Source organism: Triticum urartu, chromosome 5 (genome assembly GCF_003073215.2).
Source record: "Triticum urartu cultivar G1812 chromosome 5, Tu2.1, whole genome shotgun sequence".
NCBI classification, from domain to species: domain Eukaryota; kingdom Viridiplantae; phylum Streptophyta; class Magnoliopsida; order Poales; family Poaceae; genus Triticum; species Triticum urartu.
The window spans coordinates 116,431,883-116,576,061 of NC_053026.1; positions in this window are offsets into that span (position 1 = coordinate 116,431,883).

Genomic DNA, 144,179 nt, shown 5'->3' on the forward strand with positions numbered 1-144,179 from the left:
AAGTAAATTTGCATGTGCCACCTCTAAAAACTTCTAAAAATTATCCCTTTCGTGTGCCTGGATCATTCGCGAAACGACAGGAGGTGGTCGATATCTTCCGTGCTAAGCATGTTATCCTCAGATCGAGTGTTTATTCACTCGCCATCACACAAGGAAATGGGCGGTATTAGGGATGCCCAGTCCCAAACTGCAAATATGAAAAAGAGTTCATCTCTTGAATAATCAAACAAAAACTTACAATGGAGTCAAAACCTTTACTTTCCGCTTGGGGACCACCACTAGCGTGCTTAGCATGGAAGATGTTGATAACTGATGGTCGTGAAGTGAATGAGAAGGGTGCATGTCTCAAAATATCATTTATCTCTGTTTTTAAAAATTGAGCTCTGGCACCTCTGCAAATCACTGCTTCCCTCTGCGAAGGGACTTTCTATTTACTTTTATGTTGTGTCATCACCTTCTAAAAACAAGCGCCAGAAACTGAGTAGAGCACAACTGTCATGATTTATGCATTGTGTATAGCTAATGTTGGGTGCATCATGACTAGATCTTTTCTACCATGAATTACAATGTTTAGTTGCTGCTTGAACTTTGGAGGTGCTCTACATTTATGTTTTGCGGTCTCAAAAAGGGCTAGCGAGATACCACTATTGTCATATTATATCATGGTTGTTTTGACAACGTGTTGCTTTTGGGGAACGTAGTATTTCAAAATGTTTTCCTACGATCACGCAAGATCTATCTAGGAGAAGCATAGCAACAAGCGGGGAGAGTGTGTCCACGTACCCTCGTAGACCGAAAGCGGAAGCGTTTAGTAACGCGGTTGATAACGTCTTCACGATCCAACCGATCAAGTACCGAACGCATGACACCTCCGCGATCTGCACACGTTCAGCTCGGTGATGTCCCTCGAACTCTTGATCCAGCTGAGGCCGAGGGAGAGTTTTGTCAGCATGACGGCGTGGTGACGGTGATGATGAAGTTACCGGTGCAGGGCTTCGCCTAAGCACTACGACGATATGATCGAGGTGTGTTTCTGTGGAGGGGGGCACCGCACATGGCTAAGAGAAACTTTGGTGTGTTTTTGGGGTGCCCCCCTCCCACGTATATAAAGGGGTGAGGGAGGAGGAGGCCGGCCAAGGGAGGAGGCGCGCCATCGGGGGCAATCCTACTCCAAGTAGGATTCGCCCCCCCTTTCCTATTCCAACAAGGAGAAGGGGGAAGGAGAGGGAGAAGAGAAGGAAAGGGGCCCCGACCCCCCCCAGTCCAATTCGGTTTGGGCTAGGGGGGGGGCGCCACACCTTGGCCTGCCTCCTCTCTTCCACCAGTAGGCCCATGAGGCCCAATAACCCCCAGGGGGTTCCGGTAACCCCCGGTACTCCGGAAAATACCCGATACACCTCGGAACTATTCTGGTGTCCGAATATAACCTTCCAATATATCAATCTTCATGTCTCAACCATTTCAAGACTCTTCGTCATGTCCATGATCTCATTCGGGACTCCGAACTACCTTCGATACATCAAAACACATAAACTCATAATACCAATCGTCATCGAATGTTAAGCGTGTGGGCCCTACGGGTTCGAGAACTATGTAGACATGACCGAAACTCATCTCCAGTCAATAACCAATAGCGGAACCTGGATGCTCATATTGGCTCCCACATATTCTACGAAGATCATTATCGGTCAAACCGCACAACAACATACATTGTTCCCTTTGTCATCGGTATGTTACTTGCCCGAGATTTGATCGTCGGTATCATCATACCTAGTTCAATCTCGTTACCGGCAGGTCTCTTTACTCGTTCCGTAATGCATCATCCCGTAACTAACTCATTAGTCACATTTCTTGCAGGGCTTATAGTGATGTGCATTACCGAGAGGGCCCAGAGATACCTCTCCGACAATCGGAGTGACAAATCCTAATCTCGATCTATGCCAACTCAACAAACACCGTCGAAGAAACCTGTAGAGCATCTTTATAATCACCCAGTTACGTTGTGATGTTTGATAGCACACTAAGTGTTCCTCTGGTATTCGGGAGTTGCATAATCTCATAGTCATAGGAACATGTATAAGTCATGAAGAAAGCAATAGCAATAAACTAAACGATCATAGTGCTAAGCTAACGGATGGGTCTTGTCCATCACATCATTCTCTACAGATGTCTATGGCTAGGAAACTTAACCATCTTTGATTAACAAGCTAGTCTAGTAGAGGAATACTAGGGACACTCTGTTTGTCTATGTATTCACACATGTACTAAGTTTCTGGTTAATAAAATTCTAGCATGAATAATAAACATTTATCATGATATAAGGAAATAAAATAATAACTTTATTATTGCCTCTAGGGCATATTTCCTTCACATACACGCAATGTAAATGGTTTTATTGAATCTCGGTCGTAGTGATACACATATTCATAATATTGATGCCAAAAGATGCAAAGTTGATAATGATAGTGAAACATATTTGTGGCACTGCCCTTTAGGTCATATTGGTGTAAAGTGCATGAAGAAACTCCATACGGATGGATTTTTGGAATCACTTGATTATGAATCATTTGATACTTGCGAACCATGCCTCATGGGCAATATGACTAAAACTCCGTTCTCTGAAACAACGGAGCGAGCCACTGACTTATTGGAAATAATACATACCGATGTATGTGGTCTGATGAGTGTTGAGGCTCGCGGCGGGTATCATTATTTTCTGACCTTCACAGAGGATTTGAGCAGATATGGGTATATCTACTTGATGAAACACAAGTCTAAAATATTTGAAAAGTTCAAAGAATTTCAGAGTGAAGTGGAGAATCATCGTAACAAGAAAATAAAGTTTCTACGATATGATCGCGGAGGCGAATATTTGAGTTACGAGTTTGGCCTTCAATTAAAACAATGTGGAATAGTTTCACAAACTCATGCCACCTGGAACACCACAGCATAATGGTGTGTCCGAACGTCATAACCGTACTTTATTAGATATGCTGCGATCTATGATGTCTCTTACTAATTTACCACTATCGTTTTGGGGTTATGCATTAGAGACAGCTGCATTCACGTTAAATAGGGCACCGTTTGAATCCGTTGAGATGACACTGTATGAACTGTGGTTTAGCAAGAAACCTAATATGTCATTTCTTAAAGTTTGGGGTTGCGATGCTTATGTGAAAAAGCTTCAGCCTGATAAGCCCGAACCCAAATCAGAGAAGTGCGTCTTCATAGGATACCCAAAAGAAACTGTTGGGTGCACCTTCTATCACAAATCCGAAGGCAAGATATTTGTTGCTAAGAATGGATCCTTTCTAGAGAAGGAGTTTCTCTCGAAAGAAGTGAGTGGGAGGAAAGTAGAACTTGCTGAGGTAATTGTACCTCCTCTCGAATTGGAAAGTAGCTCATCACAGAAAACCGTTGTCGTGATGCCTACACCAACTAGAGAGGAAGCTTATGATAATGATCATGAAACTTCAGATCAAGTTACTACCAAACCTCGTAGGTCAACCAGAGTACGGTCCGCACCAGAGTGGTATGGTAATCCTATTCTAGAAGTCATGTTACTAGACCATGATGAACCTACGAACTATGAGGAAGTGATTATGAGTCCATATTCTGCGAAATGGCTTGAGGCCATGAAATCTAAGATGGGATCCATGTATGAGAACAAAGTGTGGACTTTGGTTGACTTGCCTGATGATCGACAAGCTAGAGAGAATAAATGGATCTTCAAGAAGAAAATTGACGCTGGCGGTAATGTTACTGTCTACAAAGCTCGACTTGTTGTGAAAGGTTGTCGACAAGTTCAAGGAGTTGACTACGATGAGACCTTCTCACCCGTAGCGATTCTTAAGTCTTTCTGAATCATGTTAGCAATTGCCGCATTTTATGATTAAGAAATTTGGCAAATGGATGTCAAAACTGCATTCCTTAATGGATTTCTTAAACAAGAGTTGTATATAATGCAACGAGAAGGTTTTGTCGATCCTAAAGGTCCTAAAAAAGTGTGCAAGCTCCAGCGATCCATTTATGGACTAGTTCAAGCCTCTCGGAGTTGGAATATATGCTTTGATAGTGTGATCAAAGCATATGATTTTATACAGACTTTTAGAGAAGCTTGTATTTGCAAGAAAGTAAGTGGGAGCTCTGTAGCATTTCTAATATTATATGTGGATGTCATATTGTTAATTGGAAATATTACAAAATTTCTGGATAGCATAAAAGGATACTTGAATAAGACTGTTTCAATGAAAGACCTCAGTGAAGCTGCTTATATATTGGGCATCAAGATCTATAGAGATAGATCAAGATGCTTAATTGGACTTTCACAAAGCACATACCTTGATAAAGTTTTGAAGAAGTTCAAAAAGGATCAGCCAAAGAAAGGGTTCTTACCTGTGTTGGAAGGTGTGAAGTTGAGTAAGACTCAAAGCCCAACCACGACAAAAGATAGAGAGAATGAAAGTCATTCCCTATGCCTCAACCATAGTTTCTATAAAGTATGCCATGCTACGTACCAGACATATTCTGTACCTTACCAAGAGTTTGGCAAGGGGGTACAATAGTGATCCAGGAGTAGATCACTGAACAACAGTCAAAATTATACCTAGTTACCTAAGAGGACTAAGGAAATGTTTCTTGGTTATGGAGGTGATAAAGAGTTCGTCGTAAAAAGTTACGACGATGCAAGCTTTGACACTGATCTAGATGACTCTAAGTCTTAATCTAGATGCGTATTGAACGTGGGAGCAATTAGCTAGATGATCTCCATGCAGAGCATTGTAGACATAGAAATTTGCAAAATACATATGGATCTGAATGTGGCAGACCCGTTGGCTAAAACTTCTCTCACAAGCAAAACATGATCACACCTTAGTACTCTTTGGGTGTTAATCACATAGCGATGTGAACTAGATTATTGACTCTAGTAAACCTTTTGAGTGTTGTTCACATGGATATGTGAACTACGGGTGTTAATCACATAAAGATGTGAACTATTGGTATTAAATCAGATGGTGATGTGAACTAGATTATTGACTCTAGTGCAAGTGGGAGACTAAAGGAAATATGCCCTAGAGGCAATAATAAAATTGTTATTTATATTTCCTTATATCATGATAAATGTTTATTATTCATGCTAGAATTGTATTAACCGGAAAACTTAGTACATGTGTGAATACATAGACAGACAGAGTGTCCCTAGTATGCCTCTACTTGACTAGCTTGTTAATCAAAGATGGTTAAGTTTCCTGACCATAGACATGTGTTGTCATTTGATGAATGGGATCACATCATTAGAGAATGATGTGATGGACAAGACCCATCCGTTAGCTTAGCATGTTGATCGTTCAGTTTTATTGCTATTGCTTTCTTCATGACTTATACATATTCCTCTAACTATGAGATTATGCAACTCCCGATTACCAGAGGAACACCTTGTGTGCTATCAAACATCACAACATAACTGTGTGATTATAAAGAAGCTCTACAGGTGTCTTCGAAGGTGTTTGTTGGGTTGGCATAGATCAAGATTATGATTTGTCACTCCGAGTATCGGGGAGGTATCTCTAGGCCCTCTCAGTAATGGACATCATTATAAGCCTTGCAAGCAATGTGACTAATGAGTTAGTTACCGGATGATGCATTACAGAACGAGTAAAGAGACTTGCCAATAATGAGATTGAACTAGGTATGAGGATACCGATGATCGAATCTTGGGCAAGTAACATATCGATTACAAAGGGAATAACGTATGTTGTCATGTGGTTTGACCGATAAAGATCTTCGTAGGATATGTAGGAACCAATATGAGCATCCAGGTTCCGCTATTGGTTATTGACCAGAGATGTGTCTCGGTCATGTCTACATAGTCACTACTGCAGGATGCTGCTAACGCGACACTACGATCAGAGACCCTTTGACGGAACTGTGTGCGATGCATTAATCGCAAACGGTGATGTAAAAAACGTCGAAAAAGATGAAAAATGTTTGCGATGGATGATACATTAAACACAGTTCAGATTTTAGTTGTGTGTGCGATGAGGGGCATACGGTTGATCTGTACGAACTGTTTGCGATGAGACAGAACAACTGAAACGGGCAGCCATATCAAGGTGTGTGCGATATACGGCATACAGTTCACTCCGATGAACCGTTTGCGATGATTGAGGTGAACACAAATGATTCGGCATAACAAGATGTGTGTGATACCTGGCAAACAACTCGGTAATCAGAATTCTGTGCGATCATTATAGACAGCCCATACGGTCTTTTTTTGTGAATTGTGTGCTCGTCAGGGCACACAGTTCAATAAACCAACCTGTGGGCGATAATGTAGAAGATCTCTATCGAATACATATTACTAACCGCCTGCAATGAGATTGATAGGATAAACAAAGATATATATATAGTCTGCTTAATTTAGTCCTTCTTCTTCTTGTTGTTGTTGGATGGCCCCGCGACATCGTCTAGACGAGGACGCTTCTTGCCGCTGACCGTTAGCTTTTCATCGCCGCCGCCGTCGTCATCGCCGTTGCTATCGTCGTTGTCCTCCTCCTCGTTCGACCATTCCTCCTCCTAATCATCGTCGTCCTCTTATTCGTCCTCCGATGGCTCCTCGTCCGTCTGGTTGTCATCTGATGACTTCGGAGGCGGCATCCCTTCCATGAACCGGATATAATCGAGGTCTGGGCTCGACGCCAGACTCATGGAAGACGAGCAGGACGATTCTGATGTTGACCTATCATCGGGCGCCAGACTGCTGGCCGAACTGTCGTCCTCGCTGTCGCTCGGCATAGCTGCAGAGTATGTGCTAGTGTGTAGCGCGGCCTGCCGGGGACGATGAAGATGGTGGACACTTAAGCGGGGTATGCAGAGAAGAGGAACTGCCAATTGAAGCGGGGGTTGACGTATTATCTAACCGCTGATATAATCAATCGCAATTATTTGTACCCAGACGCTCCAAATTCCCAGGGTTGCGCAGGACTCCTATTGGCTATTTGGCTGGTTTCCTTTTCAGGACAAAAACAAGGAATGAGTTTTGGGATTATGCACCGGTATCGGTACGAACAGAGTAGGACAGTTGGCAAGCAATACATTGAGCTCTTCTTATTGATAAAGCCAGTAATAATCAAACTAGAAAGGAAAAGAAAAAAGACAAAGAAAAATATCTGCATGAAATCTTCGCGTAACATCAATGGCATAGGACCTAGATGTGCATTACTTAGAGCACATCTAGATGTGCTTTAGCAATACTATCAAACAAAACCCCTAATCATCATTGCAAATAGCGCATAGAACATGGCTAATGCGACAACCACAACTACACATGCTAGTTCCTTCTTGTCTCTTTCTTTCATCTATTGCGCGTGATTGATTCTTTCTTGCTTCATCGTACTGATTGTACAATCCAGATCAGCCAGTTTCTTCTTCAGCTTTACGTTATCTTCTGCGAGCTTGGTGATAAAACTCCGAGCCTTGCCATGCCATTCTTCATCCAGCCAGTTAACAAAGGCACAAGCCTCATATCCCTGCCAATGTTAAATAGTATTCTGGATGAGCGGTGGCACTAACTGAAGTAAATGATGAACTTAATTAGCACTAACCTCTAAGGGGTAACTGAGAAACTGCCTGCCAATGTCAAATCCCTCCGTGCATACACGTCGAGCGGGAGTGTGCCCATGCACACAACTTAGCTTTTGGTACTTCTCGGTGGTGCAAAACTCGAAGTAGAACTCGTGTTCCGGGAGTCTGGAGTCATGCTCTGGATCTGGCGGCAGATCGCTTTCGGGGAGGGGGGGGGTCATTCAGGACGGATTCAGCAAGGAGCTATACTTCATACATGCTAAAATAGATCAGGATAGATTGGAACCTGACATGACGATTCAGATCCGTAGTACACCTACCTTCTGATGACCTTAGGCAAGTGCTTGGCGGCGACTATCGTCGTGGCGGCGATACGAGCAGGAGCATCCACACCGAAACCATCAGCACCACTCGTCCGCATTCCCCCAATGTCAGCGCAGTGCGAGGGAATTTGGAGGCTATATAGGGATTTGGGGGAATGGGGAAACTGTGGAGATAAGCTAACGGTCAAGAACTACTTATGGCACTATATGTTGTATACGGCACACTGTCTATACATGTCGTTTGTGTGTTAGGTATTACAACGTCACACATGATTTCCGCACCAAACGGTGTGAGAAGACACCGTAGATTAGACACGGTTGCCGTTACATAACCGTATGTGATGTACTACCCTGTCCATATAATTGAGTTATGGTGAGATACCGTGTAAACAGCCGCTCTGCGAATATCCGTCAAAAGAAACAGCCGCTCTGCGTATAGAGATGGCGGTGACGGCCTAGGCAGCGGCTACCAGAGAAGAGGTTAATCCTCGGTCGGTGGGCGGTGGCGGCGTCATAGGAGGTCAATCCTCGGTCTGTGGCGGGAGATAGGAGGAGCTCAACCATCGAGGTCGGCGGCGGCGTGATTCGAGCACATCCATCGCGGTCGATGGCGGGATAGTGGAGGTCAAACTTCAGGCGGCAGCCGCAATAAGCTTTGCTCCTCGACCCTGCTGTCTCGGCGTGCCACCGCATCGCGCTTGTCTGTTTGCTGGGTGGAGGTCACCGCGCGGCTAATTAATTAAGGTATTCTTTTCATGAGTGGCTTAATTAAGGTATTCAATTCCTAAGGGTAGTGTTGTACTAGTACTCTACGTGTAAATTGACTGGCCATTAATTTTTCTCATTGCACGTTTGGATAACAACATGGAGCTGATTGTGCAGATTACATCCTGTGTCCATGTACTGATTGTGCGAATTGGTGATGCAGATTACATCCTGTGTCCATGTACTGATTGTGCGAATACAAAGTCACATGAAGTTGCAGATGTCCAGATGCACTTAGTCTCTAGGGGATTCATGGATGGATATACACATTGGACCAGACATGGTGAAGAGGAGGTCATGGATGAAGATACCCAAGGCAGCGAGATGCCAAACCCCGATCAGTGTCACATGGATGTTGAATCTAACATCAGGGCAGAGGCTTCAAGCTATCAATGGAATGCCGGAAAGCCGAAACACCCACTGGAAAACCAAGATGTCGATGCAAATGACGATGATCTTGATATGCCAGATTTTGCTGCTACGGTTGCAGATTTCGAGGGCCAAAAAGGGTATCATTGGGTACAAAGATCTGCCGACCATTGATGCGGACTCCAAGAAAGAATTGTATCTAGGTTGCAAAAAGAAATATTCCAGGTTGAGTGCCACCCTGGCGCTTCTCAGATTTAAAGCAGCAAATGGTCTATCAAACAAGGGCTTCACAGAGATGTTAGGTCTTTTCAAAGAAATTCTTCCAAAAGATAATGTGCTCTGCAGAAGCACGAATGAAGCGAAGAAAATTGTTTGCCCATTGGAACTTGAAGTACATAAGATACACGCTTGTGTGAATGATTGCATATTGTACCGTGGTGAGTACAAAGACTCGCGTGCATGTCTGATACGTCCATTTTGCATCATGCTTTTATATCGATATTTATTGCATTATGGGCTGTTATTTCACTTTATGTCACAATATTTATGGCTATTCTCTCTTATTTTACAAGGTTTACATAAGGAGGGAGAATGCCGGTAGCTGGAATTCTGGGCTGGAAAAGGAGCAAATATTAGAGACCTATTCTGCGCAACTCCAAAAGTCCTGAAACTCCATGGAACATCTTAAAAATAAATAAAGAAAAATCCTCGCCAAAGATGAAGGCCAGGGGGCCCACACCCTGCTCACGAGGGTGGGGGCCCACATATCAAATTATCAAAGTATCGAACGCGAATCATATGAACGTGATGAAAACTAGCTTGACGATATTCCCATGTGTCCTCGGGAGCGCTTTTCCTATTATAAGAGTTTGTTCCGGCTTGTCCTTTGCTACAAAAAGGATTGGGCCACCTTGCTGCACTTTATTTACTTTCGTTACTTGTTGCTCGTTACAATTTATCTTGTCACAAAACTATCTGTTACCACTGATTTCAGTGCTTGCAGAGAATACCTTGCTGAAAACCGCTTATCATTTCCTTCTGCTCCTCATTGGGTTCGACACTCTTACTTATTGAAAGGACTACGATAGATCCCCTATACTTGTGGGTCATCAAGACTCTTTTCTGGCGCCGTTGCCGGGGAGTGTAGCGCCTTTGGTAAGGAAAAATTTATATAGTGTGCTGAAATTTACTGTCACTTGATACTATGGAAAGTAATTCTCTGAGGGGCTTGTTCGGGGTATCTTCACCCCGTCCAGTAGAGCAAAGAGTTTCTCCTCAACCTACTGAACCTATTGAAAATGAAACTCCTTTTGAATTTCCTTTGGGTATGATGGAAAAACTGCTAGCTAACCCTTTTACAGGAGATGGAACAAAGCATCCTGATGAGCACTTAATATATGTGGATGAAGTTTGTGGATTATTTAAGCTTGCAGGTGTACCCGATGATGTTGCTAAGAAGAAGGTATTCCCTTTATCTTTGAAGGGAGACGCATTGATGTGGTATAGGCTATGTGATGATTCGAGATCATGGAACTATAAAAGATTGAAGTTGGAATTTCATCAAAAGTATTACCTATGCATCTTGTTCATCGTGATCGCAATTATATATATAATTTCTGGCCTCACGAAGTAGAAAGCATCGCTCAAGCTTGGGGGAGGCTTAAATCAATGTTATATTCATGCCCCAATCATGAGCTCCCAAGAGAAATAATTATTCAAAGTTTTTATGCTCGGCTTTCTGAAAACAATCGCACCATGCTCGATACTTCTTGTGCTGGCTCTTTTATGACGAAGACTATTGAATTTAAATGGAATTTATTGTATAGAATTAAACGGAACTCTGAATATTGGGACCTCGACAAAGGTAAAGAGTCAGGTATGACACCTAAGTTTGATTGTGTTAAATCTTTTATGGACACCGATATTTTCCGTAAGTTTAGCACTAAATATGGACTTGACTCTGAAATAGTAGCTTCTTTCTATGAATCTTTTGCTACTTATGTTGATCTCCCTAAGGAGAAGTGGTTTAAATATCATCCTCCCATAGAAGTAAAAGTAGCTGCACCTATTAAAGTTGAAGAAAATACTGTCACTTATAATGATCCTATTGTTGCTACTTCTTATGTTGAGAAACCACCTTTCCCTGTTAGAGTAAAGGATCATGCTAAAGCTTCAACTGTTGTTCGTAAAAGCAATATTAGAACTTATACACCTCCTGAGCAAGTTAAAGTAGAACCTAATATTGCTATTGTTAAAGATCTCTTGTCTGATAATATTGATGGGCATGTTATTCAGTTCGATGGTGAAACTGCTAGAATTGCTAAGCCTTGTGCTAAAGATAAACATAGACCTGTGGTAGGCGTGCCTGTTATTTCTGTTAAAATAGGAGATCATTGTTATCATGGCTTATGTGATATGGGTGCTAGTGCTAGTGTTATACCATATGACCTGTATAAATAAATCAAGCATGAAATTGCACCTGCTCAATTAGAAGATATTGATGTCACAATTAAACTTGCCAATAGAGATACTATTTCAGCGATGGGAATTGTTAGAGATGTTGAAGTCTTGTGTGGGAAAACTAAATACCCTGCTGATTTTCTTGTTCTTACTTCTCCGCAAGATAGCTTTTGTCCCATTATATTTGGTAGACCCTTCTTGAACACTGTTAATGCTAGGATAGATTGCGAAAAGAATGTTGTTACTATTGGCTTGGATGACATGGTTCATGAGTTTAATTTCTCTTAATTTAGTAAACACCATTGTGAGGAAGAATTACCTAGTAAGGATGAAATTATTGGTCTTGCTTCTATTGCCGTACCTCCTAGTGATCCTTTAGAACACTATTTGCTAGACCATGAAAATGATATGTTCATGAATGAAAGAAGGGAAATAGATGAAGTATTCTTTAAACAGGAACCTATTCTGCAACACAATTTGCCTGTTGAAATTTTAGGGGATCCTCCTCCACCCAAGGGTGATCCCGTGTTTGAGCTTAAACCGTTGCCTGATAATCTTAAATATGCTTATCTTGATGAAAGGAAGATATATCCTGTTATTATTAGTGCTAACCTTTCAGAGCATGAAGAAGAAAGATTATTGAAAACTTTGAAGAAGCACCGTGCTGCTATTGGATATACTCTTGATGATCTTAAGGGCATTAGTCCCACTCTATGTCAACATAAAATAAATTTGGAAGCAGATGCCAAACCAGTTCGTGATCCTCAACGACGTATGAATCCTAAAATGAAAGAAGTGGTAAGAAAAGAAATACTCAAGCTTCTGGAGGCAGGTATAATTTATCCCGTTGCTGATAGTCAGTGGGTAAGTCATGTCCATTGTGTCCCTAAGAAGGGAGGTATTACTGCTGTCCCTAATGATAAAGATGAATTGATTCCACAAAGAATTATCACAGGTTATAGGATGGTAATTGATTTTCGTAAATTAAATAAAGCTACCAAGAAAGATCATTACCCCTTACCTTTTATTGATCAAATGCTAGAAAGATTATGCAAACATACACATTACTACTTTCTAGATGGTTATTCTGGTTTCTCTCAAATACCTATGTCGGCTAGAGATCAATCAAAGACTACTTTTACATGCCCTTTTGGTACTTTTGCTTATAGACGTATGCCTTTTGGTCTATGTAATGCACCTGCTACCTTTCAAAGATGCATGATGGCTATATTCTCTAACTTTTGTGAAAAGATTTGTGAGGTTTTCATGGACGATTTTTCCGTCTATGGTTCATCTTTTGATGATTGCTTGAGCAATCTTGATCGAGTTTTGCAGAGATGTGAAGAAACTAATCTTGTCTTGAATTGGGAAAAGTGCCACTTTATGGTTAATGAAGGTATTTTCTTGGGGCATAAAGTTTCTGAAAGAGGTATTGAAGTTGATAAAGCCAAGGTTGATGCTATTGAAAAGATGCCATGTCCCAAGGACATCAAAGGTATAAGAAGTTTCCTTGGTCACGCCGGATTTTATAGGAGGTTCATTAAGGACTTCTCAAAAATTTCTCGGCCTCTGACTAATTTATTGCAAAAAGATATACCATTTGTCTTCGATGATGATTGTGTAGAAGCATTTGAAATACTTAAGAAAGCATTAGTCTCTGCACCTGTTGTTCAGCCACCTGATTGGAATTTACCCTTTGAAATTATGTGTGATGCTAGTGATTATGCTGTAGGTGCTGTTCTAGGGCAAAGAGTTGATAAGAAATTAAATGTTATTCATTATGCTAGTAAGACTCTAGACAATGCTCAAAGAAATTATGCTACTACTGAAAAAGAACTTTTAGCAGTGGTATTCGCTTGTGGTAAGTTCATACCTTATATTGTTGATTCTAAAGTAACTATTCACACTGATCATGCTGCTATTACATATCTTATGGAAAAGAAAGATGCTAAACCTAGACTCATTAGATGGGTTCTCCTACTACAAGAATTTGATTTGCATATTGTTGATAGAAAAGGAGCTGAGAACCCCGTTGCAGACAACTTATCTAGGTTAGAAAATGTTCTTGATGACCCACTACCTATTAATGATAGCTTTCCTGATGAACAATTAAATGTTATAAGTACTTCTCGTAGTACTCCTTGGTATGCTGATTATGCTAATTATATTGTTGCTAAGTTTATACCACCTAGCTTCACATACCAACAAAAGAAAAAGTTCTTCTATGATTTGAGACATTACTTTTGGGATGACCCACATCTTTATAAAGAAGGAGTAGATGGTGTTATTAGATGTTGTGTACCTGAGCATGAACAGGAACAGATCCTACGCAAGTGTCACTCCGAAGCTTATGGAGGACACCACGCTGGAGACAGAACTGCATTGCAATTTGGTTTTTATTGGCCTACTCTCTTCAAGGATGCCAGTAAGTTTGTCTTGTCTTGTGATGAATGTCAAAGAATTGGTAATATTAGTAGACGTCAAGAAATGCCTATGAATTATTCACTTGTTATTGAACCATTTGATGTTTGGGGCTTTGATTATATGGGACCTTTTCCTGCCTCTAATGGATACACACATATTCTAGTTGCTGTTGATTACGTTACTAAGTGGGTAGAAGCTATTCCAACTAGTAGTGCTGATCATAACACTTCTATTAAAATACTTAAGGAAGTTATTTTTCTGAGGTTTGGAGTCCCTAGATATTTAATGACTGATGGTGGTTCACACTTTATTCATGGTGGTTTCCGTAAAATGCTTGCTAAGTATGATGTTAATCATAGAATTGCATCTCCTTACCACCTGCAGTCTAGTGGTCAAGTAGAATTGAGCAATAGAGAGCTCAAATTAATTTTGCAAAAAACTGTTAATAGGTCTAGAAAGAATTGGTCCAAGAAACTTGATGATGCATTATGGGCTTATAGAACTGCATACAAAATCCTATGGGTATGTCTCCATATAAAATGGTTTATGGAAAAGCATGTCACTTACCTCTCGAACTAGAACATAAGGCATATTGGGCTATTAAAGAGCTCAACTATGATTTCAAACTTGCCGGTGAGAAGAGGTTATTTGATATTAGCTCACTTGATGAATGGAGAACCCAAGCTTATGAAAATGCCAAGTTGTTTAAAGAAAAAGTTAAAAGATGGCATGACAAAAGGATACAAAAGCGTGAGTTTAATGTAAGTGATTATTTATTGCTATACAACTCTAGTTTAAGATTTTTTGCAGGAAAACTTCTCTCTAAATGGGAAGGACCCTATGTTATCGAGGAGGTCTATCGTTCCGATGCCATAAAGATCAACAACTTCGAAGGTACGAATCCGAAGGTGGTAAACGGTCAAAGAATTAAACACTATATCTCAGGTAACCCCATAAATGTTGAAACCAATATTATTGAAACCATAACCCCGGAGGAATACATAAGGGACACTTTCTGGAACGTTTCAGACTCCGAAAAGGAATAGGTATGTGGTACGGTAAGTAAACCGACTCCAAAACAATTTTTAAGGCAATATTTCTCCGTTTTGGAATATTTAGAAAAATAGAAAAATAAGTAGTAGTCCGGGAAGGACACGAGGCCCCACGAGGGTGGTGGGCGCGCCCTACCCCTCTGGGCGCGCCCCCTACCTCGTGAGCCCTCCGGACTTCGTTTTCTTGCACGATACGTATTTTGGTCGGTAAAAATTCATTATATATTCTCCTGAAGGTTTTGACTCCCGTATCACGCAAATCATCTCTGTTCTTGTTTCGAGCTGTTTTTCTGACAGATCTAGGTTATCATGACGGCCCCAAGTGCTTCCAAGGACAAGTTCTTCGAGAAGGTCATCAACCCTTACCTCGCGGAGGTGCTGCGACACCCTCAAACCATTGAGTTGTGTGATGGGTTGCTGCACATCCACGATGAAGAGGGACCAAAGGGGACCGGAAGCATGGAGACGAGGCTCGAAGCAGTGGAACAACAAGTTTTCAAGTGCCAAGGGATGGTGGAACATGGACTCAACTCCAACCACATGATGATCGCAGAGTTCACTAGCAACCACAAGTTGGACGCTGACAACATCGGGGAGGCCATCTTCAAGCTTCATGAGAAGATCGAGCACCTCCAAGCCCAAATCTATGACCTGCAAAACCAAAACTGTGAGTATGAATATAGATTCAAAAGGATGAGTTTGGCTGCAGATATGAGGATCCCGGAGACTCGATCATCTTTCTATGATGGAGAACCTATGCCTTGGAAGATGGACGCAAAGCCCGCATCATCGACGACACCTCCACCTTCTTCACCGACAAAGGAGATATAATCACATTGGTATGGGCACTCCCCTTGGCAACTGCCAAGCTTGGGGGAGGTGCCCTGGTATCGTATCACAATCGCATCTCCTATCTTTACCGTTTTTCTTAGTTCGATCCTATTAGTAGTATCTTGATCTAGTAGAATAAAGTTTATGGCATGATCTAGTTTTGAGTTTTGCTTTATGATCTCTCTTTGTAATCGAGTCCATGAGCTATATAACAAAGATTAGTGTTGAGTTAAGGGCTTGATTATTTTGCCATGATCTTGGGTGAATAAAAGAAAAGAAGAAAAAGAATAAAAAAGAAACAAAAAGTTCATATTGATCTTATTGAGAGTAATGACTTCACATAGAAGAGTATGATGATTAAAAGTTGTTGGGAGTTGGCAGACATAGCTTTGGTCATCGTTGCAATTAATAGGAAGTAATAAGGAAAGAGAGGTTTCACATATAGATATATTATCATTGACATCTTTTATGATTGGGAGCACTCATTAAAATATGACATGATAAAGGGTTGATGTTGGACAAGGAAGACAACGTAATGAGTTATGTCTTTCTTATATCTGAGATAAAGTATGTTGTCATGGATCCTCTAACTTGTTGAGCTTGCCTTTCCCCCTCATTCTAGCCAAATTCTCAGCACCAAGTAGAAATACTACTTGTGCTTCCCAATACCCTTAAACCAGTTTTGCCATGAGAGTCCACCATATCTACCTATGGATTGAGTAAGATCCTTCAAGTAAGTTGTCATCAGTGCAAAGCAATAAAAATTACTCTAAATATGTATGATTGATTGGTGTGGGAGAAATAAGCTTTATACGATCTTGTGATGTGGAAGTAATAAAAGCGACGGACTGCATAATAAAGGTTCATATCACAAGGGGCAATATAAAGTGACGTTCTTTCGCATTGTGATTTTGTGCATCCAACCATAAAGCGCATGGCAACCTTTGCTTCCCTCTGCGAAGGGCCTATCTTTTATTATTATCCTCTACCTTATGCAAGAGTCACGGTGATCTTCACCTTTCCTTTTTCATTTTATCCTTTGGCAAGCTCAGCATGTTGGAAAGAACATGATATATATATATATAATTGAATGTAGGGGAGCATGAATTATTATTGTTGACATTACCCTTGAGGTAAAAGGTTGTGGGGCAAAACTATAAGCCCCTATGTTTCTCTGTGTCTGATTAAAACTCCGTAACCACAAGTATTGCGTGAGTGTTAGCAATTATGAAGGACTAGATGATAGTTGAGTATGTGGACTTGCTTTTAAGCTCTATCATAGACTCTTTCCGATATTATGATAAATTGCAATTGCTTCAATGACTAAGATTATAGTTTGTTTGAGCCCAATAAGGTTTATGATTCATATTTTTGCATTGTGAATAGATCATCACTTGAACATAAGTAATCATATGACAAAATCTATATATGTTGCTGTTGTGAGAATAATCATGATGCCTTCATGTCCGTATTTTATTTTTATCAACGCCTCTACCTCTAAACATGAGGACATATTTATTGTTATCGGCTTTTCGCTTAAGGACAAGCGAGGTCTAAGCTTGGGGGAGTTGATACGTCCATTTTGCATCATGCTTTTATATCGATATTTATTGCATTATGGGTTGTTATTTCACTTTATGTCACAATACTTATGGCTATTCTCTCTTATTTTACAAGGTTTACATAAGGAGGGAGAATGCCGGCAGCTGGAATTCTGGGCTGGAAAAGGAGCAAATATTAGAGACCTATTCTGTGCTACTCCAAAAGTCCTGAAACTCCAGGGAACATCTTAAAATAAATAAAGAAAAATCCTCGCCAAAGATGAAGGCCAGGGGGCCCACACCCTGCTCACGAGGGTGGGGGCGCGCCCCCCTACCTCGTGGGCCCCCTGGTGGCTCTCCGACGCCCATCTTCTCCTATATGAAGTCTTTCGATGAGAAAAAAATAAGAAGCAACCTTTCGAGACGAGACTCCGCCGCCACGAGGCGGAACCTTGGCAGAACCAATCTAGAGCTCCGGCAGAGCTGTTCTGCCGGGGATACTTCCCTCAGGGAGGGGGAAATCATCATCATCTCATCACCAACGCTCCTCTCATCGGGAGAGGGCAATCTCCATCAACATATTCACCAGCACCATCTCATCTCCAAACCCTAGTTCATCTCTTGTATCCAATTCTTGTCTCAAAGTCCGAGATTGGTGCTAGTAGGTTGCTAGTAGTGTTGATTACTCCTTGTAGTTGATGCTAGTTGGTTTATTTGGTGGAAGATCATATGTTCAGATCCTATATGCATATCATTACCTCTTTGATTATGAACATGAATATGCTTTGCGAGTAATTACGTTTGTTCCTGAGGACAAGGGAGAAGTCTTGCTATTAGTAGTCATGTGAATTTGGTATTCGTTTGATATTTTGATAAGATGTATGTTGTCTAGCCTCTAGTGGTGTTATGTGAACGTCGACTACATAACACTTCACCATTGTTTGGGCCTAGAGGAAGGCATTGGGAAGTAATAAGTAGATGATGGGTTGCTAGAGTGACAGAAGCTTAAACCCTAGTTTATGCGTTGCTTCGTAAGGGGCTGATTTGGATCCATATGTTTCATGCTATGGTTAGGTTTACCTTAATACTTTTGTTGTAGTTGCGGATGCTTGCAATAGAGGTTAATCATAAGTGGGATGCTTGTTCAAGTAAGAACAACACCCAAGCACCGGTCCACCCACATATCAAATTATCAAAGTATCGAACGGGAATCATATGAACGTGATGAAAACTAGCTTGACGATATTCCCATGTGTCCTCGGGAGCGCTTTTCCTATTATAAGAGTTTGTTCCGGCTTGTCCTTTGCTACAAAAAGGATTGGGCCACCTTGCTGCACTTTATTTACTTTTGTTACTTGTTGCTCGTTACAATTTATCTTGTCACAATACTATCTGTTACCACTTATTTCAGTACTTGCAGAGAATACCTTGCTGAAAACCGCTTATCATTTCCTTCTGCTCCTCGTTGGGTCCGACACTCTTACTTATCGAAAGGACTACGATAGATCCCCTATACTTGTGGGTCATCAATGTCCCACATGAAAGCATCCATGATACAAGCACAGGAGAGCAAATGACAAGTACAAATTGGACGAAGAGATCAAGACAGGAATCCCGTTCAAGGTTGTTTGGTACTTTCCTTTAATTCCAAGGTTGAGGCGTTTTTTTGCAAACCCTAGAGAGGCAAAGAGGTTGCGGTGGCATCATGATGAGCGAATTGCGGATAGGTTTATGAGGCACCCGAAAGATGGGGCTCAATGGGAAATTAATCGACAAAAAGGTTGGAAATTTTTCCAAGGATCCTAGAAGTATAAGGCTCGGGGAGTGTACTGACGGGATGAATCCTTTTGGTGATATGAGCACCAATCATAGCACATGGCCGATGCTTCTGTGCATATATAACCTAGCTCCTTGGTTGTGTATGAAGAAAAAATACATTATGATGTCAATGATTATCCAAGGCCCGAAGCAAACTCGAAATGACATTAACATTTACTTTCAGCTACTGGTAGAAGAACTGCTGACACTGTGGGGTAGATGCGCCTGCTGTAAAATGTTATGATGCTTATAGAAAGGATATTTTCGATCTACATGCGATGCTGGTGCACACCATTCAAGATATGCCAGCATTAGGCAACACATCAGGGCAGAAAACAAAGGGAGATGTAGGGTGTGTCACATGCATGGATAGGAAAGCTAGCAGAAGACTTCCCAACTCGCGAAAAACAGTGTATTTGCATCATCATAGGTTCTTGCAGAAAAATCACCCATACCGAAAGATGAAAGCTGAATTTGATGGTACGGTAGAGGCAGGTGCGGGCCCAAGACCCTATGATAGGGAGGTGGTCCACAACATGGCTAAAAAATTAATGTTGTGCTTGGCAAGAACCACCCTTTGAGGATGAAACAAACACCCAAGGGTCAAGTGTTTAAGAAGAAATCAGTGTTCTGGAAATTACCTTACTGGGAGATTCTACGTGTACGTCACTGCATCGATGTCATGCACGTAGAGAAGAACGTATGTGAAAGCATCCTTGTACTCTGCTCAAGATTAAAGGTAAAAGAAAGGATGGTGAAGGTTCACGGCTTGATATGCTTGCCGATCAATCAAAATGCAAGAGTGAAGTAGAAGATGATGACAAATTCATCAAAGCTTGCCAGAGTTACAATTTCATTACAAAAGAAGCAACACAATTCTTCACCTATTTGTTGTCAGTTAAGACACCCTCTTCCTACTGCGCAAACATCGGAAGTATGGTGGATGTGAGCTCAGGTAAAATGAAGTTGGGACACATGAAGTCACATGATTGGCACGTAATGTTGACACAAATCGTCCCGGTGGCCATCAGGAATCTGATGGACAAAGATATAAGAAACACACTCATTGACCTCTGTGATTTCTTCAACCAACTATGGCAGAAAGTTGTAAATCCTGAAGAGTTGGATCATATGCAAGATGATATTGCAAGAATATTGTCCAACCTAGAGATGTTTTTCCCACCGTCATTCTTTGATGTCATGGTCCATCTCACTATGCACCTTGTCAACAAGATAAAGTATTGTGGTCCTATGTTTCTTCGCAACATGTATCCCTTCGAGCAGTTCATGGGAATACTAAAGCGCTTTTGTCGGAACCGAAACCATCCAGAGGCATGCATCCTACAAGGTTATACCGCGAAGGAGATGGTTGAGTTTTGCACCGAATACATGAAACAAAGACCTATAGGTTTACCTCTCTCTCGCCACGAGGGAAAGCTGAAAGGTAAGCCGGTCCTTGCTGGCACGCAAATGGCTGCACCCGGAGAATTGGCAGAGAAAGCCCATTTGACGGTACTGCTTAACAACCCAATTCTCATCGCTTATGCCGAAGAACACTTGGCGGAGATACGCCAAAGCTTCTTACCGATGGTTCCTTCATCAGATGTGGAAATGAAGGAGCACACTAAGAACTACGCCGAATGGCTAAAGACTTGTTTGGCATAAGGATCCATCAATGACATTGCTATGTGGTTGGCACAAAAGCCATCACCTACGGTGTTAACGTACCAAGCATATGACATAAATGGATACACGTTCTACACTGAGGAAAGTGATCAGAAGACCTCGTATCATAATAGCTCTGTTCGGATAGAATGCATGACTGTAAATGAAACTAATAAAAGGGTATATTATGGAACCATCAAAGAGATTTGGTGTAACATCCCAAATTTTCAATTTGGAATGTTATACATTAGGTCATCATGCATATCATATTTTATTTTGCTTTTGGTTTTGATCCTAGAAAATCCTAAGCAACTCAAGGACCCACGGAGAGAGTTGGGGATTTCGTTATTTACATATTTGAGTTTCTCAAATTATGTAAACAGGATCATTTGATTTTATTTATTTTATCATCAATTATTTCTATTACAAAAATATGAGAGAGGGAATAAAATGACTTTCCCAAAATATAGAAATATTGAGGATTTAATAAAAAAATCAAATAAGTTTTATTTCGGAGTTTTTCGGTATTTTTATTTGAATTTAGGAAAAATGCGCGTTTTTCAAAGTTGTAGTTTGGGCCCAGATAAATGTTCACTTTATCGGGCTTGATTTTAGAAACCCGGCAAAATTTATTTCGTGATTTTTGGAGTCCGTTTAGTATTTCTTTTTATTTTGTTTCTTCCGAGCGGAATTATTTAAAAAAAAACCCGGAACCGACTACGGGCCGTACTCGGCCAGGACTCCCTGGTCGGGGCCTTTATAAGGCGCCCGAGGCCCGAGCCGAGAGAGAGCCCAGCCGCCGCCGCCTAACCCTAGCCCCGCCCCAGCCGCCACCGGAGTTGCGCGCCGCCCGAGGTTCACTGCCGCCTCGTTTTTCGTGCTGTTTAAAAATAATAATTCTGTTCGTTATTTTTCTTTTTCGTCGGATTTTTCGCGGTTATTTTCTGATCGTGATTTCTGATCCGATTTTCGTTTTAGTATAACTTTTCGCTCGTTTATCGGAATCAGGCGATTCAAGCGCCTGGAGTTTCGCCTCGAAACCCTCTTTCCGAATAATCAACTTAAACATGTTTTTGCTACTATAAAATTTGCCCTAGATCCAGATTACTAGAATGAAGTTGTTTTCTTTCGCCGTTTGATTTCTTTTGCTTCGTTCGATTTGATTCTTTTTGCAAACCAGGGTTCTTAAGTTGAACTTTCTGGTTAGATCTTCTATTTGAGTTTTACCTGTGCATTAGATGAGTACTTATTGTATGCTTGTTGTTTGTCTGCGATAGAATACCTGGAGTGCGCCGCCTGTTACTTCGAATCTCTAGGTTACGCGGATCATCAGCAAGGCAAGTAACACTTTGATCATACCTTTTCTACAACCCAGTTTTATTGCATTAGATCAATCCTCACACACTGCATGATTAGGATCTAATTAAATTGTGGGATGGGAAGTAGATGAGGTAGTACCTATTACCTGTTTATTATCAAACCTTTGGGAGTTACTTCTACGTTTGCTTATTATGCCATGCTATGCTAGTAGACGTGGATTGGGTGAGTGATATCCATGAAAGATGTGAGATTGATAATTAAGGGTTTATCTAAGGTGGCAACCTAACACACATCTGGGTGGATTGAGGCACCTGGGATTTCCAGGACTTGCCTGTTTTTATTTGGACCGCCACCCAGGCCCAAAGGGATCATGAGATTATTCATACTAGAAACTTCCGTGTGCAGCCACAAGCCATTATGGGCTCTGGCATAGTTGACTAAGTTGTGCGAACTCTTATAGGGTAGACTAGCAGATGTAGGGGAAAGTAGGTGTACCGGTCTATCCGTCGTAAGGTGCTAGCGCTTCTGAAAGACTGTGTCTCGGTCATCCGTCTTCTCAAACACCCTGTAGTGCGAGAAACCAAACGGAGGGGATCGAGTCTTGTGGGGAAAAGTGCGCGAACCTCTGCAGAGTGTAACAAACTAATCATGGTTAGCCGTGTCCCCGGTTATGGACATCTTGAGTATCTAGTACCTGGATTATCATGTGAATCTCAACATGTTACTCTAAATTAATTTTGTGGGGTTTTTAATGATGTTACTTAATTGGGATTGAGAATGCTGTCAACCATTCTCAATGTTTAACAACCACCATGATAGTAATTAATTTTATTCCTTTGAAGTAGGGAAAAATTGGCTTTACGCAAAAACTGTAACCATAGAGCTTTCCACCAGCCAAATATGCATATAGTATAGCTGTTGCATTCCATTACTCTCTATGTGTTACCTTGCCAGCATATTCCATGTGCTGACCCGCTTTCGGGCTGCAACGTTAATGTTGCAGACTTTTCAGACGATGATTAAGGAGTTTTAGGTCGTGGTTCTATACTCAGTGATGCCGTTGGAGTTGATGGACTCACTTATCTTCCAAGCCTTCCGATGTTATCGTTATTAGATGGCCTTAAGCCATATTTATTGTAATAAGTTCTCTTTTGAGACACTCGATGTAATAAGTGTGTGATTGCTACTCTGCTATAAATCCTCCGAGTACTGTGTGGTGTCAGCATTACTGATCCAGGGATGACACCGGAGCACAAAGATCAGACTGTTTGAGGTCTGGTCGCTACAGAGATGGTATCAGAGCACACGCTGACTGTAGGACACGACCACTAAGCTAAAGACCTAGATCACTACTCACTCTCTTCTCTTCTGACTTCTCATCTTTTCTACTCTTTAGGATGGCGGATGCAAGGAACAAGTTCACACAACCAGATGAAGATACACCCTTTGGACGCCACTTGAAGGAAGTCACTAGATACCTGAACATAGGAGTACCAAGCTTCACGGGAACCTACAACGCCACTTTACCTGAAGAAGAGCGTTGGATGATTCAAGTTCAAGTTCCAGGAAGGACATTTATGCCAGTCACTGAGCCCATAGAGTTTTCTTTTGATGCACCAACTTGGAGTCTAGGAAAGAGCATGGCAGCTCATATCGCCATGGGATGCATTGGAGAAGTCTACCGCAAGGATCTCAAGGATACTATCTACCAGATTTGTGGACGCCGAGATGAACACTGGGAGATGATCAGCACCAGGAAAGATAGATCAAGTGCAGCTTTTATCCAGGAGTTAAACCAGCACATTCGACGACAGGAGAATCAGATGTGCACCGACATGATAGATCTGAAGAAGGCTAAGACTAGAATCAAGGAACTAGAGGAAGAACTCAAGGCTACACGCGAAGATTATGAAGAAGAAATTGAAGTATTGGTGGAGAAGAATGACGATCTGATCAAGAAGATTGGAATATTTATGGGAGGCCCGACACCAGTAGATGAAGACGAAGAACCCAAGGAGATTAGCCCGGAAGACTACATCATCATCGACGGCACCGACTCGGAGCAAGATAGTAGCGATGATGACTATGTGGATGAAGCAGGAGCCGATATCATGGAGTCTACAACCGTAGAATATTTCTAGTAGACCACCTCATCAGTAGTAGTAGTCCACCATGTAAATATAGTAGTCCGAGCACTTTTGCGATAGTTAGATCGATTGTATGCCTTTGTTTGATTGATTGAAGTGAATTGTGTGCTTTTGCCTCATGTGCATATGGGTAGTGTTTTCTCTTTAGACCCCCTCTATTCTTATATCTCATCTTTTCTAAACCCTCAGATGCCTCCGAGACGTGACCCCGGATTTGCCTTTCCGCCGGAGCTCACCCAGTTGATCCAGCAGCAGAACACCTTGATGCAGTTGCTAGTTCAAAATCAGAATCAAGGGAACAACAACAACAACCCACCACCACCACCACATGTTAACCACTTAGCCCGTTTTCTTAGGCTGAATCCGCCGGTGTTTTCCAGTAGCATCGAGCCGATAGTAGCAGATGATTGGCTCCGCAAGATAGCTAGGGAGTTGACCACAGTAGGATGCGCAGATGCGGAGAAGGTGAAGTTTGCCGCACATCAGTTAGAAGGACCCGCAACATCTTGGTGGGAGAATTTCACAGCCACCTTCCCAGTCGACACTGTCACATGGGACCAGTTTCAGCAGGCTTTTCGTACTGCCCATGTTTCAGCAGGAGCAATGGCCATGAAGAAGCATGAGTTTCGTAACTTGCGCCAAGGAGGACGGACAGTTGGCCAGTATGTGGAGGAGTTTGTAAGCTAGCACGTTATGCCCTAGATGACGTTGCTACAGATGCATCTAAGCATGAGAAATTCCTGGAAGGACTGAATGATGAGTTGAGTATGCAGTTGATGGTAGCCACCTTCAACAACTACCAGGAGTTGGTAGATCGTGCTCTTATGATTGAAGGGAAGCAGCAGCAAATTGAGAACCGCAAGAGGAAGTATGGACAAGGAAAGTATAATTCAGGAGCTCAGCAGAAGCCTCGTTTTACCCCTAGACCAGGAGGACAATTTCAACATACCCATGCAGTAGGTAGCTCGCACAATCACAATGGCACCAAGAATGGTAATGGGAATGGAGGAAGCAATGTCCAGAACCGCGACACCCCATCAACCCCAGCCAAGAAGGACTTGAGCCACGTCACTTGCTATAAGTGTTCGAAGCCAGGACATTATGCAAATGACTGTCCTGAAGGACGAAACGGCAATGGAAGCTCTGGAAAGAAGCCGAACCCTTTCAACAGGGGACAGGTGAACCACGTTAATGTGGAGGAGGTTGAAGCTCAGCCCGATGCAGTAATAGGTAAGTTTTTGGTTAAGTCATTTACTGCACTCGTTCTTTTTGATACTGGTGCATCGCATTCATACATATCAAGGGGATTTGTGGAAAAGTATAGCCTGCCCACTAGGATTCTTAAAACACCTATGCTAGTAAGCTCACCAGGAGCGGAGTACATGGCCAGTCAAGGATGTTTTCAAGTGCCATTAAGTATAGGAAGGCATGTTTTCCCAACGGATTTAATTATTTTGGAATCCCAAGGACTGGATGTGATTCTTGGTATGGATTGGCTGTCGATGTATGGAGAAAACATCGATTGCGCCAGTAAGACAATTTTGCTCACAACGCCAGAAGGAAGAAGGATCAAGTATGTATCCTGACATGCGCCAAACAGGACACAAGTAAATTCCTTATCAGGAGTGGTGCAGGAGGAAGTACCAGTGGTAAAGGATTTTCCTGATGTATTTCCCGAAGAGTTGCCAGGCATGCCACCGGATAGAGACATCGAGTTTTTGATTGAGCTTTTGCCAGGCACTGGGCCAATATCGAAGAGACCATATAGGATGCCAGCAAATGATTTGGTGGAAATTAAGAAGCAGATTAAGGAGTTACTGGATAAGGGATATATTCGCCCAAGTTCTTCGCCTTGGGGATCACCAGTACTTCTAGTGGAGAAGAAGGATGGATCGTTAAGGATGGTTGTTGACTATCGAGGATTGAACGAAGTAACAATCAAGAACAAGTACCCGCTACCAATGATCAATGATCTGTTTGATCGATTGCAAGGAGCTAAAGTGTTTTCCAAGATCAATTTGCGATCAGGATACCATCAGTTGAAGATTCGAGAACAGGATATCCCGAAGACAGCATTCACCACAAGATATGGACTATATGAGTATACCGTTATGTCATTTGGACTGACTAACGCGCCTGCCTATTTTATGAACATGATGAATAAAGTGTGTATGGAGTTTTTGGATAAGTTCGTCGTAGTGTTCATTGATGATATCCTGGTATATTCGAAGAATGAAGAGGAGCATAAGGAGCATTTGCGTTTGGTACTTGGAAAGCTCAGAGAACACCAATTATACGCCAAGTTCAGCAAATGTGAATTTTGGTTGAAGGAAGTAGGATTCCTCGGACACGTTATATCTGGAGAAGGTATAGCAGTTGATCCCGCTAAAGTTGAAACTGTGACCAAGTGGGAAGTCCCAACAACAGTTGGAGAGATCCGGAGTTTTCTTGGACTCGCAGGGTACTACCGGAGATTTATTGAAAATTTCTCAAAGATCGCGAAACCTATGACGGAATTGCTGAAGAAGGATACCAAGTTCAAATGGACTGATGAGTGTGAGGCAAGTTTCCAGGAGTTGAAGAAACGTTTGGTTACCTCACCAGTGTTGATTTTGCCAGATCAAACCAAGGATTAGGAGGTGTATTGCGACGCTTCACGTCGAGGACTCGGAGCAGTGCTTATGCAGGAAGGGAGAGTTGTTTCATATGCTTCACGACAACTGAAGCCCCATGAATTGAATTATGCCACGCATGATTTGGAGTTAGCAGCCGTAGTGCATGCATTGAAGACCTGGAGACATTTCCTCATTGGAAATCATTGTGAGGTGTACACGGATCACAAGAGTTTGAAGTACATTTTCACACAGAAGGAGTTGAACCTCAGACAAAGGAGATGGTTGGAGCTTATCAAGGATTATGATATGAAATTACATTACCATCCCGGAAAAGCTAATGTAGTAGCTGATGCATTAAGCCGCAAGAGTCATGTCAATATGTTAATGACGGGAGAAATACCCAAGGAGTTAGCAGAAAATTTTCGTGAACTATGTTTGGAAATAGTTTCGAGAGGCTATGTAGCAGCATTGGAGATTCAGTCAACATTGATGGACAGAGTTAGAGAAGCTCAGAAATCTGATAAGGAGATTGCTTCCATAAAGGAGAAGATGAAAGAAGGAAAAGCTAAAGGATTTCATGAGGATGAGCACGACAACCTATGGTTTGAAGACCGTGTTTATGTACCCAATGACCCGGAAATCAAAAAGTTGATTTTGCAAGAGGCACATGATTCACCATATTCGATTCACCCAGGAAATACCAAGATGTATTTGGATTTGAAGGATGTTTTCTGGTGGACCGGAATGAAAAAGGATATTGCGGAGTATGTAGCAGTTTGTGACGTATGTCAGAGAGTAAAGGCAGAGCATCAGAAGCCAGCAGGATTGTTGCAACCATTGCCGATACACGAATGGAAGTGGGATAAGTTAGGCATGGATTTTATCACGGGATTACCAAGGACTCGTTCAGGCTATGACTCGATTTGGGTTGTAGTTGATCGATTGATGAAGGTAGCTCATTTCATCCCAGTAAAGACCACTTATACCAGTGCTAAGTTGGCAAAGATATACATGACCAGGATCGTATGTTTGCATGGAGTTCCGAGGAGCATCGTATCAGATAGAGGAACCCAGTTTACCTCAAAGTTCTCGAAGCAGTTGCATGAGACTTTGGGTACTAGGCTAGAATTTAGTACAACTTTTCACCCGCAAACAGATGGACAGACCAAGAGAGTCAATCAGATTTTGGAGGATATGCTGAGAGCTTGTGCGCTAGATTATGGATTTAGTTGGGACGATAATTTGCCATATGCAGAGTTCTCTTACAATAATAGCTATCAGACCAGTTTGAAGCTGGCACCTTTCGAAGCTTTGTACGGAAGGAGGTGCAGGACACCGTTGTCATGGGACGAAGTGGGATTCCGTCAGTTGTTTGGACCAGATCTGATTAAAGAGTCTGAACAGAAGGTGAAGTTAGCCCAGTCCAGGCAGAAGAGCTACGCAGATTCTAAACGCAAGGGGACAGTTTACGAAGTTGGAGACAGAGTTTATCTTCGAGTATCCCCACTTCGAGGGATTAAGCGCTTTGGAGTTAAGGGGAAGTTAGCGCCACGATTTGTAGGACCATATCGAGTTTTGGAGCGTATGGGAGAAGTGGCCTACAAGTTGGAATTGCCAGAAGTATTGGCAGGAGTGCATGATGTGTTCCACGTTTCTCAGTTGAAGAAGTGCCACGCGGAGATGGCTGACATACCCTTGAGAGACACAGTGCCATTAGAAGCAATTCAGTTGGATAACAATTTGACCTATGAGGAAAAACCAGTCAAGATTCTTGAGTTTGCCAGCCGAGTTACTCGTAGCAAGGTTATCAAGTTTTGCAAAGTTCAGTGGAGCCACCACACGGAGGATGAAGCCACCTGGGAGCGAGAGGAAGATTTGCTCAAAGACCACCCTCACCTATTTTCTAGCCAACCCGAATCTCGAGGGCGAGATTCATCTTAAGGGGGGTAGGTTTGTAACATCCCAAATTTTCAATTTGGAATGTTATACATTAGGTCATCATGCATATCATATTTTATTTTGCTTTTGGTTTTGATCCTAGAAAATCCTAAGCAACTCAAGGACCCACAGAGAGAGTTGGGGATTTCGTTATTTACATATTTGAGTTTTCTCAAATTATGTAAACAGGATCATTTGATTTTATTTATTTTATCATCAATTATTTCTATTACAAAAATATGAGAGAGGGAATAAACTGAATTTCCCAAAATATAGAAATATTGAGGATTTAATAAAAAAATCAAATAAGTTTTATTTCGGAGTTTTTCGGTATTTTTAATTGAATTTAGGAAAAATGCGTGTTTTTCAAAGTTGTAGTTTGGGCCCAGATAAATGTTCACTTTATCGGGCTTGATTTTAGAAACCCGGCAAAATTTATTTCGTGATTTTTGGAGTCCGTTTAGTATTTCTTTTTATTTTGTTTCTTCCGAGCGGAATTATTTAAAAAAAAACCCGGAACCGACTACGGGCCGTACTCGGCCAGGACTCCCTGGTCGGGGCCTTTATAAGGCGCCCGAGGCCCGAGCCGAGAGAGAGCCCAGCCGCCGCCGCCTAACCCTAGCCCCGCCCCAGCCGCCACCGGAGTTGCGCGCCGCCCGAGGTTCACTGCCGCCTCGTTTTCCGTGCTGTTTAAAAATAATAATTCTGTTCGTTATTTTTCTTTTTCGTCGGATTTTTCGCGGTTATTTTCTGATCGTGATTTCTGATCCGATTTTCGTTTTAGTATAACTTTTCGCTCGTTTATCGGAATCAGGCGATTCAAGCGCCTGGAGTTTCGCCTCGAAACCCTCTTTCCGAATAATCAACTTAAACATGTTTTTGCTACTGTAAAATTTGCCCTAGATCCAGATTACTAGAATGAAGTTGTTTTCTTTCGCCGTTTGATTTCTTTTGCTTCGTTCGATTTGATTCTTTTTGCAAACCAGGGTTCTTAAGTTGAACTTTCTGGTTAGATCTTCTATTTGAGTTTTACCTGTGCATTAGATGAGTACTTATTGTATGCTTGTTGTTTGTCTGCGATAGAATACCTGGAGTGCGCCGCCTGTTACTTCGAATCTCTAGGTTACGCGGATCATCAGCAAGGCAAGTAACACTTTGATCATACCTTTTCTACAACCCAGTTTTATTGCATTAGATCAATCCTCACACACTGCATGATTAGGATCTAATTAAATTGTGGGATGGGAAGTAGATGAGGTAGTACCTATTACCTGTTTATTATCAAACCTTTGGGAGTTACTTCTACGTTTGCTTATTATGCCATGCTATGCTAGTAGACGTGGATTGGGTGAGTGATATCCATGAAAGATGTGAGATTGATAATTAAGGGTTTATCTAAGGTGGCAACCTAACACACATCTGGGTGGATTGAGGCACCTGGGATTTCCAGGACTTGCCTGTTTTTATTTGGACCGCCACCCAGGCCCAAAGGGATCATGAGATTATTCATACTAGAAACTTCCGTGTGCAGCCACAAGCCATTATGGGCTCTGGCATAGTTGACTAAGTTGTGCGAACTCTTATAGGGTAGACTAGCAGATGTAGGGGAAAGTAGGTGTACCGGTCTATCCGTCGTAAGGTGCTAGCGCTTCTGAAAGACTGTGTCTCGGTCATCCGTCTTCTCAAACACCCTGTAGTGCGAGAAACCAAACGGAGGGGATCGAGTCTTGTGGGGAAAAGTGCGCGAACCTCTGCAGAGTGTAACAAACTAATCATGGTTAGCCGTGTCCCCGGTTATGGACATCTTGAGTATCTAGTACCTGGATTATCATGTGAATCTCAACATGTTACTCTAAATTAATTTTGTGGGGTTTTTAATGATGTTACTTAATTGGGATTGAGAATGCTGTCAACCATTCTCAATGTTTAACAACCACCATGATAGTAATTAATTTTATTCCTTTGAAGTAGGGAAAAATTGGCTTTACACAAAAACTGTAACCATAGAGCTTTCCACCAGCCAAATATGCATATAGTATAGCTGTTGCATTCCATTACTCTCTATGTGTTACCTTGCCAGCATATTCCATGTGCTGACCCGTTTTCGGGCTGCAACGTTAATGTTGCAGACTTTTCAGACGATGATTAAGGAGTTTTAGGTCGTGGTTCTATACTCAGTGATGCCGTTGGAGTTGATGGACTCACTTATCTTCCAAGCCTTCCGCTGTTATCGTTATTAGATGGCCTTAAGCCATATTTATTGTAATAAGTTCTCTTTTGAGACACTCGATGTAATAAGTGTGTGATTTCTACTCTGCTATAAATCCTCCGAGTACTGTGTGGTGTCAGCATTACTGATCCAGGGATGACACCGGAGCACAGAGATCAGACTGTTTGAGGTCTGGTCGCTACATTTGGGAGCTTGACTATGTGAAAGTTAAGGTGGCATTATTCAGGTACGCATGGATCCCTCTTGGTCAGGTAAGGATTGATGAGTACAGGAAGACCTGTGTTAATAGGACAACGATGGCATATCACACAGACCCATTCATTCTTGGCATAGTATCATAAGTTAGTATCTTAGGTTGCCTTATTAATTGCCATGCATGATAGAAAGTAGTACAACATTAATATGATACAGTATCATGATATGATACCACACCCTCTCTTTCCTCATTTAACTGTGTGCCACATCATCCAAAAAGTCTAGTTGGCATGCATCATACCGCTTGATACTCCCATATTACGACCAGCCTTATTAGGGTGGCCATAGTGGGGGTATCATAGCCGGCATCATGCACTCGTGAATAGAAAATATGATGATGTGGCAAAAAAGCAGTAACATAGGTAGATACCGTAACAAATATATATATATATATGCTATACTACTTTGTGTCATGCATGGCCATAAATACGGTCATCTGTGATATATGCTACTCTATGAAGGTACGTACGTAGTATCATACACTAGTATCATATGCATGATACTATATATATATATATATATATATATATATGATACTCCTCACTATATAAGGCTGGCCATACTGGTGGTATCATAGCCGACGATGTCATGCACTCGAAAATAGCAAGTATGCTGATATGGCAAAGAATTAAATATATATAAAGAGGTTTAGAGTAACATATAGGTAGATACCGTATCATGTTAAATGCGATGCTAATTTGTGTCATGTATGGCAATAAATATGATCTATATATGATACTATACTCTATGTATTATACTATGAGCTATAATTAATTAAAGGTAGTATCATACACTAGTATCATATATACTATATATTCATGATACTAGTATATGGCACTCTCCACTATACTCGTGATTTCTTACCATGGAAAAAATTGGAGGCGAAACGATGAACTCATGTTTTCATTCGAACAAAAATATGATGCTAGGTAATGTAAATGTTTTCAAAGAGCACACGGTTCACTCACAAAAGCCATGTGTCCACTAAATTGTGGCCGATGCACCCCCACCCCTCTGCCACGCGCGCGATCTGAGTCTTGCATTCTGATTGGCCAGAACCCAAACCCCACGGATCATACGTATGCACTGTTGGATTCTCCTTGATCGAACGGCTATCCTCATCCCTTTCGACAACACATGTAAATGTTTTCAAATAGCCCCTCCCCAAGAAAATGTTTTCAAATAGCACACAGTTCACACACAAAAGCTGTGTGCCTACCAAACCGTGGCCGATGCCCCCCTTGCTACACGCGCGATCTGAGTCGTGCGTTCTGATTGGCCAGAACCCAAACCCCAAAAATCATATGTCTACACTGTTGGATGCTCCCAGATCGAATGGCAATCCTCATCCCTTTCGACAGGAAATGCAGTCCGGCTAGGAATTGATTTATATGCCAACATGCATGGTAAATGTAGCGACCCGACCTCAGACGGTCAAGTCTCTGTGCTTAAGTGTCATCCCTGGATCGGTATGCTGACACACACAGTACTCGAGGATTTATAACAGAGGTAAATCACATGTATAAAGTAACATAAATACTATTACCTCAATCCATATAGTGGAAGTAACAACAAGGTTGTGGATTCCCATCAACACCAACGACAAAGTTGAGTGTAGAAATCGTAACCCTAATGTATCACTTACTCATCGTAAGATTTCCTGCAACATGAGACGTTGCAGCCATGTAGGTCAGTACATTGAATGTACTGGCAAATTCACACCATAGGATAATGATGAATAATAGCTATCACTACATGCATATTTGGCTGGTGGAAAAGCTCTATGGTTATCATGTTTTTGCGAAAAGCCAGTTTTTCCCTACTGCAAAGGAATATATTTTACTTAAATACACAGTTGTTTGAAAATATTGAGAAGGTATATCCCCAACTCAATCCCAATTAAAAATTAACAACCCGACAAATTAATTATATAGAGTGATGAGATCAACATGATAATTCAAGAACCAGATACTCAGGACGTCCATAACCGGGGACACGACTAATCATGATTAGTTTGTACACTCTGTAGAGGTTTGCATACTTTTCCCCACAAGACTCGATCTCCTCCGTTGGATTTCTCGCACTTCATGGTGTTTGAGAAACAGATGACCGAGACACAGTCTTTCAGAAGCATTTACTCTAACCCCGGGTAGACAGTACCAACCTACATCCCCTACATCTGCTAGCCTACCACTGGAAGAGGTCACGCAACATACTCAACTATGCTAGAGCCCATAATAGCTTGTGGCTGCACACGAAAGTTTCTAGCATAAATAATCTTATGATCCTTTTGAGCCTGGGTGGCGAACCATAGGATGATCACACGGGTTCCCCGGGATCTCCTAGGACAACGCTGGTATATCCCTAGGTGTCCGGGCAAGTCCACTGGTATATCCCCAGGGTGCCCCTACCAATCCACCTAGATGTGTATTAAAGTAGCCACCTTAACTTAAACCTTAGTTAGCAATAGTCTCTCACAACTTCCATGAATTCTCTCAAAACCAATCCACGTCTACGAGCATAGCATAGCAATATAAGCATAACATAGAGGTAACTCCAAAGGTTTGAATGCAGGACAATAGGTTCCTACCTCATCAACTACTTCCCAATACCCACATGTTATCAATTCCTAACCATGCAATGTTTGAGGGTGAAACTAATGCATAAAAACTGGGTATGAAAGGGATATGATCAAAGTGTGAACTTGCCTTGTACTATTGATGAAGATGATTCGCACTCATAACTCCTGATAGTTCTACTCGTCACACTTCGGTCAATCTAGCATAAGCAAGCAATATTAACCACACATAAGCAATCACTCAAAAGATCGGGAAGAACAAAAAAGACAATTCGGAAAACATCAAAACCAAGCAATTAAATCTTGCAACATAAAACAATTTCTAATAGTACCAAAATTATGTGAATTTGGCCTTATCAAAAAGTTTAGGTCAAGAGCTTCGATTTTCAAATAGAATCAACTCAAACTGAGTCATAAAACTCAAGTTATGATCAAAAGAAGTTCAAATTCAAATCTGTTTGAAATTAATTTTTTAAATTTTCAAAAACAAGTTCAAGTTGTTTTACTGGATAGATGGGATCAAGACGAAGAAGTGGGCGTTGGTTTCGTTGGATTTGGAAAAACGAGTAGAAAGTTGTGATCAAAAGAAATCCAGAGGCTAAACTGCAAAAATAAATAATTACTCCTAGGTCCCTGGCCACGAAATCAGAAACTAAAATAAGAACGTTCGCTGAACAGTACTAGGGAACGAATACGTTCGCTAAGAACTACTAAACAGAAGACCTTTACTAACTAACTAGATTTGAAAAGAAAACAAGATCGGTTTTTTATTTAAAAACCCATTAAAACGGGGCAAACCGGTGGTGGTTTTACTGGTTCGGCAGCGAATCGTCAGCGGTTCCTAGCGACGGCGGTGGAGGATCGGGCGACGATGGCGGGATCGGCGGCGGCGACTACAGGCGGGGTTCGGCGCGGCGGCTCCGGCGGCGGCGGTGGTGAAGTGCGGCGCGGCAGAGGGCGCATGCGAGCGGCGGTGACGGTGCAAGGCGTGGCGGTGGTGGCAGGCGAGGCGCGCGGGCGGCGGCGGCAAGATGCGGCAGAGGGCGGCGCGAAGCGAGGAGAGAGAGGGGGTCTAGGGTCCGCTTATAAAGGGGGGGCGGCGCTGGCCTCGGGAGGACTCCCGACCGGACTCGGCCGGTGGCGCGGCGTCATGCGGGACTCGGTCTCCCCGACGATGGCGGTGACGGCGGCGCGCTGGCTGGGCCATGGCCTGGCTGGAGCTGGGCTGGCCAAGTCGGCGGAGGAAGAAGTTTTTTTAACATTTTCCCAGACAAAAATAATAATAAAAAAATAAATAAAAATATTATATAGGCATATAATATATCAAAAATTTTAGAAAAAGATTTTCTATAACGTGAACATTTTTTCTAACGTCAAATAAAATCCACACAAATTCAAATAAAGCAAAGAGTGCTACTGTTGCAATAAAATCCAATAAAAATCATTTTAAAAATACCAAAATGATTTCAAATTTATTTCTCTCCAATTTTCTAATGTAGGGAATCATTTTACCCTAATTTCCATATATATTATTTTTGGAGAAAAATAATTTGAATAAAACCCCAAATAACTCCAAATTGAAAATAATTTCAAAGGACTTTAAATTTGATCCTTTTAAACTTCCAACTCATATTTCATATGTTTTGAAGAAGTCATTTTATCTTCTCTCATGAAAATCATTGATTTGCATGAAGTTTATGAATTGGAAATATTTCCGAATGAAATTCAAATCTTTTCAAAACCCCTTTTTCATTTAATTAAATGGAAGAAGTCATGTCATCTTCTCTCTAGGGTTTTATGATGAAATGAATTTGAATTCATGGAGATCATAAATGCAAATTGAAAGTTTGGGGAAGTCATTTTATTCCCTCTTGTTTAACTTTCATAAAGTTTTGAATTTCACCCAATTTCACTCAAGTAATCAAACAATCAATCCAAATTTAGAATTTTGGGATGTTACAATAGATGCCAAAAAAATGTCTTACATATAGCACACGAGACCTGAAATGCGCCAGCAAATCAAACCTGTGGTAAAATTGTGATTAGTTTATGTGGGAAAATTTAGAGGAGAAATGATGAACTCACATATTCATTTCAAAATTAGTACGTCTTCATTTCAAACGAAATTATTCTGTTTGTGCACACAAGTGCTTAGAGGCAACCGTTTGCATAGGCCTTTCGGCGCGCGCGGCGACAGGGGATATTTTTCACCCTTTTCACCTAGGCCGCCAACACCCGGAGTCCCCAACACCCCCCACCGCCCACCCGCATTTCACTCAACTAGTCCACCCAATCTCCTCCGCCAGCTCGACCCTCCCCCAGATCCACAGCAGAACCCTCTCTGGCGCTGTCGTGCCCACCCCGGCCGTGTGCCCGTTCTTCGGCGTCAAGCCTACCTCCACTGCCATTCCCAACACACGGCGGCCCGTGCCTCGCCGTATTCGTTTGCTCGCCAGCCACCCACGAGCATATTGATGCAGTAACCCTCGCCTCTCCTATGGTCCGGCCGAGTTTGCATTAAGAAGCATGTTAGTTACTACTCGCCATCGTGCTGAGGCATATTTCCTTGCAATCCCTCTTCCAATTTCATTCCGTATGTTCCCAAATTGGCTATAAAATAATGGAGAGTGTATATATGTTCATTATCTACCTTCCTTACTACATATAAGTTGTATTTGTTCCAATAAGTTACTGCCTATTTACAGATCGCGGGTGCCCGAGTCACACAAACTTAACAAATTAGCCGTACATTTTCTAAATTATTGCATGGCATGTTTAGAAAGCTTGATACCAAGTTGTTAGTTTTATGCTTATCCTCCTTTCCTGAGTTTCGCACGTGTTCTCTGTAGATGCTGAGTAGCAGCGACAACACTCATTCAGGCCATGTATCTTCATCTGATTCGGACAACCCTAGGTCTTCAGCAAATTGTGAGGGATCAAGTAGTCTTGAACGGGATAGAGCTGCAGCAATTACCCTTCCGGTCAGGACACGGAGGAACGCTCCAAGGAAGCCCACACACCAGCCTAAAGGTGTATATGAAGTAACCAAGATTGATTTAAAGTCTTGGGCTCCAAATAAACCAGATAAAGCACGCATGAGGTTCAGGAGTGTGTGTGGATTTGTTGGCAGGGCAAGGCTCAACATTAATCTGCCGGGGTTTCGAAAGGCTGACAGAGAAACACGGCGAAGGATAGTCCGGGAGATCATGGATCACTTCAACATTCTAGAGCAGTGGAGAATGCAGGTGGAACATGCTGCACCGAAGAAGGCTAGGGATGCTTGGAGAAACTGGAAGCACACGTTGTACAAGAAGTACTTGAGTGAAGGGAAGGACCCAATCCCCGCATACCCCCAAATTACAAAGGCAGACTGGGAAGAATTCAAAAGGGTCAGGGCAACTAAAGAGTTTGCTGAGAAGAGTTTCAAGCAACCTGAACTTCAAAAGAAGAACATACACCCGACCGTATGGGTGTGGCAAGATACTACGGCATGAAACTGATATGGGAACATGAGGACAAAGAAGCAGTAGCGGCGGGTGGGAATCCGGCCTTTAGTGAAATCAGGGGCGAATGCACTAGTGACTACTTGCGGGCACGTGCAAAGAGACATGATGACGAAAATTATTACTTTGAAAACGCACGTGACGCCAAACTGTATGAAGTGATGTTAGAGACTTCCAAGATCCCTGGAAGGTTCTACAGGAACTCTGGGCCATGTGACATTCTGTCCATTGCTCTGGAAACAAAAGGGCCCCCTGGCCGTGCAAGGGGTATAGGTGTTAATGTCTCGCACAAGAGGGCTTTTACACTCAGCAAAGAAGAGAGGCTCAGCATGAAAAAAACGAGGAGTGAAATGAAGTAGAATGCATTGTATGAAAGGTTGAATAAGGAGATTTATCTGGCTGTTCGAAAGGATGTTGAGGAGTCAATGATGATGCAGAAGACTCTAACACTGACAGATAGCCAGCAGATGGGAGGGGAGGCGGGCATGGAGGATGCTACTTATTGCGCGACAACACTGCACAAGAGTAGCTGTGCATCAGCTGACCCCAGCGAAACTGAGACTGTAGCTGCTCGTGATGATGCTATATCTGATCTATCTAGAATGAAAGACAGACTAAAGGTCGTGCTTACACATTATGAAGGTACATTAAAATGTGCAACAGCCTGGGTTTGTCCACCCTTCTTGGAAGATGGCCTCTTCTTGGACAATGTGCCATTGAAGCTGGGCTGTGTGAAGTGCTACGTGACTGAAGTAAAGCCTGGATTCAATGAATTTGCCCTGAAGAATGTCCTAGGAGACTTCGATGAGCAAAGGACCTTGGGAAAAACACTGTTACATCACATCCAGTGGCCACGAAAGGAAATAGAGTTCATCGATGAGATCCCTGAAGCCCCGCCAAGAGCAACTACTGTCGCCCCTCAACCGATGACGCTCTCCTTGCCACAGCAGCTCTCGCGGGCTGATGCATCAACCTGTGATCAGTCGGACCGACTTTGTGGCGTATAGGCCATGTCATCCTCCGCCCCAAAGCAGCCAGTGGCAAGGCCTACAACTGCTGAAGACGCACCACCGGTTCAGATGTCGGCCACTGAAGCAGCGGGGGGAGACCCAGCTGCAGCACATGCTCAGCAGACCAACCTAGTGGAACAGACTGCTAAGCAGTCTGATGCTTCGGAACCGCCTACTAAGCAGTCTGTAGGTCCAAAACCAACTGCTCATCAGTCCGTCGGTCCGCAGGCGCGTGATCAGCATACCAATGCGTTAGCACTTCCTGCTCAACAAACCAACACGTTGACACGGCCTCCTCAGCACACCGACAAGTTGGCACCACCTGCGTAGAAACCCGACATAGCTTCAACGCATGGTCAGCAGTCCGATGCCTCTACTCCTACAGCCCAGTAGTCCGTCACAGTAGCACCGCCAGCTTAGCGATCCGGCATAGATAAACTGTCTGCTAAGCAGTCTGTCCAAGCTTCACCGTTTGCTCGGCAGTCTACCTTGCAGGCAACCGGACGTTCTGCCAGAAATGCTTCAAGTACCAAGAAGGAAGTGGCCAAAAAGGCTACACCCACGACCACGAGGAAGCGCAGCGGGAGAGTGAAGAGGAAAGAGAACGATTGCCTCTTACTTAAAGCACTCATCACCAAGAACCAAATTAACAACAGCTTGTTCGAATCAGGGAGTAATATTATTTTTGACGCCATGGATGATGAAGAAGTACATTTGTTGCTTGCTAAAAGTAAAGCAGACGTACTTGGAGCGTGCAATTACGTCCATGGCCAGCCATTTCTTGTTGGCGAATACTTTGATGAGTGTAGCTCCAGTTGCCGCGAGTTACATGAATATTGCATGGATCAAATGTCAGCAGTTCATCATGCTTTGCTAGTCCACTACAATAGAGATCATTTCCGACATGATGCTGGTTCCATCAATGTGAGTTTCGAGGACTTACATCTCTTCTTCAACTTCAACGTGCTCGATGCCACTCTTGTTAGATGCCTGATTTTGTAAGTACTTAACAAACTCCGATCAACTTCTCCAGACAAGGCTGTAAATGATAAAGAGCTAACTGCATTTTATTCCTCCCAGGGGATTGAACGCAAGAGAAGAAAATGGGAGGGTGTATATTTCATAGATCCTGAAGTAGAAAATAGCACAACAATACATGCTAAGGACCTACGGGACTGGGCCGTTAACACGGTTGTCCGTCTCTTCGAAAACACATCCCATGCAGAATCATTTCTCTGTCCATATCATGAACGGTAAGTCAAGTAAACAACCACACATACACCTATTGTCTTTCAGATTTCGACATAATTCGTAAGTTCATGGCTTTCTTAATATGTAGCCATCACTGGATATTCATATTCATTGTTCCAAACAAGAACACAGTTTACTACATCGATTCTCTCAGAGAGTCAACAAATGCTCAGGATCTGACGCATCTTCAGCAATTTATGGATAGGTATTTAATTCTATGATATTGAAATTAATTTGCATTCATATCTGGTTCAATAATTAATGTTGTGAAAATTCATCATCATTTGCAGTGTGCTCGCATTGTGGAAACTAAACCAGGGAACCTGTTCAAGAGGGAACTACCTCTGCAGCACGAGATCGTTTCTCCGGTAACACACCGAAATCCATTATTTTCAGAAAATTTATCCAACAATCTGCAAATACCTTTCCTTACTCTAGTCAAATGTTCAAACTTCTAAATAAACCTCTTTCTATTTTGTCCAAAGAAAAAATAATACATCTAACACCGGTTAGGTTGTTCCTAACAGGACAAATACCTGACTAATTTTGTACAAAAAATTTCATTGTCCTCAGCAAGAAGCAGGGACCAACCTTTGTGGATACTATGTTTGCAGACACATGATCTCCATCTACAAATCTGCTGATAGTTGTGAAGATCCTCGCGAATTAGTACCAGTAAGTCTATCTTAATTAATATCTTCTACTCCACTCATATGGCACATTCTGATCTTAAAAATACTGCAGCTCATTTTAAAACCGAGGACCCCTGAACCGCTCCCGGCTGGTGAATTCCTAATGGTTCGGAGATTTATCAACGACTTCTTCCTGGATCACTACATCAATCCCACTGGTGATAATGAAGATTTCAGCATGCGTTCTCCTGAAACATTGAGTACGAGTTAGCCGCTAAACATATAACGCATGGATCCATTGTTTTCCATCTGATGAGGTATTCGTATTTTGTACACTATGATTAATTATGTAATGCATATATGTGTGGACAAATCATTGGAATTGAGCTACCATATGTTCAATTGCAATTGTTGCGAAATTTGATGAATGTTCTTCCTGTGGACACTATTTGTTCAATTGAATATTGTGGCCAATTTGCTTTTTGCGTGCTGATTCAAAATGGGGTATTTTTGTTTATTTGTTCAATTGAATATTGTAGTGAATTCGCTTTTTGCGTGCCGATTCAAAATGGGATATTTTTGTTTTAACCTGGCAATTTCTCCGCACACGGTTCAACTAAATGAGTGTGTGCGATCCACATCAGAAAGCATCCGTCAATCGTAGCAGAACCGTCGGCGATACACAGTAGATCGCAAACGATTTGCAGTGCTACTACATGTGTGTAGGGTCTCCGGAACTGTTTGTGATATCGCGTTATCGTACACGAGAACCGGGAGTAAACCGTGCCCAATGCAAAATACAATCCCAGTCGTAATTTTTTCAGGAAACATGTGGGATCCCAAACGAAAAGCACACGTCACTCTTGCGGCAACCGTCGGTGATACCCAACAAATCACAAACGGTCTGCAACACTTGTATGTGTGCGAAGGGGCTCCTGAACTGTTTGTGATAGAACATTATCGCAGACGGTAATTGTTGGCAAACGTGTGCCATGGAGTCTAGCATGGCAGACGGGTTATGCAGAAAACTCGTGTGCGATGGGGCACAAATCACACACAGTTCATGTGTTGGCCCGTGTGCCTTACATACTATTTCCCAAACAGTTCGTTATGACAGACCATATGGTTTCACTGCGTCATTAGAAACACTTAATCACCGATACCACACGTGCGAAAGAATTTAGTGTGTGCGGCATCGCACACGATTACATTTTGGAAGGTCTCTGGATCACTACTCCATATCCCTCATGTTTTATGGGTCATGTGGGAAAGACACCCTATCACACACACACTTGGCAACGGTCCCAAATGCCGTCGCGGAAAGGGGTTAAAAAACGTTTGTATAGCACCGACGCGTACCAGTGAGTTCTTGAATCCGTAGGGTCCACACGCTTAACGTTCGATGAAGATTTTTATTATGAGTTATGTGTTTTGGTGACCGAAGTTTGTTCGGAGTCCCGAATGAGATGACGTACATGACGAGGAGTCTCGAAATGGTCGAGAGGTAAAGATTCATATATTGGAAGGTTATATATGGACATCGGAATGGTTCCGAAGAAGATCGGGGATTTTTTGAAGTACCGGGAGGTTACCGGAACCCCCCAGGAAAGTTAATGGGCCTCATGGGCCATAGTGGAGAGAGGGAAGGCTGCCACTGGAGGTGGCGCGCGCCTCCCCCTGCCCAAACCGAATTGGACAAGGGGTGGGGGCGCGGCCCCCCTTTCCGTCTCCATCTCCCCCTTTCCCCTTTCCTCTCTCCGTTGGAAGGAGGGGGGAATCCTACTTGGACTAGGAGTCCAAGTAGGACTCCCCCCTTGGCGCGCCCCTCCTAGGCCGCCGGCCCCCTCCTTCCCTCCTTTATATACGGGGGCGGGGGGCACCCCAAAGGCACACCAACATTTATCTTAGCCGTGTGCGGTGCCCCCCTCCACAGTTTACTCCTCCGGTCATAGTGTCGTAGTGCTTAGGCGAAGCCCTGCACGGATCACATCACCAACACCGTCACCACGCCGTCGTGCTAACGGAACTCTCCCTCGACCCTCTACTAGATCAAGAGCTCGAGGGACGTCATTGAGCTGAACGTGTGCTCAACACGGAGGTGCCGTACGTTTGGTACTTGGATCGGTTGGATCGTGAAGACGTTTGACTACATCAACCGCGTTAAACTAAAGCTTCCGCTTACGGTCTACGAGGGTACGTGGACACACTCTCCCCCTCTCATTTCTATGCATCTCCTAGATAGATCTTGCGTGATCGTAGGAATTTTTTTTGAAATTGCATGCTACGTTCCCCAACACGAAATGCGCTATTTGATATAGGAGATTTAAAAAGCTCCGGGTCCGGATGGACTACATGCCATTTTTTATAAAATATTTTGGTCTATGTTGGGGGATGATCTGACTGAAGAGGTACTCCAAGCGGAGAATACTGGCACTATACCTGATGGGTGGAATGATACGACAATTGTAATGATCCCAAAGGTTGGTTCCCCAGAAAAGGTTACTCAGTTTAGACCAATCAGTGTGTGCAACGTGGTGTATAAGGTTATTTCAAAAATGATTGCGGCTCGTCTAAAGTTAATCCTTCCAGATGTTATCAGTACGACTCAAAGTGAATTTGTACCTGGAAGAATGATCACATATAATATTTTAGTGGCGTACGAATGTTTTCACACAATAATGAAAGAAAGGAGTGGTAAAGAGGGTATATGTGCCATCAAAATGGATATGCATAAAGCATATGACTGAGTAGAGTGGTCCTTTCCGAAGAAAATAATGCTAAAATTGGGATTCAAAGAGAAGTGGGTAGATTTAGTTATGCAATGTGTATCCTCTGTGGAGTATCGGGTTAGTTTTAATAATGAAGAGACTGAGAGCTTTAAACCTACTAGAGGTCTAAGGCAAGGAGACCCGCTTTTCCCATACTTATTCTTGTTATGTATGGAGGGGCTGACCGCTCTACTAGCTAATGTAGAGGAGAATGGTAATATTTCTGGAGTTAAGGTCTGCAGAGATGCCCCATCGATTTCAAACCTTTTATTCGCCGATGATTCTTTGATCCTTATGAAAGCAAATGCTATGAATGCGGAGGCATTAAAATCAGTATTGGGTTCTTATTGTGCTACCTCAGGGCAACTGGTGAGCGTTGAAAAATGTAGTATTTTCTTCAGTCCCAATACGAAAGTGGCAGATAGAGCGCAAATTTGCACAATACTGAATATTATGACTGAAGCCCTCAATGAAAAATATTTGGGTTTTCCTGCAAATGTGGGCATGGACAAAAGTGATTGTTTCCAATTCCTCATTGATCGCATTATTACAAAAATTAGTGGATGGAAGGAGAAGTTGTTATCTGCGGGAGGAAAGGAAATTCTACTGAAATCTGTTGTACAAGCTATCCCAGCTTATGCTATGTTCGTCTTTAAAATTCCTAAAAAAATGGAAAGGAATTATTGACGCGATGTCACAATTTTGGTGGGGTGACGAGGACAATCATAAAATGATGCATTGGATGACATGGTGGAAAATGTGTGTCCCAAAAAAACAAGGAGGAATGGGATTCCGAGATATACATTGTTTCAGTTTTGCTTTGCTAGCCAAGCAAGCGTGGCGTTTGCTTGATAATTCGGAATCATTATGTGCCACAATCTTGAGAGCTAAATATTCCCCGAATGGCGATTTAATGAATGCAAATCTAAAGAAGGGTTCCTCTTTTACCTGGCAAAGCATTATGGCGGAGGTTAATTCTCTAAGGAATGGCTATATCTGGCAAGTTGGAAACGGATAAAAAATTGATATTTGGGAAGATGCATGGATTCCGACTTATGCAAATAGGAAAATAATTACTCCTAGAAGGGGGGAACTTTTTTCAAAGATCTCTGATCTTATTGATCCAATTACGAGTTATTGGGATGAAGATTTGGTGAGACAAATGTTGTGGCCAATTGATGCTCAAAGGGTGCTTGTGATCCCCCTTACGATACATGAAATGTCGGATTTCATCGCTTGGAGTTTCACAAAAAATGGGTTGTTCACTGTTCAATCGGCTTATTGGGAGGAATGGAACAAACAACATGGAAGGAAATTGCAACATACGAATGGTATGGGCAGATCCAATGCTAATCCTGTTTGGAGCAAGATCTGGAAGCTATCTTGTTCGACAAAGGTAAAAAATTTCATCTGGCGTACATTGCATGGAACTCTCCCATGTCGTGTTACGCTCGCCAATAGACATGTGAAGGTCTCTCCCATCTGCCCAACATGTTCAAATGGGCTAGAAGACACAAAAACATGTCTTGTTTCTATGTCAGAAGGCGAAAGAGGTCTGGGATAAGTTAGGTTTGTATGAGGTGATCAATAGAGCTTGTGTTGTTGATCGGGCGGGAGAGGCAGTTCTTGAATTTTTAATACTAATGCCAGAGGAAGAAATATTTGTTTTGGGACTCCAGAATACACATGAATTGATCGTTATAACAGCTTGGTATTTATGGTGGGATAGACGTAAAATGGTTTATTAAGGAAAGTCTCAGGATGCATATCAAACTATGATGGGGGCCGTGCTATAGCGGCAAATTATGTTAAAGCAAACTCCCCTAAGGCAATCAGTAAAAAGGGGATGGCTTAGACCTCCTATGGATTTTGTGAAGCTAAATGTTGATGCTTCTTTTTTACCATGATTTGCTTAGAGGCACGACGGGGGCAATCCTGAGAGATGATAAAGGAAGGTTCATTGTTGGCGGAAGTTAGAGGATTCACTGGTGTGCAGATGTTCTAAAGGTAGAAGCATTGGCACTGGGGTTTGGTCTTACCCTAGCATAGAAGGCGGGGTGCAGCCGCCTTATTGTCAACTCAGATAATATGGAAGTGATGGACATGATGAAGAATGGAGGACAATTGGCGGCAGTGGCGACGACAGTGTTCGATGATTGCTATTTTATGCCTTGCGAATTTACTATTACTAGGCTTGAACATTGTAATAGGGAAATAAATAAAGTTGCTCATGAACTTGCTAGGCTAGCGAAATTCTCTACGACTAGGGATTGGTTTGAGGAGCTCATGGTTGATATTGTATCCCTGATGTAACTGTTATTTCTAATTTTTGGGCGTTTGTGTTGTAATTACTTATGTTCTGTGCTTGATTTTGACATGTGTTTAAGGTCGTGTCCCCTGTGTTTGTATAAATTTTGATTCAACAACATGTGTGATTATTATCTTTTATCCAATTTTTGTGCCATTATAGAATGTCGTATGTACTCTAATGATAGCAATCTCTGGTTGTGAAGTAGGTTGGATGATGAATGGAGGGATGCCCACATCTGCTCAAATCTGCATGATATTAACCAGGAGAGTGTTGATTTGGAGACCATCAGACCAACAATTAGCAAGGAGAACAACACCAATCCCCAATGCAGCAAGGAGTGGCCTTCCAATCGGTAAAATGATCACACAGATGGACTTGAATTTGGAATACTCCGTGCACAACCAGTTCAACATGGATTGCAAATTTGCAATGTCCAGCCGAGAGAAGTGATGGATGAGATGCATCATGCATGCATTAGAATCTTTCCAGACGAATGCAATTTGGGGGAAAGACCTTGTGTATGAGTCTCATTCAAGCAAAGATCACAATCAAGTTCTGATGGTGAGGATGTACTGTCGGCTCACCAAGAAGGGGACAAAGACGTTGAATACCTGTTCCCAGTACCTGATGAGGAAGAATTGGTTGGGGATCCCAGGGTGGACAAGGCAGCTATGATAAGAGAAGCAAGAAGCAAAGATGTGAAGCCCAAGGAAATTAACACAGCAGTAGTTCCCCCACCGTCCAGGCGTCCTGATCAGGACAGAGTTGCCGCACGCTCTGATTTGCAGCGATCTACCATTTTGTTCTCTGAAAGCGACGTCTGCACTCACTCTACCAAGAGAAGGATGGGCGTCTCTCTCTCTCTCTCTCTTCCTGGGTCCAGACTCCGGACGGCTATGCGGGATGAAGCTGCCCGTTTACCTCTCATTGGTGTCGATGTATTGCCATTCTTCTCTCAACAGCGAGCTCCAAGGTGTTGGTTAATGGAGTTCCAGGAAGGAAAATCTTCCATGCTCGAGGTTTAAGGCAGGGGGATCCGATTTCCCCCTTGCTGTTCGTCATTGCTATGGACGCGCTCAAGGCGATTATTCTGAAAGCTTCCAATGCCAATGTGCTCTCCAACTTGCGTGGGATCTCATCCATGAAACACCTGTCTATCTTCGCGGATGATGTAGTCCTGTTCACCCGCCGATCACAACTTGATTTGGACTGCATCAATCAGATCCTTGCTGCGTTTGGGGAAGCCACGGGTCTCATGGTGTAACACCCTCGATGCGACTATATCTCCCACGTGTCGAGGCACGACTTAGAGGCATAATCGCATTGAAGGCATACGTCGCAAGTTAGGCAATCTTCACAACATCCCATGTAATATGAATAATAAAGGGGAGATAACATAGTTGGCTTACACTCGCCACGTCAATCAAGTACATAAATAACATTACATCATCCAAACACTCATGGCCCGACTACGGCGCCAAAATAAAAGAGAACCCAACATGCGACAACGGTCCCGTTCACCCCCAACTGGGCACCACTACTGATCATCGGGAATGGAAACATAGTAACGTTGAGAGTCTTCGTCAAACTCCCACTTGAGCTCATACGCGTCTCCTGGAGTGGAATCATCAGGCCCTGCATCTGATGTAATAGTAATCTGTGAGCCACAGGGACTCAGCAATCTCGCACCCTCGCGATCAAGACTATTTAAGCTTGTAGGTAAGGCAAGGTAAAATATAGGTGGAGCTGCAGCAAGCGACTAGCAAGTATGGGGGCTAACTTATCCGCAAAAGAGAGCGAGAAGAGGAGGCAAAGCACGAGCGAGAAACTAGAGAACAACCTGCGCAAACATTACTCCAACACTGTGTCCACCTCCCGGACTCCGCCGAGAAGAGGCCATCACGGTAACACACTCAGTTGATTCATTTTAATTAATTATGGTTCAAGTTATCTACAACCGGACATTAACAAATTCCCATCTTCCCATAACCGCGGGCATGGCTTTCGAAAGTTCAATCCCTGCAGGGGAGTCCCAACTTAGCCCATGACAAGCTCTCACGGTCAACGAAGGAATAGACCTCCTCCCAAGACGTTTCGATCAGACTCGGTATCTCGGTAATTCAAGACACTTCGACAGGTTAAAACAAGACCAGCAACACCGCCCGAATGTGCCGACAAATCCCAATAGGAGCTGCACATATCTCTTTCTCAGGGCACACTCAGATTGTCTAAACTTCCGGTAGGCCAGCCCAGAGTTGCCCCTGGTAGCCACCGGCGGCTGACGGTTTGGACCAACACTCAGAGGAGCACTGGCCCGGGGGGGGGGGGTTAAAATAATGATGACCCTTCAGTCTGCAGAACCCAAGGGAAAGAAAAGGCTAGGTGGCAAATGGTAAAACCAAGGTTGGGCATTGCTGGAAAAGCTTTAATCAAGGCGAACTATCAAGGGGTTCCCATTATAACCCAACCGCGTAAGGAACGCAAAATCCGGGAACATAACACCGATATGACGGAAACTAGGGCGGCAAGAGTGGAACAAAACACTAGGCAAGAGGCCGAGCCTTCCACCCTTTACCAAGTATATAGATGGATTAAGATAACATAGCAATATAATGATATCCCAACAAGTAAATAAAAGATGTTCCAACAAGGAACGGCCTCCAATCTTCACCTGCAACTAGCAACGCTATAAGAGGGGCTGAGCGAAGCGGTAACATAGCCAATCAACGGTTTGCTAGGACCTGGTGGGTCAGAGGTTTGATATGGCATTTTGGTAGGCTTGAAAGCAAGTGGTAGGCATCGTAGCAATGGCATAGCAAGAGAGCGAGCAAACTAGCATAGCAAAGATACTAGTGATTTCGAGGGTATGATCATCTTGCCTGCACAGTTGTCAGAGTTGACTGGATCCTCGAAAGCAAACTCAACGGGCTCCTCGTTAGCGAACTCGTCTCCCGGCTCTACCCAAACAAGACAAACAAGCAACAAGGATACAATCAACCACGTGCAAACTCAAACAGCGCAATGCAAAGATGATATGCTATGCGGGATGCGATGCGGGATGCGAAATGGAAGATATGACAGGAAATGCATGAACCTGGCCTCAACTTGGAAAACCAGGTGTGCCACTGGAAATATGAGATGAAATCGCTTGAAAACGATATAAAGAACGCCGGAATCGGAGCTACGGTTTGGAAATGGCAAGCGATTCAAAAATGACACCGGTCTGCGATTTACAGCAAGTAGGCATCTAAATGCAATGAGATGAACATGCTATAGCAACCAAACATGACAACAAAATACATGGCAGGGATGCACACAAAATTCTTAACAAAAGTCTAGCACTAAGCTACGGCCAAATCATTCATTAACAGGTTCAAACAAGCATGGAAAAAATGCATATGACAAACAGATCTCAGACTTAGTGAAGTTAACACTTGTCTGGAATTTCAGATCAGGTAGCCCTCTTCGGAGCAACAAAACTACATGCTACAGGACCTGAACATGGCAAAGTAAATCATGGCATGGAGCTACTCAAAGAGCTTAACAAAAGTCCCTTAGTGACCTTGAGCCAAAAGGGATCAGAAAATACAATTGCAAGCATGTGAACATAGCAAAAACATAATCAGTTTTCAGACTTAGTGAAAACTGGAGCAAGCTGAAATATAACTCAAGTTGGCATGTTTACGAGCTCGATGCACTCCCTACGGTGCAATTCATGGAAAGACAAGCATACACCCATAAAGAAGGCACAAAATTCAATCTAGACATGGCAAGAACAATAGCATAGCATGCACGGATCAACTACAACATCATCGGCAAAATTGCAAACAAGTTGACAATCTTCCCAGATTCACAAAGTAGCAAAAGTAGAGCTCGATTGACTCAAGCTAGGTTGCTCCAAAATTCCAAACAAAGACATGGATGGATAGAGCACTACAATATTAACAAAACTCTCTTACTGATCATCCTCAAAAGAGGCACGGATCACTAGGAAACAACAAGAACATATGGCATCATGAGATAAACAGCTCCAGGACTTAGTGAAATTACTAAGTCCCTGAAAACAGAGTTAGCAAGTGCACCACTTTGCAAGCTTGCACAAGTCACCACACACTTCCTAAAAATACATGGTTTGCACCTCTGAAAAGATGACAAAACCCCTAACAAAACACTTGTCGAACTCATGGGCATAGCATGCACACATTAATCATGGCAAAAAAGACAAAAGTGCTAAACGGAGTAGCAGATCTGACAATTAACTCAAGTAGCCCTCTTCTAACAGCACTTCGGGCCTCAAGATGAACTCAAATGAAAATGATGCAATAGAATGACATGATGTACTCTCTGAGATGAACATTTCGATATGCTATATGCATGAATCGGAGCTACGGATACAAAGTTACGGAGTTACGAACATGGGCATATGAACTGAAATTTTTTGGGACTTAGGAAAAATTTAACCTCCGGATCTGGATCTAGGGTTTCACGGCACGCAACCCGAGGCGGACGGATCGAGCTCGCCAGAGAGGGCGCCGGTGACCGGAGCTGGGGCCGGCGACGAGGACGGCGAGGAGGCGGCGAGGCGGCGCGAAAGCCGAGGGCGGTGGCGGCGGCGAACTGCGGCAGCGGGGGCGGCGATGGTGCGGCGGCGTTAGAGGGCGGCGGCGGCCGGCGGCTGGGGAGCGGCGAAGGTGCGGCGGCGCCGAGGCGGAGGCGGCGTGGGGCGGGGACCTCGGGCGCGGCCGGCGTCTGGCGCCTTCGGGCCAGGAGGGCCGGCGCTGGGCCTGGCGGGCCCGCGCGGGTGGCGGCGCGGCGAAGTGGGCACGCCCCCACGTGGCGGCGCGTGATTGGGTGGCTGAGGCGGCCGGACGTGTCCGGTTAGGCGGCGGACATGTCCGGCGGCGGCGGGGAGATTTTTTTTAGGGTTAGGGGAGAGAGGATCCGCGAATTTGGAATGGGGGTGTATATATAGGCATAGGGGAAGCTAGGAGAGTCCAAATGAGGTGCGGTTTTCGGCCACGCGATCGTGATCGAACGCTCTAGGTGATAGAGCAGAGTTAGGTGGGTTTTGGGTCAAATTGGAGGGGTGTTGGGCTGCAACACACACGAGGCCTTTTCGGTCCCTCGGTTAACCGTTGGAGTATCAAACGAAGTTCAAATGATACGAAACTTGACAGGCGGTCTACCGGTAGTAAACCAAGGCTGCTTGGCAAGTCTCGGTCCAATCCGGAAATGTTTAATCCCCCCACACAAAAGAAAGCTATAAATGGCCACCGGAGGAGAACGAAGCGCCGAAATGCAAAACGGACAACGGGGAAAATGCTCGAATGAAAGAGACGAACACGTATGCAAATGCAATGCACATGATGACATGATATGAGATGCATGACAACGACAACAACACGTGGAGACAAAAACCCGAACCCGAGGAAATAAATATAACTTAACGCCGGAAACGGCAAGAGTTGGAGTACAAATAGGGAAAGTTACATCCGGGGTGTTACACATGGTGAACTGTATGAAGTCATCGGCTATTCTCATAAGGAGTGGAGAGGAGGAAAAGCTACGTGTCCAGCAGCTCTTGGGATGCCAAATTGGTTCCTTTCCATGCAAACATCTCGGGCTACAACTAAGTATCAATCTATTGACGAAGAACCAGTGGCAACCTTTACTTGATCAAGTTAAGGAATTCCTTCCCGCGTGGTAGAAAGGCATGATCGCTCGAGAGGGAAGACTGGTGCTGATCAAACCGGTGATCACCGCCAGACCCATTCACCACCTACTAGTCATGGAGGCGCGCGCCGGTCTGGGTGTTCGAGGAAATTAACAAGTGGCTTCGAGCTTTCTTCTAGGTGGGAACTGATAAGGTGCATGGTGGCCAATCCCGGTGGCATGAAGCATGATCTGCCGCCACACTTGCTTCGGAGGTTTGGGTGTGAAGAATCTGCAACTGCAAGCGATTGCGCTTAGAGTTCGCTGGGAATGGCTTAGAAGGACCGAACCTGACAGACCTTGGCATGGCCTGCACCTACTCTTGGATGACATGGCAAGAGAGGTTTCCCACAGCTTGGTGAAAATTAGGCTGGGAACGGCAAGAAGGTGTTGTTTTGACTCGATCGCTGGGTTAATGGCTACACAGATGAAGAAATTGCTCCACTCATCATACAGCTTGTCAGCAAAAGGATCTTCAACAACCATACTGTAGCCAAAGCTATCACAAATGTGCGCTGGGTTAATGACATTTCGGCGCAGCTCTGCCCGCAAGGCCTTGACCAGTACATTCTCTTCTGGTACCGGGTGCACACTACCTGCTTCAACAACCTAAACCCTGCACACCTGGATGGTTTCGTCTGGAGTTTGGTCCCCCTCCGGTGTCTATTCGGCTAGCTCTACTGAAATGCAAAATATTTGCATGGTTGGCCTTCCAATACCGATTTTGGACATCGGATATTCGGATCGCAGCGTGAGACATGGACTTCAGCTGGAGATCCCTACTTGACCCGTGTGCTGCCAGGTGGATAACCTTGACCACACCCTCGTGCAATGTGTGACCGCTACGGAGATCTGGAGTAAATGCCTATCCCTACTGCATCTGGATATTGCCATCACTTTGATTGTGGATAATCTAGAGGGCTGGTGGATTCGCTCTAGAAAACAGTTGCAGGACAAAGCCAGGAAGGGATTTGACTCGGTGGTCATGCTAATCGCCTGGAATCTATGGAAGCAAATGCATGGGTATTCAACAACAGAGATAAGCAGCGTTTGATTACCGCTCCAGTTGATCATATTCTAGATGAGTTGAAGGCATGGAAGGAGGCCGGTGTGGTGCATCTCGATGTTTTTCTGAGTAGTTAGGTTTGGTTATCTTTAGGTGTGGTGTAGTCAGTGGCATTGCGTAGCAATGGCCGAGGACTCTCTTGTAAATCTATTTGCTGTCTTCTATAAAAATATGATACGCCATTGACGTACTCTCGAAATAAAAACACCAGGCAGGTTAAGCAAAGGCAGCTGCAGGCACGATTGAGGATGCATTTGTGCTTGGTGACCATAATAAAGAGTTGATAGATTTATATGCTCAAATTGTAAGCTGGCAGATGTGCTAACTGCTGTCCAAGCTGCCAGCATGGCAAAGGCTGCTCAAGGAGTTGCCTGGCGGTCATGACTGGGAAGATAACAACCTAATGAACAGTTTTGCCAGTTCTTCCGTTTCGAAGCCAGAGCACTTCAGAGTTGGGTAGAAACGCCTCGGCGTTGAAATAGAAGAAGAATTGCAGGGTCTGGCAATGCAGCTGCTCGTTGATCTTTTGGAGATTGATAAGCTTGAGGTGGCATCGAGGCCTTCGTTGCGCCACAGATGATGTCTGATATAGATTCCAAAATGTCTCTCTCAGAAACAGTTTGCAGTGATTAAATAGCTGTAGAGGATTTCTCCGCTAGCATCCTGGCCAGATTCAGATTGCTTTTTTCGAAATGGTGACAAAAGATTTATCCCTTCCATGAATTAAGCAGAGTGATAGAGGCTTAAAAAAACACAGATTACAATTGGAACTTATCTCCAACGTGTTGACACTGATCAGTGAGAAAGCAAGTAGCACTAAGTGCAAGTTCAGAAATGCAACAAGCGGTATAAAATGAAGCAGCCGCGGCCAGAGACCTGAATCCTGATGACATTTAGGAAAAATCATGTTCACATTCACAGTAAACCTGACTCAGAACTATTGATTCTTGGACAAGAGCAGCCTACTGGTGTAGAAATAACCCACATTCACAATTATACTCGAATAACACGTAAAATATGGCTAAAGTGCATATCAGTATCTCATCAGCCTCTACCACATTCAGAAAGTACATAACAAACCATAAGCCTCTACCACATTCAGAAAGTACCTAACAAACCATAGAAGCTAGGATTCTTCAGCTGTATAGAGCTTAAGCTAGGATTCTTCCAATCCATGCTAATGCTGACATGAAACTCAGAAGTTCAGACTCCAGAGTAGCTGAAACTCGGTTGCAGGGACCCTCAAATTCCAGACGAGATGGAGGCATGCCTTCACCGCTGCCAGGTGCTCAAGGAGAACCGGCCGCGGGTGCCGCGCTGTGAGGATGGCAGTGGCCACATCCTCAATCTGGCTCCCCAGTTCCTGCAGTGCTAGCTGAAGAGCGGGGCTTCCAAGTTCATGATGCCGGAGCGCTGTGCCCGAATCAAGCAGCTCAATGACCAGACGGCGGTAGGCAGGGCACCTATCCAGGATGCGCGGAGGACTCCCGCCGGAGACAGCCCGGGCGGCCATGTCGACGATGGCTGGGGCGCGCACCAGAACCTGGCTGCGGGTACCAGTTCCCGCCTCAAGCATCAGCTCCGCCAGGTTCATGGTGGCCGACCCATAGGCCCCGAGGCGGCGGGGGCATGGGTACTCCAACAGGAGGATGGGCTGACGACTTGGCTCCAGACCGGGCTCCAAGGCGACCGACGCGTTGTTGTCGGTGGAGTGCCCGCGCTGTGCAGGGAGAGGAGTGTTGGCAGAGAGCCCCTTGTCGTCGTCGTCGTCGCGGAGGGAGGTGTGGGAGGGCGCGGGTTCGGCATTGGCGTCCTTGGCGGTGATGCTGATGGGGAAGAACGGGAGCGGCTGGGCGCCGCGTCGCTCCTCGCCGAGAACGTGGTCGCCGGACTCGTGGTCGAGCACCGGGTCGTGGAGTCCCTCGCCTGGGGCCTCCTCAGCGGCGAAGCGGGTCCGGAAGAGCGGGAGCGGCTGGCCGCCGCGTCGCTCCTCGTCGAACACGCCGCCGACGGACTCGTGGTGGAGTGGGGTGGCGGGGCCGAGCGCGAGCGCCGGGTCCCGAGGCCTCCTCGTCGATGTTGAAGCCGGTGGGGAAGAGTGGGAGCACTGGGTCGCGGAGTTCCTTGGGTCAGAGTTGTGTCAAATATTGTGTACAGGTTAGGTTACAGTTGGACTTTGTAATTGTATTGTGTTTAGATAGAATATGGAGTCGTGTCTTAATAGGACACTTGTATCCTAGACCTCTCATATATAGCGGGGCTAGACACACGATGTAACCTATGCCAACATAATAGCACAGGCGCGCAAAGGGGAGCCGGCGGCGTGTGTCGGCGCCCGGGTGGCCAGGGTGCGATATTGTGACGGTGTCACGGGGAGGAGCGCCCGTAGTCAAGCCCCGGGGATGTAGCCATATCGGTGAACCTCGTTAACAAATCTCGGTGTCGTGCTTGTGTGATTGCTTGGTCCTCGGATGATCAACGGTATACCTCGGATTTACTCTAACAAATGGTATCATGAGCTAGGTTATTCGGAGGCTGCGGATCGTTGACTTAGAGAAAGGATCAAATCCAAGATGCAGCCGACTATCGACGTGGTTCTTGACAAGATTGGAAGAAAGCTGATCAACGGGAGGCACGTGTGCTTATATGTCAGCAGCCGCGGGACGTGCGGCGATCGTGAATCAATCGGGCGAGCGTACAAGGCGGCGGCTAGCTGGCGAGTACGAGGATCCGGCGAGTTCGTCAGATGGATTTGATCCGGACGGAGCCCAAGCAAGGTGTGTGGTCGCAAGGCTTGTGTGCTGGGCTTGGAAGTCCAGAAAGAAGGAGGCAGCCCAAGTAAGCTGAAGGGCGGCATGGCCCAAGCGAACTAAGGGGCAGCAGGCCGAAGGCGAACGCAAGGCTTGGCGATTACGTGTGTGCGACCGTACGTGAGGACTGAAGAAGCACGTAGAGAGGTTTGTTTTGGACAAAAATGGGACCGGGTCCCTAAGGGATCTTGTCTCCGTGGCGAATACATGCAGGTGCAGTTTAAACACTGGTGCATGCAAGACATACTCACGTACGAGAGACCAGACAAGGCAGCGAATCAGATTTGTGCGTGAGAAAATCTATCAAGGATACACATCCATTGGAAAGCAGAAGGTCGTGGCAAGGCAAAGCTAGCATTGGAAGTGCTTGGGGCATCGCATTGAAAGCTCAAATAATTGTTCGCAGAGTCAGCCGTACAAAGAACCATGGCACCAACGGGTATGAGGTTTAAGGTGGAGAAGTTTCATGGAACTGAAAACCTTGGGTTATGGCAGACAATGGTGAAATATTTATTAACACAACAGGGATGCTTGAAAGCGTTGCAGGAAGTCATGTCAGCTGAGATGGAGTTATCATGTGATGGATGGGAATTCACAGAATGATTTGGGAGCCTGGGTCGGACTGGACAGTCTGACGGATCGACTTGGATGTCGGTTGGTACAGAAGACGGTGGTGGGATCGGTAGCGGCGACATAGGAGTGTGATGCTGATGGTGACCGACTTCTGGGGCGTGGAAACACATGGCGTAGGCCCGAGTGCTTGTGTGGCTTCGACAAGACTATGGCGCAGGGTTGATTCAAGACGGTGCACATGAGAGCTTGATGTTGACGGGATGCGGGGTGGACTGATCATCTACCATGGAGTCATGTTGAAGGTGGAGCTGGATTGAGGGGCTACGATGTACGGATCCAGGGAATCGAAGCCTATTCAGCAAAAGGGGGAAAAGCGAGTGACATGCAGTTCGGACTGGAGCCCAGTGGTCTGATGGAAGCGTGAAACTCGTCACCGATCGGTGATGATCGGTGGTACTCTGTAGTGGGGGTTGAGTGCTGTGGTTTTGTGACCCTTGAGACTCGACCGGGACAGCGGAGGCTTCACGCGATAATAGCGGTGAGGCGTGCGGTACGCATGGGGCATGGAGACGGGCCAGGGCTCTGGTGGTCATACATGTGGTGAGACAACTGTGAATTTGACTCGGGATGACTGGAAGCAATGGTGAAATTTCTTCAAGTTTCAGACAGGTGGTCAAGAAAGGAGCAGTGATGTTGAGTTCAGGTAACTAGTATGTGCGATACCCAATATGTGAGTTGTTCATTTTCACGCAGGTCAATGATCAGTGTGTGATGCGTTGAACGGAGCTCTGAAAGTTGGGAGCATACACTAGAGTAAAGAGGAACTTAATATTGCTCGAGTGTTGACTGTGGTCAAGAAAAGAAAGGACTACAAGTTGCAGGTGGAGTCACATGGATTCTTTGGAGTAGCAGTGGTGCTCATAGGATAAGCTCAAGTCCAATGTACATGGAAGTTTGATGCATGGACGAATTCAAGGTGCTGGAGAATATTCGCCAAGGTGGAGTTTGTTAGAGTTGTGTCGAATATTGTGTACAAGTTAGGTTATAGTTGGACTTTGTAGTTGTATTGTGTTTAGATAGGATATGGAGTCGTGTCCTAATAGGACACTTGTATCCTAGACCTCTCATATATAGCGGGGCTAGACACATGATGTAACCTATGCCAACATAATAGCACAGCCGCTCAAGGGGGAGTCGGCGGCGTGTGCAGGCGCCCGGGTGGCCAGGGTGCGATATTGTGACGGTGTCACGGGGAGGAGCGCCCGTAGTCAATCCCCGGGGATGTAGCCATATCGGTGAACCTCGTTAACAAATCTCGGTGTCGTGCTCGTGTGATTTCTTGGTCCTCGGATGATCAACGGTATGCCTCGGATTTATTCTAACACCTTGCCCGGGGCCTCCTTGTCGATGTTGAAGCCGGTGGGGAAGAGCGGGAGCGCCGGGTCGCGGAGTTCCTTGCCCGGGGCCTCCTCGTCGGTGTTGAAGCCGGTGGGGAAGAGCGAGAGCGCCGGGTCGCGGAGTCGCTCCTCGCGGAGAACGCGGTCGGCGGACTCGTGGGTCGCGGGGGCGAGCGAGACCACCGGGTCGCGGAGTCCCTCGACCTCCTCGTCGGTGTTGAAGGTGGTGCGGCATCCCTCCGACGGAACCTCGCCGTCGGAGAAGCGGTCGGCGTCGTCGGGGTCGGGGGTCACCATCGTGTTGCCGACCGGTGTCACCTCCGCCTCGCGGATCATGCGATCCATGAGAGCAGACGAAGTGCTGATCATGGTGTGCACAATGACCAACGCGTCGAGATGAGTCATGCCTTTTACCACCCAGCCCATGTCCTTGATCTGACGCTGCAGCAGTCTCTGGATGTTGCGTGCGTGAAGGATGCCATGGAGGCATGGCACCCTGACCTGGTAGCTCATCACGGTCCCGTGCATGTCGATCAGTAGCTCCGCGTCACGGAGGGAGCTAAGCTTCCTCTGGTGGATGGCTCCCTTCGCCATGGAATGGAGGCCTCCCTTCTCCATGGCAGCACCGCCCCGGTGCCCTCTCTCTTCTCTCTCGGGTGAATTGAAATTGGAATGGGTGGTGTGCTCCGTGCGGTGGGACGAGGGAAGGCGGGTTAGATTGGCGGTAATCTAAGTGGGAAATGCGAAGAAGGGAACTGGCCAACTCTATCTTCCTGTGCAAGTAAGAAATCTGTATATAGGATGGAATGTTCAGGAATCTGTAATAGTATATCAGATTAGGCTTGTATCGAATCCTCATAAAAAAGACTAGGCTTATATTTGTTTTAGGAAGTACTACTAACTAGCAACTGTTATAAAAATAAGCAACAAAACCCAACACCACACTATAGATCATTTTCATTGCATGCATCATACAAGACAAAACTGCTGATGTCAGCAAAGATTCCATCTAAAATTAAAATTCAAAATGTTTTGTAACTCAAACTGTTGCTCCAATCGAAAAATTGTTTTCACATAAAAAAAATTTCACGACGAGACCTTCAAAACTAGATCTCATATAGATATGTTTTGATGACTTTTCTTTTGTATAAAAAGTTATCAGGTCTTGGCTAAGTGCTTATGCTACATAAGTTACTATGATGTTTACACAGAAATGCCCGGACATAAAAAATGGCCCTCTAACCTTTCTCTCCACATACACATGCATTTATGCACTAGAGGACAAAAAATCGATGATTTAGGGGGTGTTTGGTTACAGGGACTTTTTTGTGTTGGGACTAAAAAAAAGTCCCTAGCAAACAAACATGGTGGAACTTTTTGCTAAAAGTCCTTAGAAGCACCTCCTTAAGAGTCTTTTTCAAAAAGTCCTAGAGACTAGAAAAAGTCCTAGGACTAGAGAAGCAAACACCACCTTAGCTTATTTAGAAACTTCAAAAAGTTTTGTAGCTCAAATCGTCGGTCCAATTGAAAAACTGTTTGCACATGAAAAATCCGTCGTGGTAAGACCTTCAAAACTATCATGTTGACATATTCCCATGATTTTTTCTCGGATCAAAAGTTGCTACACCTGCATTACGTAAGTTATCATGGTGTTCACACTGAAGATACTATGGTATGCTCAACAGTTTTTTCTCTAAGTCAAAGTTAATGTAGTGTTTGTACGTAATATCTGTAGTCCATAGATCACCATACCCATTTACACAGAAGTTACCGCGAGTATGTGTCAACAACTTTTCCCTTGATGAAAGTTATCGTAGTGTTTGTTCATAAATTATTAGCCATGCAGTTTGTATATTACCATGCCTATTTACACTGAAAATACCATAGTATGTTACAAGAAGTTTTTTTTATGGATCAAAGTTGCCATGGTATTTGTGCATAAGTTATCAGGTCTATAAACTGGCCAGACAGACCATCTTTTGCGGGGTGGCCCACAAGCACGCATGCCTGACACATCATGGGCCCGGCCCAGCACGTGACTAAATGGGTCGTGTCTAACCCATGGCACGCCAGTTGTCATGCTCGTCCGTCGAGGTGAGGCCTGTAGGCCGGCACGACATGTCATACTATTTACACAAAACTTACCGGTCGGGTATTTGTTTTCAATAAAAAAATCACATGGTCGAAATTACCACGATGTTTATATGTAAGTTATCAGATCTATGGTGCTATATTATCATGAAGTTATCAAGGTGTGCTTTCAATTAAAAAAAACCACCTTGTCAAAGTTACCATGGTGTTTGTATGTAAGTTATCAAGTCTGTGGTACGTCTATTATCATGTTATTTTTATAGAAGTTATTGATGTATTTTTCCAATAAAAAAATTTCACATGGTAGAAGTTGTGGTACCTAAGTTATCAGGTACGCGCTTCGTAAATTATCATGCTATTTACACATAAGTTACAGTGGTTTTCCAGAGTTCAAGACCTAGACTTGAGATTGGTGCTCGTATTTTCCTGGATTTATTTCAGGCCTTTCAGTGATGTGCGTTTAGTGGGAGAAGACATTCCTATCGATGATGAAGGTGTGTGTGGCCAATTCATCAATCTCAAGATGATGTGCTAGCTTAGTCTCTCGAAGGTGCTCATAGAGGTAGGGTGTGCGTGCGTGTCACTGGTACAACGAGCTGCTATACAAACGGGTTTTAACCCCTTTCCCCGATGGCATTTTAAACTGTCGCCTTGCTAGTGTGGGCGATAGGAGGGTCGTTCCCACACGACCCAGAAATCATCGGGGATAGGGAGTAACAATGCCTACATTTTGCATAACTAAGCGTATGCGATGCCGACTTCTATCCCAAACACGAGTCTTCACAGAACTGTTTGTGATATTTCAAATATCTCAAACACTCCATCCTTGCTACTCGTTTCTGCTCCCATTATCATCACATTAAGTATTCTGTGGTGCTACATTTACGATGCGCGTCCCATCACAAACAGTTCATGATTATAGAACGTGTATGATAAGCAGACAATCGCACACATTTATTTTTCCTTGACTGTATGCGATTCGATGTAAGAGTGCATACAGTTGTCCCTTTAAAACTGTATGCGAATCTTAAATATATGCCACACAATTCATCAGTCGTACCCGTGTCGGATGAAAGCCTATCACACGTCCTTCTATGGGCAAACATTTACGATGCACATGCCAACATAAACAGCCAAAATTGTCAAACATGTGTGGTAAGGTGACTTTCGTAAATATTTAATAAGAAGGAACTATGTGCGCTGTTGTTGTTAATTTCACACATTTTTTTCCTGGCTGATTATGTGTGTGCAGTAGAGATTCATCATACAAGTAGGGGATATGAGAAACGTGTCTGATCTTGACATTTATCACAGACGTTTTGTTTTTGCAAACTGTGTGCAGTGTACTGGCCTGCAGAACATAATTTATCTCTAGTTTAATCCCTGCATTTAAAAATCACAGATTTTGAATTTGAAAATAGGCAATCACTTATTTCATATCGAACCATGTTTATTACAAATATAGGTTCAAGCACGAATGCATAATTCGATGCACAGGTACGTACATATACTGAAGAACTACAGAAGCACCAAGTAAGAATGATGAACCACAGTTGTACTAAAGACTATAAAAAGAGAGACGAAAGACATTCTGATTGATGGAGAAGGTGAAGCGGAATGCCCATATTGTGCCCTCCTCATGTGTAATGCGTGCACGACTCTAGGCCAACCCCTTGTGATGGCTTCTCGCCCATCCTTCACTGTCTTCATTAGGACTTCTCGATGCTCACTGTAGTCCCGATGAAATACTTTAACCTTCATTGCATGTCCACCAATCATGTACTTTGCGAGGTAATCTTGAGTAAATTGTTTTGGGAACCACTGCAAACGAAAAAATATTAAGACATTGTTGTCTAACAACTCATTATGGGGAATAAAAAGAGAAGGCTACAGAGTTCGTAGTTACCATCTTATAGCTCACTGTTGTGTTGGATAGAGTATAAACAAATAATTTGATTGCCACCTTTCATAACCTTTTGCGAATAATCCTTATTAGTTTCCTCACTTGATGGTGGTTCATGAATACCTCATTGCCCCATACGCAAAAAAGGGTCGATGCGTGGATCTTTGTCAAGGACATATGTACCTACAAGAAACAAGTCAATATTAGAAGTTAAAAGGTGTTCAAGCCTGGATCTATATGCACTATATTATGGAACGAAGGGGGAGTACAAACCGAGGGATGAAACTAACCTCGACAGAAAATACTGGTCACTCCCGTTGTTGTCCTGCATAAGTACATGGAATGGCATGATAAGTACAACAATCTTAACGTCAAACAAATATAGCCAAGGTAAACAACATCATCTCCAAATGATAGCTTGAATGTGTTGGTTTCAGCATGCTGTTAAATCGGATATAAAATGGAAGGGAATTTAACTACAACAGGCTTAACAGCCACCAAATATTGTAATTCAAACTCTTATTGTTGAAAATGAATAGAACGTAGCTCAGGTTTAAACATCACACTGGATAAATGTGTAAAACTAAAAAAAGGGCATGTGTTAACTACAGCAGGCATAACAGGAACCAAATATAGCCGTTCAAACAGGTATTGATGAAATCGAACTGCACAGTCTCGACTTGCACATAATGAGCATCACATTGTGAATAAATGAAATAAACAAGGCATATATGATCATTACAACAACCAAATATAGCCATTAAAAACTGGACAGAGACTCACTGCAACCAACCTAACAAGAAAATATAGATAAACAGAGCATATGCTTGAAAACTGGACAAATGCTCACTGCAACCAACCTAACAAGCAAATACAGATAAATAAGGCATTTACTTGAAAACTGGACAAATGCTCACTGCAACCAACCTAATAATCAAATATAGATAAACAAGGCATCTGCTTGATAACTGGACAAATGCTCACTGCAACCAACCTAACAACCAAATACAGATAAACACTAGTGGAAAAAGTGGTAGCCACAACATTCGTTGGTGGCACGCCATTTTGAAAGAACGCCAACACTATTTTTTTAAAATAGTAGCGGCGTCAGTCTATTTCGTATGACATAGGTATGCAGTTATTACTGGCGTACGAATAATAGGGAACGCCACCGTTAAGTGGGTCCCAACGTTCTGCCATGTCCCAAGTTAGAGCTAGCGTAGCAAAATTTCACGATGCCGGTACTAATCAGAATATCTATGGTGTAGCCTGGTAAGTGACGCCAACAGTAGTTTTTGCGGGCGCATCTAATTTTTAGCTAACATAACATCGTCGTGGGCATTTCTTGAATGCCAGGGATATAAAAGTTTCTAATGGCGTTCGGTAGTATGTCAATGCCAGTAATTACGTCGCAACACATATAGATATTTCTTCTTCTTCCTCCCTCTCTATTTCCTCTTCCTCCTCTCTCTCTTTCCTCTTCCTCCTCTCTCATCCTCTCTCTCGCTTCTCTTCTTATTGAGAAAAAGATCAAATATTTTCTCTTGATTTCTTAAGTAGGTAGCTAATTAGCTAGATCTAAGCTAGTTCACACACTCTCACTCACTAATTAAGCTAGCTACTTTTCTCTTCTCCACCCACTCAAACACACACCTTGCATTAACATTTTCACCACACTCCATTGATGGCGCCTCCAACGGTCGGCCGGCCGGCCGCCGCCCCCAGCCCCCTCTCCGCACATTTGATGAGGTAAAAAAGACCGAACTTCACGTTAAATTTATGTGCATATATCTGAGGAATTCACACATGGATGGATGTATGTGTGATGGATGTGTACATGTGTGTCATTAGTTGCTAGCTATAGAAATTGCACAATGCTCGTGAATTATTGTTGTGTCGAGCAATATCGATATGTTTCATTTTGCAGGAATGTGTGCGAGAGTTTTCTTGGCACACTGTTTGACATGCCAGAAAAGAGTAAAGATAGTCTGAGGGCTAGACAAGACTTGAAAGATATCGGTATTAGGGAAGAGCTTCAACCCTCATCGTCCATTACAACAAAGGACAAGGTGAAGGAAAAAAGCCAAAGCCAACGAGTTAGCCCAGGGCAAAACTGTGTCCAAAACCAAAGATGATTATTGCCCCCCCCAGCTTGCTTCACTCTTGACGAGGATGAGCTTTCTCAAGTTTTCAAATGCCTTGACAACATGAAAGTTCCTTTCGGCTACTCGGGACTCATACACAGGTATCTTGACTCGAAAAAGCAAAGGTTTAGCAACATGAAGTCGCATGACCGTCATGTGATATGACACAATTACTTCCGGTAGCTCTCAGAGGGATAATGGACGATCACGTCCGCAACACACATTAACTTATGCAACCTTTTTGACGGTATGTCTCAAAAGTCGATCAGTGTGCGGCATCTGACACGAGTACAAGAGGAGATCATTTCAATACTGTGTGAACTTGAGATATATTTCCCACCATCATTCTCTGATGTCATGGTCCATCTACTAGTTCATATTGTTGCGGAGGTGAAAGACCTTGGACCGACATTCTTGCATACCATGTTCCCGTTTGAATGGATGAATGGAACTGTGAAGGGATACGTTCGTAACAAAGCCCGTCCGGATGGAAGCATCATCCAGGCCTATCTAATCGAGGAGTGTATATCATTATGCAAGAATGTCATAAATGATGATCAATCTCTTGGTTTGCCCTTGAAGAAACATGCTGATAGGCTCGAAGGAGTGGGTCACTCACAGCTATAGCGTGATTTAAATGTGGATATAAAAAACCACCGAGACGACTTTCAAAGAGTACACACAATAGTGTTACAACACGCAGATATAATCAGTCCTTGGCCGCAAACTCACAAGGAGACCTTAAGGAGAGAGCACAGAATGGCAGGGAGGCAGAGGACCGAGGCCCAGATCGTTAGAGAGCACAACTCCAAATTTGCTTCCTTGTTCAAAGAGCGAATTTGGGACAAACCACTTCCGACCGGTATAGCCAATGCAAGTCTCATCTATTGATACGTCTCCAACGTATCTATAATTTTTGATTGTTCCATGCTATTATATTATCCATCTAGGATGTTTTATATGCATTTATATGCTATTTTATATGATTTTTGGGACTAACCTATTAACCTAGAGCCTAGTGCCAGTTTCTGTTTTTCCTTGTTTTTGAGTTTTATAGAAAAGGAATACCAAACGGAGTCCAATTGACGTGCCAATTTTTGATGATTTTTTATGGACCAAAAGAAGCCCTCGGAGTAAAATAGTTGGGCCAGAAGAGTCCCGAGCCGTCCATGAGGGTGGAGGGCGCACCCTACCCCCTGGGCGCGTCCCCCTATCTCGTGGACGACTCGGAGCCCCCCTGACGTGAGACCTACACCAAAAATTCCTATAAATACAGAAACCTCCAGAAAATAACCTAGATTGGGAGTTCCGCCGCCGCAAGCCTCTATAGCCATCAAAAACCAATTGGGACCTGTTCCGGCACCTTGCCGGAGGGGGGATCCATCACCGGTGGCCATCTTCATCATCCCAACACTCTCCGTGATGAGGAGGGAGTAGTTCACCCATGAGGCTGAGGATATGTACCAGTAGCTATGTGTTTGATCTCTCTCTTTCTCTCGTATTCTTGATTTGGCACGATCTTGATGTATCACGAGCTTTGCAACTATAGTTGGATCTTATGATGTTTCTCCCCCTCTACTCTCTTATAATGGATTGAGTTTTCCCTTTGAAGTTATCTTATCGGATTTGAGAACACTTGATGTATGTCTTGCATGTGCTTATCTGCGGTGACAATGGGATATTCACGTGATCTACTTGATGTATGTTTTGGTGATCAACTTGCGGGTTTAGTGACCTTGTGAACTTATGCATAGGGGTTGGTACACGTTTTCGTCTTGACTCTCCGGTAGAAACTTTGGGGCACTCTTTGAAGTACTTTGTGTTGGTTTGAATAGATGAATATGAGATTGTGTGATGCATATCGTATAATCATACCCGCGGATACTTGAGGTGACATTGGAGTATCTAGGTGACATTAGGGTTTTGGTTGATTTGTATTTTAAGGTGTTATTCTAGTACGAACTCTAGGATAGATCGAACGGAAAGAATAGCTTCGTGTTATTTTACTAAGGACTCTTGAATAGATCGATCACAAAGGATAACTTTGAGGTGGTTTCGTACCCTACAATAATCTCTTGCTTTGTTCTCCGCTATTAGTGACTTTGGAGTGACTCTTTGTTGCATGTTGAGGGGTAGTTATATGATCTAATTATGCTATTATTGTTGAGAGAACTTGCACTAGTGAAAGTACGAACCCTAGGCCTTGTTTCAACGCATTGCAATACCATTTTCACTCACTTTTATCATTAGTTACCTTGCTGTTTTTATATTTTCAGATTACAAATACCCATATATACAATCCATATTGCACTTGTATCACCATCTCTTCGCCGAACTAGTTCACCTATACAATTTACCATTGTATTGGGTGTGTTGGGGACACAAGAGACACTTTGTTATTTGGTTGCAGGGTTGCTTGTGAGAGACCATGTTCATCCTATGCCTCCCACAGATTGATAAACCTTAGTTTATCCACTTGATGGAAATTTGCTACTGTCCTACAAACCTCTGCACTTGGAGGCCCAACAACGTCTACAAGAAGCAGGTTGTGTAGTAGACATCATCTATGCATTAGCAGTAGGCCCCACTTGCACTTTCGCCACATACCAATCATATGATATAAATGGATACACATTCTATACTAAGGCGAAGGACAAGAACTGTGATTGCCAGAGCTTAGGTGTGACAATGCTGCAGTTGACCGAGAATGAGAGTAATAGATACTATGGCAGGATTGAAGAGATATGGGAACTTGAGTACGGCGAAGATTACACGGTGCTATTGTTCAGGGTTAGATGGGCGAAGAATGTCGAGCATGAAGAACATGGTTTCACAACCTGCTGGTGCAAAAAGAGTGAAAGGAATTGATAACCCATAAGTATAGGGGATCGCAACAGTTTTCGAGGGTTGAGTATTCAACCCTAATTTATTGATTCTACACGAGGGGAGCCAAAGAATATTTGCAAGTATTAGCAGCTGAGTTGTCAATTCAACCACACCTAGAGTTTAATTATCTGCAACAAAGTGATCAGTAGCAAAGTAGTATGATAGTTTTGATAGTAGTAGCAACAATAATAGTAACGGTAACAGTGATAGCAATGATTTTGTAGAAAGTGCAATAGTAACTGTAGCAGTAGTAACATAGCAGAAACAATATAAGAGAAGTTTGTAGGCATTGGATCGGTGAATTCGTTGGATGATATTCATCATATAACAGTCATAACCTAGGGCGATACGGCACTAACTCTAGTTCATAAATATAATGTAGGCATGTATTCCATAAATAGTCATACGTGCTTATGGAAAGAACTTGCATGACATCTTTTGTCCTACCCTCCCATGGCAGTGGGGTCCGATTGGAAACTAAGGGAAATTAAGGTCTTCTTTTAATAGAGAACCAGAACAAAGCATTAACACATAGTGAATACATGAACTCCTCAAACTACGGTCATCACCGGGAAGTGTCCCGACTTCTGTCACTCCGGGGTTGCTGGATCATAACATGTAGTAGGTGACTATAACTTGCAAGATCGTATCTGGAACATAGATATAATGGTGATAACATAAACGTTTCAGATCTGAAATCATGGCACCCGGGCCCAAAGTGACAAGCATTAAGCATGGCAAAGTCATAGCAACATCAATCTCAGAACATAATGGATACTAGGGATCAAGCCCTAACAAAACTAACTCGATTACATGATGAATCTCATCCAACTCCTCACCGACCAGCGAGCCTACGAAGGAATTACTCACTCCCGGTGGGGAGCATCATGAAATTGGCGATGGAGAAGGGTTGGTAATGACAAAGATCGAAGATCCCCCTCTCCGGAGCCCCAAACGGACTCCAGATCTGGCCTCCTGATGAAGAACAGGAGGTGGCGGCGGATCCATCTCATGAAACACGATAATTCTTCCTTCCCAATTTTTTTCTCCGAAAATGTGATTTTATTGTATCAGGAATGAGGCCTGTGGGGCCACCAGGTGGGGACAACCCACCTGGGCACGCCTGGAGGGGGAGGGTCGCCCTGGTGGGTTGTGCCCCCCTCCGCTGGTTCTTGGCTCCAGAAATTATCTTTTATTATATAAAAATTCCTCGCAAAGTTTCGTTCCAATCCGAGAACTTTTATTTCTGCAGAAAAACAACACCATGGTAGTTCTGCTAAAAACAACGTCAGTTCGGGTTAGTTTCATTCAAACCATGAAAATTAGAGTCCAAAACAAGAGGAAAAGCGTTAGGACAAGTAGATACGATGGAGACTCCCCAAGCTTAAACCTTTGCTTGTCCTCAAGCAATTCAGTTGATAATCTGAAAGTGAAAAAGAAAAAAAATTACGAACTCTTTTGCTCTTGTTTACATAAATAAGCGGCAGTAGCACCCAGGTTTTCAGCCAAGATCATGACTAACCATGTCGACAATAACTCTTAAAAATTATATTAACTCATATCAATGACATAATCAACTAGCGAGCAATAATAAGATATCTCAAATGACAACACTTTATCAAAACAACCATGATATAATATGACAATAGTGGTATCTCACTAGCCCTTTCTGAGACTGCAAGACATAAATGCAAAGCACCTCCAAAGTTCAAGCAGCGACTAAACATTGTAATTCATGGTAGAAAAGATCCAGTCATGATGCACCCAACATTAGCTACACACAATGCATGAGGATGAAAATAACGCTCTCAGGTTCTGGCGCTTATTTGAGAAGGTGATGACACAACATAAAAGTAAATAGATAGTCCCTTCGCAGAGGGAAGCAGTGATTTGCAGCGGTGCCACAACTCAAGTTTTTAAAACAGAGGTAAATGAAATTTTGAGAAATTTACCCTTCTTGTTCACTTCACGACCATTAGTTGTCGGTATATTCCCTGATAAACACATTAGTGGCGGTTCCCAAGCTATAAAAGTAACAGTTTACTCCCCCTCCACCAACAATCACACTCCACGGCTTGTCCGAAACAATAGGTGTCGGTGTCAGAACCAGCAGATCTCGGGTAGGGGGTCCCGAACTGTGCGTCTAAGGATCGAAGGTAACAGGAAATAGGGACACGATGTTTACCCAGGTTCGGGCCCTCTTAACAGAGGTAATACCCTACTTCCTACTTGATTGACTTTGTTGAGTATAGGGGTTACAAGAGTTGATCTACCTCGAGATCGTAATGGCCAAACCCTAGATGTCTAGCCTATATGATTATGATTGCCTCTACGGACTAAACCCTCCGGTTTATATAGACACCGGAGGGGCCTAGGGTTGTACAGAGTCGGTTTACAGAGAAAGGAATCTTCATATCCGAGCGCCAAGCTTGCCATCCACGCAAAGGAGAGTCCCGTCCGGACACGGGGAAAATTCTTCTATCTTGTATCTCCATGGCCCGTCAGTCCGGCCCATGTCACATAGCCCGGATGCCCGGGGACCCCCTAATCCAGGACTCCCTCAGTAGCCCCTGAACCAGGCTTCAATGACGATGTGTCCGGCGCGTAGGTTGTCTTCGACATTTCAAGGCGGGTTCCTCCCCCGAATACTCCAAAGTAGTTGACCAACAAGGACTATATCCGGCTCTGTTTAACGGTTACAACCCACTACTGCAAGGGCATAACGCTTAATCAAAGAACATGGTCTGTCTTTACTGAAAGTTTAGCGGGCGAGACGTTATGTCTGGCCTCTTTATTATTTTGAATCGTTTTTCAATCTCCCGTTTCGCGTTTCGAGACACAGCCTCCGGTGACATGTCTTGTTAATGTAGAGATCGTGTCCCCTTATTACGTGATTCTCATCAATACGAGCTTGGGTAATCCAACCGTGCCGTCTGCACGAACCCTTGTGAATAGGCGAGTTTTAAGGCTCGCGCGGGGGGGGGGAGGGGGACGCTTGATATTCACTGCCTTTATAAGGAGATAAGAATCCACCTTTTCGTCCCACGCCTTCTTCTTCCTCAGCCCATCCGTCCTCTCCAAGCTTCCATCCTTTCCGTCCCCAGAAAACACTCTAGCCATGTCCAGATTTGGAGCGCAGGGCAAGTGGATGGCCTCCTCCGTCACGGAGGGGAACATCAAGGAGCTCCGTGAAGCGGGGTACCTAGCCAAGGAAATCTCCCACCGGCTTCCGACCAAAAAACAGATCGTCCCTACTCCGGAGCCCAATGAGAGGGTAGTATTTATCCCCCATTTCATTCGAGGATTAGGGTTTCCCCTCCACCCTTTCGTCCGCGGCCTTATGTTTTACTACGAGCTAGATTTCCATGATCTAGCCCCGAATTCCTACCTCAACATTTCAGCATTCATCGTCGTGTGTGAGGCATTCCTCCGCATCCCTCCCCACTTCGGCCTATGGCTCAAGGTCTTCAATGTGAAGCCGAAAGTGGTGGATGGTCAACACGCGGAGTGCGGCGGTGCCATGGTGAGCAAGCTTCCCAACGTCACTTGGCCCAAGGGTAACTTCGTGGAGACCGTGAAGGGATGGCAACAGGAGTGGTTCTATGTCACAGAACCCCGTGACACCACATGGGCCGCCGTTCCCGAGTTTAAGCCCGGACCTCCAATGCGACCCACATACTGGCTCCACAAGGGCCTGGATTGGGCGTCGTCCAACGAGGTGATGACGCTTCAGAAGCGTGTCAAGAGTATGATAGACCAGAATACCAGTCTTGCCAGCGTGATCCAGGTGATGCTTTTCCACTGAATTCTCCCGTGCCAACGCCAGACTCAGCATCTATGGGAGTTCGATCCGGCCGGTCCTCGGACCCTGGAGTGGTTCTTCGGCATGACGCATGAAGGCATATGGAAGATGCTCTTCAAGGCCCAGAAGTCGTGGCCGGACACGACCGAAGACCTCGGCCTCGACAACACTTATCCGGCCACTCCCGTAAGTTCTCTGATAGCCTTAATTTATAGATCGAAGGAGTATACTGAGCTTTCCGTTCTCCACGCAGGGCTGGACAAAGAAGGCAGAGCAGATCCACTGCCCTACTCCGCTACCCGAAGACCCAGCCATCCCTCTGCTAATGAGGATTCTGGTTCCGGCGCCATATCAGGCGTCGGAAAAGAAGGCCAAGAAGAAGGGCAAGGAGGCCAAAAGTGGCCTCCACCGTAAAGGTGCTTCGGACGTAGTGTCCGAAGACACCAAAACTCACTCCTCCCATGACGAAGACGAAGAGGAGGAGGACGAGAGTAATTCTCCCCTTAAGGGGGTGGCAAAAAAGGGTTGCTTCACAGATCTGGAGACGGAGGCGTCCAAGAAGGGGAGAGTCTCCCTTACGGACGATTCCAAACCGGACGTCGATGACATCCCTGAGTGGCGCCCTAGTTCGAAGCCCCCGGATCGTAAGTACTCTAAGGCACTTGTATATATATATGTATACGGCTTTCCTCCTTGTGATTTTAATACATTGAATTGCATCCTGCAGTCCGGCTCGCGATCTCCCCCAACGATCCTCATCTTCGGGGAATTCGCAGGGTCCGAACATGATGGATAGTGAGTAGCCTCCGTCGGCCTCCCCCCCACTGCTACGTATAACGCCGAAGTGTTGTCCCGAAGGACCCTTCCGGGTCGGGGAGAGGTGCGGGAAAGCATCAAGGTGGCGCCAGAGAGTGATACCTCTGCTGCCGGAAACATGGGGGAACCGACCCCCATGGAGACTGGCGACGGGGGCCATGCCCAATTCGACCCCAACCGAATATTATTCCGGAGACCCACATGACTCCGGAATCAGGTGAGCAGCCTCCTTCGAAAGAAGGGGGTGTGCCAACTCCATCGGCGACCTCTGTCGATCCGGAGGCACCGGATACACTGGTGGAAGCGCTTCAGAGCGCTTCCATTGTGGAGGAACACCGTATCCTTATGGGTACGGTGGTTGAGAGGGTTCGGTCCGCTAAAAGCGGATTGAAAGAAGCCTGTACTAGCCTTCTGACAGGCTTTGAGGTATGTAATGTAATATTTTTAGCTATATAAAAGGAACACATGTGTATAGATAGTAGCCCCTGAGACTCTGTTCGACGTTCGCGAGGAAAGGACGGATAGAGGATTGAATAGTTTTCATAGGAGATTAATAGATATGTCTATTTTAATAAACAAGCTTCGATGCTAGCGGCAACCTCCCATATCGCCGAAGTGTCCGAACTAAAGTGGAGGTTGGAGCGGGCTGATGAAGAGCTCATCCATGCCAACAAACAATTGGGGGAGAAGCAAGGTATGCAATACCTATTCATATCTGAAATGATATGAGTTGTTGTGTTATTTTGCTGATCTTTTTGTAATTATGCTCACAGGCGACGCGTCTGAGGTCGAGACCCTCAAGAATGCGTTGGCCGAAGCCAAGAAGGAGGCGGAAGAGGAACGAGCCGCCCGCCAAAAGCATGAATCAAGGGTGGAGGAAGTCCAGCAAGAGCTCAAGGACGCCATAAGAAAATGTGAGTCCTTGGAGCGCAAGATTTCGGATCAAGATTCGAACTTGCTAAGGCCCTCCAAAGCGCACATGAGGCTCGGGTTGAAGCCCAAGGCGCCCTCTGGGAGATCCAAGAGGCGAAACAGATCGCGACGGGTAAGGCCTTTAATATGCAGAGCAAATTTGTGAGGAGGAGGTACATCTTACTGACTCGGGTTTGGAGTTCTCCAGGAGCATTTGCGGATCTGCCCCGGAGTGTTGCTGAGGCTACGGAGTTCTTCCGTGCCGAAGAGTGGAGCTCAACAGAGAAGCTTTTCTGGTCGCAATACCTTGCGCCAGAGCATCCAGTGCCCCTCAGCGATCAGCTGAAACAGTTGACCGAACTACATAGAGTGGCCGGATTGGCCATGAGGGATTTTATAATCCGTCTTTGGCCTGCCGAACCCATACCCAACAGTTACTTTGGGTTCGTGAAGCGGCTGGTCAATGCCTACCCCTGGCTTGATGTCGTAAAGCGGTCGGTCTGTATCGAAGGTGCACGGATGGCCTTCGCCCATGTCAAAGTGCAGTGGGCGAAGATGAATGCCGTCAAGCTCGCAACCGAGGGACCACCCGCAGGCAAAGAGCACCGCACGCCGGAGCGGTATTTCGACGATGTCCTAGAAGGATCCCACATTGTAGAGGGCCAGTGTTCGAAGGACATAATTTTTGAATGAATGTATCCATGTTGTCCAATCTTTGTATTATGAAACAAGGCTTATGTATGATATGTTTCTTGTTTTACCTTAAAATGTTTCCTCCCGTGTGGCCGTTTACGGTATCTGAGAGTTGGCCAGTCGTCAGCTTCAGCCCCCATGTAGATAGTACGAGGGTGTTCGGGATAGCACCTAAACACACTTGACCCAACGGCTTGGTCCTTGAAGGAGGTGTTAGTGCGGCGAACAAGGCAATCGGACTATGTGGCTTTATCGCTCTCACTTAGCCATAGGAGTTCTGCAATGCGGGTGTAGGCGCAGCCCCTAGTGTTGTTCTATTATCCGAACTTGGGTGCTGTAAATGCCTGACTGGGTGAAGGCCGGTCTGTCGCGTGATGCGGACAAAATCGCAAAAGATTTATACTTAGTCACCGAATAGCTGACCAGCTCTCGTCGCATCATGACAGTCAGTTTTCGGCTTTCTCTGCTGAGGTGTTTATCCGGATGAACCAGAAACACAATCGCAGTAGTTCTCCCTTTACTACCTTAGCCGAACAAGCAGAACGTAAGGTAGTAACCACAGGGGTCGGGCAACCGAACTATTGACTAAAGACATGATTCGGAGCCGATACATATAATGCTATATTCAGGATGCCGAATTGTACTATAAAAGTGTTCGGACTTATTTTATGTTTAAGAAATGTACGTGGCTCAATAGGGCCCCTAGCGATTTAAGTCGTACCGAGGTGTAAATGACAATCAGACGAAAAACAGGGAAATGCAGATTAAGAAATAAGCCAGTACCGTATAGGTTGGGCTAGAAACTATTTCCATTATAGTCTGATTGATATGTCGAAACGCATTTATACAAATAACGCGATAAGCAACGAGGCTATTTTACATGCCAAGCAAAAGGGAAAGCTGTGTACGGGTCCTGAAAAAGGACGAGGTGATCTTTAAAGATCTTTTAGATACTCTGCCATACATCTGTGCTGGTTTTCTCCTTGGTGTGTTATCCTTCGAAGGGATCAACGAGCGGGTTTTCATGATGGGCCTAGAAAAGGGCCCTTGGTACCATTGAAAGCTGATGTGGGTTGTAAGGAACCTGGAAAGATAAAAATAAGAGAAAAAAAGAAATACGAGTGTCCGGATAGGGTCTAGCCGTATTGTGGACTTTATCTTTATCATGCCTCCATCTTTGCCCATGGTATCTTTAGTGCGTAGTTATGTACGAGTGGTATGTATGCCGCAATTCGGTTAGGGATGAGACAGAGGCTGAATTGCTATTCGAGCTCCTGACGAGATGGACTGTCGTGCTGGGGGGTAGTTCGGATTCGTTTGAAAGTGTCTGGGGGCTTGGCCGCCGATGTAATATTTGGCTTGATAAGGCCGCCCTGTGCTTCCGCTGCCAGGGCCGCTGTGTGCTCCTTAGTACGGAGGGAGCGTTCCATGTTTCCATTGACTGTCATAACACCGCGTGGTCCGGGCATCTTGAGTTTGAGATAGGCATAGTGTGGGACCGCATTGAAGCGGGCAAACACGGTTCGTCCGAGCAGTGCATGGTAGCCACTGCGGAAGGGGACGATGTCGAAGATCAAGTCTTCGCTGCGGAAGTTGTCCGGTGAACCGAAGATGACCTCCAATGTGATTGAGCCCATGCAGCGGGCCTCTACACCAGGTATTACTCCTTTAAAGGTAGTTTTGGTGGGCTTGATTCTTGATGGATCAATACTCATCTTGCAGACTGTGTCCTGATAGAGCAAGTTAAGGCTGCTGCCGCCGTCCATTAGGACTCGTGTAAGGTGGAATCCATCAATAATTGGGTGGAGGACCAGTGCGGCCAAACCTCCGTGACGGATACTGGTCGGATGGTCTCTGCGATCGAAAGTGATCGGACAGACTGACCATGGGTTGAATTTTGGGGCGACTGGCTCTATCGCATAGACGTCGCTTACCGCGCTCTTGCGCTCCCGCTTGGGGATGTGAGTAACGTATATCATATTCACCGTTTTGACTTCGGGGGGGGGGAATATCTTCTGTCCCCCTGTGTTTGGTGGACGAGGCTCCTCGTCGTCATCCTTGCTGGGCGACCCTTTCTCCTTATGTTCGGTATTTAACTTACCGACATGTTTAAAGACCCAACAACTTCTGTTGGTATGGTTGGCGGGCTTGTCGGGGGTGCCGTGAATCTGGCAGGGTCGATCGAGTATTCGGTCCAGGCTGGATGAGCCGTCTCTATTTTTTTGAACGGCTTCTTCCGCCGACCAGACTTGGAGCCACTGAATCTGGCGTTGACCGCCATGTCTTCTGTATTGTCATTGTTGCTTCAACGCTTGTGCTTGTTATGTTAGGGCCTTCCGTTGCTATTCCTGGCTTTGGAAGTGCCAGGGTTGCTTGTACTGTTACTGCTACGGGCTAGCCAGCTATCTTCTCCCGCACAAAAGTGGGTCATGAGTGCTGTAAGGGCTGCCATGGACTTCGGCTTCTCTTGGCCGAGGTGTCGGGCAAGCCATTCATCGCAAATGCTGTGTTTAAAGGCCGCTAGGGCTTCGACGTCCGGACAGTCGACAATCTGGTTCTTTTTAATTAGGAACCTGGTCCAGAATTTTCTAGCTGACTCTCTGAGCCACTGGACTATATGACTGAGGTCATCAGCGTCTGGAGTCCGGATATAAGTGCCTTGGAAGTTGTCTCTAAAGGCATCTTCCAGGTCTTCCCAGCTTCCAATAGAGTTTTCTAGGAGACTGTTTAACTAGTGCCGAGCTGGTCCCTTAAGTTTTAGGGGAAGGTATTTGATGGCGTGTAGATCATCACCGCGAGCTATGTGAATGTGGAGAAGAAAATCTTCATTCCATACTGCGGGATCTGTTGTGCCGTCATATGATTCAATGTTCATGGGTTTAAACCCTTCTGGGAACTGGTGCTCCATTACCTCATCGGTGAAGCATAGGGGGTGTGGTGCGCCTCTGTATCGGGCATGTCACAAAGCAGTTTGGATGAAGTCCGCATGCGGTTCTCGGCCCGGCCGTGGTTATGCTTGTCCCGCCAGGCTTGATAGCCGTCTCCTCGCGCTGGGGCACGCCCCTGTGATCCGTAGATTGATCTGGTCTGACCGGCTCTATTTTCCAGGTCCTGTCGTAGGTCATAGGTGTATCCCTGAGCCGCTGTTTCTCTGCCTTTACGGCGAGGTGGTGCGGGCTGGTGTTCGGCTTGAGTTGCTGTTTTGTCCCGACCACGTGGTGGTCAGTCAAGCCTGTCAACAGCGTCACACATTGGCGGTATGGGCTCCAAGGCCTCATCGTCGAATTGGGGTAGCATCTTGCACTTTGGGTAGCTCTTTATTGGGCGTTTGAGGCCATATTCTTCTGCTGCCAGGACTTTAGTCCATCTGTCATTGAGCGTATCCTGTTCGGATTGGAGCTGTTGCTACTTCTTTTGAGGCTTCTCGCGATTGCGATTAGCTAGCGCTTAAAGCGTTCTTGTTTGCGGGGTTCCTCTGGCATGATGAAATCTTCGTCGCCGCGGCTCACGTCGTCTTCGGAGAGTGGTAGATAATTGCTATCCTCCGAGTCCTTGTTCCCTGCTGGCTCGTCAGGGTCAACTTGCCCGTCCTCCCTATCATCCTGTTCGGATGTTGGTTCGATGGGGGCTTCTTGGTCTTCGGCGTTCTCCGGAGTGTTATTGTCTCCAGTGCCGGTATTGCTATCTTTTCCGCGGCGCGATTTAGAGCGGCGCTGCTGACGTCGACACTTTGGTGGTATCTCAGGAGGTTCGTCCTCAACTAGATCCTTCTCATCATCGCCGTCACCTTCTTTAGGTGTGTCCACCATGTACACGTCATATGAGAAAGTGGCCGTCCAATGTCCGGTGAACGGCCGGTTTTGAGCCTGCTCATCTCCGGCATCGTCGTCCATACCGTCAATGTCTTCAGAGGCGTAATCGAGCATGTCGGTTAAATCCTCGACGGTGGCTATGAAGTGGGTGGTGGGTGGGACGTAAAATTCCCCGCTTTCAGCCCCTAGCATGGGCTGGGCGTAGTTCGGCAGCGATTTGTCTGCAATAGCGAGGGATCACATTAGATCCAGAGCCTTGCTTAAGGACGAGTGTTGGATGGGGAGAGAAGAGCTTTTGGCGCTAGGTGAGGAAAGGTCTTCCGGGTCGCGCCCGCTGGCCGTAGTCCTCGAGAGTCTGGAATTAGGATCTGGGGACGAGTCCGGCCCTCCAGTTATGAGGGGAGTCCGGCTAAGCTCCAGGCTTGCCGATGACACAATCCTATCTAGATCTGTGGTAATGAGCTCCGTAATTGTGGAGAGTCCGGTGGGATCCGCACTCCCATCTTCGGACCTAGCAGTCTGCTCTGGATCTAATGCCAGAGCGGTGGTCGGCGTCGCAGATCAAGTCTCCTCGGATATCAACAATGTAGTTCAGATTTCCAAAACTAATTTGGTGATCAGGGGCGTAGCTGTCGGTCTGCTCCAGGTGGCCAATCGAATTGGCATGCAGTCGAAGACGCCGAATACGAAAATCTGTCCGGGGAGAAAGATCTCCCTCAAGACAGCATTGTTATAGATGACCGATTGAGCCACCGAACCTTCTATGGACGACACAGAGGAACTCACAATGAAAGCACCAATGTTGGTGTCAAAACCGGCAGATCTCGGGTAGGGGGTCCCGAACTGTGCGTCTAAGGATCAAAGGTAACAGGAAACAGGGACACGATGTTTACCCAGGTTTGGGCCCTCTTAATGGATGTAATACCCTACTTCCTGCTTGATTGACTTTGATGAGTATAGGGGTTACAAGAGTTGATCTACCTCTAGATCGTAATGGCTAAACCCTAGATGTCTAGCCTGTATGATTATGACTGCCTCTACGAACTAAACCCTTTGGTTTATATAGACACCGGAGGGGCCTAGGATTGTACAGAGTTGATTTACAGAGAAAGGAATCTTCATATCTGAGCGCCAAGCTTGATATCCAAGCAAAGGAGAGTCCCGTCCGGACATGGGGGAAAGTCTTCTATCTTGTATCTTCACGGCCCGTCTGTCCGGCCCATGTCACATAGCCCGGACGCCCGGGGACCCCCTAATCCAGGAATCCCTCAACAGGTACCGTCCATACCAACAACAGTCTTGGGGGAGTTTTATTTAATTATTGCAATTTGAATTTGGGACTGAGAATCCCTATTACCCCCTCTCGTGCAAGGACGAGTGAATAAACACTCATCATGAGAATAACCTACTTAGCATGGAAGGTACTGACTACTTCCTATCGCTCTATGAACAATCCAGTCACACAAAAAGGATGTTTATTTGAAGTTTTTAGAGGTGGCACATGCAAATTTACTTAGGACGTCAAGGTAATACCACATATAGGTAGGTATGGTGGACTCATCTGAAATAACTTGGGTTCAGGATTTTGATGCACAAGCAGTAATTCTGCTTAGTACAGGCGAAGGCTAGCAATTAGGTTGAGAAGCGGCGAACTAGAGAGCAAAAACGGTCATGAACATGCATTATGCATAAGTAACATTGGGTACTAGCATGAGTAGGATATGAACACCATGAACATAAATATAATAGAGGCTACACTGGTACAACGAGTTGCTATACAAACGGTTTTTAATCCCTTTCCGCGACGTCATTCTGAACCAGCACCAAGTATGTGACTGCGATAGGGGGGTCCTTCCCACACGACCCAGAAACCATCGGGGATATGCCCTCCTGGCACACACGCTCGAAAAAATGTGGTCGTGTGCGACCATCGAGCGATCAAATATTGTTATACATACAGTAGTGCTAAAAAATACAATTATATAGGTCGAAATCGTTTCTGGTCGTAAGTACATCCCAATGGTCGTAAGTGCATAGAAGAAACTGTGTGGCAAAGGCTGTCCATCACACACAGTTTTTATGTGGTAAATGTTTGCGCAAGGTGGCCTAACGCAAACAGTTTTCAAGATGATGTCGTGTGTGATTATTCATTGATTCAACACAATTTATTCCTAGAAACTATGTGCATTTCCTGAGGTCATCGCCCATGGTGTTTTCTCAATAACCGTTTGCAATAGAAAACCCTATTAGCGGACTAATTGGCAATTAGCAGGCTAATAGTCCTATTATTAATAATCCATTTATTAATCTAATTGACATTTCATATTAAGCACACAATATATTTCATTTTCCTATTAACAAAGCAAGATTTCTGATACTTCTCCAATGTATCTATAATTTTTGATTGTTCCATGCTGTTATATTATCAATCTTGGATGTTTTATAATCATTTTACAGTCATTTTATATCATTTTTTGGTACTAACCTATTGACATAGTGCCAAGTGCCAGTTGCTGTTTCTTGCATGTTTTTTTACATCACAGGAAATCAATACCAAATGGAGTCCAAACATAGTGAAACTTTTTGGAGATGTTTTTTGGACCATAAGACATCCAGTGTGCCGAAGAAGCACCTGGGGGCTGCTCCGGGGGGAGCACAACCCACCACAGCGTGCCTGGAGGCCCAGGCGCACCCTGGTGGGTTGTGCCCACCTCGGGTGTCCCCTGAACTGCGTCTTTACTCTACAAATACCCCAATATTCTAGAAACCCTAGGGGAGTCGACGCAAATCAATTCCAGCCGCCGTAGAGTCCAGAACCACCGGATCCAATCTAGACACCATCACAAAGGGGTTCACCACTTCCATTGGTGCCTCTCCGATGATGCGTGAGTAGTTCTTTGTAGACCTTCGGATCCGTAGTTAGTAGCTAGATGGCTTCCTCTCTCGCATTTGATTCTCAATACAATGGTCTCTTGGAGATCCATATTATGTAACTCTTTTTGTGGTGTGTTTGTTGGGATCAGATGAACTTTGAGTTTATGATTAGATCTATCTTTTTATCCATTAAAGTTATTTGAGTTTCTTTGATCTCTTATATGCATGATTGCTTATAGCCCCATATTTCTTCTCCGATATTTGGGTTTTGTTTGGCTAACTTGATATATTTATCTTGCAATAGGAAGAGGTGCTTTGAAGTGGGTTCGATCTTACGGTGCTTGATCCTAGTGATAGAAGGGGAACCGACACGTATGTATCGTTGCTACTAAGGATAAAACAATGGGGGTGTATTTATACATAAATAGATCTTGTCTACATCATGTCATCGTTCTTATTGCATTACCCCATTTCTCCATGAACTTAATACACTAGATGCATGCTGGATATCGGTCGATGTGTGGAGTAATAGTAGTAGATGTAGGCAGGAGTCGGTCTACTAATCTTGGATGTGATGCCTATATAATGATAATTGCCTAGATACCGTCATGATTATTTCAAGTTCTATCAATTGCGCAATAGTAATTTGTTTACCCACCATCTGCTATTTTCTCAAGAGAAGCCACTAGTGAAACCTACGGCCCCGGGTCTCTTTCTCATATTATTTGCCTTTGCGATCTATTTTCCTTTGCTTTCATTTTCAGATCTATTAAACCAAACATACAAAAATACCTTGCTGCAATTTATTCCTATTTTATTTTATTTGGCGTTCGATCTATCAATCCACTACAATTTATTCACGTACGTTTGCCTATCTCTGGCGCCGCTACCCGGAAGGGATTGACAACCCCTTTTACACGTCGGGTTGTGAGTATTTGTTATTCGTGTGTAGGTGCTGCTTATGTAGTGTTGCTTGGTTCTCCTACTGGTTCGATAACCTTGGTCTCATAACTAAGGGAAACACCGACCACCGCTATGCTGCATCATCCCTTCCTCTTTGCGGAAATACCGACGTAGCTTCAAGCCGCATCAAAATGAATTTCTGGCGCTGTTTTCGGGAAGGATCTTCAACATATACCAGGTTCCTAATCACAAATCTCATATCCTCTCAATTTACATTATTTGCCATTTGCCTCTCATTTTCCTCTCCCCCACTTCACAATAATTTGCCGTTTTATTCACCTTCTTTTTCGTTCGCCGTTTTCTTGCCAGATCTGTTTTTGAGTGCAATCTTGTTGCGTGGTCATCATGGCTCAAGAGAACACCAAGTTGTGTGATTTTTCAAATACCAACAACATTGATTTTATTGACACTCCTATTGCTCCTCCCGCCACTAGTGCGGAGTCTTGTGATATTAATACTACTTTGCTGAATCTTGTTATGAAAGATCAATTTTCCGGTACTCCTAAAGAGGATGCCGTGTCCCATCTTAATACCTTCATGGAATTATGTGATATGCAAAAGGAAAAAGATGTGGACAATGATGTTGTGAAGATGAAATTATTTCCGTTTTCTCTGCGTGATTATGCAAAAAAATGGTTCTCTTCTTTGCCTCGCAATAGTATCGATTTTTGGAATAAGTGCAAAGATGCTTTTATCACTAAGTATTTTTCGCCCGCAAAAATTATTTCCCTTAGAACCCAGATCATGAATTTCAAGAAACTTGAACATGAGCATGTTGCACAATCTTGGGAAAGGATGAAAATGATGCTAAGGAATTGTCCAACTCATGGGTTAAATCTTTGGATGATCATACAAAATTTTTATGCGGGACTGAATTTTGTTTCTCGTAATCTTTTAGATTCCGCCGCGGGTGGTACTTTTTTGGAAATTAATTTGGGTTAAGACACCAAATTGCTTGATAATATCATGGCAAATTATTCACAATGGCATACCGAAAGAGCTCCTACTAGTAAAAAGGTTAATTCGGTTGAAGAAATTTCCTCTTTGAGTGAAAAAGTTGATGCTCTTATGAAAATGGTTGCTAGTAAAAGTGCTCCTATTGATTTTAATGATATGCCTTTTTCTACTTTGATTGAGAAAAATAGTGATGCCGTATATGTGGATTTTATCTCTTGAAATTATTTCAATAACAATGCTTATAGAGGTAATTTTAATCCTAGGCCTTTTCCTAGTAATTCCTCTAATAATTATGGTAATTCCTATGGCAATCTTATAATAATAATAGGAACACCTGTGATCTTGAGAATAATATTAAAGAATTTATCAGCACACAAAAAGTTTTCAACACTACCATAGAAGAAAAGTTGAATAAGATTGATGATTTGTCTAGAAGTGTTGATAGAATTTCTCATGACGTGAAAATTCTCAAGATGAAATTTTTTTGTGCCTAAAGTTGAGGAATCAATTAAAGCTCTTTATGTTTCTATGGGTGAAAGTAAGAAAAGAACCGCTATGCTTAGAGCTAAAAGAGAATTTTTAGAAAAAGCATTTTTCTAGTGATTACATTCGTAAAAGTGATGAAGATCTTAAAATGATTGGTGTTTTTTATTGATTCCTTGTTTACTAAAATTAAGATTTATGAGAAAGGGACTGGAGAAGAGTCAACTGTTGCTAGAAGGTGTCCTGATAATTCGGAGGGTGAAAATCTTGTTGAGAAAATTGATAGAAGTGGGTTTGAAGAGGTCAAGACTTTAACTAGTGATGTGCCCACTCTTTTGGATTACAAAGACTTTAATTATGATAGTTGCTCTTTGATTGATTGTATTTCTTTGTTGCAATCCATGATAAATTCACCCCTTCTTATGAACAAAATAAAGCTTTTACTAAACATATTATTGATGCTATGATGAAAGCTTTAGAAGAAAAGTTGGAATTAGAAGTTTCAAGTCCCAGAAAATTACATGATGAATGGGAACCTACTATCAAAATCAAGATTAAAAATTATGAGTGTTTTTCTTTGTGTGACTTGGGTGCTAGTGTTTCTAAAATTCCGAAATCTTTATGTGATGTGCTTGGTCTTACCGATCTTGAAGAATGCTCTTCAAATTTGCACTTGGTGGATTCTACTATTAAAAAGCCTATGGGAAGAATTAATGATGCTCTTATTCTTGCAAATAGGAATTATGTTCCCATAGATTTTATGTTCTTGATATTGATTGCAATCCGTCTTGCCCAATTATCCTTGGTAGACCGTTTTTATGCACTATCGGTGCCGTGATTGATATGAAAGAAGGGAATATTAAGTTCCAATTTCCGTTAATGAAAGGTATGGAACACTTCCCTAGAACAATAATTAGGCCACCATATGAATCAATTGTGAGAGCATCTTATGGATCTCGAAACAAAGATGACAAAACTTAGATCCTTGCTTTATGCCTAGCTAAGGCATAAACTATAACGCTTGTTGGGAGGCAACCCAATGAATACAATTTATTTTTGCTTTTTTCTTTCTTTTCTTGAGTGTTAGCACAATTATGCTACTGTTATGATTGTGTTTTTTGTGTTTTAATTAGTGTTTGTTCCAAGTAAAGCCTTTAGGATCTTCTTGGGTGATAGTTGTTTGATCTTGCTGAATAACACAAAATTTTGTGCTCACGAAAAAAATTCCTATTATTAACCAGAGAGCGATAAAATACCAATTCTTTTTGCAGAAGATTAATATAGAAATTGCCCACATGGTCCTAGTTTTTTCAGAATTTTTGGAGTTACAGAAGTACTCGAAATATTCATATTACTACAGACTGTTCTGTTTTTGACAAATTCTGTTTTCTTTGCGTTGTGTGCTTGTTTTGATGATTCTATGGTTTTCTTTGATGAGTTTTTGCCATAGAAAAGTTGGAATACATTAGATATAATTCAAGAATAAAATATGAATTGGTTGGCTACAGTACTTATAGTAGTGATTTTCTTTCTTATACTAACGGATCTCACAAAGGTTTTGTTGGAGTTTTGTGTGATTGAAGTTTTCAAGTTTTGGGTTATATTATGATGGATGAAGAAATGAGGAGTAAGAAGAGCCTAATCTTGGGGATGACCCGACATCCCAAGCTATTATCCAAAGAGAGCAAGCAACTAAGCTTGGGGATGCCCCGAGTGGCACCCCCTCTTTCTTCTAACGACCATCAGTTTTTTACTTGAAGCTATATTTTTATTCGTCACATACTATGTGTTTTGCTTGGAGCGTCTTGTATGATATGAGTCTTTGCTTGTTTTGTTTTGTTTTGTGTTTTTAGTCCTGATTCCTTGCTGGACACACCTATTTGAGAGAGCCAAAATTATGCCTTGACTTGTTAGAATTGCTCTCTATGCTTCACTTAAATTTTTATGAGCTATGGATTTTCTCTAGTGCTTCACTTATATCTTTTTGAGCACGGTGTGCTTTAATACTTTTGAAGAAATGCTCTCTTGCTTCACTTAGATTTTTTTGAGAGTTAGTAATTTTTTTGAAGGAATTCTCTCTTGCTTTGCTTAAATTAATTTGAGAGAAAGAAAATTTATGCTCATGATCTTCACTTATATTTGTTTGAGCTTATGAAAAGCAACACATGAAAAATTAGTCCCAAAGTGATAGATATCCTAGAAGGATATAATAAAAACTTTCATGAAGATCATTGCACAAAATAAACTTGATTCCTTGTAATAGTTTTGAGATATGATGATGTGATATGTGAGTCATGTTGGTGAGTAATTATGCTTTTGTAAGAATATTGGTGTTAAGGTTTCTGATTCCCTATGCAAGCACGAAAGTCAATAGTTATGCAATGAAATTATATCATACTTGTGGTGCATTATTCGGTGTTAATTATGCTTAATGCTCACTTGTGAGATTATTCGTTCCTTGGTTGGTCGCTTCTCAATCTTTTGCTAGCCTTCATTTTGCACTAAGTATGATCACTACTTGTGCATCCAAAATCCTTTAAACCAGTTTTGCCACATGAGTCCACTATATCTACCTATATGCGGTATTCTTTTTCCGTTCTAAGCAAATTTGTATGTGCCATCTCTAATTTTCAAAATAAACTTCTCTTTTGTGTGTTTGTACTGCTCGCAAGGCACGGAGGGGTGGCTAATATTTTCCATGCTAGATGTTTTATTCTCACGATGAGTGTTTATTCACTTGTCATTGCACGAGAGTAAGGCAAAGGTATTAAGGATGCCCAGTCCCGAAATGAAAAAGAATTTACTTTATGTTGTCAAATAATAAATTCCTTGGAAAGTGTTAGTATGGAGGGCACCCATGGATACGGTTAGCCATGGAAAGTGAAAGTATGGTGGAAAAAGGAATAAACTTTAATGTCTATTTGGGAACCGCCTATGATATATCTAGCATGGAAAGTGTTGGGAACTCTAAGTCGTTTTCGTTGGTGGGCAAGGCACACCCCCTAAAATGTTTTTATCTCTAAGTTTTTCGCTTTGAGCTCTGGCACCTCTACAAATCCCTACTTCCCTCCGCGAAGGGCCTTTCTTTTACTTTATGCAATTTTTATTTTTGAATTTGAGTCTCGATCTTCTCTTATAAAGCACCAGCTAGGAGGCACTATGATCGTACTTGAGTATTGGGTGTAGCTAATATGCGAGTGTGTTTCATGAATGGATCAACGATTGAGCATGATGGGCTAGGGATAACTTATTTTAGCGTTGATATTTTGAAAGACATGGTTGCTTGTTGTTATGCTTGAGTATTTAAGTTATCATGTCAAAACAAGACTATTGCTTTGAACAATATAAAAGTCCAAATGTCCATGCTATAAAGAAAAGAATATGATATGACATGTTAGGCAGCATTCCACATAAAAAATTCTGTTTTTATCATTTACCTACTTGACGATGAGCAGAAATTAAGCTTGGGGATGCTAATACGTCTCCAACATATCTATAATTTTTGATTTTTCCATGCTGTTATATTATCAATCTTGGATATTTTATAATCATTTTATATCATTTTTGGTACTAACCTATCGGCATATTGCTGTACGGACCCGACCCGAATGGCTCAAGTCTTTGTGCTTAAGTGTCATCCCTGAATCGGTATGCTGACACACATAGTACTCGAGGATTTATAACATAGGTAAATCACATGTATAAAGTAACATAAATACTATCACCTCAATCAATATAGCAGAAGTAACAACAAAGTTGTGGGGTTCCCAACAACGCCAACGGCAAAGTTGAGTATAGGCATTGTACCCTATCGTATCACTTACTCGTCGTAAACATTCCTGCAACATGAGACGTTGCAGCCATGTAGGTCAGTACATTGAATGTACTGGCAAATTCACACCATAGAGCAATGATGAATAATAGCTATCACTACATGCATATTTGGCTGGTGGAGGCTCTAAGTTTAATTTTTCATAAAACCAATTTTTTTCCTACAACAAAGGAATAAATTTTATTTAACTACCAAGTTAAATTACCCATATTGAGAAGGTAACCCAAAATCAATCCCAGAAGTCACCAAATCATTAATAACCCAACAATTTCATTAAATAGAGTGATGAGATCAACAAATAATTCAAATACCAGATACTCAAGATGTCCATAACTGGGGACACGGCTAACCATGATTAGTTTGTACACTCTGCAGAGCTCTGCGCACTTTTCCCCACAAGACTCGATCTCCTCCATTGTATTTCTTGCACAACATGATGTTTGAGAAACCGATGCCCAAGACACAGTCTTTCTGAAGAGGTCCCCTTAACCGATAGATAGGCCGGTACACCTACAACCCCTACATCTGCTAGCCTATCATGGAAAGGTTTCCCACAACTTACTCAACTATGCCAGAGCCCATAATGGCTTGTGGCTGCACACAGAAGCTTCTAGCATGAATAATCTTATGATCCCTTTGAGTCTAGGTGGCATTCCATAGGATGATCACACGGGTTCCACGGGATCTCCTAGGACAACACTGGTATATCACCAGGTGTCCGGCCAAGCCACTGGTATATCCTGAGGGTGCCCCAACCAATCCACCCAGGTGTGTATTAAATTAGCCACCTTAAGTTTCCCTTAGTTATTATCTCTCACAACTTGCGTGATTCTCACATACCAATCCACGTCTACGAGCAAGGCTAAGCAATATGAGCATAACGTAAATTTTTGGGACGAATCAAAAAGGTAACAGGATCCTACCTCATCAACTACATAGCAATACCCACATATTCCCAATCCTACTCATGAAATCTTTGAGGGTGAAAATAATGCAAGTAAAACTGGGTATAAAAGAGTATGATCAAAGTGTGAACTTGCCTTGTACTGTTGATGAAGATTCGTCACACTCATAACTCGTGATAGATCTACTCGTCACACTCCGATCAATCTATCGTAAGCAAGCAATTGCATACATAAGAACTCATGCAAAAGAATCGAAGAAAAGATCTCGGAAAACTACGAAAATAAGCAATTAACTCTTGCAATAGAAAACAATTTATAACAGTACCAAAATTGGATGGATGTGGTCTTATCAGAAAGTTTAGGTCAAGAGCTTCAACTAGCAAAAAGAATCAATTAAATCTCAGTTATAAAACTTGAGTTATGAACAAAAGAAATTCAAATTCAAAACTGTTTGAAACCAAATTTTAAACTTCATAAATATGTTTAAGTTGTTTATCTGGACAGAGGGGATCATAACGAAGAAATTGGCGTTGGTTTCGTTGGATTTGGATAAATGGTGTAAAAGTTGTGATAGATTGAAAGCAGGGGCTAAACTATAAGAAAAGTTATTACATCTAAGTCCCTGGTAGAAATAAACAGAAAAAGAAAAATCTATCGGACGAACGTACGCTAACAGAGACTAACGAATGAAATCATTCGTTAATAGATCTAAACGGGTGAACGTTTGCTAATTAATGAAATAAATAAAACCGATATAATCTAAAAACCAAAAAAATTGTAGAAACCGATCGGTTTTTACCGGTTCTCGAGGGTTCGGCCGACGGCGAGAAACCAACATCGATGGCGGTCTTCGGGCAAGGCGGCATCGGCGGCGAGGCGGGGCTCTGGCGGCGGGCATCGGCGACGGCAATAGGCGACACGGGCGATCGCAAATGGCGCGGCGACGGTGGTGGCTCAGCACGGTGTGCGAGGCGGCGGCGGCTTGGACGAGGTGGAGAGGGGGCGGGGTGGGGCGGCTTATAAGAGGGGGTCGGGGGGCGGCTCCAACTTGGGCAGCGGGTCACGCAGCGGTGGGGTGGAGTCGGACTACCCAGAAGTCCGACGGCGGCGCGACGACGGGAGCGAGCGGGATTCGTCCCGCTCGGACGGGAGAGGCGACGCGCAACTGGGCCGGCCCAGTTCGGATTTTTGAAAAAACTAACTTTATAGACAAAAATTTAATAAAACAATATAAAATTAAAATATACTATAGGAATATAATATATCAAAATTTTCAGAAAAATATTTTCTATAACATGAAATTTTTTTGAATGTCAAATAAAATCCACAAAAATTTATATGAAGCATATAGTGCTACTTGTTCATTTAAAAATCAAATAAAAATATTTTAAGTTACAAAAATAATTTCAAATTTATTTCTTTCCATTTTTCTATTGTAGGGAATCATTTTACCCTATTTTCAATATATTTTATTTTTGGAGAAAAATAATTTGAATAAAAACAAAATAACTCCAAATTGAAAATAATTTCAAAGGACTTTAAATTTGATTCTTTGAAACTTCCAACTCATATTTCATATGCTTTGAAGAAGTCATTTTATCTTTTCTCATGAAATCATTGAGTTGCATGAAGTTTCTGAATTTCAAATATTTCCAAATGGAATTCAACCCTTTTCAAAACCCTTTTTATTTATTTAAATGGCAGAAGTCATATCATCTTCTCTCTAGGGTTTTGTATTTGAAAAGAATTTAAATTCATGAAGATCATAAATGAAAAATGAAAGTTTGGGAAAGTCCTTTTCTTCCCTCTCATTTAACTTTCAAAAAGTTTCAAATTTCACACAATTTCACACAAACAACCAGACCACAATCAAAGAAACAACCAAATCTATTTATTTAATATAACATTCCAAAATTTAGAATTTTGGGATGTTACAAACCTACCACCCTTGAAATGAATCTTGCCCTCGAGATTCAGAGAGGCTAGAAAGAAATATGTTAGGTTTGGGGGGTCTTCTCAAAAACCCATTGATCGTCACAGGGGTCTGGGGTGCTACCACCCTTAGAAGCATTGTTACGGTTCCATCAAAATTCATACACTCCATCCTTATTGTTGACAGTGTCGATCTTCTCAGATCTTCAAGATAATTCCTTTTCTGGGCTCTTCCGGTAGTGTCCTTTCATCTTGGCAAGGTTATTCCATGACTGGTTCTTCTTAGCTGACGTGTTTGGTGCCAATCACTAAACATCTATCGATATCTCATGGCGGTCAACCATTTATGGTTTCTCCTACAGGAAATGGGTCTGGGCTTCATTCTCACCGTATAACATACGATTCGCAACAGCTGCCTTGTACAAGGGAAAAATTGTCATACCATTCTATGGTTCAAACAAGGTTTTGATCATCATAACTCTACTATGGGTAAGTCACTCAGATTTACCATCCCATATAGCAAGGCGAATGATAAGAGTAAGTTGGTATGGTGATCAATCCATCCCTCACCCAAATCATTACCTTGTATATGGTTTAGCGAATCTTGCATTCTAACACTCGGCCATACTCACAAGAATTGCATAATTTCTCTTGTCGACAAACTAAGTTCGGAAAAATCCATTGATTTTGCAAGCCAAACAAACATCTATCGTTCCTTCACAACTCTCAGGTTTTGCGTTACTCCTATAAGCTCGTCTGTTGATAAAGTCATATCTTCTTCCAGTGTTTTTTCCTTCAGCAAGAGTGTGCTTGCTTCTTGGCAGGTCCTGGGGCCTGTGGGTTATGGCCCATCTCATGACTTGTAAACCTTGAACTCATCATCGGGGCAACTGATCATTATTCCAACATCTAGCTTCCTAGCATTCTTAAATCCATCCAATTGTACTGTCTCCCTTCCTTCTATTGGCACCAAACTAAGACGTGATTACTCAAACTCACCATGGAGTTACAATTGCTCCATATTACCAACTTTATACCTCCTTTATATCCAATAGCACTTCATCCCATCATATTCTTGGGATATCCCACATATCGGGATAAAACTCGTACTTATTTTGTCCGAAGTCCACCCCGTGGAATATCATATCTTTTCCGGGGGTCAAGTGTCCTCATAGGGTACTACCACCCTTGAAATGTACAAATTCATCCATAGACCATAGTTCTCATATCCTCAAAAATGGTCAAAATCTTTCTTCATAGAATAACAACTCATAAAATCCAAATCAGTACAACGATGCTAACTTTATTGATTCTCAAATTATTACAATCTCCTGCATATCTATTACATGCCTCTACTCAACACCTCAATATAAAAAGAAATGTTCCCACTACTACTACTATATTTCTTTGTTGGAACCTCAACTATTTAGCACAAGTCTCCTTCTCATTGGGGCAATCTCTGGGAAAGTGCCCTGCTTCATTATAGCTTCTAAAAAGTCTCGTGGTTTCCTTGTGATTACATCGCCTCCTTGGGTCCTCGGCTTCCTTTTTGGGCAACCGCTGAAGTAGTGCCCTGAATCTTTGCACCTGAAACATGTGATATGACTCAGGTCCTTCTTTGTAGCAATTTGGTTGTTCCTGGAATCCAATCTATTTCTCTTCCTCGACTTTTCCGTGCCAATCAGGGCTTCTATTTCCTGTGGGTCATACTCTACTTCCTCTGTCAGGAATTCTACTAGATCCCCATTCAGACAATTCTGGGAGATGTGTCCTTCTCCACATGAATAGCATGACTTGGTGCAGGGTTTAACTAGGTCTTCTTTGGGTGTGTCCTCCACCTCTTCCTTCATCACATGTTCTTCTAAAATTTCTATGAGGGCTCCTTTCATTGCTTCTTTCTTCTGCTGGATGGTTCCTTGTACCATGGGGTAAATGTGACACTGAGCAGGGTAGTGGGTAGTCCCTTCACACAAGAAACAAGTAATCTGCCTAGTTGTGCATTGATCAGCTGGGTGACTTTCTTCACAATGAGGGCATTCATCATTGTGTTCTTTATGGTTGTGTCCTATTTCTCCACAGATCTTGCATGCACAAGGTTTCTTCATATCATGTCCATAAGGCTTCAACTTCTGGGACACAAGCCGAGACTTTAGCAGGGTCAACTTAAATTCTTCCCAAGTGGCTACTCTTTGCCATCCATTGATGGTTTGGTACATCCTCCACCAAGTAGAAGTACCTCTTTCAAAGCACTGAAGAGCATGCTGGGCCATATCCTTTCCGGCTATAGTGTTATTCTTCAAGTGATCTTCCATGTCCGGAATCCATTGGTCCGTCTCCAATTAACTCATCGGTCCAGAAAATTTGAGCTCATCTCCATTCATCCTCTATTGGTTCTAGGGTTTTTGGGGTGAGATAAGAGAGATAGAGAGGGATACACACAATACAAACAATACTTTTTGGAAAGACATATTTTATTTTGTGGCTATCGGAAAAACATCAAACAAATGACAACTCACAATCGTCGCATCTAACGGAGGTATATAATAGGGGTTTGGTCTTCTAAAGGTCAATAAATTTCAAAATCTCCAAACTCTTCAAGTCGTGTTCATGTCTCCGATGTCTTCTTCCGATCGTGTTTGTCCTTCTCATGTTCTTCTGTCAGGTCATTTCTGTTGACGCGAAGTCTCTCGTGACTTCCTTTAATATTCTGGGGTTGCATTCCAAACTTCTGGGTTTCAGCATCCTTTACAGGAACCATGGTCCGACTGTCCTTCAGGTATTGACGAATCTTTTGTATCTCGTGGTTTTGCTCCTCCAGCTTGGATACTTTCAGCTTCTGGTCCCGAGTTCTTCACGAAATACTTCCTTGTCAACTACGGCTTCCTGCAGGTCCACCCTAACTTCTTGATGTAATACTCCCGATCCCGGTGATACACCAGCTAATGTTAAAACTTTGTCTTTTACTGATAGGTGCTCCATTAGCCCTTTTGTCATCCAATCCTTCCGAAGAAATGCATGCTTAACTCAGCTCAGAGACAATAGCATAGGCGGGCGATAACATCATGGATAGCCGTGTTTATGCCCATGTCATTGCCATGAGCTATCATTCCATAGTTGATATCTCCTGTCTTGGGGCTTTCTTGACAAAAAATTTGCGTTTTAACGCTCCATGTTCCGGTCTTTCTCCGACACACCTTGATCTCGGGTATTGACAGCTTCAATAGTCTGACAAGTTCCCTAAGGGTAGCCTTCCTAGGTCATACAAATCTGGAAATTCTTCAGAGCCTTTAATTTCCCCTAGTCTTCGAAGTCTTCAACTTTTGTAGTTTCCATTATTATAATGCATGGTAAAATCCTCTTCATTCCGAAGTGGTCTTGATTGTACGATATCTTGTACTTATTGGAGTCGTCCCATCAATCCAATCTTCGTGTGGTCAAAAGGGGAAAGGGGTATAGTCTAACTAAAAGGGAATATTTGATAAAGCTCAGAAAGGAAGAGAGGCAAAAGATCTTTTTGAAAATAAAGTTTTAGAGAAAAGCTTTCCTATGGGCTTGCCAGTTTCTAGGGGTCACATCCTACAGTGAACATGTGCTCTGATACCATCTTGTAGCGACCACACCCGAATGGCTCAAGTCTTTGTGCTTAAGTGTCATCCCTGGATTGGTGTGCTGACACACATAGTACTCGAGGATTTATAACAGAGATAAATCACATGTATAAAGTAACGTAAATACTATTACCTCAATCCATATAGCGGAAGTAACAACAAAGTTGTGGGGTTCCCAACAACGCCGATGGCAAAGTTGAGTGTAGGCATTGTACCCTATCGTATCACTTACTCGTCGTAAACATTCCTGTAACATGAGACGTTGCAGCCATGTAGGTCAGTACATTGAATGTACTGGCAAATTCACACCATAGAGCAATGATGAATAATAACTATCACTACATGCATATTTGGCTGGTGGAGGCTCTAAGTTTAATTTTTCATAAAGCCAATTTTTTCCTACAACAAAGGAATACATTTTATTTAACTACCAAGTTAAATTACCCATAATGAGAAGGTAACCCAAACTCAATCCCAAAAGTCACCAACTCATTAATAACCCAACAATTTCATTAAATAGAGTGATGAGATCAACAAATAATTCAAATACCAGATACTCAAGATGTCGATAACCAGGGACACGGCTAACCATGATTAGTTTGTACACCCTGCAGAGGTTTGCACACTTTTCCCCACAAGACTCGATCTCCTCCATTGTATTTCTTGCACTACATGATGTTTGAGAAACGGATGACCGAGACAAAGTCTTAACGAAGAGGTCCCCTTAACCGATATATAGGCCGGTACACCCACAATCCCCTACATCTGCTAGCCTATCATGGAAAGGTTTGCCACAACTTACTCAACTATGCCAGAGCCAATAATGGTTTGTGGCTGCACACGGAAGTTTCTAGCATGAATTATCCTATGATCCCTTTGAGTCTAGGTGGCATTCCATAGGATGATCACACGGGTTCCCCGCGATCTCCTACGACAACACTGGTACATCTCCAGGTGTCCGGGCAAGCCACTGGTATATCCCCAGGGTGCCCCAACCAATCCACCCAGATGTGTATTAAAGTAGCCACCTTAAGTTTCCCTTAGTTATTATCTCTCACAACTTGCCCGATTCTCACATACCAATCCACGTCTACGAGCAAGGCTAAGCAATATGAGCATAACGTAAATTCCGGGGGTGAATCAAATAGGTAATAGGTTGCTACCTCATCCACTACATAGCAATACCCACATATTCCCAATCCTACTCATGCAATCTTTGAGGGTGAAACTAATGCAAGTAAAACTGGGTATAAAAGAGTATGATCAAAGTGTGAACTTGCCTTGTACTATTGATGAAGATTCGTAGCACCCATAACTCATGATAGATCTACTCGTCACACTCCGATCAATCTATCGTAAGCAAGCAATTGCATACATAAGCACTCATGCAAAAGAATCAAAGAAAAGATCTCGGAAAACTTCAAAAATAAGCAATTAACTCTTGCAATAGAAAACAATTTCTAACAGTACCAAAATTGGGTGGATTTGGTCTTTTCAGAAAGTTTAGGTCAAGAGCTTCAATTAGCAAAAAGAATCAACAAAATCTGAGTTATAAAACTTGAGTTATGAACAAAAGAAATTGAAATTCAAAAACTGTTTGAAACCAAATTTTAAACTTTCAAAAATATGTTTAAGTTGGTTATTTGGACAGAGGGGATCATAACGAAGAAATTGGTGTTGGTTTCGTTGGTTTTGGATAAATGGTGTAAAAGTTGTGATAGATTGAAAAGCAGGGGCTAAACTATAAGAAAAGTTATTACATCTAGGTCCATGGCAGAAATAAACAGAAAAAGAAAAATCTATCGGACGAACGTCCGCTAACAGAGACTAACGAACGAAATCGCTCGCTAACAGATCTAAACGGGTGAACGTTTGTGGATTAACGAAATAAATAAAACCGATCTAATTTAAAAACCGAAAAAAACCCGTAGAAACCGATCGGTTTTTACCGGTTATCGAGTGTTCGGCCGGCGGCGAGAAACCAACGGCGGTGGCGGTTTGGACGAGGTGGAGAGGCGGCGGGGTGGGGCGGCTTATAAGAGGGGGTCGAGGCGGCTCCGACTTGGGGAGGGGGTCACGCGGCGGCGGGGTGGAGTTGGGGAGTCCGGCGGCGGCGCGACGACGGGAGCGAGCGGGATTCGTCCCGTTCGAAGGGGAGAGGCAGCCCGCAACTGGGCCGCGGCCTGGCTTGAGCTGGGCCGGCCCAGCTCGGAATTTTTTTAAATAACTTTCTAGAAAAATATTTAATAAAACGATATAAAATAAAAATATACTATAGGCATATAATATATCAAAATTTTCAGAAAAATATTTTCTATAAAATGAACATTTTTCGAGCGTCACATAAAATCTACAAAAAATTAAATAAAGCAAACAGTGCTAGTGGATCACTTAAAAATCAAATAAAAATATTTAAAATTACCAAAATAATTTCAAATTTATTTCTCTCCATTTTTCTGTTATAGGGAATCATTTTACCCTATTTTCAATATATTTTATTTTTGGAGAAAAATAATTTGAATAAAAACCAAATAACTCCAAATTGAAAATAATTTCAAAGGGACTTTAAATTTGATTCTTTGAAACTTCCAACTCATATTTTCATATGATTTGAAGAAGTCATTTTATCTTCTCTCATCAAAATCATTGAGTTGCATGAAGTTTCTGAATTTGAAATATTTCCAAATGGAATTCATCCCTTTTCAAAACCCTTTTCATTTATTTAAATGGAAGAAGTCATATCATCTTCTCTCTAGGGTATTGTATTTGAAAAGAATTTGAATTCATGAAGATCATAAATGAAAAATGAAATTTTGGGAAATTCCTTTTATTCCCTCTCATTTAACTTTCATAAAGTTTCAAATTTCGCACAAACAACCACACCACAATCAAACAAACAATCTAAACTATTTATTTAATATAACATTCCAAAATTTAGAATTTTGGGATGCTACAAGTGCCAAGTGCTGGTTGCTATTTTTTTACATGTTTTCTACATCGCAGGAAATCAATACCAAACGGAGTCCAAACGCAATGAAACTTTATGGAGATTTTTTTGGACCAGAAGACATCCAGTGGGCCAAAGAAGCACTTGGGGGCTGCTCCGAGGGGAGAACAAGCCACCAGAGTATGTTACAAGAAGTTTTTTTTATGGATCAAAGTTGCCATGGTATTTGTGCATAAGTTATCAGGTCTATAAACTGGCCAGACAGACCATCTTTTGCGGGGTGGCCCACAAGCATGCATGCCTGACACATCATGGGCCCAACCCAGCACGTGACTAAATGGGTCGTGTCTAACCCATGGCACGCCAGGTGTCATGCTCGTCCGTCGAGGTGAGGCCTGCAGGCCGGCACGACATGTCATACTATTTACACAAAACTTACCGGTCGGGTATTTGTTTTCAATAAAAAATCACATGGTCGAAATTACCATGATGTTTATATGTAAGTTATCAGATCTATGGTGCTATATTATCATGAAGTTATCAAGGTGTGCTTTCAATTAGAAAAACCACCTTGTCAAAGTTACCATGGTGTTTCTATGTAAGTTATCAAGTCTGTGGTACGTCTATTATCATGTTATTTTTATAGAAGTTATTGATGTATTTTTCCAATAAAAAAATTTCACATGGTAGAAGTTGTGGTACCTAAGTTATCAGGTACACGGTTCGTAAATTATCATGCTATTTACACATAAGTTAAAGTGGTTTTCCAGAGTTCAAGACCTAGACTTGAGATTGGTGCTCGTATTTTCCTGGATTTATTTCAGGCCTTTCAGTGATGTGCGTTTAGTGGGGGAAGACATTCCTATCGACGATGAAGGTGTGTGTGGCCAATTCATCAATCTCAAGATGATGTGATGGCTCAGTCTCTCGAAGGTGCTCATAGAGGTAGGGTGTGCGTGCGTGTCACTGGTACAACGAGCTGCTATACAAACGGGTTTTAACGCCTTTCCCCGATGACATTTTAAACCGTCGCCTTGCCAGTGTGGGCGCTAGGAGGGTCCTTCCCACACGACCCAGAAATCATCGGGGATAGGGAGTAACAATGCATACGTCTTGCATAACTAAGCGTATGCGATGCCGACATCTATCCCAAACACGAGTCTTCACAGAACTATTTGTGATATTTCAAATATCTCAAACACTCCATCCTTGCTACTCGTTTGTGCTCCCATTATCATCACAGTAAGTATTCTGTGGTGCTACGTTTACGATGCACATCCCATCACAAACAGTTCATGATTATAGAACGTGTATGATAAGCAGACAATCACACACATTTATTTTTCCTTGACTATATGCGATTCGATGTAAGAGTGCATACAGTTGTCCCTTTAAAACTATATGCGAAGCTTAAATATATGCCACACGATTCATCAGTCGTACCCGCGTCGGATAAAAGCCTATCACACGTCCTTCTATGGGCAAACATTTACGATGCACATGCCAACATAAATAGCCAAAATTGTCAAACATGTGTGGTAAGGTGACTTTCGTAAACATTTAATAAGAAGGAACTATGTGCGCTGTTGTTGTTAATCTCACACATTTTTTTCTTGGCTGATTGTGTGTGTGTGAAGTAGAGATTCATCACACAAGTAGGGGATATGAGAAATGTGTCTGATCTTGACATTTATCACAGACGTTTTGTTTTTGCAAACCGTGTGCAGTGTACTGGCCTGCAGAACATAATTTATCTCTAGTTTAATCCCTGCATTTAAAAATCACAGATTTTGAATTTGAAAATAGGCAATCACTTATTTCATATCGACCCGTGTTTATTACAAATATAGGTTCAAGCACGAATGCATAATTCAATGCACAGGTACGTACATATACTAAAGAACTACAGAAGCACCAAGTAAGAATGATGAACCACAGTTGTACTAAAGACTGTAAAGAGAGAGACGAAAGACATTCTGATTGATGGAGAAGGTGAAGCGGAATGCCCATATTGTGCCCTCCTCATGCGTAATGCGTGCACGACTCTAGGCCAACCCCTTGTGATGGCTTCTCGCCCATCCTTCACTGTCTTCATTAGGACTTCTCGATGCTCACTGTAGTCCTGGTGAAATACTTTAACCTTCATTGCATGTCCACCAATCATGTACTTTGCGAGGTAATCTTGAGTAAACTGCTTTGGGAACCACTACAAATGAAAAAGATTCAGACATTGTTGTCTAACAACTCATTATGGGCAATAAAAAGAGAAGGCTACAGAGTTCGTAGTTACCATCTTACAGCTCACTGTTGTGTTGGATACAGTGTAAACAAATAATCCTTATTAGTTTCCTCACTTGATGGTAGTTCATGAATACCTCATTGCCCCATACGCAAAAAAGGGTCGATGCGTGGATCTTTGTCACTGAAATATGTACCTACAAGAAACAAGTCAATATTAGAAGTTAAAAGGTGTCCAGGCCTGGATCTATATGCACTATATTATGGAACGAAGGGGGAGTACAAGCCGAGGGATGAAACTAACCTCGATAGAAAATACTGGTCACTCCCGTTGTTGTCCTGCATAAGTACATGGAATGGCATGATAAGTACAACAATCTTAACGTCAAATAAATATAGCCAAGGTAAACAACATCATCTCCAAATGATAGCTTGAATGTGTTGGTTTCAGCATGCTGTTAAATCGGATATAAAATGGAAGGGAATTTAACTACAACAGGCTTAACAGCCACCAAATATTGTAATTCAAACTCTTATTGTTGAAAATGAATAGAACGTAGCTCAGGTTTAAACATCACACTGGATAAATGTGTAAACCTGAAATAAAGGGCATGTGTTAATTACAGCAGGCATAACAGGAACCAAATATAGCCGCTCGAACAGGTATTGATGAAATCGAACTGCACAGTTTTGACTTGCACATAATGAGCATCACATTGTGAATAAATGAAATAAACAAGGCATATATGATCATTACAACAACCAAATATAGCCATTGAAAACTGGACAGAGGCTCACTGCAACCAACCTAACGAGAAAATATAGATAAACCGAGCATATGCTTGAAAACTGGACAAATGCTCACTACAACCAACCTAACAAGTAAATACAGATAAACAAGGCATTTACTTGAAAACTGGACAAATGCTCACTGCAACCAACCTAATAATCAAATATAGATAAACAAGGCATCTGCTTGATAACTGGACAAATGCTCACTGCAACCAACCTAACAACCAAATACAGATAAACACTAGTGGAACAAGTGTGTAGCGACCCGACCCGAATGGGTCAAGTCTCTGTGCTTAAGTGTCATCCCTGGATCGGTATGCTGACACACACAGTACTTGAAGGATTTATAACAGAGGTAAATCACATGTATAAAGTAACGTAAATACTATTACCTCAATCCATATAGCGGAAGCAACAAGGTTGTGGATTCCCATCAACACCAACGGCAAAGTTGAGTGTAGAAATCGTAACCCTAACATATCACTTGCTCGTCGTAAGATATTCCTGCAACATGAGACGTTGCAGCCCGAAATGGGTCAGTACATTGAATGTACTGGCAAATTCACACCATAGAGAAAATGATGAATAAAGACTATCACTACATGCATATTTGGCTGGTGGAAAAGCTCTATGGTATTAGGGTTTTTGCGTAAAGCCAATTTTTCCCTACTGCAAAGGAATACATTTTAATTTACTATCATGGTGGTTGTTGAACATTGAGAATGGTTGACAGCATTCTCAATCCCAATTAAGCATCATCATTAAAACCCACCAATATTCATTTAAAGTAACATGATGAGATCAACAGGAAAATCCAAGAACTAGATACTCAAGATGTCCATAACCGGGGACACGGCTAATCATGATTAGTTTATACACTCTGCAGAGGTTTGCGCACTTTTCCCCACAAGACTCGATCGCCTCCGTTTGGTTTCTCGCACTACATGGTGTTTGAGAAACGGATGACCGAGACACAGTCTTTCAGAAGCGCTAGCACCTTACGACGGGTAGACCGGTACACCTACTTTCCCCTACATCTGCTAGTCTACCACTGTAAGAGTTCGCACAACTTAATCAACTATGCCAGAGCCCATAATGGCTTGTGGCTGCACACGGAAGTTTCTAGTATGAATAATCTCATGATCCCTTTGGGCCTGGGTGGCGGTCCAAATAAAAACAGGCAAGTCCTGGTAACCCCAGGTGCCTCAATCCACCCAGATGTGTGTTAGGTTGCCACCTTAGATAAACCCTTAATTATCAATCTCACATCTGTCATGGATATCACTCACCCAATCCACGTCTACTAGCATAGCATGGCATAATGAGCAAACGTAGAAGTAACTCCCAAAGGTTTGATAATAAACAGGTAATAGGTACTACCTCATCTACTTCCCATCCCACAATTTAATTAGATCCTACTCATGCAATGTGTGAGGATTGATCTAATGCAATAAAACTGGGTTGTAGAAAAGGTATGATCAAAGTGTGAACTTGCCTTGGTGATGATCCGCGAAACCTAGAGATTCAAAGTAACAGGCGGCGCACTCCGGGTATTCTATCACAGACAAACAAACAAGCATACAATAAGTACTCATCTAATGCATAGGTAAAACTCAAATAGAAGATCTAACCAGAAAGTTCAACTTAAGAACCCTGGTTTGCAAAAAGAATCAAATCGAACGAAGCAAAAGAAGTCAAACGGCGAAAGAAAACAACTTCGTTCTAGTAATCTGGATCTAGGGCAAATTTTACAGTAGAAAAAACATGTTTAAGTCGATTATTCGGAAAGAGGGTTTCGAGACGAAACTCCAGGCGCTTGAATCGCCTGATTTCGATAAACGAGCGAAAAGTTATACTAAAACGAAAATCGGATCAGAAATCACGATCAGAAAATAACTGCGAAAAAATCCGACGAAAAAGAAAAACGACGAACAGAGAAAAAATATATTTTTTTAATTTTTTTTTAAAAAAACAGCACGGAAAACGAGGCGGCGGTGAACCTCGAAAGGCGCGCGGCTCCGGCGGCGGCGGCGGCGGGCGGCGGCGGCGGCGGGCGGCGATGGTGGCGGCGCTAGGGTTAGGGCAGGCGGCGGGGTGGGCTCTCCTCAGGCCGGCTCGGGCGCTATTTAAAGGCGCCCCGGGCGGAGGTTTCCTGCCCGGGTACGGCCCGGAGTCGGTTACGCGTTTTTTTTATAAATACGTTCGGAAGAAAAATAAAAAGAAATACTAAACGGACTCCAAAAATCATGAAATAAATTTTCCCGAGTTTCTAAAATCAAGCCCGATAAAGTGAACATTTATTTGGGCCCAAACTACGACTTTGAAAAACACGCATTTTTCCTAAATTCAAATAAAAATACCGAAGAACTCCGAAATAAATCTTATTTGATTTTTTTATTAAATCCTCAATATTTCTATATTTTGGGAAAGTCATTTTATTTCCTCTCTCATATTTTTGTAATAGAAATAATTGATGATAAAATAAATAAAATCAAATGATCCTGTTTACATAATTTGAGAAAACTCAAATATGTAAATAACGAAATCCCCAACTCTCTCCGTGGGTCCTTGAGTTGCTTAAAGTTTCTGAATTGAAAATATTTCCAAATGAAATTCAATTATTTTCAAATACCCTTTCATTTAATTTTAAATGGAAGAAGTCATATCATCTTCGCTCAAGGGTTTTGTATTTGAAAAGAATTTGAATTCATGGAGATCAGAAAGCAAATATGAAAGTTTGGGAAAGTCCTTTTATTCCCTCTCATTTAACTTTCAAAAGTTTCGAATTCACTCACTTTCAATCAATCAATCAAACAGTCAATCAAATCTATCTATTTATTATAACATTTCAAAATTTAGAATTTTGGGATGTTACAAAGTGGTAGCCACAACATTCGTTGGTGGCACGCCATTTTGAAAGAACGCCAACACTATTTTTTTAAAATAGTAGTGGCGTCAGTCTATTTCGTATGACATAGGTATGCAGCTATTACTGGCGTACGAATAATAGGGAACGCCACCGTTAAGTGGGTCCCAACGTTCTGCCATGTCCCAAGTTAGAGCTGGCGTAGCAAAATTTCACGATGCCGGTACTAATCAGAATATCTATGGTGTAGCCTGGTAAGTGACGCCAACAGTAGTTTTTGCAGGCGCATCTAATTTTTAGCTAACATAACATCGACGTGGGCATTTATTGAATGCCAGGGATATAAAAGTTTCTAATGGCGTTCGGTAGTATGTCAATGCCTGTAATTACGTCGCAGCACATATAGATATTTTCTTCTTCTTCCTCCCTCTCTCTTTCCTCTTCCTCCTCTCTCTCTCTTTCCTCTTCCTCCTCTGTCATCCTCTCTCTCGCTTCTCTTCTTATTGAGAAAAAGATCAAATATTTTCTCTTGATTTCTTAAGTAGGTAGCTAATTAGCTAGATCTAAGCTAGTTCACACACTCCCACTCACTAATTAAGCTAGCTACTTTTCTCTTCTCCACCCACTCAAACACATACCTTGCATTAACATTTTCACCACACTCCATTGATGGCGCCTCCAACGGTCGGCCGGCCGGCCCCCGCCCCCCAGCCCCCCCTCCCGCACGTTTGATGAGGTAAAAAAGACTGAACTTCTCGTTAAATTTATGTGCATATATCCGAGGAATTCACATATGGATGGATGTATGTGTGATGGATGTGTACATGTGTGTCATTAGTTGCTAGCTATAGAAATTGCACAATGCTCGTGAATTATTGTTGTGTCATGCAATATCGATATGTTTCATTTTGCACGAATGTGTGCGAGAGTTTTCTTGGCACACTGTTTGACATGCCAGAAAAGAGTAAAGATGGTCTGAGGGCTAGACAAGACTTGAAAGATATCGGTATTAGGGAAGAGCTTCAACCCTCATCGTCCATTACAAACAAGGACAAGGTGAAGGAAAAAAAGCCAAAGCCAACAAGTTAGCCCAGGGCAAAACTATGTCCAAAACCAAAGATGATTATTGCCCCCCTAGCTTGCTTCACTCTCGACGAGGATGAGCTTTCTCAAGTTTTCAAATGCCTCGACGACATGAAAGTTCCTTTCGGCTACTCGGGACTCATACGCAGGTATCTTGACTCGAAAAAGCAAAGGTTTAGCAACATGAAGTCGCATAACCGTCATGTGATATGACACAATTACTTCCGGTAGCTCTTAGAGGGATAATGGACGATCACGTCTGCAACACACATTAACTTATGCAACTTTTTTGACGCTATGTCTCGAAAGTCGATCAGTGTGCGGCATCTGACACGACTATAAGAGGAGATCATTTCAATACTGTGTGAACTTGAGATCTATTTCCCACCATCATTCTCTGATGTCATGGTCCATCTACTAGTTCATATTGTTGCGGAGGTGAAAGACCTTGGACCGACATTCTTGCATACCATGTTCCCATTTGAACGAATGAATGGAACTGTGAAGGGATGCGTTCGTAACAAAGCCCGTCCGGATGGAAGCATCATCCAGGCCTATCTAATCGAGGAGTGTATATCATTATGCAAGAATGTCATAAATGATGATCAATCTCTTGGTTTGCCCTTGAAGAAACATGCTGATAGGTTCGAAGGAGTGGGTCACTCATACCTATAGCGTGATTTTAATGTGGATATAAAAAACCACCAAGACGACTTTCAAAGAGCACACACAATAGTGTTACAACACACAGATATAATCAGTCCTTGGCCGCAAACTCACATGGAGACCTTAAGGAGAGAGCACAGAATGGCAGGGAGGCAGAGGACCAAGGCCCAGATCATTAGAGAGCACAACTCCAAATTTGCTTCCTGGTTCAAAGAGCGAATTTAGGACAAACCACTGCCGACCGGTATAGCTAATGCAAGTTTCATCTATTGATATGTCTCCAACGTATCTATAATTTTTGATTGTTCCATGCTATTATATTATCCATCTAGGATGTTTTATATGCATTTATATGCTATTTTATATGATTTTTGGGACTAGCCTATTAACCTAGAGCCTAGTGCCAGTTTCTGTTTTTCCTTGTTTTTGAGTTTTATAGAAAAGGAATACCAAACGGAGTCCAATTGACGTGCCAATTTTTTATGATTTTTTATGGACCAAAAGAAGCCCCCAGAGTAAAAGAGTTGGGCCAGAAGAGTCCCGAGCCGTCCATGAGGGTGGAGGGCGCGCCCTACCCCCTGGGCGCGTCCCCCTATCTCGTGGACGAGTCGGAGACCCCCCTGATGTGAGACCTATGCCAAAAATTCCTATAAATACAGAAACGTCCAGAAAATAACCTAGATCAGGAGTTCCGCCGCCGCAAGCCTCTGTAGCCATCAAAAACCAATTGGGACCCTGTTCCGGCACCTTGCCGGAGGGGGGATCCATCACCAGTGGCCATCTTCATCATCCCGACGCTCACCGTGACGAGGAGGGAGTAGTTCACCCACGGGGCTGAGGATATGTACTAGTAGGTATGTGTTTGATCTCTCTCTTTCTCTCGTATTCTTGATTTGGCACGATCTTGATGTATCACGAGCTTTGCTACTATAGTTGGATCTTATGATGTTTCCCACCCTCTACTCTCTTATAATGGATTGAGTTTTCCCTTTGAAGTTATCTTATCGGATTGAGTCTTTAAGGATTTGAGAACACTTGATGTATGTCTTGGATGTGCTTATCTGCGGTGACAATGGGATATTCACGTGATCTACTTGATGTATGTTTTGGTGATCAACTTGCGGGTTTAGTGACCTTGTGAAATTATGCATAGGGGTTGGTACACGTTTTCGTCTTGACTCTCCGGTAGAAACTTTGGGGCACTCTTTGAAGTGCTTTGTGTTGGTTTGAATAGATGAATCTGAGATTGTGTGATGCATATCGTATAATCATACCCGCAGATACTTGAGGTGACATTGGAGTATCTAGGTGACATTAGGGTTTCGGTTGATTTGTATTTTAAGGTGTTATTCTAGTACGAACTTTAGGATAGATCGAACAGAAAGAATAGCTTCGTGTTATTTTACTAAGGACTCTTGAAAAGATCGATCACAAAGGATAACTTTGAGGTGGTTTCGTACCCTACAATAATCTATTGCTTTGTTCTCCGCTATTAGTGACTTTGGAGTGACTCTTTGTTGCATGTTGAGGGGTAGTTATATGATCTAATTATGCTATTATTGTTGAGAGAACTTGCACTAGTGAAAGTACGAACCCTAGGCCTTGTTTCAACGCATTGCAATACCATTTTCACTCACTTTTATCATTAGTTACCTTGCTGTTTTTATATTTTCAGATTACAAATACCCATATCTACAATCCATATTGCACTTGTATCACCATCTCTTCGCCGAACTAGTTCACCTATACAATTTACCATTGTATTGGGTGTGTTGGGGACACAGGAGACGCTTTGTTATTTGGTTACAGGGTTGCTTGTGAGAGACCATGTTCATCCTACGCCTCCCACAGATTGATAAACCTTAGTTTATCCACTTGATGGAAATTTGCTACTGTCCTACAAACCTCTGCACTTGGAGGCCCAACAACATCTACAAGAAGAAGGTTGTGTAGTAGACATCATCTATGCATTAGCAGTAGGCCCCACTTGCACTTTCGCCACATACCAATCATATGATATAAATGGATACACATTCTATACTGAGCCGAAGGACAAGAACTGTGATTGCCAGAGCTTAGGTGTGACAATGCTGCAGTTGACCGAGAATGAGAGTAATAGATACTACGGCAGGATTGAAGAGATATGGGAACTTGAGTACGGCGAAGATTACACGGTGCCATTGTTCAGGGTTAGATGGGCGAAGAATGTCGAGCATGAAGAACATGGTTTCACAACCTGCTGGTGCAAAAAGAGTGAAAGGAATTGATAACCCATAAGTATAGGGGATCGCAACAGTTTTCGAGGGTTGAGTATTCAACCCTAATTTATTGATTCGACACAAGGGGAGCCAAAGAATATTTGCAAGTATTAGCAGCTGAGTTGTCAATTCAACCACACCTAGAGATTAATTATCTGCAACAAAGTGATCAGTAGCAAAGTAGTATGATAGTTTTTATAGTAGTAGCAACAACAATAGTAACGGTAACAGTGATAGAAATGATTTTGTAGAAAGTGCAATAGTAACTGTAGCAGTAGTAACTTAGCAGAAACAATATAAGAGAAGTTTGTAGGCATTGGATCGGTGAATTCGTTGGATGATATTCATCATATAACAGTCATAACCTAGGGCGATACGGCACTAACTCCAGTTCATAAATATAATGTAGGCATGTATTCCGTAAATAGTCATACGTGCTTATGGAAAGAACTTGCATGACATATTTTGTCCTACCCTCCCGTGGCAGTGGGGTCCTATTGGAAACTAAGGGAAATTAAGGTCTCCTTTTAATAGAGAACCGGAACAAAGCATTAACACATAGTGAATACATGAACTCCTCAAACTACGGTCATCACCGGGAAGTGTCCCGACTTCTCTCACTCCGGGGTTGCTGGATCATAACACGTAGTAGGTGACTATAACTTGCAAGATCATATCTAGAACATAGATATAATGGTGATAACATAAACGTTTCAGATCTGAAATCATGGCACCCGGGCCCAAAGTGACAAGCATTAAGCATGGCAAAGTCATAGCAACATCAATCTCAGAACATAATGGATACTCGGGATCAAGCCCTAACAAAACTAACTCGATTACATGATGAATCTCATCCAACTCCACACCGACTAGCGAGCCTACGAAGGAATTACTCACTCCCGGTGGGGAGCATCATGAAATTGGCGATGGAGAAGGGTTGGTAATGACAAAGATCGAAGATCCCCCTCTCCGGAGCCCCAAACAAACTCCAGATCTGGCCTCCTGATGAAGATCAGGAGGTGGCGGCGGATCCATCTCATGAAACACGATAATTATTCCTTCCCGATTTTTTTCTCTGAAAATGTGATTTTATTGTATCAGGAATGAGGCCTGCGGGGCCACCAGGTGGGGACAACCCACCTGGGCGCGCCTGGAGGGGGAGGGGCGCCCTGGTGGGTTGTGCCCCCCTCCGGTGGTTCTTGGCTCCAGAAATTATCTTTTATTATATAAAAATTCCTCGCAAAGTTTCGTTCCAATCCGAGAACTTTTATTTCTGCACAAAAACAACACCATGGTAGTTCTGCTAAAAACAACGTCAGTCCGGGTTAGTTTCATTCAAACCATGCAAATTAGAGTCCAAAACAAGAGGAAAAGCGTTAGGACAAGTAGATACGATGGAGACGTATCAACTCCCCAGGCTTAAACCTTTGCTTGTCCTCAAGCAATTCAGTTGATAAACTGAAAGTGAAAAAGAAAAAAATTTACGAACTCTTTTGCTCTTGTTTACATAAATAAGCGACAGTAGTACCCAGGTTTTCAGCCAAGATCATGACTAACCATGTCGACAATAACTCTTAGTAATTATATTAACTCATATCAATGACATAATCAACTAGCGAGCAATAATAAGATATCTCAAATGACAACACTTTATCAAAACAACCATGATATAATATAATATGACAATAGTGGTATCTCACTAGCCCTTTCTGAGACTGCAAGACATAAATGCAGAGCACCTCCAAAGTTCAAGCAGCGACTAAACATTGTAATTCATGGTAGAAAGGATCCAGTCATGATGCACCCAACATTAGCTACACACAATGCATGAGGATGAAAATAGCGCTCTCAGGTTCTGGCGCTTATTTGAGAAGGTGATGACACAATATAAAAGTAAATAGATAGTCCCTTCGCAGAGGGAAGCAGTGATTTGCAGCGGTGCCACAACTCAAGTTTTTAAAACAGAAGTAAATGAAATTTTGAGAAATTTACCCTTCTTGTTCACTTCACGACCATTAGTTGTCGGTATATTCCATGCTAAACACATTAGTGGCGGTTCCCAAGCTATAAAAGTAATGGTTTACTCCCCCTCCACCAACAATCACACTCCACGGCTTGTCCGAAACAATAGGTGTCGGTGTCAGAACCGGCAGATCTCGGGTAGGGGGTCCCGAACTATGCGTCTAAGGATCGAAGCTAACAGGAAACAGGGACACGATGTTTACCCAGGTTTGGGCCCTCTTAACGGAGGTAATACCCTACTTCCTGCTTGATTGACTTTGTTGAGTATGGGGGTTACAAGAGTTGATCTACCTCGAGATCGTAATGGCCAAACCCTAGATGTCTAGCCTATATGATTATGATTGCCTCTACGGACTAAACCCTCCGGTTTATATAGACACCGAAGGGGCCTAGGGTTGTACAGAGTCGGTTTACAGAGAAAGGAATCTTCATATCCGAGCGCCAAGCTTGCCATCCACGCAAAGGAGAGTCCCGTCTGGACACGGGGAAAATTCTTCTATCCTGTATCTCCATGGCCCGTCAGTCCGGCCCATGTCACATAGCCCGGACGCCCGAGGACCCCCTAATCCAGGACTCCCTCAGTAGCCCCTGAACCAGGCTTCAATGACGATGTGTCCAGCGCGCAGGTTGTCTTCGACATTGCAAGGCGGGTTCCTCCCCCGAATACTCCAAAGTAGTTGACAAACAAGAACTATATCCGGCTCTGTTTAACGGTTACAACCCACTACTGCAAGGGCATAACGCTTAATCAAAGAACATGGTATGTCTTTACTGACGGTTTAGTGGGCGAGACGTTACGTCTGGCCTCTTTATTGTTTTGAATCGTTTTTCAATCTCCCGTTTCGCGTTTCGAGACACAGCCTCTGGTGACATGTCTTGTTAATGCAGAGATCGTGTCCCCTTATTACGGGATTCTCATCAATACGGGCTTGGGTAATCCCACCATGCCGTCTGCACGACCCCTTGTGAATAGGCGAGTTTTAAGGCTCGCGGGGGGGGGGGGGGGGGGGGGGGGGACGCTTGATATTCACTGCCTTTATAAGGAGATAAGAATCCACCTTTTTGTCCCACGCCTTCTTCCTCAGCCCATCCGTCCTCCCCAAGCTTCCATCCTTTCCGTCCCCAGAAAACACTCCAGCCATGTCCGGATCTGGAGCACAGGGCAAGTGGATGGCCTCCTCCGTCACGGAGGGGAACATCAAGGAGCTCCGTGAAGCGGGGTACCTAGCCAAGGAAATCGCCCACCGGCTTCCGACCAAAAAACAGATCGTCCCTACTCCGGAGCCCAATGAGAGGGTAGTATTTATCCCCCATTTCATTCGCGGATTAGGGTTTCCCCTCCACCCTTTCGTCCGCGGCCTTATGTTTTACTACGAGCTAGATTTCCATGATCTAGCCCCGAATTCCCTCCTCAACATTTCAGCATTTATCGTCGTGTGTGAGGCATTCCTCCGCATCCCTCCCCACTTCCGCCTATGGCTCAAGGTCTTCAATGTGAAGCCGAAAGTGGTGGATGGTCAACACACGGAGTGCGGCGGCGCCATGGTGAGCAAGCATCCCAACGTCACTTGGCCCAAGGGTAACTTCGTGGAGACCGTGAAGGGATGGCAACAGGAGTGGTTCTATGTCACAGAACCCCGTGACACCACATGGGCCGCCGTTCCCGAGTTTAAGCCCGGACCTCCAATGCGACCCACATACTAGCTCCACAAGGGCCTGGATTGGGCGTCGTCCGACGAGGTGATGACGCTGTAGAAGCGCGTCAAGAGTATGATAGACCAGAATACCAGTCTTGCCAGCGTGATCCAGGTGATGCTTTTCCGCCCGGTCCTCGGACCCTGGAGTGGTTCTTAGGCACGACGCACGAAGACATATGGAACCCATACCCAACAGTTACTTCGGGCTCGTGAAGCGGCTGGTCAATGCCTGCCCCTGGCTTGATGTCGTAAAGCGGTCAGTCTGTATCGATGGTTCGCGGATGGCCTTCGCCCATGTCAAAGTGCAGTGGGCGAAGATGAATGCCGTCAAGCTCGCAACTGAGGGACCACCCGCAGGCAAAGAGCACCGCACGCCGGAGCGGTATTTCGATGATGTCCTAGAAGGATCCCGCATTGTAGAGGGCCAGTGTTCGAAGGACATAATTTTTGAATGAATGTATCCATGTTATCCAATCTTTGTATTATGAAACAAGGCTTATGTATGATATGTTTCTTGTTTTACCTTAAAATGTTTCCTCCCGTGTGGCCGTTTACGGTATCTGAGAGTTGGCCAGTCGTCAGCTTCAGCCCCCATGTAGATAGTACGAGGGTGTTCGGGATAGCACCTAAACACACTTGACCCAACGGCTTGGTCCTTGAAGGAGGTGTTAGTGCGGCGAACAAGGCAATCGGACTATGTGGCTTTATCGCTCTCACTTAGCCATAGGAGTTCTGCAATGCGGGTGTAGGCGCAGCCCCTAGTGTTGTTCGATTATCCGAACTTGGGTGCTGTAAATGCTTGACTGGGTGAAGGCCGGTCTGTTGCGTGATGCGGACAAAATCACAAAAGATTTATACTTAGTCACCAAATAGCTGACCAGCTCTCGTCGCATCATGACAGTCAGTTTTCGGCTTTTTCTATTGAGGTGTTTATCCGGATGAACCAGAAACACAATCGCAGTAGTTCTCCCTTTACTACCTTAGCCGAACAAGCAGAACGTAAGGTAGTAAGCACAGGGGTCGGGCAACCGAACTATTGACTAAAGACATGATTCGGAGCCGATACATATAATGCTATATTCGGGATGCCGAATTGTACTATAAAAGTGTTCGGACTTATTTTATGTTTAAGAAATGTGCGTGGCTCAATAGAGCCCCTAGCGATTTAAGTCGTACCGAGGTGTAAATGACAATCAGACGAAAAACAGGGAAATGCAGATTAAGAAATAAGCCAGTACCATATAGGTTGGGCTAGAAACTGTTTCCATTATAGTCTGACTAATATGTCGAAACACATTTATAAAAATAACGAGATAAGCAACGAGGCTATTTTACATGCCAAGCAAAAGGGAAAGCTGTGTACGGGTCCTGAAAAAGGACGAGGTGATCTTTAAAGATCTTTTAGATACTCTGCCATACATATGTGCTGGTTTTCTCCTTGGTGTGTTATCCTTCGAAAGGATCAATGAGTGGGTTTTCATGATGGGCCTAGAAAAGGGCCCTTGGTACCATTGAAAGCTGATGTGGGTTGTGTCGGCGTTCTGGGAACGGCGGTCCCCAGACTGGCCTGCCTGCGGCCTGCGGCGTGGCTCAAAGGGGGGCCCAGCATGGCCCATCTTCACCAATACAAACTCAAGACCCTCGCGAGGGGCCAAGCCTCGCGGGGCGGATGACATGGAGCCTCCTCAGGCACGGCCTCGTCAGGCTGGCTCGCGAGGAGGCGGAGAGATCAAGGCAGGGTACATCGCGATGTGCCCGTGACGCAAGCCATGACGAACCAGGGCGCCAGGCGGGTGCCAGCCCGCGCAGCGTCCTCCTTTCCTCTTTGGTGCAAAGGGGGCAAGCGCAGACGCGGAGTACCGAGGCATCAGGCAAAGGTTGCCATTTCGGTGCAACGGGACCAAGACCAGGAGGACTACGAGACGGAGGTCACCGTGGAGCCCAAGACGACGTCATCACCAGAGCTTTGCGCAGGCGAAGACTACTTTTGTCAGGATAGCTAATACTTGTTGTCCCCGTTCAAATTAGCCCGCCATTGTTGGCTCCCTTCCGCTCAATATTTGGGAAGAGGACCAGGGCCTCTATAAATAGGACCAGCCACCCACATAGCTAGAAGGGGGGAAAAAGGTCTCTGGGTGGTAGGTAGGGGTGGACTAACGAGCAGCTCGGCTCGTTAAGCTCGTACTCGTTAAGCTCGTGCTCGTTAAGGCTCGGCTCGTTAAGCTCGTTAAGATTAACGAGCAGAAAACCCTGCTCGGCTCGGCTCGTTTGAAGCTCGTTCAGCTCGTGAGCGCTCGCAAGCGCTCGTTAACAGATTATAATATGTTATGATATACATGATGAATGTGTAGGTATGGTTTTCAAGATGAAATATGGTGACTACGAAAAGAAATGAAGTATTTTGTTGCCTCATATGTCGATTAGATTAAATAGATGGGCTGAGATTCTACAAAAAGTTTGTCACATAAGATAAAAATGTGTGTTGTGTTGTTGCTAACGAGCTTAACGAGCTACTCGTGAAACTCGTTAGCTCACTCGTTAAGCTCATTAAGCTTAACGAGCTATAATCAATGATTGTCTCTGTTCATTAAGAAGCGAGCTATGAGCTTAACGAGCCAAACTATCGAGCGCTCATTAAGCTCACGAGCTACGAGCTTTTGGTCCAGCCCTAGTGGTAGGAAGAAAGAGGCTCGTCAGCCGGTTGGAAGCAGAGAGAGAGAGAGAGAGAGAGAGAGAGAGAGAGAAAGGTGACTGAACTCCTCCTAGCAGTTCATCGCCCCAGCCAAGAACAGACCCTCGCGAGGCTGTTCTTCCTTGTATTGTTCATCATCATCAGCCCAAGAGGCAATCCACCACACCACACACTAGAGTAGGGTATTACACCACAACGGTGGCCCGAACCAGTATAAACCCTGTGTCTCTTGTGCTGTTCTTCCCATAGCTTTGATCCTAGCGTGGCGGAGGGGTGCAGGTAGGTAGGAGGCGAAATCTCTGTGTGCACCCCAGTGTTCGAACCTCAAGGGTCTGCCGGAACCCGAAATCCGACATTTGGCGCGCCAGGTAGAGTTGCGCCGGAATTCGTCTTCCACCGCCCCGTTCTCCTCTGACCATCGCGCTCATGTCTGACGCACGTCGGGCCCGCGCGGAGCGCCGGGCCGCCCTCGCTTCCCGCGTCGCCCAGACAGCCCCTGTCAGCGGGCGTCCTCGCCGTTCCCCGTCACCTGCCATCAACGCCGCCACTGGCCCGGCGGGGGACGAGCAGCAAGCATCGTCTCAGCATCCATCCGTGCACCAAGACGGCCGCACCACAACTCCCTCGCTCGCCCCAGCTGGATCTTCGTCCCGCGCGCTCCGCGCACCCATGGAGGCTCGGGCTGCACTCATCGCAGTGAACGAGCTCCTGTGCTACCATCGCGTCGACGACGTCTACGAAGAATGGCTCGACCGCATCGCCGACCTCCCACCGCTGCCGCCACAGCCAAGGAGAAACGAGGACCGCCACCAGGACGAGGAGGCTGGGGGCTTCCAGGAGCCGGGCGCGATCGCCTGCATCCTGGGCGGAGCTCAGGCCCCAGCCTCTCAACGCATCTTCAAGCAGTTCGCCCGCGAAGTGAATGCAGCCCTCCCCAGGCTTGAAGCCACGCGCTCTCTCAGGTGGTCGGCATGCGCCATCACGTTCAGCTCAGCGGACCAACTCAAGTGCGCAGCTACAGCCGGAGTCCTCCCGATGCTTTGCTCCCCAATCATCAGCAACGTGGTGGTCACCAAGACCCTCATCGATGGTGGGGCAGGGCTCAACGTCCTGTCCGTAGAGACATTCAACAACCTCCAAGTGCCCTACAGCCAACTCCAGCCAACCAAGCCTTTCTCCGGCATCACCGACGGCTCCACGGTCCCGATTGGGCAGGTCCGCCTCCCTGTCAACTTCGGGGCACGCGACAACTACCGCACCGAGCTCATCGACTTCGACGTCGCTCACATCCGCCTGCCGTACAACGGCATCCTCGGGTACCCAGCGCTGGCCAAGTTCATGGCCATGACTCACCACGGCTACAACGTCCTCAAGATGCCAGGAAGCGGCGGAGTCATCATGGTGCCCTGTGAAGAGAAGGACGCGGTGTGTTCCCTGAAGCGAGCCTTTCAGGCCGCATCACTGGAAGACCCGGATCGCGGAAGCAGGAGGCTTCCCGAGGCTGCCCCCAAGAAGAAGAGGACATCGTCCGGTCTAGCCCCTCAGGAGGCAGGCCCCTCTGGGCCCGTGCCTGCCCAGGGGGAACCTCCTTCCATCGCATAGGAAAGCGCGCCCGGCGCCCTCCTCAGGTGGGGCTCAGGGGCTCTCCCCTGGAGGGCCACCGACCTAGCAAAGGTCACGAGGGAGGCGCTGGGGCACCACATGGAGGCGTGTTTCGAAGCATGTTTCCCTCAAGAAGGAGCAAGGCAAGGAGATCCAGACCCACAGGAGTTCGTCACCAAAGCCATTCAGGAGCTACAGGAGTCCAGAGTCATGAGAGGCGCCCGCCGCCTACCAGCAGTGGCTCCCCATCCAGGCGAGGATGGCGGGCTGTGCGTCTGCATCGACGTACCAGGGCTCAACCGAGTCGCCTCCCTGGGGCGCCTCTGGCCCTCGCGAGTGGGGCGTGGCGGAGGTCCACCCCACAGCTACGTTCGCACGCCTTACGGCTTGCCGAGCGCGGCTGACACGCACCAGCGCCTCATGAGGGGCGCCACGGAGGCTCAAGAGGCCAGGCGCTCCGCAGCCCTGGCGGAGATGGAGATGGCCTGCGAGGAACCGCCAGCGCCTTCGGAGCCCCCCGTGGCCCCTGGGCCTGGGGGCTCATGAGGATCGGCTCCCGCAGCCCACCGAGTCTGCTACACCGACACCCCTTTGTCTTCAACATCATCAGGTGACATCTTTCAAGTTTCACTTCCAGCTGGGAGCGCCCCCAGGGCTGCATTATTCCCAGGCCACGTGGGTCCGTCCCTGCGGCGTGTATCCCTTTACATTCCATGTTGTTAGCTTACCTTGTTGGGGGCGCCCCTCGGGCAGCATGACCCCCAAGTCGCTCGGGCCTGACCTAGTGATCTCCGCATTCCCAGCATCTATTTGAACGAATCCACTCCTTCACGGATAATGTGCTTTACCTAGTTGCCTGCTCAGCTGACGCCTACTAACGGAGCTGCTCCCAACGGCACGACGCTTGCGCATGGGTCCGTCCCTGCAACACCGACAAACCTGGCTAGCTGAGCTCTGGACGCGGCAGCCCCGCATAGCGTCACCATGTCAAGCCTTCAGTGCCTCACTACCCTTTGGAAGCAACCAACGGCTGACCGTCAATTGTTATGGCAACTCCTTGCTCTTTCTATGATGGACCTGCAGGACCTCCTGAAGGGGCTGTGTCAGGCGAGGCTCTTGCTGTGTCTCCTTCGCTCTCGTCCGCGCGAACCGCTTGCACGTTAAAGGGGGGTGCCTGAGCATCGTGACTCAGGGCTCCTACTGGCTCTCCAGCCCTCACCCTCTGGCCTTGACCACGACATCATGACCTGGCATACCAGCGACGGCTGAGACTCGCTCGAGGGCCGGGACCCGAGGACGTAGAGCAGAAAGGGGCGCAAAGGCGAGAGGGGAAAGACACACGGGGACCTCGCCGAGCAACCTCGCGCCCGCCGATGCACGGACCCGGCCACACACCAGAGAGCGGCCCCTGATCCTCGAGATAAGTTACCGCCCGGAAGCGCCAGCTACCGTGGCACCATCCCTGCACCTAATGCTATCCCATGTTAGCGACGTCGCTCTCCTTTCTCACCAAACGACGGCTGCTTGGGCGCCAAAGGGGACCTCCTAAGCATCGCGACTCAGGGGCTCTTACCGGACTCCAGGTCGCTCACCTCCTGGCCTTGACCACGGCATCGCGACCTGGCATACCAGCGATGGCTGAAGCCGCCTTGGGACTGGGACCTATCGGCGCAGAGCACCAAGCCCTCGTGAGGTTCGAAAGGGAGGACCGAGCTAAGACGGGATGAGCAACTCGCGCAAATCTATGACAAGGGTTATATTAACAAAACAGGATCACATGCACCTTACAAGCCCCCACGGGGCGCGTTTTTGGTTCCTCGCAGGGAACAGATCCTAAAGAGACGCAAACTACGCGCATCGCTACAAAAGACGCCATCATCAACAATGGGCCGTCAAGCACTGACGCCAACCCTATCCAGATCAGAGTCGGCGGCGGCCTGACGAGCCTGCCCTGCTCCAGGAGCGGCGCTGGCTCGAGGGCTCGTAGCTGTCGTCGCTCGTCTCCGGAGTCGCGAAGGGCTCGCCGGAGTCGCTGGAGCCTCCGATGTCTCCACCGCCCGAGGAGCCACCAAGGGAGCGGTTGGCGAGCCCAGTCCTCATCGCTGCAGGGCCCTGGCCGCCTTCACCGGGGCAGCACTCCACCCGGTGCCCGTTCGCGTCGAAGACCTTGAGGAGCATCATCGAAGCACCGTCGTAGACCAAGTGGATCGCGAAGACGCCCCTTGTCCTGCAAACCCGGGCGATCTCTTTCCAGCCCCGGGTCATGTAGACCTCGCCCGGGGTGATGACCGCGACCTCTGCCTTGGTCGCGAGGGTGCTGCAGCCAGCATGCTGCAGCCAGAGCTCCAGGGGCTCCCCCTGCGGGATGATGGAGGCGAAGAAGGGAGGAAGGCGGATCCAAGACTGAAGAGGAATGGCGACGTGGAGCATGAACTCTTGGGAGGAGCCCTCGGTGTGGGCCCCAGGGGGGACGACCCACACCTTCGTGACCCATCGGCGCCGACAGCGGCGCCGCCCGTGGCGGTCGGCGTCAGCTCCTTCGGGGCCCTCGACGTGGGCGTACAATGGAAGCCGGAACCCCGGCGGTGCCCGCTCGCCCCAAGGCCTCGACACCACCTGAAGGGCCCCCTCGTCCGGGCCACGGTGGACATGCCGTTTCTTCGGCGGAAGTGGGTCTGGTCCCTCTCGGGGAGCCTTTCCCTTCTCTGCCATCGAGAACCGGCGGATCGGAGCCATCGCAGCAAGACGGAGCAAGAATCGAGAAGAAGGAGAAGCAAGGAGGGATGGACTGGAAGGGCGCGCGACGTTCCGTACTTATAGCCGGCGGAGGCCAACCGCCGACCTTCACGATCGCAGGTAATCATGACCCGTTTTGCATGCAGGGACTTGTCCAATCCGTGCAGTTGCCGAGGCGCCGTGGGGAAGTGGAAGCGCCCACGTCCAGTCAACCGCCACGCGGCGCCCAAGGCCGCAGGCTGTTAGGGCCCGCGGCGCTTCGCTCTTGCCCTTCCGCCTCCCTGCATGGACAAGTCCGAGCGCGCCTTGGGCCCGGGGGCTACTGTCGGCGTTCTGGGAACGGGGGTCCCCAGACTTGCCTGCCTGCGGCCTGCGGCATGGCTCAAAGGGGGGCCCAGCACGGCCCATCTTCACCAATACAAATTCAAGACCCTCGCGAGGAGCCAAGCCTCGCGGGGCGGACGACACGGAGCCTCCTCAGGCACGGCCTCGTCAGGCTGGCTCGCGAGAAGGCGGAGAGATCAAGGCGGGGTACCTTGTGAGGTGCCCGTGACGCAAGCCATGACGACCCAGGGCGCTAGGCGGGTGCCAGCCCGCGCAGCGTCCTCCTTTCCTCTTTGGTGCAAAGGGGGCAAGCGCAGCCGCGGAGTACCGAGGCATCAGGCAAAGGTTGCCATTTCGGTGCAACGAGACCAGGACCAGGAGGACTACGAGACGGAGGTCACCGTGGAGCCCAAGATGGCGTCATCACCAGAGCTTTGCGCAGGCGAAGACTACTTTTGTCAGGATAGCTGATACTTGCCGTCCCCCTTAAAATTAGCCCGCCATTGTTGGCTCCCTTCCCGCTCAATATTTGGGAAGAGGACCAGGGCCTCTATAAATTGGACCAGCCACCCACATAGCTAGAAGGGGGGGAAAAAGGTCTCTGGGGTGGTAGGAAGAAAGAGGCTCGTCGGCCGGTTGGAAGCAGAGAGAGAGAGAGAGAGAAAGGTGACTGAACTCCTCCCAGCAGTTCATCGCCCCAGCCAAGAACAGACCCTCGCGAGGCTGTTCTTCCTTGTATTGTTCCTCATCATCAGCCCAAGAGGCAATCCACCACACCACACACTGGAGTAGGGTATTACACCACAACGGTGGCCCGAACCAGTATAAACCCTGTGTCTCTTGTGCTGTTCTTCCCATAGCTTTGATCCTAGTGCGGCGGAGGGGTGCAGGTAGGTAGGAGGCGAAATCTTCGTGCACACCCCAGTGTTCGAACCTCAAGGGTCTGCCAGAACCCAAAATCCGATAGGTTGTAAGGAACCTGGAAAAATAAAAATAAGAGAAAAAAAGAAATACGAGTGTCCGGATAGGGTCTAGCTGTATTGTGGACTTTATCTTTATCATGCCTCCATCTTTGCCCATGGTATCTTTAGTGCATAGTTATGTACGAGTGGTACGTATGCCGCAATTCGGTTAGGGCTGAGAAGGAGGCTGAATTGCTATTCGAGCTCCTGACGAGCTGGACCGTCGTGCTGGGGGGTAGTTCGGACTCATTTGAAAGTGTGTGGGGGCTTGGCCGCTGATGTAATATTTGGCTTGATAAGGCCGCCCTGTGCTTCCGCTGCCAGGGCCGCTGTGTGCTCCTTAGTACGGAGGGAGCGTTCCATGTTTCCATTGACTGTCATAACACCGCATGGTCCAGGCATCTTGAGTTTGAGATAGGCATAGTGTGGCCCGCTTTGAAGCGAGCAAACACGGTTCGTCCGAGCAGTGCATGGTAGCCACTGCGGAAGGGGACGATGTCGAAGATCAAGTCTTCGCTGCGGAAGTTGTCCGATGAACCGAAGATGACCTCCAATGTGATTGAGCCCGTGCAGCGGGCCTCTACACCAGGTATTACTCCTTTAAAGGTAGTTTTGGTGGGCTTGATTCTTGATGGATCAATACTCATCTTGCAGACTGTGTCCTAATAGAGCAGGTTAAGGCTGCTGCCGCCGTCCATTAGGACTCGTGTAAGGTGGAATCCATCAATAATTGGGTGGAGGACCAGTGCGGATAAACCTCCATGATGGATATTGGTCGGATGGTCTCTGCGATCGAAAGTGATCGGACAGACTGACCATGGGTTGAATTTTGGGGCGACTGGCTCTATCGCATAGACGTCCCTTACTGCGCGCTTGCGCTCCCGCTTGGGGATGTGAGTAACATATATCATATTCACCATTTTGACTTCGGGGGGAAATTTCTTCTGTCCCCCTGTGTTTGGTGGACGAGGCTCCTTGTCGTCATCCTTGCTGGGCGACCCTTTCTCCTTATGTTTGGTATTTAACTTACCGACATGTTTAAACATCCAATAACTTCTGTTGGTATGGTTGGCGGGCTTGTTGGGAGTGCCATGAATCTGGCAGGGTCGATCGAGTATTCGGTCCAGGCTAGATGAGCCGTCTCTATATTTTTTGAACGACTTCTTTTGCTGACCAGACTTGGAGCCACTGAATCTGGCGTTGACCGCCATGTCTTCTGTATTGTCATTGTTGCTTCGATGCTTGTGTTTGTTGCGTCAGGGCCTTCCGTTGCTATTCCTGGCTTTGGAAGTGCCAGGGTCGCTTGTACTGTTACTGCTACGGGCTAGCCAGCTATCTTCTCCCGCACAAAAGTGGGTCATGAGTGCTGTAAGGGCTGCCATGGACTTCGGCTTCTCTTGGCTGAGGTGTCGGGCAAGCCATTCATCGCAAATGCTGTGTTTAAAGGCCGCTAGGGCTTCGACATCCGGACAGTCGACAATCTGGTTCTTTTTAATTAGGAACCTGGTCCATAATTTTCTAGCTAACTCTCCGGGCCACTGGACTATATGACTGAGGTCATCAACGTCTGGAGGCCGGATATAAGTGTCTTGGAAGTTGTCTCTAAAGGCATCTTCCAGGTCTTCCCAGCTTCCAATAGAGTTTTCTGGGAGACTGTTTAACCAGTGCCGAGCTGGTCCCTTAAGTTTTAGGGGAAGGTATTTGATGGCGTGTAGATCATCACCGCGAGCTATGTGAATGTGGAGAAGAAAATCTTCATTCCATACTGCGGGATCTGTTGTGCCGTCATATGATTCAATGTTCATGGGTTTAAACCCTTCTGGGAACTGGTGCTCCATTACCTCATCGGTGAAGCATAGGGGGTGTGCTGCGCCTCTGTATCGGGCATGTCACAAAGCAGTTCGGATGAAGTCCGCATGCGGTTCTCGGCCCGGCCGTGGTTATGCTTGTCCCGCCAGGCTTGATAGCCGTCTCCTCGCGCTGGGGCACGTCCCCGTGATCTGTAGATTGATCTGGTCTGACCGGCTCTATTTTCCAGGTCCTGTCGTAGGTCATAGGTGTATCCCTGAGCCGCTGTTTCTCTGCCTTTACGGTGAGGTGGTGCGGGCTGGTGTTCGGCTTGAGTTGCTGTTTTGTCCTGACCACGTGGTGGTCGGTCAGGCCTGTCAACAGCGTCACACATTGGTGGTATGGTCTCCAAGGCCTCATCATCGAATTGGAGTAGCAGCTTGCGCTTTGGGTAGCTCTTTGTTGGGCGTTCGAGGCCATATTGTTTTGCTGCCAGGACTTTAGTCCATCTGTCATTGAGCGTATCCTGTTCGGATTGGAGCTGCTGCTGCTTCTTTTGAGGCTTCTCGCGATTGTGATTAGCTAGCGCTTAAAGCGTTCTTGTTTGCGGGGTTCCTCTGGCACGATGAAATCTTCGTCGCCGAGGCTCACGTCGTGTTCGGAGAGTGGTAGATAATTGCTATCCTCCGAGTCCTTGTTCCCTGCTGGCTCGTCCGGGTCAACTTGCCCGTCCTCCCGATCATCCTGTTCGAATGTTGGTTCGATGGGGGCTTCTTGGTCTTCGGCATTCTTCGGAGTGTTATTGTCTCCGGTGCCAGTATTGCTATCTTTTCTGCGACGTGATTTAGAGCGGCGCCGCTGACGTCGACACTTTGGTGGTATCTCAGGAGGTTCTTCCTCAACTAGATCCTTCTCATCATCGCCGTCGCCTTCTTTAGGTGTGTCCACCATGTACACGTCATATGAGGAAGTGTCCGTCCAATGTCCGGTGAACGGCCGGTTTTGTGCCTGCTCATATCCGGCAATGTCGTCCATATCGTCGATGTCTTCAGAGGCGTAATCGAGGATGTAGGTTAAATCCTCGATAGTGGCTATGAAGTGGGTGGTGGGTGGGACGTAAAATTCCCCGCTTTCAGCCCCTAGCATGGGCTGGGCGTAGTTCGGCAGCGATTTGTCTGCAATAGCGAGGGATCACATTAGGTCCAGAGCCTTGCTTAAGGACGAGTGTTGGACGGGGAGGGAAGAGCTTTTGGCGCTAGGTGAGGAAAGGTCTTCCGGGTCCCGCCCGCTGGCCGCAGTCCTCGAGAGTCCGGAATTAGGATCTGGGGACGAGTCCAGCCCTCCAGTTATGAGGGGAGTCTGGCTAAGCTCCAGGCCTGCCGATGACACAGTCCTATCTAGATCTGAGCTAATGAGCTCCGTAATTGTGGAGAGTCCGGTGGGATCCACGCTCCCATCTTCGGACCTAGCAGTCTGCTCTAGATCTAATGCCAGAGCGGTGGTCGGCGTCGCAGATCTAGTCTCCTCGGATATCAGCGACGTAGTTCAGATTTCCAAAACTAATTTGGTGATCAGGGGCGTAGCTGTCGATCTGCTCCAGGTGGCCAATCAAATTGGCATGCAGTCGAAGACGCCGAATACGAAAATCTGTCCGGGGAGAAAGATCTCCCTCAAGACAGCATTGTTATAGATGACTGATCGAGCTACCAAACCTTCTATCGACGACACAGAGGAACTCACAATGAAAGCACCAATGTTGGTGTCAAAACCGGCAGATCTCGGGTAGGGGGTCCCGAACTGTGCGTCTAAGGATCAAAGGTAACAGGAAACAGGGACACGATGTTTACCCAGGTTTGGGCCCTCTTAATGGATTTAATACCCTACTTCCTACTTGATTGACTTTGATGAGTATAGGGGTTACAAGAGTTGATCTACCTCTAGATCGCAATGGCTAAACCCTAGATGTCTAGCATGTATGATTATGACTGCCTCTACGGACTAAACCCTCCGGTTTATATAGACACCGGAGGGGCCTAGGATTGTACAGAGTTGATTTACAGAGAAAGGAATCTTCATATCCGAGCGCCAAGCTTGATATCCAAGCAAAGGAGAGTCACGTCCAGACACGGGGGAAAGTCTTCTATCTTGTATCTTCACGGCCCGTCTGTCCGGCCCATGTCACATAGCCCGGACGCCCGGGGACCCCCTAATCCAGGAATCCCTCAATAGGTACTGTCCATACCAACAACAGTCTTGCGGGAGTTTTATTTAATTATTGCAATTTGAATTCGGGACTGAGAATCCCTATTACCCCCTCTCGTGCAAGGACGACTGAATAAACACTCATCATGAGAATAACCTACTTAGCATGGAAGATACTGACTAGTTCCTGTCGCTCTATGAACAATCCAGTCACACAACAAGGATGTTTATTTGAAGTTTTTAGAGGTGGCACATGCAAATTTACTTAGGATGTCAAGGTAATACCACATATAGGTAGGTATGGTGGACTCATCTGAAATAACTTGGGTTCAAGATTTTGATGCACAAGCAGTAATTCTGCTTAGTACAGGCGAAGGCTAGCAATTAGGTTGAGAAGCGGCCAACTAGAGAGCAAAAACGATCATGAACATGCATTATGCATAAGTAACATTGGGTACTAGCATGAGTAGGATATGAACACAATGACCATAAATATAATAGAGGCTACACTTGTACAACGAGGTGCTATACAAACGGTTTTTAATCCCTTTCCGCGACATCATTCTGAACCAGCACCTAGTATGTGACTGCGATAGGGGGGTCCTTCCCACATGACCCAGAAACCATCGGGGATATGCCCTCCTGGCACACATGCTCGAAAAAATGTGGTCGTGTGCGACCATCGAGCGATCAAATATGGTTATACATAAAGTAGTGCTAAAAAATACAATTATATAGGCGAAATCGTTTCCGGTCGTAAGTACATCCCAATAGTCAGTCCCCGCAAAACGTTTCCGTTCGTATATACATCCCACACAGTCGCTCCAACGAAAATGTTTCGTTCGCAGGTACATCACACACAATTTTTCCCATTAAATCATTTGTGATAACGTTGCCATTGCACACGGTATTAGCAATTTTATCGTTTGCGTTATTGAAAGCTTCACACACGGTGCATAGAAGAAACTGTGTGGCAAAGGCTGTCCATCACACACAGTTTTTATGTGGTAAACATTTGCGCAAGGTGGCCTAACGCAAACAGTTTTCAAGATGATGTCGTGTGTGATTATTCATTGATCCAACACAATTTATTCCTCGAAACTATGTGCGTTGCGTGAGGTCATCGCCCATGGTGTTTTCTCAATAACCGTTTGCAATAGAAAACCCTATTAGCGGGCTAATTGGCAATTAGCACGCTAATAGTCCTATTATTAATAATCCATTTATTAATCTAATTGACATTTCATATTAAGCACACAATATATTTCATTTTCCTATTAACGAAGCAAGATTTCTGATACTTCTCCAATGTATCTATAATTTTTGATCGTTCCATGCTGTTATATTATCAATCTTGGATGTTTTATAATCATTTTATAGTCATTTTATATCATTTTTTGGTACTAACCTATTGACATAGTGCCAAGTGCCAGTTGCTGTTTCTTGCATGTTTTTTACATCGCAGGAAATCAATACCAAACGGAGTCCAAACGTAGTGAAACTTTTTGGAGATGTTTTTTGGACCAGAAGACATCCAGTGTGCCGAAGAAGCACCTGGGGGCTGCTCCAAGGGGAGCACAACCCACCACAGCGTGCCTAGAGGCCCAGGCGCACCCTGGTGGGTTGTGCCCACCTCGGGTGTCCCCTGAACCGCGTCTTTACTCTACAAATACCCCAATATTCCAGAAACCCTAGGGGATTCGACGCAAATCAATTCCAGCCGCCGTAGAGTCCAGAACCACCGGATCCAATCTAGACACCATCACAAAGGGGTTCACCACTTCCATTGGTGCCTCTACGATGATGCGTGAGTAGTTCTTTGTAGACCTTCGGATCCGTAGTTAGTAGCTAGATGGCTTCCTCTCTCGCATTTGATTCTCAATACAATGGTCTCTTGGAGATCCATATGATGTAACTCTTTTTGTGGTGTGTTTGTTGGGATCAGATGAACTTTGAGTTTATGATTAGATCTATCTTTTTATCCATGAAAGTTATTTGAGTTTCTTTGATCTCTTATATGCATGATTGCTTATAGCCTCATATTTCTTCTCCGATATTTGGGTTTTGTTTGTCCAAGTTGATATATTTATCTTGCAATAGGAAGAGGTGTTTTGAAGTGGGTTCGGTCTTACTGTGCTTGATCCCAGTGATAGAAGGGGGACCGACACATATGTATCGTTGCTACTAAGGATAAAAAAATGGGGGTGTATTTCTACATAAATAGATCTTGTCTACATCATGTCATCGTTCTTATTGCATTACCCCATTTCTCCATGAACTTAATACACTAGATGCATGCTGGATATCGGCTGATGTGTGGAGTAATAGTAGTAGATGTAGGCAGGAGTCGGTCTACTAATCTTGGACGTGATGCCTATATAATGATAATTGCCTAGATACCGTCATGATTATTTCAAGTTCTATCAATTGCGCAATAGTAATTTGTTTACCCACCATCTGCTATTTTCTCAAGAGAAGCCACTAGTGAAACCTACGGCCCCGGGTCTCTTTCTCATATTATTTGCCTTTGCGATCTATTTTCCTTTGCTTTTATTTTCAGATCTATTAAACCAAACATACAAAAATACCTTGCTGCAATTTATTCCTATTTTATTTTATTTGGCGTTCGATCTATCAATACACTACAATTTATTCATGTACGTTTGCCTATCTCTGGCGCCGCCACCCGGAAGGGATTGACAACCCCTTTTACACGTCGGGTTGTGAGTATTTGTTATTCATGTGCAGGTGGTGCTTACGTAGTGTTGCTTGGTTCTCCTACTAGTTCGATAACCTTGGTCTCATAACTGAGGGAAACACCGACCGCCGCTGTGCTGCATCATCCCTTCCTCTTTGGGGAAATACCGATGTAGCTTCAAGCCGCATCAAAATGAATTTCTGGCGCTGTTGCCGGGAAGGATCTTCAACATATACCAGGTTCCTAATCACAAATCTCATCTCCTCGCAATTTACATTATTTGCCATTTGCCTCTCGTTTTCCTCTCCCACACTTCACAATAATTTGCCGTTTTATTCACCTTCTTTTTCGTTCGCCGTTTTCTTGCCAGATCTGTTTTTGAGTGCAATCTTGTTGCGTGGTCATGATGGCTCAAGAGAACACCAAGTTGTGTGATTTTTCAAATACCAACAACATTGATTTTATTGACACTCCTATTGCTCCTCCCGCCACTAGTGCGGAGTCTTGTGATATTAATACTGCTTTGCTGAATCTTGTCATGAAAGATCAATTTTCTGGTACTCCTAAAGAGGATGCCACGTCCCATCTTAATACCTTCATGGAATTATGCGATATGCAAAAGGAAAAAGATGTGGACAATGATGTTGTGAAGATGAAATTATTTCCGTTTTCTTTGCGTGATTCAGCAAAAAAATGGTTCTCTTCTTTGCCTCACAATAGTATCGATTTTTGGAATAAGTGCAAAGATGCTTTTATCACTAAGTATTTTTCGCCCGCAAAAATTATTTCCCTTAGAACCCAGATCATGAATTTCAAGAAACTTGAACATGAGCATGTTGCACAATCTTGGGAAAGGATGAAAATGATGCTAAGGAATTGTCCAACTCATGTGTTAAATCTTTGGATGATCATACAAAATTTTTATGCGGGACTGAATTTTGTTTCTCGTAATCTTTTAGATTCCACCGCGGGTGATACATTTTTGGAAATTACTTTGGGTGAAGCCACCAAATTGCTTGATAATATCATGGCAAATTATTCACAATGGCATACCGAAAGAGCTCCTACTAGTAAAAAGGTTAATTCGGTTGAAGAAATTTCCTCTTTGAGTGAAAAAGTTGATGCTCTTATGAAAATGGTTGTTAGTAAAAGTGCTCCTATTGATTTTAATGATATGCCTTTTTCTACTTTGATTGAGCAAAATAGTGATGCCGTATATGTGGATTTTATCTCTTGAAATTATTTCAATAACAATGCTTATAGAGGTAATTTTAATCCTAGGCCTTTTCCTAGTAATTCCTCTAATAATTATGGTAATTCCTATGGCAATCTTATAATAATAATAGGAACACCTGTGATCTTGAGAATAATATTAAAGAATTTATCAGCACACAAAAAGTTTTCAACACTACCATAGAAGAAAAGTTGAATAAGATTGATGATTTGTCTAGAAGTGTTGATATAATTTCTCATGACGTGGAAAATATCAAGATGAAAATTTTTTGTGCCTAAAGTTGAGGAATCAATTAAAGCTCTTTATGTTTCTATGGGTGAAAGTAAGAAAATAACCGCTATGCTTAGAGCTAAAAGATAATTTTTAGAAAAAGCGTTTTCTAGTGATTACATTCGTAAAAGTGATGAAGATCTTAAAATGATTGGTGTTTTTTTATTGATTCCTTTTTTACTAAAATTAAGATTGATGAAAAAGGGACTGGAGAAGAGTCAACTGTTGCTAGAAGGCGTCCTGATAATTCGAAGGGTGAAAATCTTGTTGAGAAAATTGATAGAAGTGGGTTTGAAGAGGTCAAGACTTTAACTAGTGATGTGCCCACTCTTTTGGATTACAAAGACTTTAATTATGATAGTTGCTCTTTGATTGATTGTATTTCTTTGTTGCAATCCATGATAAATTCACCCCTGCTTATGAACAAAATAAAGCTTTTACTAAACATATTGTTGATGCTATGATGAAAGCTTTAGAAGAAAAGTTGGAATTAGAAGTTTCAAGTCCCAGAAAATTACATGATGAATGGGAACCTACTATCAAAATCAAGATTAAAAATTATGAGTTTTTTGCTTTGTGTGACTTGGGTGCTAGTGTTTCTACAATTCCGAAATCTTTATGTGATGTGCTTGGTCTTACCGATCTTGAAGAATGCTCTTCAAATTAGCACTTGGTGGATTCTACTATTAAAAAGCCTATGGGAAGAATTAATGATGCTCTTATTCTTGCAAATAGGAATTATGTTCCCATAGATTTTATGTTCTTGATATTGATTGCAATCTGTCTTGCCCAATTATCCTTGGTAGACCGTTTTTATGCACTATCGGTGCCGTGATTGATATGAAAGAAGGGAATATTAATTCCAATTTCCGTTAATGAAGGGTATGGAACACTTCCCTAGAACAAGAATTAGGCCACCATATGGATCAATCGTGAGAGCATCGTATGGATCTCGAAACAAAGATGACAAAACTTAGATCCTTGCTTTATGCCTAGCTAAGGGGATAAAACTATAACGCTTGTTGGGAGGCAACCCAATGAATACAATTTATTTTTGCTTTTTTCTTTCTTTTCTTGAGTGTTAGCACAATTATGCTACTGTTATGATTGTGTTTTTTGTGTTTTAATTAGTGTTTGTTCCAAGTAAAGCCTTTAGGATCTTCTTGGGTTATAGTTGTTTGATCTTGCTGAATAACAGAAAATTTTGTGCTCACAAAAACAATTCTTATTATTGACCAGAGAGCGATAAAATACCAATTCTTTTTGAAGAATATTAATATAAAAATTGCCCACGTGGTCCTAGTTTTTTCAGAATTTTTGGAGTTACAGAAGTACTCGAAATATTCATATTACTACAGACTGTTCTGTTTTTGACAAATTCTGTTTTCGTTGCGTTGTGTGCTTGTTTTGATGATTCTATGGTTTTCTTTGATGAGTTTTTGCCATAGAAAAGTTGGAATACATTAGATATAATGCAAGAATAAAATATGAATTGGTTGGCTACAGTACTTATAGTAGTGATTTGCTTTCTTATACTAACGGATCTCATGAAGGTTTTGTTGGAGTTTTGTGTGATTGAAGTTTTCAAGTTTTGGGTTATCTTATGATGGATGAAGAAATGAGGAGTAAGAAGAGCCTAATCTTGGGGATGACCCGACATACCAAGCTATTATCCAAAGAGAGCAAGCAATAAGCTTGGGGATGCCCCGAGTGGCATCCCCTCTTTCTTCTAACGACCATCAGTTTTTTACTTGAAGCTATATTTTTATTCATCACATACTATGTGTTTTGCTTGGAGCGTCTTGTATGATATGAGTCTTTGCTTGTTTTGTTTTGTTTTGTGTTTTTAGTCCTGATTCCTTGCTGGACACACCTATTTGAGAGAGCCAAAATTATGCCTTGACTTGTTAGAATTGCTCTCTATGCTTCACTTAAATTTTTATGAGCTATGGATTTTCTCTAGTGCTTCACTTATATCTTTTTGAGCACGGTGTGCTTTAATACTTTTGAAGAAATGCTCTCTTGCTTCACTTAGATTTTTTTGAGAGTTAGTAATTTTTTTGAAGGAATTCTCTCTTGCTTTGCTTAAATTAATTTGAGAGAAAGAAAATTTATGCTCATGATCTTCACTTATATTTGTTTGAGCTTATGAAAAGCAACACATGAAAAATTAGTCCCAAAGTGATAGATATCCAAGAAGGATATAATAAAAACTTTCATGAAGATCATTGGACAAAATAAACTTGATTCCTTGTAATAGTTTTGAGATATGATGATGTGATATGTGAGTCATGTTGGTGAGTAATTATGCTTTTGTAAGAATATTGGTGTTAAGGTTTGTGATTCCCTATGCAAGCACGAAAGTCAATAGTTATGCAATGAAATTATATCATACTTGTGGTGCATTATTCGGTGTTAATTATGCTTAATGCTCACTTATGAGATTATTCATTCCTTGGTTGGTCGCTCCTCAATCTTTTGCTAGCCTTCATTTTGCACTAAGTATGATCACTACTTGTGCATCCAAAATCCTTTAAACCAGTTTTGCCACATGAGTCCACTATATCTACCTATATGCGGTATTCTTTTTCCGTTCTAAGCAAATTTGTATGTGCCATCTCTAATTTTCAAAATAAACTTCTCTTTTGTGTGTTCGTACTGCTCGCAAGGCACTGAGGGGTGGCTAATATTTTCCATGCTAGATGTTTTATTCTCACGATGAGTGTTTATTCACTTGTCATTGCACGAGAGTAAGGCAAAGGTATTAAGGATGCCCAGTCCCGAAATGAAAAAGAATTTACTTTATGTTGTCAAATAATAAATTCCTTGGAAATTGTTGGTATGGAGGGAATCCATGGATACGGTTAGCCATGGAAAGTGAAAGTATGGTGGAAAAAGGAATAAACTTTAATGTCTATTTGGAACCGCCTATGATATATCTAGCATGGAAAGTGTTGGGAACTCTAAGTCGTTGTCGTTGGTGGGCAAGGCACACCCCCTAAAATGTTTTTATCTCTAAGTTTTTCGCTTTGAGCTCTGGCACCTCTACAAATCCCTACTTCCCTCCATGAAGGGCCTTTCTTTTACTTTATGCAATTTTTATTTTTGAATTTGAGTCTCGATCTTCTCTTATAAAGCACCAACTAGGAGGCACTATGATCGGACTTGAGTGTTGGGTGTAGCTAATATGCGAGTGTGTTTCATGAATGGATCAACGATTGAGCATGATGGGCTAGGGATAACTTATTTTAGCGTTGATATTTTGAAAGACATGGTTGCTTGTTGTTATGCTTGAGTATTTAAGTTATCATGTCAAAACTAGACTATTGCTTTGAACAATATAAAAGTCCAAATGTCCATGCTATAAAGAAAAGAATATGATATGACATGTTAGGCAGCATTCCACATAAAAAATTCTGTTTTTATCATTTACCTACTTGACGACGAGCAGAAATTAAGCTTGGGGATGCTAATTTGTCTCCAACATATCTATAATTTTTGATTTTTCCATGTTGTTATATTATCAATCTTGGATATTTTATAATCATTTTATATCATTTTTGGTACTAACCTATCGGCATATTTCTATACGGACCCGACCCGAATGGGTCAAGTCTCTGTGCTTAAGTGTCATCCCTGAACCGGTATGCTGACACACATAGTACTCGAGGATTTATAATAGAGGTAAATCACATGTATAAAGTAACATAAATACTATGACCTCAATCCATATAGCGGAAGTAACAACAAAGTTTTGGGGTTCCCAACAACGCCAACGGCAAAGTTGAGTGTAGGCATCATACCCTATTGTATCACTTACTCATCGTAAACATTCCTGCAACATGAGACGTTGCAGCCATGTAGGTCAGTACAATGAATGTACTGGCAAATTCACACCATAGAGGAATGATGAATAATAGCTATCACTACATGCATATTTGGCTGGTGGAGGCTCTAAGTTTAATTTTTCATAAAACCAATTTTTTCCTACAACAAAGGAATAAATTTTATTTAACTACCAAGTTAAATTACCCATATTGAGAAGGTAACCCAAACTCAATCCCAGAAGTCACCAAATCATTAATAACCCAACAATTTCATTAAATAGAGTGATGAGATTAACAAATAATTCAAATACCGGATACTCAAGATGTCCATAACTGGGGACACGGCTAACCATGATTAGTTTGTACACTCTGCAGAGCTTTGCGCACTTTTCCCCACAAGACTCGATCTCCTCCATTGTATTTCTTGCACAACATGATGTTTGAGAAACCGATGCCCGAGACACAGTCTTTCCGAAGAGGTCCCCTTAACCGATAGATAGGCCGGTACACCTACAACCCCTACATCCGCTAGCCTATCATGGAAAGGTTTCCCACAACTTACTCAACTATGCCAGAGCCCATAATGGCTTGTGGCTGCACACGGAAGCTTCTAGCATGAATAATCTTATGATCCCTTTGAGTCTAGGTGGCATTCCACAGGATGATCACACGGGTTCCACGGGATCTCCTAGGACAACACAGGTATATCACCAGGTGTCAGGGCAAGCCACTGGTATATCCTGAGGGTGCTCCAACCAATCCACCCAGATGTGTACTAAATTAGCCACCTTAAGTTTCCCTTAGTTATTATCTCTCACAACTTGCGTGATTCTCACATACCAATCCACATCTACGAGCAAGGCTAAGCAATATGAGCATAACGTAAATTTCTGGGGCGAATCAAAAAGGTAACAGGATCCTACATCATCAACTACATAGGAATACCCACATATTCCCAATCCTACTCATGAAATCTTTGAGGGTGAAAATAATGCAAGTAAAACTGGGTATAAAAGAGTATGATCAAAGTGTGAACTTGCCTTGTACTGTTGACGAAGATTCGTCACACTCATAACTCGTGATAGATCTACTCGTCACACTCCGATCAATCTATCATAAGCAAGCAATTGCATACATAAGCACTCATGCAAAAGAATCGAAGAAAAGATCTCGGAAAACTACGAAAATAAGCAATTAACTCTTGCAACAGAAAAAAATTTATAACAGTACCAAAATTGGATGGATGTGGTCTTATCAGAAAGTTTAGGTCAAGAGCTTCAACTAGCAAAAAGAATCAATTAAATTTCAGTTATAAAACTTGAGTTATGAACAAAAGAAATTCAAATTCAAAACTGTTTGAAACCAAATTTTAAACTTCAAAAATATGTTTAAGTTGTTTATCTGGATAGAGGGGATCATAACGAAGAAATTGGCGTTGGTTTCGTTTTATTTGGATAAACGGTGTAAAAGTTGTGATAGATTGAAAGCAGGGGCTAAACTGTAAGAAAAGTTATTACATCTAGGTCCCTGGTAGAAATAAACAGAAAAAGAAAAATCTATCGGACGAACGTCCGCTAACAGAGACTAACGAATGAAATCATTCGTTAATAGATCTAAACGGGTGAACGTTTGCTAATTAATGAAATAAATAAAACCGATATAATCTAAAAACCAAAAAAATCGTAGAAACCGATCGGTTTTTACCGGTTCTCGAGGGTTCGGCCGACGGCGAGAAACCAACGTCGATGGCGGTCTGTGGGCAAGGCGGCATGGGCGGCAAGGCGGGGCTCCGGCGGCGGGCGTCGGCGACGGCAATAGGCAACACGGGCGACCGCAAACGGCGCGGCGACGGTGGTGGCTCAGCACGGTTTGCGAGGCAGCAGCGGCTTGGACGAGGTGGAGAGGGGGTGGGGTGGGGCGGCTTATAAGAGGGGGTCGGGGGGCGGCTCCAACTTGGGCAGGGGGTCACGCAGCGGCGGGGTGGAGTCGGACTACCCAGAAGTCCGGCGGCGGCGCGACGACGGGAGCGAGCGGGATTCGTCCCGCTCGGACGGGAGAGGCGACGCGCAACTGGGCCGGCCCAGTTCGGATTTTTGAAAAACTAACTTTATAGACAAAAAATTAATAAAACAATATAAAATTAAAATATACTATAGGCATATAATATATCAAAATTTTCAGAAAAAGATTTTCTATAACATGAAATTTTTTTGAATGTCAAATAAAATCCACAAAAATTTATATAAAGCAAATAGTGCTACTTGTTCATTTAAAAATCAAATAAAAATATTTTAAGTTACAAAAATAATTTCAAATTTATTTCTTTCCATTTTTCTATTATAGGGAATCATTTTACCCTATTTTCAATATATTTTATTTTTGGAGAAAAATAATTTGAATAAAAACAAAATAACTCCAAATTGAAAATAATTTCAAACGACTTTAATTTGATTCTTTGAATCTTCCAACTCATATTTCATATGCTTTGAAGAAGTCATTTTATCTTCTCTCATGAAATCATTGAGTTGCATGAAGTTTCTGAATTTCAAATATTTCCAAATGGAATTCAACCCTTTTCAAAACCCTTTTTATTTATTTAAATGGAAGAAGTCATATCATCTTCTCTCTAGGGTTTTGTATTTGAAAAGAATTTAAATTCATGAAGATCATAAATGAAAAATGATAGTTTGGGAAAGTCCTTTTCTTCCCTCTCATTTAACTTTCAAAAAGTTTCAAATGTCACTCAATTTCACACAAACAACCAGACCACAATCAAACAAACAACCAAATCTATTTATTTAATATAACATTCCAAAATTTAGAATTTTGGGATGTTACGAACCTACCACCCTTGAAATGAATCTTGCCCTTGAGATTCAGAGAGGCTAGAAAGAAATAGGTTAGGTTTGGGGGGTCTTCTCAAAAACCCATTGATCGTCACAGGGGTCTGGGGTGCTACCACCCTTAGAAGCATTGTTACGGTTCCATCAAAATTCATATACTCCATCCTTATTGTTGACAGTGTCGATCTTCTCAGATCTTCAGGATAATTCCTTTTCTGGGCTCTTCCGGTAGTGTCCTTTCATCTTGGCAAGGTTATTCCATGAATGGGTCTTCTTAGCTGACGTGTCTGGAGCCAATCACTAAACAGCTATCGATATCTCATGGAGGTCAACCATTTATGGTTTCTCCTATAGGAAATGGGTCTTGGCTTCATTCTCACCGTATAACATACGATTCGCAACAGCTGCCTTGTACAAGGGAAAAATTGTCATACCATTCTAAGGTTCAAACAAGGTTTTGATCATCATAACTCTACTATGGGTAAGTCACTCAGATTTACCATCGCATATAGCAAGGCGAATGATAAGAGTAAGTCGGTATGGTGATCAATCCATCCCGCACCCAAATCATTACCTTGTATATGGTTTAGCGAATCTTGCATTCTAACACTCGGCCATACTCACAAGAATTGCAGAATTTCTCTTGCCGACAAACTAAGTTCGGAAAAATCCATTGATTTTGCAAGCCAAACAAACATCTATCGTTCCTTCACAACTCTCAGTTTTTGCGTTACTCCTATAAGCTCGTCTGTTGATAAAGTCATATCTTCTTCTAGGGTTTTTCCTTCAGCAAGAGTGTGCTTGCTTCTTGGCAGGTCCTGGGGCCTGTGGGTTATGGCCCATCTCATGACTTGTAAACCTTGAACTCATCATCGGGGCAACTGATCATTATTCCAACATCTAGCTTCCTAGCATTCTTAAATCCATCCAATTGTACTGTCTCCCTTCCTTCTATTGGCACCAAACTAAGACGTGATTACTCAAACTCACCATGGAGTTACAATTCCTCCATATTACCAACTTTATACCTCCTTTATATCCAATAGCACTTCATCCCATCATATTCTTGGGATATCCCACATATCGGGATAAAACTCGTACTTATTTTGTCCGAAGTCCACCCCGTGGAATATCATATCTTTTCCGGGGGACATGTGTCCTCATAGGGTACTACCACCCTTGAAATGTACAAATTTATCCATAGACCATAGTTCTCATATCCTCGAGAATGGTCAAAATCTTTCTTCATAGAATAACAACTCATAAAATCCAAATCAGTACAACGATGCTAACTTTATTGATTCTCAAATTATTACAATCTCCTGCATATCTATTACATGCCTCTACTCAACACCTCAATATAAAAAGAAATGTTCCCACTACTACTACTATATTTCTTTGTTGGAGCCTCAACTATTTAGCACAAGTCTCCTTCTCATTGGGGCAATCTCTGGGAAAGTGCCCTACTTCATTATAGCTTCTGACAAGTCTCGTGGTTTCCTTATGATTACATCGCCTCCTTGGGTCCTCGGCTTCCTTTTTGGGCAACCGCTGAAGTAGTTCCCTGAATCTTTGCACCTGAAACATGTGATATGACTCAGGTCCTTCTTTGAAGCAATTTGGTTGTTCCTGGAATCCAATCTATTTCTCTTCCTGGACTTTTCCGTGCCAATCAAGGCTTCTATTTCCTGTGGGTCATACTCTACTTCCTCTGTCAGGAATTCTACTAGATCCCCATTCAGACAATTCTAGGAGATGTGTCCTTCTCCACATGAATAGCATGACTTGGTTCAGGGTTTAACTAGGTCTTCTTTGGGTGTGTCCTCCACCTCTTCCTTCATCACATGTTCTTCTAAAATTTCCATGAGGGCTCCTTTCATTGCTTCTTTCTTCTGCTGGATGGTTCTTTGTACCATGGGGTAAATGTGACACTGAGTAGGGTAGTGGGTAGTCCCTTCACACAAGAAACAAGTAATCTGCCTAGTTGTGCATTGATCAGCTAGGTGACTTTCTTCACAATGAGGGCATTCATCATTGTGTTCTTTATGGTTGTGTCCTATTTGTCCACAGAGCTTGCATGCACAAGGTTTCTTCATATCATGTCCATAAGGCTTCAACTTCTGGGACACAAGCCGAGACTTTAGCAGGGTCAACTTAAATTCTTCCCAAGTGGCTACTCTTTGCCATCCATTGATGGTTTGGTACATCCTCCACCAAGTAGCAGCACCTCTTTCAAAGCACTAAAGAGCATGCTGGGCCATATCCTTTCAGGCTATAGTGTTATTCTTCATGTGATCTTCCACGTCCTGAATCCATCGGTCCGTCTCCAATTGACTCATCGGTCCAGAAAATATGAGCTCATCTCCATTCATCCTCTATTTTTTCTAGGGTTTTTGGGGTGAGATAAGAGAGATAGAGAGGGATACACACAATACAAACAATACTTTTTGAAAAGACATATTTTATTTTGTGGCCGTCGGAAAAACATCAAACAAATGACAACTCACAATCGTCGCATCTAACAGAGGTATATAATAGGGGTTTGGTCTTCTAAAGGTCAATAAATTTCAAAATCTCCAAACTCTTCAAGTCGAGTTCATGTCTCCGATGTCTTCTTCCGATCGTGTTTGTCCTTCTCATGTTCTTCTGTCAGGTCATTTCTGTTGATGCGAAGTCTCTCGTGACTTCCTTTAATATTCTGGGGTTGCATTCCAAACTTCTGGGTTTCAACATCCTTTACAGGAACCATGGTCCTACTATCCTTCTGGTCCCGAGTTCTTCACGAAATACTTCCTTGTCAACTACGGCTTCCTGCAGGTCCACCCTAACTTCTTGATGTAATACTCCCGATCCCGGTGATACACCAGCTAATGTTAAAACTTTGTCTTTTACTGATAGGTGCTCCATTAGCCCTTTTGTCATCCAATCCTTCCGAAGAAATGCATGCTTAACTCAGCTTAGAGACAATAGCATAGGCGGGCGATAACATCATGGATAGCCGTGTTTATGCCCATGTCATTGCCATGAGCTATCATTCCATAGTTGATATCTCCTGTCTTGGGGCTTTCTTGACAAAAACTTTGCGTTTTAACGCTCCATGTTCCGGTCTTTCTCCGACACACCTTGATCTCGGGTATTGACAGCTTCAATAGTCTGACAAGTTCCCTAAGGGTAGCCTTCCTAGGTCATACAAATCTGGAAATTCTTCAAAGCCTTTAATTTCCCCTAGTCTTCGGAGTCTTCAACTTTTGTAGTTTCCATTATTATAATGCATGGTAAAATCCTCTTCATTCCGAAGTGGTCTTGATTGTACGATATCTTGTACTTATTGGAGTCGTCCCATCAATCGAATCTTCGTGTGGTCAAAAGGGGAAAGGGGTATAGTCTAACTAAAAGGGAATATTTGATAAAGCTCAGAAAGGAAGAGAGGCAAAAGATCTTTTTGAAAATAAAGCATTAGAGAAAATCTTTCCTATGGGCTTGCCAGTTTCTAGGGGTCACATCCTACAGTGAACATGTGCTCTGATACCATCTTGTAGCGACCCGACCCGAATGGGTCAAGTCTCTGTGCTTAAGTGTTATCCCTGGATTGGTGTGCTGACACACACAGTACTTGAGGATTTATAACAGAGATAAATCACATGTATAAAGTAACGTAAATACTATTACCTCAATCCATATAGCGGAAGTAACAACAAAGTTGTGGGGTTACCAACAACGCCAATGGCAAAGTTGAGTGTAGGCATCGTACCCTATCGTATCACTTACTCGTCGTAAACATTCCTGCAACATGAGACGTTGCAGCCATGTAGGTCAGTACATTGAATGTACTGGCAAATTCACACCATAGAGCAATGATGAATAATAGCTATCACTACATGCATATTTGGCTGGTGGAGGCTCTAAGTTTAATTTTGAATAAAGCCAATTTTTTCCTACAACAAAGGAATAAATTTTATTTAACTACCAAGTTAAATTACCCATATTGAGAAGGTAACCCAAACTCAATCCCAAAAGTCACCAACTCATTAATAACCCAACAATTTCATTAAATAGAGTGATGAGATCAACAAATAATTCAAATACCAGATACTCAAGATGTCCATAACCAGGGACACGGCTAACCATGATTAGTTTGTACACCCTGCAGAGGTTTGCACACTTTTCCCCACAAGACTCGATCTCCTCCGTTGTATTTCTTGCACTACATGATGTTTGCGAAACGGATGACCGAGACACAGTCTTTCTGAAGAGGTCCCCTTAACCGATATATAGGCCGGTACACCCACAATCCCCTACATCTGCTAGCCTATCATGGAAAGGTTTGCCACAACTTACTCAACTATGCCAGAGCCAATAATGGTTTTTGGCTGCACACGGAAGTTTCTAGCATGAATAATCCTATGATCCCTTTGAGTCTAGGTGTCATTCCATAGGATGATCACACGGGTTCCCCGGGATCTCCTACGAAAACACTGGTATATCTTCAGGTGTCCGGGCAAGCCACTGGTATATCCCTAGGGTGCCCCAACCAATCCACCCAGATGTGTATTAAAGTAGCCACCTTAAGTTTCCCTTAGTTATTATCTCTCACAACTTGCCCGATTCTCACATACCAGTCCACGTCTACGAGCAAGGCTAAGCAATATGAGCATAACGTAAATTTCGGGGGTGAATCAAATAGGTAATAGGTTCCTACCTCATCAACTACATAGCAATACCCACATATTCCCAATCCTACTCATGTAATCTTTGAGGGTGAAACTAATGCAAGTAAAACTGGGTATAAAACAGTATGATAAAAGTGTGAACTTTCCTTGTACTATTGATGAAGATTCGTAGCACCCATAACTCATGATAGATCTACTCGTCACACTCCGATCAATCTATCGTAAGCAAGCAATTGCATACATAAGCACTCATGCAAAAGAATCAAAGAAAAGATCTCGGAAAACTTCAAAAATAAGCAATTAACTCTTGCAACAGAAAACAATTTCTAATAGTACCAAAATTGGGTGGAGTTGGTCTTTTCAGAAAGTTTAGGTCAAGAGCTTTAATTAGCAAAAAGAATCAACGAAATCTGAGTTATAAAACTTGAGTTATGAACAAAAGAAATTGAAATTCAAAAACTGTTTGAAACCAAATTTTAAACTTTCAAAAATATGTTTAAGTTGGTTATTTGGACAGAGGGGATCATAACGATGAAATTGGTGTTGGTTTCGTTGGTTTTGGATAAATGGTGTAAAAGTTGTGATAGATTGGAAAGCAGGGGCTAAACTATAAGAAAAGTTATTACATCTACGTCCCCGGTAGAAATAAACAGAAAAAGAAAAATCTATCGGACGAACGTCCGCTAACAGAGAATAACGAACGAAATCGCTCGCTAACAGATCTAAACGGGTGAACGTTTGCTGATTAACGAAATAAATAAAACCGATCTAATCTAAAAACCAAAAAAACCCGTAGAAACCGATCGGTTTTTACCGGTTATCGACGGTTCGGCCGGCAGCGAGAAACCAACGGCGGTGGCGGTCTTCGGGCAAGGCGGCATCGGCGACGGGGCTCCGGCGGCGGGCGGCGGCAGACAGCGCGGCGGTGGCGCAAGTGGTGGCGGCGGCGGCTCAGCGCGGCGTGTGAGGCGGCGGCGGCTTGGACAAGGTGGAGAGGCGGCGGGGTGGGGCGGCTTATAAGAGGGGGTCGAGGCGGCTCCGACTTGGGCAGGGGGTCACGCGGCGGCGGGGTGGAGTTGGACTCCCCAGGAGTCCGGCGGCGGCGCAGCGACGGGAGCGAGCGGGATTCGTCCCGCTCGGAGGGAAGAGGCATCGAGCAACTGGGCCGCGGCCTGGCTTGAGCTGGGCCGGCCCAGCTCAGAATTTTTTAAATAACTTTATAGAAAATATTTAATAAAACGATATAAAATAAAAATATACTATAGGCACATAATATATCAAAATTTTCAGAAAAAGATTTTCTATAAAATGAACATTTTTCGAGCGTCACATAAAATCCACAAAAAATTAAATAAAGCAAACAGTGCAAGTGGATCACTTAAAAATCAAATAAAAATATTTAAAATTACCAAAATAATTTCAAATTTATTTCTCTCCATTTTTCTGTTATAGGGAATCATTTTACCCTATTTTCAATATATTTTATTTTTGGAGAAAAATAATTTGAATAAAAACCAAATAACTCCAAATTGAAAATAATTTCAAAGGGACTTTAAATTTGATTCTTTGAAACTTCCAACTCATATTTTCATATGATTTGAAGAAGTCATTTTATCTTCTCTCATGAAAATCATTGAGTTGCATGAAGTTTCTGAATTTGAAATATTTCCAAATGGAATTCAACCCTTTTCAAAACCCTTTTCATTTATTTAAATGGAAGAAGTCATATCATCTTCTCTCTAGGGTATTGTATTTGAAAAGAATTTGAATTCATGAAGATCATAAATGAAAAATGAAAGTTTGGGAAAGTCCTTTTATTCCCTCTCATTTAACTTTCATAAAGTTTCAAATTTCGCACAAACAACCACACCACAATCAAACAAACAGTCTAAACTATTTATTTAATATAACATTCCAAAATTTAGAATTTTGGGATGCTACAAGTGCCAAGTGCTAGTTGCTATTTTTTACATGTTTTTTTACATCGCAGGAAATCAATACCAAACGGAGTCCAAACACAATGAAACTTTATGGAGATTTTTTTGGACCAGAAGACATCCAGTGGGCCGAAGAAGCACTTAGGGGCTGCTCCGAGGGGAGCACAAGCCACCAGGGCGCGCCTGGAGGCCCAGGCGGACCCTGGTGGGTTGTGCCCACCTCGGGTGTCCCCTGAACCGCCTCTTTACTCTATAAATACCAAAATATTCCAGAAACCCTAGAGGAGTCGACAAAAATCAATTCAAACCGCCGCAGAGTCCAGAACCACCAGATCCAATCTAGACACCATCACGATGGGGTTCACCAATTCCATTGGCGCCTCTCCGATGATGCATGAGTAGTTCTTTATAGACCTTCGGGTCCGTAGTTAGTAGCTTGATGGCTTTCTCTCTCTCGTTTGATTCTCAATACAATGGTCTTTTGGAGATCCATATGATGTAACTCTTTTGGCGGTGTGTTTGTTGGGATCAGATGAACTTTGAGTTTATGATTAGATATATTTTTTTATACATGAAAGTTATTTGAGTTTCTTTGATCTCTTATATGCATGATTGCTTATAGCCTCATATTTATTCTCCGATATTTAGGTTTTGTTTGGCCAACTTGATCTATTTATCTTGCAATGGGAAGAGGTGCTTTGTAGTGGGTTCGATCTTACGGTTCTTGATCCCGGTGACAAAAGGGGAACCAACACGTATGTATCGTTGCTACTAAGGATAAAATGATGGAATCTATTTCTACATAAATAGATCTTGTCTACATCATGTCATCGTTCTTATTGCATTACTCCGTTTCTCCATGAACTTAATACACTAGATGCATGCTGGATAGTGGTCGATGTGTGGAGTAATAGTAGTAGATGCAGGCAGGTGTCGGTCTACTAATCTTGGACGTGATGCCTATATAATGATCATTGCCTAGGTATTGTAATGATTATTTGAAGTTCTATCAATTTCCCAATAGTAATTTGTTTACCCACCGATTGTTATTTTTCTTGAGAGATGCCACTAGTAAAACCTACGGCCCCCGGGTCTCTTTCTCATATTATTTGCCTTTGCGATCTATTTTCCTTTGCTTTTATTTTCAGATATATTAAACCAAAAATACAAAAATACCTTGCTGGAATTTATTCCTATTTTATTTTATTTGGCGTTCGATCTATCAATCTACTACAATTTATTCACGTCCGTTTGCCTATCTCTGGCGCCGCTACCCGGAAGGGATTGACAACCCCTTTTACACGTTGGGTTGCGAGTATTTGTTATTTGTGTGCATGTGTTGTTTATGTAGTGTTGCTTGGTTCTCCTACTGGTTCGATAACCTCGGTCTCATAACTGAGGGAAATACCTACCACCGTTGTGCTGCATCATCCCTTCCTCTTTGGGGAAATATCGATGTAGCTTCAAGCCGCATCAATTTCATAATTGAAATACATCAGAGTACGAAATCATATAGCTTCAGCAGTCAACTACCCCATTACACAACTGCACCAGCACCAAGTTTCACATGCAACATCTATAACCTTTCAAAATTAGCATCATAGACGGTACATAGACAGATGCATCTCATCTGGAAAACTTCTGAAGCGAAAGGTGAATATTGAGCCTTCATTCATGTTGAAGGTCTTTGCAACTTTAGGCCAGTGCCTGTGGATGATTGGCCGTCCATCCTTCATCCTCTTTAGGAACACTTCAATATTGAACCGTGGGTGTTGTATGAAAACCTTCCTCGCCTCTTTACCATAGAGGTGGGTTGAGAGGTAATCATCAGTGAGCTACTTTGGAAAGGCCTAAAAACAATGATGTGCATAAATATCTTCTCTATATTGGAAATGGGGCAAAAGAATAAAAAAGGCAAGGTATAATAGTTAGTACCATCTTGTAGTGAACTGATGTCTTCTTCATTGTGCAGACAAAGATCTTGTTGTTTTTTGTCGCTAATTTCTTTATCCTGACAATGTTTCAGAGTTTCTTGACTTGATTTATATTCATGGACAACTCATTTCCCCATATGCAAAAGGGTCAAAAAGTGGGTCAAAACCTCTGACAGCAGGAACTACACGTGCAAGACCAAATTGTAAAAAACCTAAAAATTAGAATGGATCCTGCAATTGCACAGTAATGTGCTATTAGACAATAGACCATGCACATGCTAACCTCGATTGTAAACCTCAGTGCTTCCCATTGTTTCCCTGCAACACATATAAGGTAGTTAGTCATCAGGTTAAGTGAGGGTTCGCATGCTCTCAGTAAAATATGTTGATGAAAAATAAGCACATTGCAGATTCATCAGATTAATTTCAAGCCACATGGAAAAACCATTTATCCAAACCAAGCATGATTAAGAACTAAGAAATATCGCACTTGTATATGTTTCTCATGTATTAAGTGCAGCCAAATTCGATTTATTCCTCACATGCACAACAATACAAAATTCTACCCATGACAACTGGACATTGCATTGCAGAATTGAACCGAGCAGTTAACTAAACACCACAACAAATGAACCAAACATTAACTGAGAACTACATTGCACAATATAACATAATCCTAATGAAGATCGGACAGTTAACCAAACCAAGCATGCTTAACAACTTGGAAATATAGCAATTGTATTTGTTTCTCATGTATTTAGTACAGCTAAATTCAATTTATTCCTCACATGGTATACAATAACAGAATGCACCTACAACAATTGAACATCGCATTGCAGAATTGAACCAAACAGTTAACTAAACACCACAACAAATGAACCAAACGTTAACTGAGCACCACAATGCACAATATAACATACTCCTAATAGAATACCAGACAGTTAACCAAACCAAGCATGCTTAACAACTTGCAAATATAGCAATTGTATTTGTTTCTCGTATATTTAGTACAACCAAATTCGATTTACTTCTCACATGGTATACAATAACAGAATGCACGCACAACTATTGAACATCGCATTGCATAATTGAACCAAACAATTAACTAAACACCACAACAATTGAACCAAACGTTAACTGAGCACCACATTGCACAATGTATAACATACTAGAAGATCAGACAGTTAACCAAACGAAGCATGCTTGACAACTTGGAAATATAGCAATTGTATTCGTTTCTCATGTATTTTGTAAAGATAAATTCAATTTATTTCTCACATGAAAGACAATACAAAATTGCAGCCCGATGTATTGAACATCACATTTGCAGAATTGAACCAAACAGTTAATAGAAGGCGACAACTAATTAACCAAACAGTTAATAAGTGAGCACCACACTACACGACATATAGAACATATAAACTAGAGCAACAGATTGTGTGGTAAAATTAGATAGCACAATTCACTAGAATTTGTTAAGGAAAGGCAGGAGCAGCACACGCAACGGGTAAAACCAGCATGCTTAACTGGCATAGCTAGAAAATTGCAAGGTGCTCCTCCAAGATCTAGGGTTCGGCACAAATGGCAGCCATCGCGACCTCATACACGCGTGCGGCCGCGATTTGCTCTTCCACTGCCAAATGCTCCTTGATCTCCTGGCTATACTGCATGCACCATGGCTTAGGGCGGCACTTATTTGGTTGAGGGGTCTGTGATTTGGGTGGAAGGTGTCGTGCCAGCGGTCGGGGCATGTGGGGTGTGGAAGGAGGAGGAGCATGGGGGTCGGGTGTGGATTACTTGCCTGGATAGACAAGGCTGAGCAGCGTGAAGGAGGGTCGCCGGCAAGGAGGCGGCGCTGCAAGGAAGGAGTGAAGGTTTCAACTTGGAAAGGAAGGCGGAAACAAGGGAAATGTGGGTTTTGGTAAGGTGGAGGGGGAGGGGAGGTAGATATTTCTGCGGAAGCCAAATTTTTTGAATTGGTTTAGCGAAAAAACTGGTGCACAAAGTGTCATCAGACAGGGTCCCTTATTCAAAACTATGTATGATATGTGAACATCACAAATGATTCAGATAGCTTAACCTACATGTGATGAGTTTAGACGTCAAAAAATTTGGCTCAAATTTCCCTGGTTACAGTGGTCATCCACGTCATTGCATAATTTGGGTACACAAAGCAGACTTCAACACACCCACACTTCTTAGTCGAGCAAGTTCAGCAATTAAACAGAGCTAGCTGGCCTAAACATTACTCTAACAAATTAAAGACCGACGCTCTTAAATAAACAAAACAAAGAGTACTACTACGGCTGGTGCTCGTCGATCTTCGCCGCCTCCTCCATGTACAGCTCGCGCTCAGCGGTCTCCTGAGGAAGGGGCTCCATGGCATCCATCGCACCATACTCGGCAACATCTCGCCGTCCGCGTCCGCCATCTCTTTGGAAAAATCCGCCACGAGCTGGGCGTGGGCGGCCGTGATCTGGGATTGGACGGGCTCCGTTGTGGCAAGGTATACGGCAGAGGAATGGACGGGTGATCAAACGGTCTCGGTGATTGCCAACTCTTTGGCCGTGGGTTGCCGACCGTTGTCGGAGAAGCTTCGTTCGATTTGTGCGGTGACCGCCACGAGCTGGGCATGGGCAGCCTCGACATGGTCGTGGTGGCCTCCATCAGGGCTAAGGCCGCCGCTGCGGAACAGACATCTGCTGTGTCGCTCTCGCCAGTTGCTATCCCCGAGGAAGATGTTGCTGCCACCACCTGAGAAGCAACAACGGCCGTTTGGGCTGCCCTAGCCGCCCAGTCGTAGATTGCGGTCATGCTCATGCACCTTGTTAGCACGCGCATGGCGGCTGCGGCCGCGCTCTCACCGGAGTGGGCCGTCGAAGTTGCCCTCACGACATGGGTCCATGTCCCCATCTTTCACCGGCAACGATTGAACAGTGAAATGTTATTTGGGGAGCGAGCTAGTGTGCTTCACACGCCGGCTATGGACTGTACCCGACGCACCTTCTCGTGTAAGCCATAGGCGTACTATACACCAACGATGCTCCAGGATATTTTGTACTGCATCTCACACGGTTGGGGATAATAAACTATGTGGGATCTACTTGATTTTTGATCTTGATTTGAATTACATAACGGGGTCACAGCGGCAATGGACGTTGTTTGAATTACTAGAACTTTTATCTGCAGTGCACATGCAACTATATGTGTGTCATAAAAAAATTGGAATTATTCAGGGTTCGTTTGGACAATTTATACATTAAATTGGTTTTCTAGCCATTTCAGGTGCACAATTCAAAATTAAACTACATGCACATGCTCCGGTGCTCCAACATGGGGTGTAAAATCATATATGTGTCCATGGGTTTATGCTTATGTCCCATGCTAGAAATGCGGATGAATTTCGAACACCACGACACCGTGGCTCTCCGGAAAATATTGAGGTGCTTGCTTTTGTAATTCTATTAAATCCAAAACCCGTCCGAAATTCATGAACCTTGGCACGCTATCATGGAATTGCATCAACATGCTGGGGTAAAAATGTTGTCCCATTTGGGGCAGGTTCTGGTATAAGCTTCTCACAAACCAGAGCTTCTCACAAGAAGCCTCATGGTTCCGTTAGGGAAACGTGTCACCTTTGTGGACAAAAGAATATTCGTCGCCTCTTCTTCTTTTCAATTTTTTCCTGGTGTCAACATAGAACAACAGGAGTGTCGTGTTAAATTTTGGATTTTTTCGGGGATCGTTTGGACATTTTTATACGTTAACTAAGTTTTCTAGGCATTTATGTGCATAATTCAAAACTGAACTACAAGCACATGCTCCAGTCCATAAAAACGGGTTGCAAAATCAAATGTTTGTCCTTGCTTGCAAGCTTAGGTCACATGCAAGAAATGAGAATGAATGTCAAACACCTTGACACTGTCGCTCGGCTGCTAACATTGAGATACATGGTTTTAAAATTCTAGTAAATCGAAAACTCGTTTGAAATTCATGAAACTTGACATGATATCATGGAACGACATCGACATGCCGTGGTAAAAATATTTTCCCATTTGGGGTAGGTTTGGGTATAAGCTTCTCGCAAGCCAGAGCTTCTCTCACACAAGCCTGATGGTTTTGGTAGGGAATGCGCCACCTTGGGGGACTAAACAATATCTGTTTCCTCTTCTTACATTCAGAATTTTTCTCGTGTCAACATAGAACAACACGAGTGTTTTGTCAATTTTTGGGATTTTTTGGGTTCGCTTGGACATTTTTATACATTAACTGAGTTTTCTACGCATTCATGTGCATAATTCAAATTTGAACTACATGAACTTGCTCCAGT